The 113,926-nt window shown below is 41.1% G+C and overlaps 15 protein-coding genes, 1 long non-coding RNA gene, 1 other non-coding gene and 1 pseudogene across 27 annotated transcripts; 7 read left to right on the top strand and 11 right to left on the bottom strand.

The window, feature by feature from the left end:
* Nucleotides 1-1,340: 1,340 nt before the first annotated feature.
* LOC104000766 (TOM1-like protein 4) lies at nucleotides 1,341-11,070 on the top strand. 4 transcript variants are annotated; one of them, XM_009422898.3, is made up of 10 exons: nucleotides 1,341-1,531; nucleotides 1,754-1,869; nucleotides 2,756-2,834; nucleotides 3,768-3,866; nucleotides 3,964-4,077; nucleotides 4,749-4,900; nucleotides 6,161-6,242; nucleotides 7,502-7,587; nucleotides 7,680-7,868; nucleotides 10,168-11,070. In XM_009422898.3, the coding sequence occupies exons 2-10, from the start codon at nucleotides 1,763-1,765 to the stop codon at nucleotides 10,814-10,816; spliced, it is 1,557 nt and encodes a 518-aa protein (XP_009421173.2). In that variant the 5' UTR covers nucleotides 1,341-1,531; nucleotides 1,754-1,762; the 3' UTR covers nucleotides 10,817-11,070. The 4 variants fall into 4 exon arrangements, with proteins under 4 accessions (XP_009421173.2, XP_009421176.2, XP_009421174.2 ...); XM_009422901.3 differs by having other exon boundaries at nucleotides 1,519-1,635; XM_009422899.3 differs by having other exon boundaries at nucleotides 1,523-1,650.
* A 1,299-nt stretch (nucleotides 11,071-12,369) lies between these two features.
* Nucleotides 12,370-20,028, top strand: LOC135651502 (nitrate regulatory gene2 protein-like). Its single transcript, XM_065171588.1, has 4 exons — nucleotides 12,370-14,074; nucleotides 15,116-15,327; nucleotides 17,523-17,746; nucleotides 18,619-20,028. The coding sequence occupies exons 1-4, from the start codon at nucleotides 12,733-12,735 to the stop codon at nucleotides 19,382-19,384; spliced, it is 2,544 nt and encodes an 847-aa protein (XP_065027660.1). The 5' UTR covers nucleotides 12,370-12,732; the 3' UTR covers nucleotides 19,385-20,028.
* A 1,221-nt stretch (nucleotides 20,029-21,249) lies between these two features.
* Nucleotides 21,250-22,817, top strand: LOC135651921 (protein BPS1, chloroplastic-like). Of its 2 annotated transcripts, none has more exons than XM_065172554.1 (2): nucleotides 21,250-21,404; nucleotides 21,479-22,670. In XM_065172554.1, the coding sequence occupies exon 2, from the start codon at nucleotides 21,501-21,503 to the stop codon at nucleotides 22,434-22,436; it is 936 nt and encodes a 311-aa protein (XP_065028626.1). In that variant the 5' UTR covers nucleotides 21,250-21,404; nucleotides 21,479-21,500; the 3' UTR covers nucleotides 22,437-22,670. The 2 variants fall into 2 exon arrangements, 1 of the variants encoding a protein (XP_065028626.1); XR_010501994.1 differs by lacking the exon at nucleotides 21,250-21,404 and adding an exon at nucleotides 22,682-22,817 and having other exon boundaries at nucleotides 21,411-22,534.
* LOC135651923 (uncharacterized) lies at nucleotides 22,728-28,958 on the top strand. 3 transcript variants are annotated; one of them, XM_065172557.1, is made up of 4 exons: nucleotides 22,728-22,867; nucleotides 22,954-23,201; nucleotides 23,284-23,427; nucleotides 28,662-28,958. In XM_065172557.1, exons 2-4 carry the CDS (start codon nucleotides 23,034-23,036, stop codon nucleotides 28,803-28,805), a joined length of 456 nt encoding a protein of 151 aa, XP_065028629.1. In that variant the 5' UTR covers nucleotides 22,728-22,867; nucleotides 22,954-23,033; the 3' UTR covers nucleotides 28,806-28,958. The 3 variants fall into 3 exon arrangements, with proteins under 3 accessions (XP_065028629.1, XP_065028627.1, XP_065028628.1); XM_065172555.1 differs by having other exon boundaries at nucleotides 22,729-22,867; nucleotides 22,951-23,201; XM_065172556.1 differs by having other exon boundaries at nucleotides 22,742-22,880; nucleotides 22,951-23,201.
* A 942-nt stretch (nucleotides 28,959-29,900) lies between these two features.
* On the bottom strand, nucleotides 29,901-30,365 carry LOC104000272 (uncharacterized). The gene has a single exon (XM_009422276.3). It carries the CDS (start codon nucleotides 30,363-30,365, stop codon nucleotides 29,901-29,903), a length of 465 nt encoding a protein of 154 aa, XP_009420551.2.
* A 2,167-nt stretch (nucleotides 30,366-32,532) lies between these two features.
* On the top strand, nucleotides 32,533-33,631 carry LOC104000273 (WEB family protein At1g75720-like). Its single transcript, XM_009422277.3, has one exon. The coding sequence runs from the start codon at nucleotides 32,762-32,764 to the stop codon at nucleotides 33,458-33,460; it is 699 nt and encodes a 232-aa protein (XP_009420552.2). The 5' UTR covers nucleotides 32,533-32,761; the 3' UTR covers nucleotides 33,461-33,631.
* A 734-nt stretch (nucleotides 33,632-34,365) lies between these two features.
* LOC135650380 (autophagy-related protein 2-like) lies at nucleotides 34,366-58,428 on the top strand. Its single transcript, XM_065169638.1, has 15 exons — nucleotides 34,366-34,510; nucleotides 34,681-34,991; nucleotides 36,269-37,317; nucleotides 39,127-39,275; nucleotides 41,635-41,891; nucleotides 42,007-45,204; nucleotides 45,287-45,399; nucleotides 48,768-48,969; nucleotides 50,028-50,141; nucleotides 54,310-54,417; nucleotides 54,516-54,648; nucleotides 55,455-55,657; nucleotides 56,202-56,398; nucleotides 57,937-58,181; nucleotides 58,278-58,428. Exons 2-14 carry the CDS (start codon nucleotides 34,806-34,808, stop codon nucleotides 57,995-57,997), a joined length of 5,970 nt encoding a protein of 1,989 aa, XP_065025710.1. The 5' UTR covers nucleotides 34,366-34,510; nucleotides 34,681-34,805; the 3' UTR covers nucleotides 57,998-58,181; nucleotides 58,278-58,428.
* A 690-nt stretch (nucleotides 58,429-59,118) lies between these two features.
* On the top strand, nucleotides 59,119-62,404 carry LOC135651566 (isocitrate dehydrogenase [NAD] catalytic subunit 5, mitochondrial-like). Of its 3 annotated transcripts, none has more exons than XM_065171744.1 (8): nucleotides 59,119-59,276; nucleotides 59,680-59,900; nucleotides 60,568-60,888; nucleotides 60,995-61,156; nucleotides 61,241-61,315; nucleotides 61,478-61,587; nucleotides 61,658-61,730; nucleotides 61,979-62,404. In XM_065171744.1, exons 2-8 carry the CDS (start codon nucleotides 59,730-59,732, stop codon nucleotides 62,168-62,170), a joined length of 1,104 nt encoding a protein of 367 aa, XP_065027816.1. In that variant the 5' UTR covers nucleotides 59,119-59,276; nucleotides 59,680-59,729; the 3' UTR covers nucleotides 62,171-62,404. The 3 variants fall into 3 exon arrangements, with proteins under 3 accessions (XP_065027816.1, XP_065027817.1, XP_065027818.1); XM_065171745.1 differs by having other exon boundaries at nucleotides 59,129-59,313; XM_065171746.1 differs by lacking the exon at nucleotides 59,119-59,276 and adding an exon at nucleotides 59,337-59,419.
* Nucleotides 62,405-63,003: 599 nt separating this feature from the next.
* On the bottom strand, nucleotides 63,004-70,075 carry LOC135651565 (E3 ubiquitin-protein ligase RGLG3-like). Of its 2 annotated transcripts, none has more exons than XM_065171742.1 (12): nucleotides 69,931-70,075; nucleotides 68,919-69,072; nucleotides 68,384-68,468; nucleotides 68,150-68,290; nucleotides 67,931-68,044; nucleotides 66,800-66,897; nucleotides 66,643-66,722; nucleotides 66,465-66,570; nucleotides 64,862-64,989; nucleotides 64,620-64,755; nucleotides 64,404-64,460; nucleotides 63,004-63,434 (listed from the first exon to the last, which is right to left on the bottom strand). In XM_065171742.1, the coding sequence occupies exons 2-12, from the start codon at nucleotides 69,036-69,038 to the stop codon at nucleotides 63,351-63,353; spliced, it is 1,149 nt and encodes a 382-aa protein (XP_065027814.1). In that variant the 5' UTR covers nucleotides 69,039-69,072; nucleotides 69,931-70,075; the 3' UTR covers nucleotides 63,004-63,350. The 2 variants fall into 2 exon arrangements, with proteins under 2 accessions (XP_065027814.1, XP_065027815.1); XM_065171743.1 differs by lacking the exon at nucleotides 69,931-70,075 and adding an exon at nucleotides 69,372-69,907.
* Nucleotides 70,076-70,656: 581 nt separating this feature from the next.
* On the bottom strand, nucleotides 70,657-75,134 carry LOC104000278 (aldehyde dehydrogenase family 3 member H1). Of its 2 annotated transcripts, XM_065172590.1 has the most exons (11): nucleotides 74,800-75,134; nucleotides 73,843-73,899; nucleotides 73,670-73,738; nucleotides 73,485-73,581; nucleotides 72,517-72,723; nucleotides 72,149-72,264; nucleotides 71,955-72,059; nucleotides 71,704-71,876; nucleotides 71,539-71,629; nucleotides 71,252-71,401; nucleotides 70,657-71,059 (listed from the first exon to the last, which is right to left on the bottom strand). In XM_065172590.1, the coding sequence occupies exons 1-11, from the start codon at nucleotides 75,004-75,006 to the stop codon at nucleotides 70,820-70,822; spliced, it is 1,512 nt and encodes a 503-aa protein (XP_065028662.1). In that variant the 5' UTR covers nucleotides 75,007-75,134; the 3' UTR covers nucleotides 70,657-70,819. The 2 variants fall into 2 exon arrangements, with proteins under 2 accessions (XP_065028662.1, XP_009420563.2); XM_009422288.3 differs by lacking the exon at nucleotides 73,843-73,899 and having other exon boundaries at nucleotides 74,800-75,132.
* Nucleotides 75,135-75,686: 552 nt separating this feature from the next.
* On the bottom strand, nucleotides 75,687-77,834 carry LOC104000279 (aspartic proteinase Asp1). Its single transcript, XM_009422289.3, has 8 exons — nucleotides 77,481-77,834; nucleotides 77,294-77,411; nucleotides 76,978-77,201; nucleotides 76,675-76,902; nucleotides 76,463-76,601; nucleotides 76,187-76,381; nucleotides 76,041-76,116; nucleotides 75,687-75,968 (listed from the first exon to the last, which is right to left on the bottom strand). The coding sequence occupies exons 1-8, from the start codon at nucleotides 77,690-77,692 to the stop codon at nucleotides 75,859-75,861; spliced, it is 1,302 nt and encodes a 433-aa protein (XP_009420564.2). The 5' UTR covers nucleotides 77,693-77,834; the 3' UTR covers nucleotides 75,687-75,858.
* Nucleotides 77,835-80,122: 2,288 nt separating this feature from the next.
* TRNAR-UCU (transfer RNA arginine (anticodon UCU)) lies at nucleotides 80,123-80,195 on the bottom strand. The gene has a single exon. It is a non-coding gene; the product is annotated as a tRNA-Arg (tRNA).
* Nucleotides 80,196-80,388: 193 nt separating this feature from the next.
* Nucleotides 80,389-85,798, bottom strand: LOC104000281 (serine hydroxymethyltransferase 7). The gene is made up of 4 exons (XM_009422291.3): nucleotides 84,347-85,798; nucleotides 83,058-83,463; nucleotides 80,842-80,943; nucleotides 80,389-80,751 (listed from the first exon to the last, which is right to left on the bottom strand). The coding sequence occupies exons 1-4, from the start codon at nucleotides 85,412-85,414 to the stop codon at nucleotides 80,528-80,530; spliced, it is 1,800 nt and encodes a 599-aa protein (XP_009420566.2). The 5' UTR covers nucleotides 85,415-85,798; the 3' UTR covers nucleotides 80,389-80,527.
* A 606-nt stretch (nucleotides 85,799-86,404) lies between these two features.
* Nucleotides 86,405-89,349, bottom strand: LOC135651556 (nifU-like protein 2, chloroplastic). The gene is made up of 4 exons (XM_065171712.1): nucleotides 89,216-89,349; nucleotides 89,031-89,133; nucleotides 88,033-88,343; nucleotides 86,405-86,703 (listed from the first exon to the last, which is right to left on the bottom strand). The coding sequence occupies exons 1-4, from the start codon at nucleotides 89,315-89,317 to the stop codon at nucleotides 86,512-86,514; spliced, it is 708 nt and encodes a 235-aa protein (XP_065027784.1). The 5' UTR covers nucleotides 89,318-89,349; the 3' UTR covers nucleotides 86,405-86,511.
* Nucleotides 89,311-93,095, bottom strand: LOC135651555 (FT-interacting protein 3-like). Its single transcript, XM_065171711.1, has 2 exons — nucleotides 89,742-93,095; nucleotides 89,311-89,448 (listed from the first exon to the last, which is right to left on the bottom strand). Exon 1 carries the CDS (start codon nucleotides 93,003-93,005, stop codon nucleotides 89,850-89,852), a length of 3,156 nt encoding a protein of 1,051 aa, XP_065027783.1. The 5' UTR covers nucleotides 93,006-93,095; the 3' UTR covers nucleotides 89,311-89,448; nucleotides 89,742-89,849.
* A 418-nt stretch (nucleotides 93,096-93,513) lies between these two features.
* Nucleotides 93,514-95,026, bottom strand: LOC103974876 (transmembrane 9 superfamily member 1-like; annotated as a pseudogene).
* A 472-nt stretch (nucleotides 95,027-95,498) lies between these two features.
* Nucleotides 95,499-96,791, bottom strand: LOC135651557 (uncharacterized). Its single transcript, XR_010501866.1, has 2 exons — nucleotides 96,651-96,791; nucleotides 95,499-95,592 (listed from the first exon to the last, which is right to left on the bottom strand). It is a non-coding gene; the product is annotated as an uncharacterized LOC135651557 (long non-coding RNA).
* A 767-nt stretch (nucleotides 96,792-97,558) lies between these two features.
* LOC135650801 (myb-related protein 308-like) lies at nucleotides 97,559-99,498 on the bottom strand. The gene is made up of 4 exons (XM_065170405.1): nucleotides 99,369-99,498; nucleotides 98,590-98,691; nucleotides 98,369-98,498; nucleotides 97,559-98,275 (listed from the first exon to the last, which is right to left on the bottom strand). Exons 1-4 carry the CDS (start codon nucleotides 99,463-99,465, stop codon nucleotides 97,807-97,809), a joined length of 798 nt encoding a protein of 265 aa, XP_065026477.1. The 5' UTR covers nucleotides 99,466-99,498; the 3' UTR covers nucleotides 97,559-97,806.
* Between the last annotated feature and the right edge of the window lie 14,428 nt (nucleotides 99,499-113,926).

Here is a 113,926-nt window from a genome sequence, read left to right as displayed (position 1 = left end):
ATCGGAGACGATGAAATGAAGGATTGCCATGTCAAGTATGCACTCACTTCTGCTGTTTACTGATAACCAGATCTCGAAGTATCTCCCAGTTCGTCCAAATCTTGGATGACCAGATCAGTAACATGCTGAAACTAAGTGTCAACAATTTGTAAGCCCATCAAGTGTAGTTCATATATGAATTGGCATTTGCAGTCTTCAGAAACAGTTTATGTTTGATGGAAGATCAACTGCTGCATGATGTTCATGGACAGCCTATGGCTTCTACTTCTGACCTAAACAGTGATACACCTCATTTTTGCTTGTAGTAATTGTCTATGGTGGATCTGATTCCCAGAGACAATTAATTTTGGCACTCAAATGAAACATGGAGCTCAGTCTCTTCCTGATTGTGGAGTTGAAATGGCAGCTTGGATAAGACAGTTACAGCCAAGAAAAAGATCTTAGAGAAGGGGGAAATCAAAGATAAACTAATAGATAATTACAACAAAGAAAGGAGAAACATGAGAGATCTATGAAGAGGAGAAACAAAAGACAAACTACAAGACAATGACAGCCAAGAAAGAGAAAACGTGTTAGAAAAGATTGAGACCATGCTCATCTTCTTTGGACTTATTTGCACCTTTGTGTGCATTCACCTCTCAAGGCATTGACTTACCTTCATTTCTTTGCTGGATGTGGAAAATGTAAGGTGTCATATTGTTAGTTGCAGATCGAAACATTTGGTCATATTAACTTCAAACTTAGATTATCGAATTAATTCAAGTCTTTTCTTACTTTAAACTCCGATAAATCGATCACACTTTACAACTCACAAAATCGAGTCAGATCGAGCCGAACTCAATGCATCATCAAGGAAACATATGATTCCTTGGTTAGATCCTATGGCAATAATGGATCCAAAGAGACGGATCCACACAAAATCCTGGCTCCAATCTTAGTTGAATATCCAATATATAGATAGATCCAAGAAGCATCCTTAGTTCGATTTAAAGTAGATTACCAATGAGTCATGTAACTAAAAGTAGATTGCCCGATGGTTAATAATAGCCATGGAAGGGAAGACTTAGCACCGAATCCCCAAAAATCTCATTGTCATGCAACCAAAATTAGATTGGGTAATATTGGTCCATTACACAGTCAAAACTGGAGGGTTGATGAATTTGGATTTACCATATACATATGTATACCTACAAAACCAAAACTTATAGACATTATAGTATTAATTATTGGTAATTAAGTGTAATTTGGAATGTAGAATATTAATTTAGTAATATTTAATACGAGATGGTTTCTAAAATAACAAGCAAAATAAAGGGAGAAATAAAGGCATGTTTGCCATTTTCTGTGTCACATCTTTGAACGGCTTCCAACTCCCACGACGACTTCTTCTTCTTTCCACTTCTCTTTATTTTTATCAAAGTCGGCTCTTTGATGAGCTAATCCGCCTCGCTTTCTTCCATAATCCCTTCCCCAAGATAAGAATCTGAATAAGAGCTTCTTCGGCGCCCTCTTCGTCTCCTTTGGCGTAAAGGTAAACCCTTTGGCCTTGGCAGCCTCTGATTTCTGCCCGTTCCTGTCACGTACTGATCCGATGTCCCCTGGAATTCTGTGAATCTTTGGGTGCTTCGGTCTTATGTGGGTTTTGATCCGGTCTGGTGCTTTCTCTGAAGGAGAAAAGTATAATTTTGGAAAAAAAAAGAAGAGATGATTTTGAGGGTTCGATTTAGATTTGATGGATGTGTTTGATTTGTAGGACGTTTCGATGGCTGCCGCTGCGGCGTGTGCGGAACGGGCGACGAGCGATATGTTGATCGGCCCGGATTGGGCGATCAACATCGAGTTATGCGACATTATCAGTATGGATCCCGGGTAAAGTTCTTGACTTGTTGTTTAGTTTGGTAGATCTAGTTTGTAGGGTGTTGACATTTGTTTAATTTGGCATAGATATTCGAGTACTGTAGGGAGTACTGTCAAATGATGAGCAACTTGGTAAAGATGGTTCCTTTTTTTCCCCTACCTGGGAACCATAGAAGTAGGTTTTTGGGGTTCCTCCCCAATTGCATCTAATTGTTCGGACTTTTCTGTAGGCACTTCTGTAAAATTACCAAAGATGTGAAACTGAACGTATTAGTTTATGGACCTATACTTCTCTTACATGAACTGTATGTTTGTTGTGGGCATTATCTGGCTATAATCTTTATTGGTTGTTGGATCCAAGTTTTTCTATGCCCAAATACACATGGGCCTTATTTGATATGTACCCTTGAATTATTCTATCTGCTAAATTCAGCATTGTCCTTATCTGGGGCACCTTGAATTCCAAGAAGAAAGTGTGGCTCCTATAAGCTAGAAATCATGAAACAGACATATGAACTTGCTGGACGTGATACTAAACACTAAACAAAATGTTGAGAACAGTTTCTTTGATGGTACTTTATTTTTTCCACCAATATATAATCCCACCATCAACCACTTCATGTGGGTATTGCATCTTGAAGTATGCAGATTTGTCACCAGATTTACTGTTTCATTGATGTCAAGAGTGATGCAACTGACTATTCCTGGGGATATGGATAATCATTTAGGGAGGAAACCCTTATCCACTTAACCAATTCGCTAAGGAATTTTCTGATTTCGATGTGCTTTATTTTCTTGTGTCCTAACTTCTAAAGAATGTTAGTTTCTTCATAGTAGTAAAATATTTTTATTGTCCTTTACTGAAACTTCATCTAATAATATTTCTTCTCACGAGCAGACAGGCAAAGGATGCACTGAAAGTACTCAAAAAGCGTCTAGGAAGCAAGAACCCAAAAGTTCAACTTCTGGCACTTTTTGTAAGCACATGCTCTTCTCCTTCACTTAGGACTTGGTATACCTTCAAAAGCTTAGATTTCAGTTGTTCATATCAATCTTTAAGTAATTCATGAGTTACTAACAAGGTTCACAATTTTGAGTATCGGTTAGGGCTCAGGTTGATACTATACCGGTCTGGTATGTTACTGGTATATACCAAGTGTTGGTACATCAGTATGTACTGAGTTTAAAAGAAAAATCTGAAAAAGAAAATTGTCTTTATTTTTCTCATCTTCTTTAGAAGTATTATGTCAATATTTCTTGTCTTTGCTGTTGTCACAGTAGAGAACTCCAAATGCTGTTCTAAGTTTTATGTATATACAATAGGGCCCTGTCAACTTCAACCTACAGCAATTGGTTTAAATGAACGACTCAAGACAAGGGCCTTGAACCACAGTAAGGTTATTCAACTGGAATGACCAAGATTTGAATATGAAAACATCCTCTCTGCTGTAGACTGTGAACATTGGTCCTCCCCGAACTCCACATTGGCGAGCGCCTCTTACATTTGACTGCCCTAGTTCAACTTGACCATGTTATGCAATTTTTACTCTAGGATCACATGGAAGATTTGTTATATCCACAAGGCTTACTCTGGCTGTGCATGCTTTTCTCTAGCATCTCTAGCAAGTGGATGTAATACTGATGTGTTGTGTGCAAGGGTTTTATCCATGTAAGAATAGATGTCAGAACAGATTCTGCAGCTTATATAAATTAATTTTTTGCATTTATACTTTGGTATGCTCACTGACACAATGAAGCAGGGCCCTTGGGGTAAACTAAACTCTCTAACGGATTATTCTTCTTTATTGGTTTAGTTGGCTTCTCATAGAAAAGTATTCATATTTATATTTTAGATGGTATTCTGTCTTGAATAATAATATTACGGTCTGGAAAATGCTGTTGCTAACTAGGTGCTAGAAACTCTAAGCAAAAATTGTGGAGACAATGTTCACCAACAAATTGTTGAGCGGGATATCTTACATGAAATGGTTAAAATAGTGAAGAAAAAAGTAAGTATCACTTCTCATAGCACATCTTGTAAGTTGCATTTGACATCTTCTTATTTGTTTTCTAATATTCTTTTTGTTTCCTAAATCTTATTTGCAGCCAGATTTGAATGTAAGAGAAAAGATATTAGTTCTGATAGATGCATGGCAAGATGCTTTTGGTGGATCAGGAGGGAGATATCCTCAATACCATGCTGCATACCAAGAACTTAGGGTACTTTCTTTTTCACCTTGATAGATGTGGCCATTCCCTACAAGGTTGTGTGATTTGTTTGCTGTCCTGCTTAAGTTTCTCTTTATTTCGCCAAAGATCTCGAGGGAATTCATTTAAGTGCTAGTCTAAACATATAAATGACACTTAGTATGTTTTGGGGCTCTGATAATTTTACAATGAACTTCTCGTTGCTCTTTTTCATCTTGATATACTGTTATACTCATGTGATATTTTGTTGATGTGTTATCTATTGACCTACAATAGTACAATTTTGCATGGTTGTTGGAGCTACCAGAATTAATGTATCTCCTGTACCTGTGAAATAGGTTGATAGATGCACATGCTTTGCATGTTTTAGATCTTCTGTTTTATTTTAGAGTTTGGCTTTCTTAAAGGCAGATATTTTCAGAATTTCTCCTTTGTATTGGTAACTAAATTTTTTGTTACATAAGTGATTTCGACTGTTTCCTTTTGCTTAGGAATTGTAGACATTATTTGTTCTTGATATTTTGACATCTGCTTGCTAGCAAATATTTGTGTAACCTATGATTTGCTTATTTTGTGCTTGTTACTTGCATTTCATGGTGCGATTAAATCTTGTGTCCATGTTAGTTATATAGTTATTCATCAAAGAATAATTTTGGAAGATTTGTTCATTTTTTTTTGGACAGGCTGCTGGAGTTGAGTTCCCACCCCGTACTGAAAATACTTCACCACTGTTTACCCCCCCACAAACACACCCTATAGTGCATCAACCTGCTACATCAGCAGATGAAAATGCTGCTTTAGAAGCTTCACTTCAGTCTGATGTTGCTGCTCTCAGGTTCTTGCTTTATTCTTTTTTTTAATATGCACATAGTGATATTTGATCTGTTTATGCACCTATATGTGTTTAGTGGCCAGCTAATGATCACTGTTTTACCTTTTTTAACATATTAGTTCCCTTTGTCTATCCAATTTTTTGTCATTTAACTTTTTTGCTGTTTAGACTTTAGACATGATAAGGATATTGCAAAACATTATTGACTTCATAACTCATGATTTCAAGTTTTCAACTACTAAGTGCCAAACATTTATTTCCTATTTAATAGTGATAGATCAAACGTACAATCTTGCATACAACTATGGTGATTACAAATGCATACATCATGCGTGCGACTAGTTGTAAAGTTGGCTGTTGTTTTAAAGTGGAAAGTGGAATGTAAATAATCATTTATTTTTAAGAGGACTGCATCAAGATAAAACTTAAGATGATATGAAGTACATCATGACAAGTAAATACTTGTACTATTGGAGTCATTGGCTATTGAGGAATAGCGTGACCATATAAATTTTGAGTGTGTAGATATTTTGCTGGTTTATGTTGCTTTTCTAGAAGAAGCATAAGGTGTGTTGAAGGGGCATTTGGATAGAATGTCCCCTCATTTACTTTTTATTTGGTGATGTACCCATTTGAAGAGGTTAAGTTTGTTTGGTTTAGATATGGATTAGTATGCCAACTTTTTTAGTCCTTTCTGTTGTTTTCACCAAGGTCCTAAACAGAATTCTGAGGGATTTGATGTGTGATTATGAGTTATGGCCTTTGAATAGAGATTTCTTTGGGTATCATAATAACAAGAAACTAAATCGGAAGTTTCTGGTGGAAGCATAATGCTTTGGTGTGGTTAAGGGAACTGATTCAGTCAAGTTTTATCACTCAGATGAATCTTACAGGAGGGGAACCATGTAACCATCCCTAAATAGTTGGGAACTTTGGCTGTGTTGTTATTGTTTGTGTAGGAATTAGTCTGAGGTAACCTGGCTTTTTTGGTGGAAAATGAAGTTTATTAATGTTGAATGAAAATAAAGGCAAAGATATGCATGTGCATACTAATTAGAGAATGGATCATTCCTGCCAAAGATAGCTGAGTCTGCAATGTACTTATATGTTACTTAAAATTTGTACATGAATTATAAATCATTAATAATTCTTACTCATATTTTGATGGACAGTTTCATTTTTAAGTAATAAATTTAATAGCTTTCCACATATTTATGAAAGTCGTATTTCAGATTCTAATAGCAATCAATTGTCTTAATTCAGCTTGCAAGATATTCAGAACGCTCAAGGAATAGCAGATGTGTTATTTGAGATGCTCAATGCACTGGATCCCAAGAACCGAGAGGTAGAAACTTTTATTTTATTGCTGTTAGAAAATATGACGTTAGGGGAAAATTTTCTTTTATTGCTTTTAGATATTGACCATAGGGTTCAGTGGAAATATATTATGTACAATCAACTAAACCATTTCATGTTTGTTCAGATCATGAGATGATATAGATCGCTCCTATTTATGCACTTGGCAGATTTTGAAACTTGGAACTTTGGTTCCGCTTGGTCACTTGGAATGGCATTGACCCTCTTTTCACGCATATCTTTGGGTGCTGTTGGATCAAACATTCATAATTGTGAGTTTGTGACTGCAACACTGAGACAAGCGAGTGGTAGAAGCTTTAAAGTTGCTTACCAAGTTGAACAAATTATAAGGAATTATGGAGTTGGTAAAGTTGCATTGGTCTGTCTTTATAAAAGAGAATCTAATTTGCATCTAAGGCCTAGAAAAGAGATCCCTTCAATCTATGGTTGGAGTCTTAGCAAGGACATCTTTAATTCGTCAAATGACTGAGTCCAGACTGCAGTTTTCATATTAAGGAGCTTAAAATGTATGGGAATAGCAATTCAAACAGGAGTTAGGAAAGGGTGCCTTGCATCCACATTCTGTGCTGTAGGTCACTTCAATTTCTGTTACATTTTTATGATATAAAGATGGAATTGCTGTTAGAAACTAACTGACAAACATGCTTATAATGATATTGGAGTAATTGTTAAGTTTCATAATAATGTTCCAAATGGGATCTGTTATCTAGAACATCATGTAGCTTTTCATTTTTTTTTTAATGATCTTAGTGGAGGTTCATTTCCTGTGTTCATCTCTATTACTTTAGCAATACAGAATGTTATTGATCAGTTATAGTATATGATCACCAAAATGTCTTCTATAGCTACCTTATAATTAGAACGTTTATTATACAATATACCTCTGTACATAAGTTGACTACAACTTGTACATTGCAGCAAATTTGACATAGTAAAGTATCCATGTCACGTCACTTCATATGCTTACATTTCTTGTAACTCAAGTTACATTTCTTATCAGAAACTGTTGCATGCCAAACATGTGCCCTGATGTGTGTAAGATGTAATTGGCAGGATTAAATGAGTTGTAGTTCAAAATTATCTTGTTGAAATGCATCCTGCTTTCTTCGTGACAGCTTAATCTTTTGCCTGTAAAGTATCCACCGGAAGTCAGAGCATTGCAGGTCAATACATCATTGATTCTAACATCCTTTTTAATGTCGTAGCTACTTGTGCCTCATATGACAGGACTTAAAACAAGAAGTTGTACTTGACCTTGTTGAGCAGTGCCATTCTTATAAAAAGCGTGTCATGCTTCTAGTAAATAATACTGGGTATGGTCCAAATTTTTGGTAAGCTGTAAAGTATCATTGAGTTGAAATTTATATACTGATTATTTTTTTCTTCACTTTGTTGTATGCTACAGAGAAGAAGAGCTTCTTTGCCAGGGTCTGGCTCTGAATGATGAACTTCAGCGTGTACTTCAACGACATGATGATATCTTGAAGGGAACTGCACCAAGTCATGAAGCTCCACTTGCTTCAGCTGTACCTCTTGTTAATGTAAATCATGAGGATGACGAGTTTGAGGATGAGTTCTCCCAGTTGTCTCTCAGGTACCATACATGATGGTTCTCTATTCTGTTTTTATGTCTATTGTTTTATTTAGTTTTCTATAATCTATAAAAAGTAAAGAATGGTGTATGTGGTGTCACACCTATACTGCTAAAGGTGTTTTTTTTTTTGGTTGCTGTTAGCATACAAAATTTTGTTTGTCGCTTCAGCTTCTAGGAATTAGTATTGAAGATTTTCTTTGTTGTAATTTCCCACTCATATGATCCTTATATTACTGGTTTACCTCAAAACTAACCTGCTTACGAGGAAAAAATAGGTGTTAGTTTAAATACTCTTTGTCTCATCTTACAAGGGGGGTCCCCTAATCATTTATTTTGAAGAAAATTTATTTAATAAAATCGAGGATACAGGAGCCTCCCAAGGTACAAAGTTTTCCTCATGTTGTTGAGGATTACAAGAATTTCTTGCTATGTTAGCAAAAGAGTGTGCAACAATATTAAGATACTTATTGATGTGTAGCCAACCCAACACATTAGTTTCCTGGGCTAGCAATGACATATCTTTGCAAAGACTTCTTAAAAACCAAGGAGTCGGGTGAGGATGATCGAGAATAAATACCAGTTCAAGTGAGTCTCTCTTGACGAAGAAAAATTGAAGCTTCTTATGTTTGGCTTGTGTGAGTCTATCCCAAATTGCCCAACATTCAGCCTGTAGAGGATTGGTTGCACGATGTCTTCTGCTTCCAGCAAAGAGAATTAAACCTTGGGAGTCCTTGAACTAGAAAACCTACAAACAAAGAGGAATTAGAAAATGAACCATCACAAAATAAGATCCTGTCAAATCCCTTAAACAAATGGGATCGGATAGGGTAATTAGCCGAGGGTGAGATAGTGAAGAAGAGGGTGAGTCTTTTATAACCGTGGGAGGACTATCATTAAAGAGGGGTAAAACTTTCCTTCACAAGGAGGATGGTTGGATGAAGTGATTGTTGAATTTGGAGTCATTTCTATTCTTCCACAAGGTAGTACCAATTAGAGATGATAAATATATGGAGAAATGTTTGTTAATTTGACTGCCTTCTATTGATCTTCATGTTTTGATATTGATGCTCTTGAAGAAGATAAGATGAAATACTCTGACCCAAAGATTGTGATGTTGAATGGTAAAGAATAACACTTGCCCACATATGTATGATCCGTCCAATTCTTGGCCTATGCTGGTGACACACAGATGTGCCGACTGGCATGGCTTTGGATACTGGTCATTCTGGAAGGCTATTGACATATCTCCATAATGCAAAAATGCAAAGCTCATATTTGCTTATGCCTATAATGGTGCCTGTTTACTTCTCACATGTCAAACCTCAACTGTTCTTTTAGCACAGCGATGGAAACTTTGTTGTTTCCTCAATCAGATTGGATTAATTTTCTAACTTGAGCATCTTGGTGTAATTTGAAGTTCTGTAAGGAGGTTAAGATTTTAAAGCAAAGCCAAATTAGCCGATGGACAAACCAATATAGATTTGTAATATCTTATCTTTGTCAACCAATTGATACCTTCGGAGTTATCAAATTAAACATATTAGAGGCAATCTGATCACAAATTACAAGCTCAAAGTCTAATAAGATTAAGAAATAGTGACTAAAATTTATTTCTGGTGACACATTTACTGACTGATCTCTAATTTTGGATCGTTTTAAAGTGGTGCCTAAAGAAACTCAATATCTCCATTTGTGAATCATCAAAACTGTGATAATACAAGATCTTGTAAGAGCTTTCATAGTTTTGTCTCTTGGGCTCTCATGATGCAGATATAAATAGTTAGTGTGCAATGTGTTGAGTTGGGGTGTTAGTTGGGTGTTGAATTTGTGTGAGAAACTGTGCCGACCCCAATCTCTCGTCTTCCGGAGGTCAAGCTTTATGGACTTGGATGTGAATTATTTAATCAAGCAATTCATGCATATTTGAATGCTTCTATTAGTTGTTCCTTCACCTACAAACAAATTCCAAACTATGTTTTCTGTGCCAGGAGAGAACCATCCTCTTCAGCCTTATTAAATAAAAAAAAAAGAGTGAAAGCAAAGATGGGTATCAGTCTTTTCTTCATTGAACTTTTCCTGATGCATTTTCTTGATATTAGACAAATTAGTGCTATATGTAAAAAAAAAAGTTGACTGCTGGAGTTTGTCCTTGTTCTTCCAAATTAGTTGTTCTCTAGATAGTGTTGGACCTTGTTTTGATGGCAAAAATATTGGTTGACATCCTACAAACGGTAGCAAATATGCTTTAAATTGATATGCATACCTAGTATGATTATATCGTCTTTGAACATTGTTACAGGACTTCAAGGGATAGTGCAACAGGACAGAGCAGCAAATCTTCTAGTGGCAAAATCCCAAGCCCTCTTCCTCCACCACCTCCACCGTCGAGGCCAATTGGTAGAGAGGCAAGCACAGTCGACTATCTAAGTGGTGATGTTTTCAGATCGGAGCAACCATCAGATGCTCCTCTCAACTTACCTTTGCCACCATCATTGTCTCCAACTTCCCCACTCTTTTCTGATTCAGCTCCATCTTCGAAGTCCTCTGGGCTACCCAGGTATGATGAGCCTATTCAAGCAGAAAAATCTAGTGAAGTGCTTCTTCCAACGATTCTTCGGGAATCCCCAGCTTCCGGTGTATTACCACCACCCCCATCAAAATATGGCCAAAGACAGCAGTTCTTTTATCAGGAGAAGCATGGTTTATCTGATGGGGAGTCGGTAGGACTTTATGATGGATTGACAGCTCAAAACCAGAACTTCTCTTTGAATCAAGGAAATGCTGGCTTGGGTCTGCAACATAATCAGCAACAAGTGGGTGGGACGGACTCATCACCATCAGCTCAACAAGCCAAACCTGAGGACATACTCTTTAAAGACTTGGTTGACTTTGCAAAGGCCAAATCATCTCCATCAACCAAGCCGACCAACAGTCATCAAACCCGCTAAATGGTGTCCTCAAGCAGGTTTTGTGCATTTCATGGTGTTTGGTCTCTTTATCAGGCTAAAGAGGCGACGGTCGCGAAATAAAGTGTGACATTTATGGTCCTGATTATTGTTCAAGTTGGTTATTCTGTGGTGTATATGATGAATAGAGTAGCATTGTTGCCAGACATATATCCTGTTTATGTATATCTTAGGCTATTTCTATGTAAAAAGAGATCATGCTTCTTTTATACATTGACTTCATGCTGTTGTGTTCATTGTTCGAATGCATTATCGTCTCATGAACTCCCTACACATTTGCTCCAAATGTATAGGAGCTTTTGCAGTGCAATATGTTATCATTCTTAGAGCTCACTGAACTCCTCAGTGTGTATGAACAAATTTTACTTGTCCAACTAAAATGATCTGTTCTCATATAATTTGCTGCAGTCGAGTTCTGACTCATCAAAACTGTTTGGTTGAGGGTGGAGGAGAGTTTTACAGTGGAAATTTGTTTTTGCACACATATATAGTGTAAATTGCCTATGCAAAATTTATTTGATTGCATTGCTTGCTAATATTTTTTTCTTGATCTTCCCATGGAAGTAAAATAGATATTTCAAAAGCAGTTTTTTAAAATATTCTTATTATATAAAACTATTCAGGTGCTCCAATAAAATAATCTTGAACATCGTAAAAGGTCTTTTGATCCTCGGAGAGGGTTTGACTGTAAGAATGTATTGTATTTCGGCTGTCAGTTGAACCTTTTGACATCGTCTTGTCTCGTGTTCTGTGTCCAGTCCAAACATTCACACCAACATAACGCAACCCTTTTTTTTCTTTCCTCAATCTTTTCCACGCTATTGAACGATTTTATGTCGCCTTCTGTTTTTTTCCAAACGACGACTTTTCAACATCCTTTTGGTCAAACGGAGGTCGACGTGAGGACGGCGGTTGACTTCTTCTAATGGAAACAGAACTTGACCGTCCCATAGAAAAATTAAAGGTCATTTGATTGTTTCTGAGAGAATTTATAGTGTTTCTTCATCCCTTCTTTTCCCGTTTGAGTTGTCTTATCTTAAAACATATATATATATATATATATATATATATATATATATATATAATATTCTAGTCAAACCCCAGCGTAACTCAATTCCAAGCTGGACCTTTCTAGTCCAAACCCCAACCGTACCCACACGTCTTGCTTCCAGAAGCCGACACCTCGTGGTCGGATTCCATGGCTCATAGATCTGCGGGCCCCGCTGTAGCGCCGGTGGGCCCCACGAGATCCTTGGGGAAAGCGCAGATGAATTAGCCCCCACCGAACCGGCGCGAGGATGGCACCGTTACGTGGCGCCCGCGGAGGCGTCGCCTCGCCCTTCCGGTCTAGTTGCCCGTTCCAACTCTCAGAGACCGACTCCACCCGTCGTTCCACCGGGTCATGCCGCATGGGACCCACAAAATATTCTTCGTCGATCCTTCGTGGGGTTAGTCGTAAACACGCGTGAGACCGTAAGTATCGGAAAAGAAATCGCATGGATTGGCGTCCGTGCGTATAACTTTGTGTCCCGCGTTCGCGCCCTCTGCGTCTCCTCTTCTCGCCCGCCTGTCTGTCACCCGCTTCACGATCATTACCGTTACTTTCCCTCCCCCGTCTCCGTTTCCGATTCCGATTCCGATTCGGTTCCCGTTTCGGATTAGGGGCCCCGATGCCCCGCCTGCGCCTTCGCCTCGTATAAACACGTTATCACGTAACTCAACCGTTACTAAGTGGACGTTACTTTGTATTTGGAGCCGAGAGCTCTCCGGGATGGAGACGAAGAGGCGGCTGGGAAACGATCGACCTGGGTTTAGGGTTTCGTGATCGACTGCGTTCGTCCATGTCTGGGTGCGATGGCGGGTGGCGGGGAAGCGATTGAGGCCTTCGGTTGCGGGAGATGGGATGCAGGAGCTCCAAGGCGGCGGCGGAGTCGAAGCCGGTCGAGCTGTGCCGGGAGCGGGTGGAGCTGATCCGTGCGGCGAGGGACCTACGATACGCCCTCGCGGCCGCCCACGCCGCCTACTTCCGCGCGCTCGCCGACGTTGGGGACGCGCTACACCGCTTGGTCTGGGAGGATCTGGCGCCGGCCTCCGCGCTGCCGGCATCACCCGTCCTCGTCCTTCCCTCCTCCGAGAGCAAGGGGAAGCCTGGTTCCGTCCGCGGAAGTGTCGTCGCTGCGGCTGCGTCGACTTCTTCTTCCGCGACTCCGCTCTCGCACTCCCTATTGCCGGAGGGCTCTCACTTGCCGCTTTCGTCCGGGTCGGAGGAAGTGAGCCCTCGGGCCGGAAGCGGGGAAGGAAGTGAAGCTGGAAAGAAGGACGGAAGCGGCAATGATGGTGCTGAAGGGGGGGAGTCATCTTCTCCGCGTCAGCGATTTAGGCCTCGGAGCCCTGATTCTTCTTTCATGAGGTCATCCACAGCGATCCCCACTGTGGTCTACCAGGATCCACTGACTCCACCTTGGTCGAATTCTGCGTACGATGGCTATGGGTATGAATTTGGCTATCCACCCTACGGTGTTCCGATAGCATCTCTGCTGCAAGAAAGAGAGGATAGGATGGATCCTTCTGTGCCGGCGGTTGCCCCTGGTACTCCCCCTCCACCGCCACCTCCGGCAACGTCTTCTTGGGACTTTTTCGATCCGTTCAATTTCTATGAAGGATTCTTTCCCGATTACTCCGGAGGACGGTATGGTGTGCGCTTCTCTGTGAGCAGTCCTGATATAAACGAGGTGCGCAAGCAGGAAGGAATTCCTGACCTTGAAGAGGAAGCAGAGGCACAACCAACGGAGGCAAAGAAGCAGATGAAGGTGGTTATGGATGATTTAGGAAGGAAGAATCCTGTCGTTGGAAGCTCAAACACAGTTTCCACACCAGAAATTGGACGAAAGGATGACAATGTTGGTGACATTGAGTTGGCAGACAAAGTGAGTGTGAGCAGTTCACCAAACAGTAAAGTGAGAAGCAGTGGAGAGGATGACATATCCATCAGGAAGAAAAAAGGGGTGACATTTGAGGATGTATCGTATGATACAGAGAAGAGTGTGCCTAGTGGTGATAAACCCTTGTCTGCACATATTGATGAACCACTGTCTTTTAAAGGTTCGAAGGATGTGATGGAAGTTGCTCGGGAAATTAAGAAACATTTTAGGTCAGCTGCTGGTTGTGGTGAAGAGGTGTCAAGGATGCTTGAGGTGGGCAAGTTGCCATACCAATCAAGAACTAATAAAATGTATAGAGGTGGGTTTTTTATTTGGTTCAGTTATCTCTTGTTTGATTTGCTGTGCATGCCATCTACAAAAATCCTGCAAAATGAAGCTCAGAATGGAAGCCCTAGGATCAAATGGATAGCTATTTTAACATTTAAGTTACCTTGACCGAGGTTGTTCACTTCATAGTAGCAGGAGGGATCCATTTAAGGAAACAATCCTTCGTTTAGGAGGCTGAATTTGATTTTTTGTTTATAGCTGTTCTAATTTCTAATTGGTTCCTTGATTCTGGAGAGGAATCACTCTAGTGCCCCTTAGACTCAAATGTAACTGTAAAGAGGCTGCATAGCACATTTAGCAATTTTTCTTATATTATTGGCTCATCCAAATTTTCTTGTTCTATGCATTTATGACAGAATCATTTTGGTTCATCAAGGGATAAATATTTGTTATAGAAAAGTCCATTTGTCTCTAGGTTTCACTTCATTGGATGCCTTTGTTGAGTCGAAAGAAATTATAAAATCATATGTCACTTGCCAAACTAGATTTAGCCATAAACCTCTTTTTGAACTGCAAACTCCTAGTTATACAGTCTGCTGTATAAAACTGTAAGCTTTTTGGTGAGAAATGCATCACTTTCATGCATTTGGTAATTGGCTTTTGATTTGTTAAAAATTGGTGACCGAGATCATCTCTTCAATATCTGCTGTGTTTTTGGTTCTTGGTGCTTTTATAATGCTTTTCTTTTCAAGATAGTTCTTTGTAGATGTTAAAAATATTTTTAGACCTCATGCTGTTATAAATTCTCTTTCCCATGTCACACATGACATTTTGAGGTACACATTATATTTACATTTTGAAATTTCTTCTACGATTCTTAACTCACTGTTTTCCTTATTGTGTATGGATGCTTGTATTTTTTCCCTTCAATAGTTCTGTACTGTAATATTGCTACAAATTTAGTGCATGATCATTAAAATTCATCTTAGCGCTATTTTATAAGAATCTCATTTGAAGAGGCTAGTTACTCTAAAATAAATGCAATTTGTTAATCTTATGGATCTTGTTCCAGTCATATCTTCCAGGATTTTGGATCCTAAGACCCTGCATTTGCCATTATCATCATATCCTTCTTTCAATTGGTCACGGCATTCAACTGAGAGTACAACAATAAGCAGAAAAGCTAGCATGACAAGTGACCACTCTACTACAGGGTCTAGCAACATTTCATCAACATTGGAGAAGTTGTATCTATGGGAGAAGAAACTCTACAAAGATGTAAAGGTACAAATCTGTATACAAGAAACCACCTAAATACTGCTCTTCAATATGCATTAGCAGTTGTTCACCATCATATGTTAGCCTATTTGATGTTAGTACTTATCATGTGAAACATGTTGATCTACAACAGGATAATCTTTTGCCAATTGCAATTTATTGCTATTGAAAAACGATTAGGTTGGCTTACTTAAATAATCCATTTTGTAAAAGAAAAATGACAGTTGAGCAAAGGGTGGAAGTTATGAGGAATAACAATAAAGGGATATGATAAAATATCAGGTCTTGTAAATGATTGACTTATGAATCAAATGTTCTAATGATTCATCTCAAATACTTTAGAAAAATATAAGTATTATGGTACATTTTGTCCAGTTATACAGAAGGTAAATGACATATTAGTAGTTTGAAAGTTGGAAGAAACAGTCATATTTAATTTACAAATATAGAGAAGGTCACAAATCTTCTTAAGGCTTTCTTATCCAGAATCAGTCTTTCTTAACATTTTACCTTGTGAACTTAAAGAAAATTAGCTAGATTACACATTTATACCTGTGATTAGGTGGCTACATGACCCTGCTCAGGATTGGTTATACACTGCCTCATAGGATGATTGGGAGCTTGATGGAATAGTGCTTGACTTATTTATGATCTAAATCAGTGTTCGAAAAATGGGTCAGACCAGTATGTACCACCTAGGATTTGCTGGTCCATCCAACCAGGAACTGGCACTCAGACTCAGCAATGTTGTCCGGTCCATTCAAAACTGATTATGTATGTATGTATGGGTGTGTATCTATATATACATACATACATACATATATGTATACATATATACATATATATGTATATATATGTATGCATATGTATATATATGTATACATATGTATACATATATATACATACACATACATATATACATATATATATATACATATATATACACATATATACATATACATACATATACATATACATATACATATACATACATATATATATATATATATATAATTTTTTGAAGAGTGAAGACAACTTCAGGCCTTCCATCTCCTCAACCTCCTCTCTTCTTCTAAGCCTCTCCTCCTTCTCCTCCAAATGGCCCCATCTGGTCCAAAACTGAACCTTTTTATAATATTTAATGTCAACAGTAGGCCTCCTGACTCATCAGCCTCCTTCTCCCTGTCCCTGTCCCTGTCCCTCTCCTTTCCTCTCCTCCTCCTCCCCTCTTCTCTCCCTTTATCTCTTTAGTCTGTGCTGACCAGTACACCGTACATCGGCATACCATGTTTGGACCCCAGTTAAGCCAGGGACAGTTTGTACAGGTCTCGGACTGAGACTTGTATCCTTGATCTAAATTATGAGAGAGTGGTTATTCTCTCTTGTGTTTTTCAGAACTTTGGAAAATGGATCTAGCTGGTCTCTCAATGATGAGTAATGAAGTACTTATTCAATATAGTGGCCAAACGAGAACACATGCTAGTTGCTCTCTCTCTCTCTCCCCCCGCCCCCCCCAAAAAAAAAACACACACACACACAGTCCTTTTGACATTGGGAGCAAGCTATAATTATCATGTATAGATGCAATTACAAATATATGTTATGTGAATACAGGAGCTCTATTGAAACCCATTTTCCATGGTTGATGTAGAATAAAAAAAGAAGATTATGGATCAAACTTTACACTTAGGAAACTGGAATTAGAAAAAAATGATAATTTCATGGTGCTCATGTAATTACACAGATATTCTGTGAGACTGTGGCAGATAAATGTTAATTACTGGACACTCATGTGGAAGTAGATTATTCAGAATCATGCTTATAATCTCAAAATTTCACGCTAATTTAACATATTCAATTTATTGTGTTGCTGGAAATATTCTAACGTTAACTTGTACCAATAAGTCCTGTGTGAAAATCATTTTGATTTTTGAGTAATTGCTAATACTCAGACTTATACCTTTATCAATATTAACATGTAAATAATTAGTATACCGAACCTTAACTTCAGGGGCGAATACTTAAACTATATTATATGCTTGTCTCTTGTGGTAATGATGACCCATAATCTTTTGTCAATCTTTTTTTTCCTTCAACAAATTGAATGACAGTAAAAAATATAGGATCATGATTGGTCCTGTATAGTTTGATGCTTTGTGGGGGTCAACATTTATGTTAAATTGCTTAGGTGGTTTATTTAGGATGAAGAGAAACTACGGGTGAGCTATGACAAGAAGTACAAGCGGTTGAAGGATTTAGTTGATAGAGGGGCAGAGAACTACAAAATTGATTCGACTTGGGCATCAGTAAGAAAGCTGCGCACAAAAATAAGCATCATCATCAAATCGGTTGGTGCTTTCTCAAGCAGGATTCATGAGATAAGGGGTGAGGAGTTGCAGCCCCAACTTATCGAACTAATCCAAGGGTATGAAAGTTTGAAGTTTTTCATATAGTGCATAGTTTGCTTGCATTAAAATGTTACTCTTTTTTCTTGATCCTTTTATGTGCTTACATTTGATGATGATGCTTTTCAAATTAAGTTATTGATATACAGAGATCTGATGGATTGGATTTTTGGTAACATGTGATTTCTGAACTGCTTAAATCCTAAAAGTCAGTTGGTGACCCTAGTACAAATTTAGTCTTCTGATATGAACATTTTATATGTTGATGTAGAGGACTACATCAACATATACTTTAAGATCAATAGTTAATTTATTAATTACGATTATTTTATCAAATCATTGTCAATTAGTATATAGTTAATTGACAACACCAATTTGTTGGTTTAAAAATTAAATTAGGAAATAATTAAGAAACCAACCACTCTTTCTTTAAAATTGAAGTGTTTTATAAAATGAAAGTTTGACTTTAGTGTTTCTTCTAAAGTGAGACTAGTATGATAGGAACCAGAAACCAAAGATTTTCTTATGCTATGATCTGCAATTGGCACAATGATCAGTCTATGGAATATTCAAAGTCATTCCTTGCCCCTATATGTTCTATATTTGTACATTCTCTATGCCTTTTATGCTAGTTAGTTTTGGTATGCAATTGTTATACTTGTTATATTGATCACCTTGCCAATGATCAGAAGGAAAAGAGAGGAGAAGGAAAACAAATCTATAATGTACCAGTGCTTGAAGTTATACGATGGCATTTTTCATAGTGATTTTATATACAGGGAATAAGTAGAAATACATTCTTGGTTTATCAACTTGATTGACTATAGATGACTCTCAAGTAGTCTTGTCTAGTTGTAGTACATGCTCAATAGTTGCATTATCCTCACTGCAGATTCATAAGAATGTGGACATCTTTGCTGGATTGCCATCAAAAGCAGTTGCAAGCTCTAGTTGATTGCAAAAGACATAGCTTGGTGATGAAAACCACAAGCCAATGGAAGTCTGCTGTTAAGGTAACAAAGGAATTGGAGCTGGAACTCCTAAACTGGTGCAATTGTTTTCATGACTGGATCAGCATCCAGAAATCATTCATTGAAGCCCTCAATGGATGGCAAATGAAATGGCTTCCTCAAGAACAGGAGCTAACACCTGATGGACCTGCTCCTTTCTCCCCAACTAGAATTGGTGCTCCATCAGTATTTGTCATATCTAATGATTGGTACCATGCAATTAAGTGTGTTTCAGGAGAAAAGGTTATTGAAACAATGCGTGGTTTTACGGAAATTGTCCACATGGTATGGGAGATTCAAGATGAGGAACAGCACCTACGACTCGAAGAAGAGCACCTGTCACAAATTTATGATAGAAAACTAAAATCTTGGCAGGCTATGCAGATAGACCATTTAGAGATTGTGTCCGACATTAATGATGGTCTGAAGCACCATGATGATTCCTTGATGGCATTGGACCTAATGAAACAGAGATTGGATGAGAAGCGAGCAATACGTAAGGAAACTTTAGAACGACTTCAAACTACTGCTTCCAATATTTTGCCAACTGGTTTGGTTCCAACATTTGAAGAGTTGGGTACTTTTTTGTCAGAGGCGCTGCAAGCTTACAAGGGAATCAGAATTAAAATTGACAGTGGAGGGACATAAGCTATCATAACTAGAGCTGCTTGGCTGTATTACACAGGATTTCAACTGAGGCTTAAAATCATCCAGCTTCAGTGGAACCTATATGATTTTTTCCGTCCACTTTGGAAAATTGAACCGAGTGGAGTTTTCAATAAGGTTTATATTTTTGAGAATTAGGGATGGAGTTTGTGATCCAATAAGTTCATGCATTCAAACTTGATGAAACACCCTATCAAACAGTTTTCAATGGCAACTAAACAGATGCACAGAATTCACTGATCGGTCCATTGGTTGGATGGTAATGATGTTAGCCATCAACTATGGATGCTGTTTGTTCTGGTGATACATACCAAAATAAAATTTCAATGAGAGTACTAACCACTGAATATTACTGGAGCAATTCTGATTGTGTACAGCATTAACTAAACACATAAAGAGGTTATTCAATTTTTGCTCTCATGTTCTCTGCATCAATCTTGAGAAGATATTGCCTGAAGGTCATTTTGAGTTGCTGTCAACATGGTTGTCTTTGGTCTATCACTGCTGTTGAAACCCTGGAAACACATTTTATATCGCGGCACAGCATGTGTTTGCTTATGTGAAAGATGTCTGAGATCACCTTGTAACAAGTGACTGTACAAAATTAGTGAATGCAGTAAATACATATACCACAGATTTCCTTAACATGAGTTTATACTAACATTTAACTTAAAACTTTGTTAATATCTCCCCTACCTCAGGTTCTTTATATATTCTATCCCTTAAGCTGCGATAGTGTTTTCCTTTTTCCATATACCAATTCTTATCTTTTTTATTGTTGGTGTATCAGGGGGGGGAAAGATCCCAGATCAGCAAACCGGGAGGCAGAATGCTGCTGTACAACACATATATATTGTTCATCTGATCAACCGTCTTGCATAATTTTCACTTTAAATTGGATGTCGCATCAGGTGCTAATATTATCATCTCCTTACTATATAAATTACATATTTCTCTTTGTTATCATTGGTAACTTTAGGCCATTGCAGCTTGCAACTTTGGCATGTTCCTTTTCTTTGTGTATGCAAGAAATCTCCTAACTCTCATATGACTTTCTTGTATCATATTTTTTGTAGCTGTTTTCCTTCAATTCCAAGAAGAATATTTCTTGTCCTTCCCACTGGCCTTGTGATCACATCTATCATCTGTTTTCTTATAGGAAGAAGAAGATGAACCAAGGAAACTGGGTCAACCATGTTATATAGAGTTTGCTTCTCTTCCACGAACGGAACAGAATGCATGTATTCTTTCAACAATGTCTTTTTCTTCTCATTCATTTGTTTTAATGGGTTCTTATCTCAATCAGAACCAGTTCTTGCGTGCAGCTGCCCCTCCTTTCTTGCATAAGAAGGATAAGATTTAAATATCAATCAGGTACTAATTTTGATAACTTATGAGACTCAATGCATCAAGTTATATCTCGAACTACATGTTTCCATACTGATCTTGATTGGACTAGCAAATATTAATCAATACATATTGATTCCTTGCTACAAAGCACTGCTTATTCCCAATTAAAGTACATGACTTGTACTTTAAGTGATCCAAAATCATACTGGTCATGTACTTAGATCATAAAAGATTGTTGCTTGTGCACCGCCAACGACAAGAAATATTCATAATCAGAAGTCGGGTCAAGGATAAGCTCTCAAACACAAAGTTTTGAATTGACTTTTGACTGCCAGATGATCTACACGTAATTTTTTTCCCAAGTCAACGATGCATCATCTTTCACGTTACCTAGATTTGATCGAGAACTTATCTAGAATAATTATTTATTTCCAGTCTTCGCAGTTGAATTTTATTATTCTTTTATATACTGATTTGGAGAAGTGTTATTGGCAGATATTTTTGAAGCCTGTTGTGCCCAATTGAAGGAAGCTAATAGTGGATTCCCCTCTTGCGTGACTCTTCTTCCTACTCTTCTGTTTGCTTCACTTCGAAGCTCTTGAGCTTCACGTATCCTGACTGTTCCTTCTCCTCATTCATCGAGATAAAACAGGTAAATGCGAGTGTAGCAGTTCACAATCATGCAAGGGAACAACGAGAGTTGCCTTACGCTTCTTGGGTGAACAGGAATTGGACAATCTCCGAGGAAATGGAAGGATCGGCTCTACCATGCTTAAGGTGTCAGGGGCTCAGCTCTACCCCTTTGACAGAGGATGCCTCTACCTTCTGCACTTCCCTCACCGAGGACCTCAAGGGGCTCGAGCTGTCGCTGGCGAAGGACTCCATCTCCCTCAGGTGGTTCGTCGAAGCGATGAGCGTCTTGAAGAGGATGCAGGTGAGACTCCTTGCCCTGCTGAAGAAATCTGAGTTGCCGATCTCGTGCGAAGCCGAAGACTGGTTTGATCAGTACATGCAAGAGTCTGCGTCTCTATTAGATTTCTGCAACTCAATGAAGTCTGCCCTTTCCGGGATCAACCGGTCTCGCATGGCTTTAGAGCTCGCAGTCCATAAACTAAGCGAAGACAACGAGTTCGGATTGGAAAGATTACAGAAAGCTCATGAGGAAATTTTAGATTTCAGTATAGAGAAGGAAAGATTAGGACTAGCTAAAGGTGGAATTTTGCTCGGAGGAAATGGAAGTGACGACAAGAACATGGCAATCGTGATGTTTGCTGCTAAAACCACTGTGACAGTCTTGTCATGGTTTATGATTTCAGCAATGATTTCTCCTGTTCCGGTTAATGTGGAAGACAAGGAGCTGACTTCATCGATCCCTGAGCTGCAGCAGTGCATGGAGATGCTTACAGAGCTGACCGGAAGCTTTGACAAGCGGATTTCGAGCCTCGGCATCGGTCGGGAAGTTGCTCTGGTCGAGCATGAGATGGTGAACGAGGCAGTCGAGGAGTTACAGGCGGCGGAGAAGAACAGCCATAGTTTCCTCAGTGGTCTGGAGAAGTTGAGAACAAGGTCATTTGAGCTGAAGGAGGGGATCGAGAGGCTCGGCACAGTAGTGGATGAGGTGTTCGAGGAGGCCATCAGAGGAAGGAATGAGATGCTTGACATCTTCAGGAATGCAACTCTTTGATTCCTGGTGGAAACCATGCATTCTACTGCAATGGAAGAGCTAGTTTTCAGTCTTCTTGTTCTATGATAATGTAAACTACAGTGGATCAGCACAGCCATGTATGTACAAAAAATACAGCTTTTTTCCATTTGTTTTGCATTGTAAAAGGTAATATTAGCATTTTAAAGGTTCTCACATACATCTCTTCATGTGTATTCATTTTTATTTTTAATAACATGATGAAAATTATGAATCCGGGGCGAAAGATGGCACCTTTTTCAGCGCAGCAACGGCGCCGGCGTCGGAGTGGGTGGCGGACCTGCCCGCGGCGTCAGCCAGAAAGGCCAGGTGTTTGTTGTCTGCTTATTTTTGGTCCCACGATATCAGCGCCTTCAATTTCTGCCCTTTTGTGGGCCCAACTGTGAGTTCATGATCCTCCAATCATAAGGCAGGTACGAAGTGTTGGTAAGTCATATCGGATAAAATAGTTTTCGTGTAGGGGATTAATTGGCGTTCTAATCCTACACCCAAACAGAAGATATTTCGAACATCGTATCCCTCTCCGCCGTGCGCCGACCACCGTCCACCGTCCACCGGGGCTGCCGCACCGATCAGGATATGATGGATCCAGAGGCGGTGAAGAAATACCTAACCGTGTCCGCCGGAAATGCCGCTGCCGCCCTCCCGGCGCGGTTCTTCGACGTCCTCGTCCTCAACGGCCTCCGCCTCGACCTCTTTGAGCCCGGCCGCGTCCTATGCTCCTATGCCGTTCCTCCTCGCCTTAGCGTAGGAGAGCCATCACCTCCCACTTCCCTGTTTTCCTCCTTCGAGTATATCCATCTAACTTTGTTTCTTCGCTCATCTGCAGAGCTCTGGCAACGTCCTCCATGGTGGCGTCGTGGCGACGCTGGTGGATGTGGTTGGATCTGCGGCCATAATTAGCTCTGGACTTCCGACCACTGGGGTTTCGCTGGACATCAACGTCTCCTACTTGGATCCCGCCTTTACTGGTGTAAGTATATGCATTCGGCAAAGTGTCATCTATCTATAAAATCAAGATCGATTTCCGTTTCATCGTGCCAAGTTCTTTCTTTTAAGCAAGGCTTTTAAACACTTTCGTACTTATCATCAATTAACTTTTCCTTTTAATTAAAACCTGAAGTTGTTCAAGCATGAAAGAGGACAGCAAATAGATAAACTTGGATTTATATCCTTGTTTGAAACTTATTTTTTCTAGAAAATAGATAGAATATGTAGTCAAAAGAAAGCATAGATGAACTTATTCTAGATGAAAAAGTGGTAATAGAAAAGGGTGGATGACAAACAATAGTATTTGCATTTGGAAGAGATTGAAGGGGGTTTACACCCCAATTTCTTTAAGGCTTTCTATGACACATGGTGGCTTTGATGTAAAATTTAGTCCAACACTTCCCTTTTGTAACTGAAGGAGCAAGTCATATTCTCCTGTCAGAGCTGAGTTGCAAAGGAAGCATTCGTTTCATGGTGGAATGCCATGGAAATCTTGCAGCATAAGAGATATTACCTGATAATTGGTATTGGTTGTGAAGAAATTTAGGTATGTAAAACTTATTTTCTTATAGAATGTCATGAACTTAGTTAGTTTTGTCTAAACTGTGCAGTACCCTTGTGTGTCTATCCACAAATGTCAACGTCCCCGAAACGTCCTATGGTCCCTTAGAACTTATAAAAGAGAAAACATTTCACTCAGGATCCACAAGCAACCATTTCAGCAAACACTTTATAGATAATGCAAATTACAACTATAGACTTCACAAGCTCTGAACGGTTGCACAACAAAGAGTTCAAAATGGTCTACTTTAGACCGAATTTGCATAACCATAACCTTTGTTTACAAGTCTAAAGTGACAACCAAAGCCAACGAAAATGGAGCTGCTAAGCCTACTATCAACTCTCTACATGTTGTGCAAAGCATGAATAAAACCGAAAGACACAGACATACATGAGCATTACATCAAACACCTCGTTTACAATTTTGTTCATGACATTCTCCCCCACTTATTCCTTCGACGTCATCGTTGAAGCCTTTGCAGACACTGCATCTTCTCGCCTTTGTTGAGTCTTCAATCTTCTGTTCCAATTGTAATGTGTATTTTGGCTCCCAGTTGCACTCCGCCGCTATTGTTGAGTAGTTGAACTTTGATTCGTCATGCTGATTCAACTCACCAATGACTTTGATTCTGGTGTGAGGTCGGCTTAGTTGTGCTGATATATGTTGGTTCCTGCGGATCCTTCATATGAAGGAAAAGACCATCCTTGGTATGCACTAGTCTCTCAAATGTCTTACGCCGCTTGAACTGGGTGGATGCTTGTTGGAGCTTTAATGAGCATCGCCTCACAGACTTTAAAGTTTTTGGGTGCTTCCTCCACAAAATTTATCGATTGACTCTTCTGTGACTTAGTTGTCACTTCCAAGCAGGTTCGTATTACTTCCGCTTTCGATTGACATTCTGTTGGGAAATAAAGTGTTCAATCTACTTTCAGTAGCACGGATCACCATTGATGAGAATTTGATAACTATTGTCTTTCATTAGGTTTCTTCAAAGGGTCTTTGAACCTATGTAGAGCTCCTCTGTTGGATAGATAAGAGAATTAAGGTACTCGATTTTGCTCATTCTCTTAAGAGTTGAAAAGACAAAGGTTACTTGACTTCACCTACCTCTTCGAGGGTTGTACTCCATGTATCGAGTTGGTTACTAGCCTTCGCCTACTCTTTGCTCACACTTCTGAAGCACTCGAAGTGTTTACACTCATTGTGTTGAGTTAGCTACTGTGATTCACCTTCTTAATGTTATCGAACTTCTGGAATGCAAGAAAATTTCACCCCAACTTGGAGCAAGTCTATAATAGTTTTGGTCGCCTCTGGGATTGTACCATCTTCTCCATCATCTATACCACCTACTCCTCTAAGTAGTAAAGGTACAACACCACGTATTACCTATTTCGTTCCTTGGTCATGCACTCTTGCATCGATTCTGTTTTCCTTAGCTTCCTTGGTAACAACGTTCGCTTACTCAGTCATGTCCTTTGACTTGTCGAGCTCCCTTGAGCGAATATGAGCTTTAGAGTAGTCTAACTCTCTAGTTGCTCCAATCATACATCTGCATGATCAAGTCTCCCCTCTCATGGGACTCACCAGTACTTATATTCGAAATTCCCCCTTGGTGGTACACAACCTCTATATGTTGATGACTAAGGCTTTCATCCGATGTAAAATTTGACGTACTCACGGAAGACTTGCCACTGAAGTACCATGATATTCACTCATTGAATCCATAGCTCTTCTTGTCATCATGTTGTTCACCGAAGTGAAGCTCTTGATCATACCTCTGTATGACCTAGTTCCTCATGGGACATGTCTCGTGTGTGTTACATTGTCTCAAACTGTTCCACCATGATCCGCTATACCATGTCTTCTCCTAGTGACATCTTCATTACATTTTGATCATTATGGTATGAACTCGGGCTGCGATCTCTCCATGTGTGGGCTCTATTAGCACATCGCAAAGCCTTTGTTACCTCCGATTGTGTTTGCTCCTTTGGCAATTGACCTTCGTCCACCCGCTCTCGGGTCAACACCCTGACGAAGAACAGCTCTCGGACAATCTGTCGCCTAGTAGCTCTCGAAGTCTACTGACTTCGCTGAAATTGGTGCACCATTGTCTGGATCTTAGGCCTTTGCCCTCACCAACACAATCTTCGTCGTGCACCGCTTACTTCATGGTAACTCGAATAATAGCACTGTGGCATATTCTTCAAGAGTACCCGCCTCTATGTCCTCTTGCCTCGTGCCAAGGCCTTCTGACCCAACTTCGCCTTAACAAGTTGAGTCGTCTTAGTTCCTCCATAAAATGCTTCTCCGAGATAAGGTGCATGTGCTTCGAAGCTCCCTTCATCTTTGGCACTATGCAGGATGAGTTTGCTCCATCAGAATAAGGGACTCATGGAACAACATGATCCCACTCTTGCCTCTACAAGAGTTCATGTCCTTGACCTTTGTCCAAGGAAAGCTTGATGCCTCCACTCCATGTTTTATCTTCTATGCTAACTCCCTTCATGCGGCTCGGGTACTTCAACAAGTTATACTCAAGTTGCTCCGCTCCTCGATTTGCATTGAGTTGATGGTGACCCTCGCACCTACCATTCCACGAGTCAGTCCTCTGTTGAGTCCGATCTCCCTATCGGCTTCAAGTGTTCCTTCATTTGTGTTGCCTTGGGTCGCTCCCCAACTTGATCTTGCAATGCGTCCACTATCGCATTATATCTTTCAAGATCATGCGATGACTCCTCGTCGCTTGCTCGATCCGTTGAGCTTTGTGGAGTTGTTATCTTGAGGTACTCCTCCTCAACATATGCAGTCTGTTGTATATGATTCTCCTTCTAGAGAATAAAGACTTATCCCTCCTAGATATCTGTCTCGTTGGAGCAACTTCTCTCTTCGTATCCTTTTCTCTGGAAGTTTTGGAGACCATCATCCTCTTGGACTACTCTGTCTTGCTGAACAAACTGTGTATTGTTTTGTCCCTGCAAACACACTAGTCAAATTACGACTTTTCGCCAATACAGCCCCCGTTGCACCCCTCAAGGCCTAGTAACATGCTAAACTTGCTGCACACTTTAGCCTCCTACAGACATATTCTTCTCATGCTGAAGAAAAAGTTTCACTGCTCTATGACGTCGAGTTTTGGTCGCCTTGGGATAGCCACGAACATTCCACCGTTCATATACAAGCCCTTGCATAAGTACCAAATTCTTCGAGTTAGCAATTCTTTTTACCTCTGTAAGCTTTGCATAACTCTTTCGGTCACTGAGCTACCCATCCCACTTTGCACAGTCTCATCTTTTACCAAGCGTCCCGCTTGCCTTGAGCACCGTCAAGTATGGTTGCCAACATTGAGCCGCAACTCAAACGCAGCCATCCCAACCTTTGTGCGCTACACATTCTTCCTAGTTTACTTGTCCTCATGGTGTCTCTCGCACGAAGGGTTGGCCATTCCTTTGAATGCCATTCTCATATGCCCGTTTCTCTAAGCGACTCCTTTCACTACATCTCAATGCTCGTTTCCTCTAAACGATCGCATATGTTAGCTGCCCTCAGTGCAGCCCCACTAGATCCCTCATGTTTGAATGTCAAGTGTTTCTATGTGTGCTTGTCCCACTCTGATACCAAATATTACGAACTTATCTAGTTTTGCCTAAGTCGCGCGGCTCCCTTGCGTGTTCGTTCGCGAACGTTTGCCTCCCCGAAACCTCCTATGGTCCCTTACAATCTATAAAAGAGAAAACGGGTTAGAAAAAATATTTCACTCGGGATCCACAAGCAACCATTTTAACAAATACTTTATAGTAAATACAAATTACAACCATAGACTTCACAAATTCTGAACGATCGCATAACAAAGGGTCCAAAATGATCAATTACAGACTGAATTAGCTCATAAATACTCACATGATACAATCTTTATTTACAAACCAACCAAAATGAGGTTGCTAAGCCTACTATCAGCTCTTTACATGCCGTGCAAAACATAAACAAAACCGAAAGACACGAATATACATGAGCATTCTATCAAATACCCCATTTATAATTTTATCGGTGACGTAGCACATCTCATTTTCTCAGCTTTTGTTGATTGCTATCAATTGTTTTATCATTCTTAGCCACTACATATTTTGTATATATATTTATGCATCTTGATTCTATGTGCCAATACATAGAATAAGGTTTCTTATGTGCCAAAAATCACTCTCATTCAATACATACGGAATAAGGTTTCTTATGTGCCAATAGAAAATGAAACCATGATAGCACCAATTACGAAGCCTTATCGTCGTACCCACACAATTCGTCACTCCTACAAATTGTCACTACTGTTGTCATTCCTATGAGTAAATAAAAAAAAGCCTCGTTCTTTATAAACTTTTTGCCTTAGATTGTTCTTAGAAAATTTCTGTTATGCATAATTAAAAAAAGGCCTGATGAGTAGGTTATCATTACAGAACTCTTTCTTTTTTTTTTCCTTTTGATGATCAGCTTTCTGTGATTCTATGGATCATGGTTCTTATTAGGGGATTGCAGGAGAAAATGACTACTCTGTCTCTCTCTTTCTCCTCTCTTGAGCAATGAGTAAATTCATTTGTATAGTCTTGTATGTACAGCTTCCAACTGTAAAGTACTCTGTAAGTGTATGGTGGTTGTTTTTCCAGGAAGAAATCGAGATGGAAAGCAAGCTTTTGCATGCTGGAAAGGCAGTAGCAGTTGCCTCAGTTGAATTTAGGAACAAGAGGACTGGAAAGCTACTAGCTCAGGGACGACATACCAAGTATCTTGCTGCATCCAGTAAATTGTAAATTGCAATGACATGTATGTCATCTTTGCATTCCCATAAAACAACTGTTTAAACTATGTGTAGTTTGTCATAGTAATTTCATGGTATACAGAAATAATTGTTGGAGAGCACAGATGAACTTTATTTATATAGGTTTTTGAGTCTCTTACCCTTCTATACATTGAATGATGCTGGACACTGTTAATCATGTTGTGTAGACCCAAAAAATCCGAATATTAATGTTGTTGGAACATGCATGTAAATTGCCAACCTGTTAGATCTTACACCACCAAAACAAGATGTACCTGATTTGGTTCTTCTGTGATGCACCTTGAATATTTTTACATCCTGCAATAATTGTGACACTTCTTATTCTTTCCAAGCTTATAGTTCTTTGAAGGCCACTTACAAGTCCACCTAAGGAAGAACACAGTCTTTTTCATTCTATAAACAATCTAGAATACTAGCTTTTTTTTGCTTCCCTTCTGTGGTTCTCCTCTTCTCAGAGTCTTGATTGTTTGGGTAAATTCTTTCTTTAAAATGCTTCCCTTAGCAAATATGTTGGAAGTTTTTGGCTGTCAGGCTTAAACAAATATTACTAACTTTATGAATCAAGAGAAAAAGCATGATGGTGTCATCCACCTAACCAATATCTTAGTGTGAATTCAGTAGCACAAGTGGATTAGGGAGGTAAACTGGAATATCAACTCCCTCTCAATTCATTTACCCACATCAACTAAAGAAACCTAATTCCTACCTATCAAGACAAACAAGATTGGTTTGATGTTGAATCTAACAAAAGTCCAAGGTTATATTATGTTTCATTCATTAGGTAGTTGGATGTCCTTATTGCTTTGTACAGTCGTCCTTTGCAAGAACAGAAGGGAAAAAAGTGAGAGCTAATACTACTCCAGACAACATGGATTACATACAACTCAGGGAAGAGTAGCATGGAAGGAATTCTCTCTTACAAGCTAGCAATTCGTCACAGATGCATAGTTCATCGTACTCCTTCAAGATCAACCACCAGAGTATATAAGATTAGAAACATGGATTACATACATCTCACCTTCTGTCTTCACTTGGAGTGGTGTGCTTCCTCTCAGAGTGATGACCCTCATGCTGAGCACAGTGACTGCTTCTTAGAGGACACAACTCGCTGAATCAAGAACAGCTTCTTTAGCACCTTCACCATCAGTATCAGACTTGGCGATCTACGATGAATCAGACCGCCGCTATTTGCGTCTTTCAATGCACGCACGCAGTGTTGCTCTGACGCACTCGAGCTCCCCTCCTTGGCCATCCTTTTCCGGTCACACGACACCCTTGCAAGCTCTTCATTGAAATCCTCCCACAGCAAGTCCATCTTCTCCTCATCAAGCCAACCGCCGGCGCTATCCGCCTCGAGATCCCCTCTCATCACGTCAGCATCCAGCGATGCTTCTCCGGCGGACGAGGAGCTTTTCCGGCAATCGACGACTGAGGACAAGAACCACAGGGGGGATGCGGCAAAGTGGGGGAAGGGGAGCTGGCGGAGCGAGTCTTGATCCGCTGTGATGGTGGGAAAGCTGAAATCATCCATTGCTTGCTCTCTACTCTCCCTGAAACCTCCTTGTGCTGTTGACAGGCACCACCATTAGCCATAATCGGTGCATGTGAGAGCGGGGGATTAATGGCGTTCATGGGTGGTGCGTTTGGTGATGGCGGGACCCGGCAGGGGGCAGAAGTAGCCGTTTGGGCAATGAAGCCAAACCAAAGCAAAGCAGGAGCGCGGCCATTAAGTGGAGTGGAGGGTAATGGTTTGGTCCAAGTGCTATAAAGCATGAAAGCATTTCGTCGAGCAGTTTGAAAGGCTTCATTTAATGCATTGTTTAGCCATCTAAAAGCCAAAAGCTAATCCACATTCTTTAGCAGTTATCTTTAGGGACTTCATCGTGTCTCCCTGCCTTTGTTTGCCCAAAAAGATTTGGTGGAAGTTGTTACAGTCAGTAACTGTTCAGCCGTGACCTCGAGGTCGTCGCGGCTTGGTCCGGGTCCGGAAGGCGATGGTCAACGGGTGGGGGAGCCCCTCGAGTCTGCTGAGTCTCCGAAGGCTTCGTACCTGCATCAAGGTCGGGTCGGGGTGCTCGACCCGACCCCTTCGACGATCAAGTTAGCGAAAGATGTGGAGGGGGTTTTTGGGAGGAGGAGAAACCCCCGTGTGATGAGTGTGTTGAGAGCCTCCCCCTTTGCTTAGGACTTAGGGGTATTTATAGAGGAGGTTAGTATTACCTGACTTGACCGCCTGCTGGAGTGAGGGGGTACCTCTGATGGCGTCTGACGCGGCTACTGGGGTCGTGTGGTGAAGCGGTTCGTAGCAAGGTATGGGCGGGGGGTAGGCCATTGTCCTGCCTTGTCGTGGTCAACCATGTGGGGTCGGAGGTCGCCGTTCAACAGCGGGAGTTGTCAGGGCGGGTCTAGTCAACGTTATCATGATAAAAATAATAGAAGATAAGAGCAATAATTGAAGAAGCTTTATTGTAGAAATGAAATAGCTTTAGCTTTAATCTATTAATATGTTCCCTCTCCTATTTATAGGAATTAGGAGGAAGGATTTCTTTATTGTAGAAATGAAATAGCTTTAGCTTTAATCTATTAATATGTTCCCTCTCCTATTTATAGGAATTAGGAGGAAGGATTTCCCTAACAGAATAGAGAATCTTTCTCAACAGAATAGAGATGACAAGGATACCAATCTTGGATCGATGCAAAGAATTGTTTACAAGCGAAAGGCTTCATGAGTAAGATAAGTATAGATCGTTGCTGCTGCTGCTGCGATTGCTGTTGCTGTGATGACACAGGCGTTCCCTTCATTCTCCTTAAGTCTACCGAATGTTGACAGATCTGCGAAGACTACCGCGGTGAGGAAGATGAGGATTGACCACGGAGCCTCTTAGGAATGCAACGGCGTTGGTCGCTGGCCGAAGGGTGAAGCTTCACTTTTCTCAACGACGTTGGTCGCTGGCCGAAAGCAAGAGCGAAGCTTCGCTTTTCTCAACGACGTTAATCATGGTTGTTATTACGACGGCTGCGACGATAGAGAAGAAATCTACAGCAATGTTGCAATGATACTACTATAGCAAAGGAGGAAATTGCAACAGAGGAGGAAGCTGTAGCAGAAGAGGAAGGAAAATAGCTACAACGAGGAAGAAAAGTGGGGCAATGCTGATGAGCAGCACTAGAGATGCCGTAGCGGAAGGGAACGGACGTTGGCGCAGAGTAGCAACACCAATGATGAATTGGCCGTAGCGGAAGGGAACGAACGTTGACGCAGAGTCGCAACACCAATGATGAATTGGCAGCGAGAAGAAAGCTTGCTCTAGGCAAGCGGCTCTGATAGAAGATAAGAACAATAATTGAAGAAGCTTTATTATAGAAATGAAATAACTTTAGCTTTAATCTATTAATATTAATATGTTCCCTCTCCTATTTATAGCAATTAGGAGGAAGGATTTCCCTAACAGAATAGAGGATCTTTCTCAACAGAATAGAGAAATTTCCTCATATAGTTAGGAAAATCTTATCTTCTATCAATTGCTTCTCCGGGGGCTGTCGTCACGGCGCATCAGCCGACCAGTATTTTCCCTATTAGAAGCAATCAAATATGGGTCCTCGAGATGTCCATGTCGTATGCTTACTTCTATCTTTACTCTCTGATATGTGTGATCTTCAGATTTCCTTTGCAACTCTGGTTCTTCGGCATTGTCCTGCTTTCTACTCGTTGAGATTAGGTGTTCTTGCAAGCTTTAGCTCAAGAGTCATCTTCTCTCCAGATCTTACTTCTCCTCGAAACAATGCTTGGTAGCCCTCTGGTGTGCCTTTGAAGTGGACGCCAAGAAACCCAACTCATCATCGACATGTCGTTGAAGCAATCTCTTGTCTCCTACTTGCACTCTATAATTGTCTTGCGTTCTTACGCACTGCTATGCTCCCGCCACCATGGTCTCCCAGCGCGCGGAGGTGGACACCACGAGTCCATTTCGATCCGTGAAGGAGGCTGTTGAAATCTTCGGGGAACGCTTCCTCACAGGCAATGTCAATTCTCACAAGACCAGCTCGTCTGCCAAACTCGACATCATCAGAAGCCCCCCGATCTATTCTTTGCCACCTCCGAAGCCTCTCCTTTCAGCAAATTCCTCGCCGCCCTCCTTGTCTTCCACCGCCCGTTTCATTCATGAAAGAGATGACGAGCTCGTATCCCTCAACGCGCTCAAGAAGTTGGAGCACGAACTACACGAGACAAAGTGCGAGCTGAAGCTGCTGAAGGAGAGGCAGTCTGAGACAAAGCTAGCAGTGGCGAGCCTCTGTCTCCAGCTCCAGAAGAGCATGTCCAAACTGAGAGAGATCGAAGCAGTTGAGGCGGAACCGAGCAACCTGGCGATCGAAGACCAGCCCTGTAAAGTTAGAAGTGATCGATGGCGAGAGGATAACATCCGGGAGAGCGAGTACTTACCGACTCTGGCTCAAGCGCTTAGCCTTGGGAGGATGGAGCATGACTTGGGTGGAAGAGGACGGAGAAAGCTGCAGAAGAGGAAGCCCATCGTTCCTCTCATTGGAGGCATCTTTGCCAAGAAAAAGGGAGCTACTGATTGCAGAAACTCCCTCTACACCCCATCCTTTTACAGTGTTCTGAGCTGATGCTTTGTGTGATTCTTGTTTTGGTGTTGGCCTTCTTGCCTTCTTGTGTCCCATAAGCTTTAGATGAGAGGATTTTGTCAATCTTATGGAGAACATTTGTTTTATGTTCACCTTCATTTCTTGTGTGTTATAAGCTTTAGACTAAGAACTTGTTATTGGTGAACATGGAAATCCTCACAGTATATATATATATATATATATATATATATATATATATATATATATATGAATTGGCCAGTTATGTAAAATCATTTAGGTCAGATCAATTATGGAATGCCAATTAACCACCTGATCTGTATTTACTATTGTGCTTCTTCAAAGTTGTATTAGTATTCTTAAAATATTTTAATTTTATTTCTTAGGAAGAAAAAAATATGAATATCCTCCTATTGTTTTAGCATGATGTATAAAATTGTAAAAATATTTTAAATATATAAAGAATTTGAGCTAGATTTGAGCTTTTTAAGCTCCATTTGGATAATAGCTTAAGAAAAAAAAAAATAAAAGTATATATAACTAAATATATAATACAAAATAAAAAAAAAAGAAAATATATGCTTTGAAGATTTTTTTTCTGTTTTTCTCATTAATTCACTTCAAGAAGAAACAGAAAAAATATTTTTAGGAGAATCGGATTCCCCTGATCTATCCATATTTCCCGAAATCGACTCGTCCCCACCTACGTGTCCCCTGGGAAACGCAGTCGCATTAAGCGTCGTAGCTAATATAAACTGGGCAAAGGCAAAATTGCGTGTATGTATAGAACTCCGAAGTCGATAATTCTTGTAATTATCTTCTTAAATTAATAATTTGACATATACGTGCCTTCAGAATCTACAAACTTACGTATATAACATTGCAGTTAATCTCCCTTATCGTATATGAGAGAGATATAAAAGGGGTGACGTTTCCGACGCTTTAGGCTTCGAGAACCGCTCTTCCCTTCTCGGATCGAAACCCCTTCCTCCTCCCGGCCGCCCGCCATCGATCGCTTTTCCTGGCTTTCTGCAACTGCGGGGAAAAAGGACGGTTGTCGATCCTCGATTACCGGTCGGTTTCCGTCTTATTTAGTTAGGTTTTGTTATTTGATGATTAATTTATGGGTTTCGGCTGGTTTTGATGGTTTCTTGGATTGGTCGGGGGCTTGTCAAGATTTCAATTCTACGTCATCTTTTCGTTCCTAATTGGGTTAATCGAGAATGTCGCTGTCCCTGTTGCAGGAGTCTTGTGGTGTATGCTTGCTTGCATTCTCCGTCTCCCTCTCCCCTTTCGCGTCGCTGGATGGACACATATTTGAGGGAGCCCTAATCGGGTCTACGTGAAGGAGAGGGGGGCGGGTACAGGAATGTTCTCGGGGTGGGACTTCTCGCGGTCGGGCGCGATCAAGCGCGTGTGCAAGTTTCTCTTGAAGAAGAAGCTGGGGGAGGTGATATTGGGCGACATCGACCTCGACCAGCTCGATGTTCAGCTCAGCACCGGCACGATCCACCTCTCTGACCTCGCCCTCAACGTCGATTTCCTCAATCAGAAGGTGATCGCGTTGCTCCTTTCCTTCTTCTTTCCCGTATTCCTTTTCGTCTAGGATTTCCTTCTTTTGTTTTTTTTTTTGTTTATTTTCTTGAATTGCAACTGGGACCTGAGGCTGTAGTGGTTTGTTCGTTTTGTTGGTGAATCTTGGATTGTTCCCCAGTACGGTGATATAGGCCAACATGACCATGATTCTTGTGCTATCCTGTATATATTAACAATTGAATATGGTAAAATAGTAGAACCATGACCTTAGGATTATGCCAATATGGTAGAGAAGGAACCAGACTTCTAAAGAAGGACCTGCATACCACCAGTCCATACTGCATACCTTTACAGCAAGGTGTGTCGCCATACACTGGGAAAAAACACATTTCTGCTAGAGTTGTAGTTGATGTTCTACATGCCAATTTGCATCAACTGATATGGTTAAAACAAACCATTATTTTTGTCCATGCCTCTGAAAGAGGATGAGAGGTTGGGAATGAGAAATTTGGGTTTTGTAGGCTCTTTTGTTGTGGTTGGAGCTAGAGGGTTATCATTTATGTGGCATTATATTGAGTGTTCAAATAGATAATAAGCTTTGTAAAACCATTGATAAGTTATGGTGCACCATTGGGTAAAATTATTAAAACAATTAAAATGAATGATATTGTGTCAGTATTGAGCTATATGTTGCCATTCTGGTCTGTATATAAATCCATAGTGAAAACTCTTTTAATGGCAGATTATTTATGGAACAGCATATTTGAATGATAAACTTCTAGGTTGTCTGCCTTAATCATATGAGCTAGGTATCTCTCTTGCAGTTAATCATCCAGTTACATAAATATTGTTCTGGAATTTTCTATTAAGAAAATTAACTATTTCATTGTTGACATAGTCTATCCTCGCACATGTTCCATTCCAGTGCAAGGATTGTGGGCCAACTTTTGAAATCATTATTGATAATGTTATGTGAATTGTGGACAGAAGAACTCATAAATAAGACATTTAGTTTTTGTTGTTTCCTAAATTTAGTTTTCCAATACTTTGAGTTGAAATTTGGCCTTATTTATTGATGAAAGTGGTTGTAATATTTTGTTTTGCTAATTCTTTTGTTTTTAGAGTTACACTCTGTTTAAAGTGTTTGTCTCATGTCTGGCAGGTGATTGTCTTATCTCATAGTGCAAATTTTAGCTCAAGTTGTTTACCAATTAGCATGTATTTTAACTCATGTCACTATTTACTTTTTTCCTTCCATTTATATGTAAGTTTAATTTTTTTATTCTTATGTTCCAGATCGCTGGTGCACCAATTGTGGTCAAAGAAGGATCGCTGAAATCCTTATCTATTAAGATACCTTGGAAGCTAAGGAATTGTGAGATAGAAGTTGATGAACTTGAGCTTGTGCTTGGACCATTTAGTGAGAGCAATATCCCTCCCACAGATGCTGATTGTTCACCATTGAGTCATGATGGTCAACAACGAATAAGCACCAAAGTTGACAAAATTGAGCCAGGACCTTCCCAAGATTCCTACAGTTCTATTCCTGTGGATGTGCATGAAGGAGTCAAGACAATTGCCAAGATTGTGAAGTGGATCCTCACAAGCTTTCATGTTAGGCTAAAAGGAATTATAGTTGCATTCGATCCCCGTTCAGGTCTGGATGAAAGCGGAGGCATGTTTCATAGACTTCTGGTTTTTAGAATCAAAGAAATTGAGTTTGGTACTTGTGTTTCTAAGGATTCTATGGCAAAGTTGATGAATTTTGTAAAATTTCAAGAAGCTAACTTGGAGTTTCTTCAGATGGATGATATTGACGATGGTCCTGAGCTTCACAGTGTTACTGGGAGAAGTTTTAATAAAAGATGTTTAGGTTGTGGTACCATTCCAGTTTTGTCTGGGGTAAGTGGTGGGTTCTCAGGCACATTGAACTTAAGCATCCCATGGAAAAATGGATCCTTGGATATTCATAAAGTTGATGCAGATGTTTCTGTAGATCCCATGGAATTAAGGTTGGAACCCAGTTGTATTGAATGGGTCATTGCCATGTGGCAAACACTCTCTACTATTGGAGCATCATCTTCATGGACTCATTATCATCAAGCTGCAGATTCCTCTAATTTAAATTGTAGAAGTCATGATCGATTATCTATGTCACATACGATATATCTAGATGCTGATGGCGAGACATCATTAAAGGATAGTGAATTTAGAAGCATAAATTCTACAATTACTCCAGAAAGAGCATTAGATCCTTTGGTTATGAGGAATGTAATCCACAATTGGGTCCCAGAATATGTTTATCAAGAGGATAAAAGTGAGCTGGAGCCAGATTATGGTGCAAGGTTATATTGTCCATACTCATTATATAATTATATATATGCTCTCCTTCAGTCATCATCTCGTCATTTTGATTTTGTACCCCTCTTATGGGAATTCTTGTTTTATAGAGTAGAATTTGAATTCTTATGTACACTAGCACAGTGAATTCTTTGTTCCATATAGGCAATCCTTATATAATAATTCTTGTGGATGAGACCACATCCTATCATATATTTGTTAGCTTGACAAGTAATTTTTCTCATTTTTTGCTATTAGATTAGAATAACATCTTGAAAAATAAATTTATGAAAAAGTGTTTCTAAATAGAAATGCTGTCGAGCGATATCTTAGATGTTGCTTTTCTTTTCATTGTACTTTTATTTGTTCTCGCTAGTACAGAATTACAATTTGTTTCATTTGAGGTGCAAAATAATTCTGCTCAAACATGGGAACTTACATTTGAGACTCATTGATCAGTAGCACTTTTTATGGGTGCTATACACACTTTCTCACCGCTCCAAAGACCCAGTATCTTGATTGCACCAATTAGCCGCCTGTGAACTGCAATATGCTGGAGAACAGTATCCTGGTTGCCTGAGCACCCCCAAAAGCTCACATGTCATTCGAGACTGAGGTTTGTTGTGCCATAGCATACCGTTCGATACAGTTTGTGTGTATCGGGCCGACAGGGGACTGCTTTGGACGGTATATACCGGTTTGTTGGTACGTTCTACCATACCATATGTCATTATATCGGTATGGTTCAATACATATCGTATCAATGTTCGGTCGGTACACCAGTACAAATCGGTAAGGCAAATCATGTTTGAGATTTTTGAGTTTGTACAACAACAAAGCCGTAAGTTTCAACTATTTGGGATTGGCTATATGGATCTTTTACCGCCATTGAAATATGTAAATAACCATATGCTTAGTGAAATCGGTTAAAATCCATATTCATGAGATTTGACATAATTTTACGCTAGTTGTCAGTGACCTAATGCAATCCTTCACCTTTTTCATCTGAGCTTGAGATCAGCATTAGCGGTGTTAGACTTCTGAGTTAGTATCGGGCTAAAATCTAGGATGAATTAGATATTAAACAGACAGAACTTTGGTTATTAAGGTTTTCAGGTATCGTTTCATTAGCACCTCAGATAGGAATATCCACAATTTCTTTTTCCTTTGCAAAAAGGTGTCAGTTGCAAATTGTATGTTAGCTTCAGAAATTTTGTCAAGAAGCTTTATGAAATTGAACTGAAATGCTAAAGTTTCTTAATTATCTACCTCTATAGAATTAAATGGGTAATTGCTGTCAGTCTGTAAGGTGTCAATTTAGGTGAATTGGACAAATTAGATAACAGCAAATTGTTCTTAAATTTCCTTTAGTTTCCTTGACTTCCACTGGATTTATTTTTAGTTCCTATTAGATTTAAACTTGACTTATGACTTGCTTGTTTCTTTCACATTGGAAAAACAAACATTTATCTGGATGCCTACTTCCACTAAAGTAGCATAACATCCCTTGGATGCACATTTTAAAATGCAAGCATGTCTATGTTTAATATAATATTCTATATCAGTGCATCCCTACACTTTAACAGATGAATATATAATTCATCGTTTATCTATGAATAACCAATGTTGCCAGATCCTTCTGAAAAACTTGCTAGTTCATAAACCTTTTCATTCTATGCTATCTCTGTTGATAGTGTACAGTTAATAGTTCTAATGTGATGAATGCAATTTAGTTGATATAATCAAGTCATATAATCTTGATTTCATTGATATTGTGAAGGATTTCTCAATTCATTAATGTATATCTACTGCAGCATTGATCAGTTTTTTGAATGTTTTGATGGAATGAGGAGCTCCCATGCATATTCTGCTAGTAGTGGTATATGGAACTGGACATGTTCTGTTTTCAATGCTATATCTGTTGCATCCAATCTTGCTTCTGGAATGGGAGATGTTCCTAAAGGTAACTTCTGTTGATCTTTGTGAGTTCCATTGCCATCTGTTGCTGTCTCAGTGTTAATCCTCTAACTTGCTTTGAGAGATATTATTTGTTTGTATGGCTCATTTGAATGACATGATACTTCTGTTTCTGCGGAATCATGAAGGTTCAATATCTAGTTGGTCTGTACTATGGTATCGTTGAAAAATAATGAACATCAATTGGTAAGAAGCTATATGGGCCTTGGTCAGACCCATAAATACTGATCAGTGCATACTAATCCGATCAGTGTTTGCAATCTTGTCTATCATTATACCATTATACTTGTAGTATTCCCACTGTATAAATCAAGGAATTCATTTTGGTATACTGGAGCTGTATCAATCTAGGCTTGGACCTGTATGGGTCTGACACAGTCCATTGGTATGCAATTGAAGATTGGTTCTCACATTTTCTTGCCAAATACAATCAATTTTTATAACAATAGATACTAAATCCAAAAATATATAAGATAAAGATCACAAGCAGTATTTAAAATTTAAAAATACATGTAAGGATAAAAGAGATATGGACTACATTGAAGGATCAGGTCTAGATCCGTATGAATCTGGCTTAAATCTACAAGAACCAAAGCTTGATCTTTGTAAATTGTCTTAAATGAGGTCTAAATGGAAGAGATGTAAGCTTAGGTTGGAAGTGAAAGCATAAACCTTAACCTAATTGCATGAAATTATACTAGAGATTAGGTTCAGATTTTTCTTGTTCTGAAGAGAAATTGGATCCAATCTTGAACTCCATCTTTTTCTTGAGCAAATGGTTCTCCCATCAATGTTCTTGAATGATTTTGAAAGAGAATTGTGAGATATTTAGGAGAGATTTAGAAGGGAATAGGAGTGAACAAAACAGAGTATGTTGGAGAGAACAAAGAAGTGAGTGAGGCAGAGGGTTTAAAGCTGGTTGGTGTGTCTTTGGCTAAGGTCACTACCTGGTATCGTTACTGGTACAAACCCATTACTGGGCGTATACCAGGCGGTAAACACCATTACAGCGGTTACCGACAGTAACCCCTGTACCTGACCTGAATCACCCGGTTGGGCTTGGTCAACATCCCGACAGCTGGCCAGACCAGTAAATACCACATATACCTTACCAGTTCAGTTGGTTTTGCAACCATGGTTCAAATACTTGTTTTTAAGTTTTTGTCTTCTTAAAATGAGCATTTTCTTAAAATGATATTTTTGTTTTCTGCAGTTATTGTTACGATCTAACATCTAGTCAGACTGTTCCATGGTTTCACTGAAAAGTATAATAAGATAATGAATACCAACTGGTACCGAGCTATATGGTCCGTGGTTGGACTTGAAAATACTGGTCGGTGTGTACTTATCCGATCAGTATTTGCAACCTTGGTCATCATTATACCATAATAGTTGTAGTGTGCCCATTTTTCAAATATTAGTTTAACATTTTTTTACTACTTCTAAAAGTAAGCATTTTCTTAAGCAGCCTTCAAATGCTCGAAATATTTTAACTGTGTAAAGTCAACTTTATGTCTCATTCTTTTGTAAACTGAATTATAGTTATAACAGGATTCAAAATTTACCTTTAGAGCATCACTCTTGTAAACTGGTTTTGTTGTTTGATGCTGAACAGGGCATTAGTTTTAAATTAACAATTTTAGCACAAAAAAGTCATAAAAAGACTATTGTATCTTCTTTTCTACATCAGAATTCCATTAAGATTTTTCACGTACAACATTTTCCGAGACATTCAAGACTTGAATCAGTAACTTTTGTTTCCTACATCTTTCCTGCAACTTTTAGTTCCATTTATCTCCCTTATATGCCTGTTATCAATATATTATCGTACTTAAAATTCAGAACCTTTGTTCCTACATGCACTTTCTACATCTTTGCTGCAACTTTTAGTTCCATTTGTCTTCCTTAGATGCCCCTAATCAGTATATCACCCTGCTTAAAATTCAGAACCATAGTTCCTACATCTTTGCTGTAACCAGCTTTGCATGATTTTGCACTGGTCAATTCAAGGTTTTTGTAACTTTCATGGTGCATGTCTATGTACTAGCATGACACATAGGCACATGTCTGGCACCTAGCCAACACAGTATTGTTATGTTCTTGGCGTAACATGAAACCTTGTGCTTATTTTGATCTGGCACAATTGTCATATGTGCCAGTATCCAAGGGTTCGGATGCCCTTTTTTTTGCTCCAAGCATTCATCATTGCTTGTAAACTTCTTGCATGATAGCCAAGTGACAAATTTATTGATTAGAATTCATAATGGTGTTATGTTATAGCAACTATTTTCCAGAGCTTGTACATTAATTGTAGGCTAAACATTTTTTCATTCTTCCTGATGCAGAACAACATGTGGAGACGAGTTTACGAGCTGTAATTGCTGATATATCTGTTATTCTTTTTCTCAGTGATGAACAGCAGTATTTACATGGTTCTAACAAATTTATTGACCCATCAACGAGTGAGCTAAGCTCCGAGTCTTATATGAGCTGCCTTTCATCAATGAATACTAATGTTTCCACTGTCAGTGAAGTTAATCCTGTTAATAGAAAGATGCACTACCTTGCAATGAGGTGTCAGAATGTAGTTCTAGATTTGGAGGTAAAAATTCATCTTCTTTGACTGTTTCTTATTCATTACGTTGTCAATATTTTGAAGCTTTTGTTTTGAATTTTCTTTATGTTGGCTAACTTTGCACATTTGATGTAATCAACAGACATATTCTCAAGATACGAAGTTTAATGCATCAGTAAAGCATATCGAAGTTGATGCATACCACGATACTCAAAACTGTGATGCAGGAATTTCATCAAATAATTGCAAGAATGACTCCAATGAGCAAATGTTTTTGAGTCACTATTTGCAGGAAAAAGTCCAAAGTTCTCTCCCACCATTTCCTTTTCATATACGATATCATGCTTCAGAATCAGCGGTGGAGGATAATGCTGTGAATGGCCTGGTCCAAGTTAGATTGTTGGAATCATTTGGTGACTGCAGCTGTAGGTTCAATGTCAACTCCAAAACCTCAAATGGTGTATCAATGACATTGACATCATTTGTCATCGATTTGCCACCTTTTGTTTTGTGGGTTCACTTCAACCTATTCATTGTGTTGCTGGATCTTTTTAACAGAGTAGAGTCTTCCTTAAAAGAAAATAATGTTTCTGAAAATGTTCAACCTAATATGCAGAATAAAAGAAATAGGATATCATCTCCTGATGTTGCTGAAACTGGCATCTCTAGTAGCATAGCCACTGTGTCTCCAAGAGCATCTTTTCAAGGAAATATAATTATTGCACAGGCAAGGATAATAATTTGTTTCCCTTCCGAGTATTATGGAGATTTTAGAAACTCAACCTTGTTGGATAATCTTATTATTCTGGAACATTCTTTACCTTTAAACACTGAAGAAACTTCAGGTGTCCTTAAAGTTCCAAAGGCGACTTCTGCAAGAGATCAATCTTGCGCACCTTCGAGTTCACTCCATTTGAGTATAAAAAACTTTGATATTTACATGGTGAAATCTTCAGTGGAAAATGCTTTGGATGATCAAATCTGTAATTTAGATAGTCAGCTCTTTTGTGCAGTGAAGATTCTATCTGTAAAAGGGTTAACTCATTCTGGAGTTACTATGCTTTGGCAAAAGGGTCCTGTGACTGGTACATGGATGGCAGATAGAGCTTGGAGTTTGGCCTCATCACGTGATCAAAATAGCAATAAGATTATTGGAAAAGGATCTGAATTCTCTGTATCTAGTGGAGAGAACCTTGAGGAAACAAGCTCCAATATCCGCCAGGAGCTGATCCTTAGTTCTGCATTTTTGTTGCATATTAAGTCGTCTTATGTTTGGATCAATCTTGATAATCATGATTATAAGTTTCTGGTTTGTTTGCTAAATAATGTCATTGATAAATGTTCAAGGGAATCCAACAGTATGGACACTAGTACTGACATGGGCATGAAGAATGAACAGATGTCCCTGAGATCCTCTAATATATCTCAAACATCGATTCTTGTGGAATGCAATGCCATTGACACATGTATTAGGCTAAATGAATTAGTTGAGGTTAGTCGCCCATTGCAAAAGGAGCTACAGGGATCATGGAGTTGCTTTAAACTGAAAATTGAGAAGTTTGAGTTGCTATCTGTCTCTAATATTGGTGGAAAAGAAGATGCAAAACTTTTATGGCTCAACCATGGAGAAGGTGATTTATGGGGTTCCATCTGCAGTAGTGATGAAAAAGCTTGTGCAGTAAGACACGATCTACCTTTGATAACCTGTAGAAATTCTGCAATGAGACGTGGCAATGGCGAAGGTGCTAACACATTGGCTTTTGGTCCTGCTGGTACTGTTGTCACACACATTTGGAATCCACAGTTGCACCAAAGTTATACTTCCATAATTGTTCGTTGTGGAACTGTAATTGCACCTGGTGGTCGGCTGGATTGGATCACTGCTGTATGTTTGTTTTTTAGTTCGCCACCCAGAGGGAAAGGGAACCCAGAGGATGATGGAAAGACTCAAGTGTCATTTTTACTGGATCTGGTTGATGTTGCCTTGAGTTATGAACCTCAGAATAAACAATTTCAAGTCAACAGTGAAGTTCCAGGCCTTGACCATAATTTTCATGTTGAACTCAACAAAGAGAAAGACGAAGGGTACACAGCATGCCTTTTAGCTGCAGCATCGTTGAGCCTTTCTGTTCATACTAAGTCAGATCCAACCACTAATTATGATATTCATATGAAGGATATAGGACTCCTTATTTCTGAATCATTTGGTTCCATCACTGATATTGATGGTTATTGCATTAGTTATCTTCAGAAGGCTCGATATTCCAAAGTTGCTCAAGTATCACTTCTGCAGGCCATTTTGAGAATCAGAGGGATGTTCTGGGAAATTGAATGTGAAGAGTCACATATTGATTTAGAATCTTGTCGTGACACGACTTCTGGTCTTTTTCGTTTAATTGCTCAGCTTCAGCAGCTTTATGCACCTGATGTTGAAGATGCTTTAATACATTTACAGTCAAGGTGGGATACTGTTCAACAGACGGACATGGACCAGAATACAAGTTATCTGGCTGATCCTGTCTCAAGCAATTCTGTAGATTTAGGTTCTGGGTTGTCAACTAGTAACAAAGAATGTCAAGCTTATGGGCTTTTGGATGACATACTTGAGAATGCTTTGGAATGCCATCCTAACTCTGATCACTGTGGCATACAATCTCATGTGTCATGTGAACAGTGCAAACTTGGGGACATATTAAATGTTAATGCTTCAAGAGCTGGTGATGCTTTCGCAGCAAATTATGTTGATTCATCATGCAGCTCAGGAGTGGAAGCTTTTCAAAACCAATCTGACAATGAAAAATCCACACCCCAGGTTATTGAGAGCTACTATGCAACTGACAGGCTTTCATCATTCCCATTATGCGTTGGCAATAATTCACATTGTGAAGATAACAGTTGTGCACTAGATATTTCATTTCATAGAGATACTGAATATAGAAGAGGTGGATGGTACTTCGGTGACTGCTTGACAATAGTAGAAGATCATATCTCGACAATTCTGAATCAGCCTGATGGGAAATATCTGCAGCAAGGAGAACTTGAATCTGACAATTCAAACTCTGCTGATTGTTGTCTTCTGAAAGGGAGAATACTTCTTAAAAACATGGATGCAAGGTGGCGTATGTACTCTGGAGTTGAATGGTATAAACCAGAGGCAGTTCCTACATGTAGTGTGAATTCAAATGGGAGAGATGTGAGCTTATGCCTGGAGCTTAGTTTGGTAGGATTGTATATTCAGTATGACATATATCCTGAAGGAGAAACTAATGTGTCAAAGCTTTCTCTCTCTGTTCATGATTTTAATCTTTATGACAGAAGCAAAAATGCTCCTTGGAAGATGGTATGTACATTTGACTTCGTTGACAATATCCTCTCACTGGTAAATAATAGTGTTTAAATTTTTTATTATTTTGGTATTGAAGGTTTTAGGTAATTACCACTCAAAAGATCATCCAAGAGAATCCTGTGCTAAATCACTCATTTTGAATTTGGAAGCTGTAAGGCCCAACCCACTGACACCTCTGGAGGACTACAGGTACTTGTCAGATGCTTCATTCTATTATTCAATTCATTTATTTTATTTTGTGATAATTTATCATCTACTTAATCTATAATGATGTGTGCATCATTTTAACTGAAATGCTATTGGTTGCTTTAGCAAATCATTAGTTAGTGCAATAAACATAATTATAAAGCGCCTCCTAAATTGCCTACTACATTTTATTTTTGTTTATGATATCTATTGTCAAAGTTCAATTTACACTAATGCCTTGCAGTTTTCTTTATTTGCATATCTTCTGGAACAGGTGCTATTAGTCTAGGTGATTCTCATATCTAATTGCTTCCTTTTTATTAGATTATCAATTATAACTACTCAGGTACTTGAGCGTTGTTGTTCTGAACTTCATTCATACATCACCTTATTTTTCATATAGTGGTGTTTGATTCATATTTTAATAACAAAATAACCATGTAAACATAAGTTGTTTATTTTGTTTCTTTATGATCCTTTGCGACAAGGGCAAGGTTGTATGCATTGATCCTCTCACACCCTATATTAGTGGGAGCCTTGTGTTTTGGTCCATCCTTGCTGCATGTGAGCTATATAGGGTTGCCAATTTTAGATCTAAGTCCACATTATAAATCTTATATATGAAACATGTGCTCTAAAATACTTTTATAACCATAGCAGATATGTGTCAAATATAATACTTGTAGCACACTTATATTTCTGAAGTATGTTTCAAGCAAAGTTCATCGTATCGTGGCATACCATCTAATATAGGCAATATGTACCGGTTCAACAAGGGGTTGGTATAGCTGGTACATATTGGTATGTTGATATGTCTCATCGTATTATGTGTCGGTACATCAGTATATTTTGGTGCATACCGTACTGATAGTTGGTTGGTATACTAGTATGGATCGGTAAAGCAAACCATGGTTTTAACTTTTAAGTACTCTCTCAAAGTATTTGTATCTTTTATAATTATCAAAATTGATTGAATAAATTTAGGACATTTAGGTGTTGATTCATATATACTTCTTAGGGGATTTTTTTTTTCTTAAATTTTAAAATTGATTGAATATTATTATGACACTTGGGTGTTGATTCATGGATAATTTTTGTAGAACCTTTTTATATTAAAGTTAGTGATTAATTTTTTGGTTTGATAGATCGACTTTGTTATTTGCATTAAGCGAGATATGCAATATCGTACCGTACAGGTATTTCGAGGTTGGCTCGATACGGTATGGTACGGTATCGGCATACCGAACGGTATACTAGGGCTTACTGAGCGATTTTCTCCTATTGTAGCACTGTAGCACTGCTACAGTGTAATGGTCCGTCCGATAGCGGGCGGTCCGCGTATCGGTATGCTGTCGGATCGGTACATACTGCCCGTACCGGACGGTACCATTCGAAATTACATATCATGACATTAAGCACCAAATTACTTGTAATAAAATTAAAAGAATGATCTTGCTTCATTTACCATGTGAAGCACCTTACTAAGACTCTTTGTTCATGATGAATGCATTAGATATGTTAGTTGTTTACTCCTTTTGGCATAAGCTATTGCTATTTTTATAATTTGAAGTTTATTTTAGTATAATGGATAATTTAAAATTCTAGTTATATGTTGTATTTATCATGGTATAGTACCTATTCTTACTCTACAACCAAAGTTAAGGGTCTGACATATATAATATTATATATTTAAAAAACTTTTTTTTTGTTATCATATCTATTGATTCTATTCCATATAACATTCTATCTTTAAGAGTAGGGATTGCCATATATAATAATATATAAATAAAGATCAATTTTTATTATCATATCCATGCCATATAACATCCTATTTTAAAGATTTTGTACCAGACCATCCATGCCGTGTTGTATTGGTATCCTATATCTATATTCATGATTCACATTTCACAGCATCTGATTCGCAATAGACCATGATGTTCTGTCAGATACTTTGTATGAGATGGTTCCTCTATTTGATCATTACAAATTAGTTTAGCATGGGAAACAATGCAGGGCAATATGGGAGAGAACATCTGACAAATTTGTTTAAAAGTTAATGTTGGAACATAATATAGGCAAAAAGATAGAATAGCTCTCAATATGGGAGGAAGATAACTTTGTTGAATTTAATGTCAGTAGATTCACCTCAGTATCTTCCCTATTGAGAGCTTAAAAATTATCCAGAGAGAAAACCTGAAATTCTGATTATACGAACCAACTATCCAATTACAATACCTCCTTTAGTGCCAGATAATAAGCAATTCCTTTAAAAATGACAATAAGATAGAAATTATTTGGATTGACACAATCTTGAACAGTGATTTAAAAAGCGCTAGACGTCAAAAGGCGCTAAGGTCCAAAAACGCCTGAGGCGCTAGGCGCTCGCCCGAGCGAAGCAAGGCGCTGAAATATAAAAATATATAATATAATTAATAAATATAATTGTTTAAAATTAATAATTTCAAATAAACCTAATAATATTAACAGTATATAATATATTGTTAATAGTATACTGTTGTATACCGTTAATAGTATTAACAGTATACAGAAGGAGAAGAAGGAAGAGTGTAAGGGGGTGCTGACTGCTGATTGAGAAAAGAGAAAGCAGCAGCGACAGCGGGAGCCGGAGCGGGAGTGTAAGGAGGCAGCGACAACAGGAGCGGGAATGTAAGGAGGCAGCGGGAGCGGGAGCGGTGAGCGGCGATAGCGACAGCGGCAGCGAGCAGGGTTAGGGTTGGGCAGTGACTGCTGATATCGGTTTTAGTTGGTTCGATTGAACCAACTAACCACCGGAGACCAAACCAGACCTAAAATCCTGGTTCGGTCATCTGGTTTAACCCAGGCGCTCGCCCGAAGCGCCCAGCGCCTGGGCTTAGGCGAGCGCCTCTTTGAGGCGCGCCGCCTGGAAGTTTAGCGAGGCGCTCAGGCCTCGCCTTGCCTCGCCCGAGCGCCTTTTTAAATCACTGATCTTGAATAAGAAATACTCAAATCATTGTTTAATTTAGGGGTGCAAGATATCTTGTAGAGACGAAGAAATCTTTGGAAGCATACAAAAGAATTACTTGTTGAGTTAGCTTTGTCGAACTTGCTGGTCTATTCTGGGTTGCATATAATTGTGATTGTTGAGTTTGTTTGATCCTTGGAGGAATGCTAGTATGAAATGTTTGGAGTGATGGATCTACATTTTTGAAGGGGGATCCTTTGAAGTCTATTTCCCTTTTGAAGCTTTAGCCTACTTATTTCTGCAAATGCTGGAGAAAATTTCTGAGAATAATTTAAGGAGGAGTTAAGACACATTTTATTTCATTTTGACCTGTGTACGTTGCATAACCTTTTTTTCTTTTTTTTGCTAAGTTCTGATGATCTTTCAGGTTACATCTTGAGCTCCTTCCTCTTCGGTTGCATCTTGATCAATCACAGCTCAATTTTCTCATCATTTTCTTTGGCAAGGAATCATTTGATGATCCCTCTCCTATTTCACCGAATAATCTGGATGAGTCTGATATGTCAAAGGCGAGCAGGAGGTTTGGAAGCCAAATAATAGTAGAAGAGGCTCTACTTCCATTCTTTCAGGTTAGTTCTTAGAACTCATTATTTTTCTTTCCTGCACAATTCAAATCATAGCTTGATAACAAATGTATGCTTCTGTTAATATTCCTTGATTGTTACTTTTTAGTTTGTATTTGTAGGTAATTATCTATTTGTAGGAAATTCAAATCATAGCTTGGTAACAAATATATGCTCTGTGTTGTTGAATTTTATCTTCAACTGTGTTATCAAGAATAAAAATATATGCCCTTGTAGATACTTATTCATATTAATAGGAAAATGGTGCTTAATTGTTTTTTTCCTAGTTGCTCCAGATTAAATAACATGGAATAACTATCAATTAATTTTGCAGTCTTTGATATATTTAACCAGTCCTTTCTTGAATGATCTATGCCATAAGACTATGCCTCACGGGGATCACATATGGTCCAATCCAATATAAGCCATTTGTTAATCAACAATTTGATCTAAATTAGTGACCTGATCTGGTTATCCGATCGATTATCAGATCAGTTCCTGATTGACCTTGGTCCAATCTGTTTATGGCTTGATTTATCAAGTCGGTCAAAATGTCCAGAATTAATAGGTCTAGAACTTGATTATATGGTGTCTAGATAAGATTCGAATAACCCTTTTTGGGATGTGCTCAAATCAGATCAGTTTGCAGATTAGATATTTGATCCTTGACTGGATTGGGTTTGGGTTAACTTTTAGTTTCTCCATCATATTGTTAAACTGCATTGTATCTTTAGATGATGGATATATCTATGAAACTCTGTGCTGCCCTGCAGAGTAGTTAGTTGAAACTGATTTCGATCTCTAAGAACCACAATTGGATTAAAATTGAGTGTGTCAAGAAAGCAAAAAATTGTTTTGTAAAGAACAAAATAGTTCCATATAATATGGTTGTGTTCATGGTTTCTTTTGCTACCATGACAATAACAGTTTTATGAAGATTAGACTCTGCTACCTACGTATATTACTGAAGCAATTTCTGTTACATTTCTCTTCTTGTTATAGCAATATACTTGGCATCACACTGACCTTCATTTCTGAACTTTTCCTGATATGCCTCATTCTAGAAATGTGATGTGTTGCCTGTGATCTTACGCGTGGACTATATTCCTCGTCATTTTGATTCAGCGGCACTAAGAAGAGGAAACTATGCAGAACTTCTCAATTTAGTTCAATGGAAGGTATCTCTCTAACTTAGACTTACTTTTTGTTGGTTCTTTAAAATTATCACAAGTTGAAGGGACATAGAGCTGACTAGATCAGTTCCTCTGAAGACTATACCTTTGAGAATATTTTGTCTTTAGTATTTAATTTTCAGAGACTAATAAGTTGGCTGGTAACTTGAGCCCCCTGATGATGAGCAGAATGTTATTAATGAGCCTCTCATCATGTATCAATATGGCAATTCATAATTAAGTGAATCGTACTTCATAGTGATCTACTGATGTGATGAACTATCATAACTTTTATCAATCATATTCGGAATCATCAAATATGTTTTAGAGCCCTAAAACAGTAATTAAGAGAAGTTAAGCCTATATAAATCATTTCTTTTAATTACCAGTTTTCACTTTGTACTTCAGTTTGCTTCTAGATTTACATTTGGAAAAATGATATTTAGTTCCCTTGCATACTTCTGAAGCTTTTTAACTTCGTAGCATAAAGGATTACAATTTTGTACTGGGTTACTATATCGGTCAGGGATTGGACCGGTACGCACCGTGATTACCGGTGTACACCAGTATATACCGAGAGGAAGAAAAAAAGCTGTGAATTGGAAGGAAGAAGAGAAGGAATTGAAGGAAGAAGAGAAAGGGGATGGAGGAATAGGAGGTGGTGAAGGAGAGAAGGCTGTGGATGAAGAGGGAGAAAGACGAATAGGAAAGAAGAAGAGGAGACAGTATAGGAATATGAGGAGAAGGGAAGAAGAGGAGACGTTGAGGAACAAGAGGAGGAAAGAGGAGGAAGTGGAAGAAGATGAGGCAATGGAGGAAGAGGAGCATAAGAGGATAAGGAAGTGTACCCGACATTGGCAGCGCATGGTCGGTGGCGGGGAGGTAGAGACGGTGGATGATAGCCGCTTGTGAGTTTCCACATGTATAGAGGAGAGGTCGATGGCATCTCATGGGGCTCCGCACGTATGGAGAAGAGAACGTGGAGCCGTAATCCTTGGTTTGAAGTTTTTTTTCCTTTTTCTTAACAGATCAGATCAGACCATCAAACCAGGCAAAGCTGTAGTCCTTGCAAAGCACTATGATATATCTCTGTGGAAATTTCGTTGTTAAAAAATTTCCATCATTGACATCTTTCTTCTTTCATGTGCAGAATTATTATTTCCGGAGATCTCTAAAGATTATAGCTTGCTTCTCAAACTTGTTTCCTTTGCTCTCAGCATGTTATTGTATCTCGTATGATTGGAATAACAAACTAAATTTAAATTGTTTGAATGGAATTGATATTGTGATAGTTACAGGATTGGTAGTTGGGAACTTTTATGTCATGTATTTGTTGTCATTTTCCTCTTAAGCACTTGCTTGCTTACTGCTTATCTTTTTTTAGCTTCTCCCTCTCATCTGCTCCATTCAGCTAAATACTTGATGCTTTCATTTTTTGCTCATACAATAAGAGTTCTGCCATTGTGGTGGATTGAATCACCCAGCAATGTTTTTCATGATGATTCCATCTCTCATGTTCCTGATAGAAGGGCCCATACATGTGGCCATATATGTCAGACGTGCAAGAGTTAAGATCACCCCTGAAAATCTTCAGTGTTGATTAAATCCACCAAAATAGCTTTTCCTACACATCTTGGTATCTTAGTCCCACATTCCTAGTTAACATTTGCTATTATTTTTGCCATTAGTGTTTTCCTTTCATCATTTATCTCATGAGTCTGACTTCTTTGATCTTTAAAATGAGCAGCAATTTCATTTGGCTTTCAGTATCATGTTATTTGTGACAATCTTTGATCAGTATTTTCCAACTTGGACTTATCAGTCTGACCAAGTGGTGATATCAAAATACAGAGCTTCATACTGGTACAAAATGATTCATTTTTAACTTTTACTATTTGTTCAACGACACTGGACAATGGACAGTACAAGTTGGTATACTGTCTGGTATACTAGTAGCATATAGGTCCGGTAGGTTACAGAAGCCAGTATAAATCCTTGGTGAACATGAAAATCACTGTTGTCATACTTAATATTGAAGTTGATAGGTGTCTTAGTCCGAATTTTAAGCTTGCTACCTTTATATACCCTTTATATGCTTCCTTTGGTTTAAGTCTCACTTTTTTTATTATATGAAAAGAAATCCGGCTTAGGGTTTAAAGATTCATGAACTTCAACCTAATGATCTATGAAGTAGAAATTTTCCTTATATAACATTCTCATCCTGTCAGGATTTCATTGTGACAAGATCTATTATTTTTTTATTTGAATCATAACTCAAATTGAGACACCATAAATACAGTGATATTGTACTTATTGGAAAGACATTTTACAATTAAGTACTCAAGTATGGTAAAATGTCTCTGTACTTGGATTTCATCTAGCTGGATTTGGAGATCATGATGGTTGAAGTGAATGGATGATTGTCATAAAAGAAATGTATAGTTGAATTTTATGGTCAATAAATGCTAAAAAAGAAATTTGGTAATAAGGGGAATACAACGGAGTCCAACTCATACAATATAGCAAAATGATTAAAGTAGATGAGTCATCTACCCCTTGAAAGAAAAATCTTATAACACAAATGTTAGACAAAGTTAGCTTTGGTTTCCAAGGAAAAAATATACATGTTAACATAGCAAAATGAGGATGCTTATTAGCTCTACAGTGCAAAAGACAAGAATACAAGAGGATTGCATTCGATTGGTTGTAGATAGCCCTGATCGACATTATTTGAGAATGTTGAGTAAAAAGTAGTTGCAAGGCAGTTAAGAAAAAACCCAGTGAATTGCCATATCCAAATAGGAGATTAGATAGGGTGAAAGAACTTGAGAAAAGGTATGAGGTCATTTAATTATCTAGAATTGCCATTAAAAAACCAAAGTATTGCTTCTGTGTAGCCAATTCGAAAATAAGGCATCTTGTTGTGGCTGTAATAAAGCTAGCAAAATTTGAAAATAAGGCATCTTGTTGTTGTGGCTGTAATAAAGCTAGCAGATATGAGAGAAAGCACATAAATGAGCAATATTTTTAAGTTTACTTCTTCCTCTATTGCAGAAGAATTTGGTTCCTGTTGTACTGCAGTCCCTGGTGGTGTATTATGTGATTTACCTTATGCCTCGACTTGCAATGATCAGCAAGAGCGTCATTTTCCTCAAATTGAGCACTTTCTCAATTTCTATTATTTATCTAGTGTTTCCTTGTTGGTATGATATTGAAAAAGAATGGTTACCATCATATTACCTCCACACGCTTCAATTGTTGCATTTTCAGTTATAACATTTACGAAATTAGCATCCAGAAGCTAGTTGTAGTCAGTATATTGAGGGTTTCTACTCTTATGCTAACCCCTTTCTTTTAGCCATTTTGTACCAAGGTTCAAAAAATCTGTCAAACCAGTACATACAGATCAATATTTACCCGTCAGGTACAAAACTGATTTTTTATTTTTTTAATCTGGACCTACCCTTGACAGCCGAACAGCTGTCAACAGAAACGTCTTCTAATCCTCGGTCTCCTCCGCGTCCTCCTCGCTGGTACACTGGTGTGCCATGTCTTGTTACACCGGTATGTAACCAGACCTATACCAGTCTCGCTAGGGACTGGTATGTGTCTCAGACCAAGACGTGAACCTTGTTTTGTACATTATAGACTTCTAATACTTAATTGCAGTTGCATTTTGATGATATTACCAAATAGTAAATGGGACATCCTATCATCCTTGGTTACTCAGCTGCCCAAAGACGAACAAGGAAATAACTGCACCTCTTAATTTGTTTGTTATGGGATGTGCTCCTACTTCTCAAGACACTTCCCTGGTGCCTTTTCTTTTTTTTATTTTTTTTATTTTGAGATACTGAATGTGAGAGAAACATTTGCATACAATACTGTGATAAGGAAGCATGGACAGAAGACTGAGGAATATTGCATTCTGAAGCATTGTTATTATCTGATACTGACCTTTATTAGCTCAATGGAAGCCCACCATGCTAAGCTAGTGGAGGAGATTTCAATCTTTCTTAAATCTACTATAACCTGAGTTTGAACTTGCTATTTACTGTTAAGAGGTGGGCTTGATGTTCTTCTATTAATGTTTAGGCTGATAAAGGATTGAGGTTTCTAGCCTATATTTTGTGTAAGAAATATTGTAGACAGATTCTTTTGCCATTATTTGTAGGGAATAGATTTGCAGCTCAAGCATGTTTGTGCTATTGGGGTTTATGGGTGGAACAATATTTGTCAAACTGTTGTTGGACAGTGGCTGGAAGATATTGCTCACAATCAGGTTATTATCTTTTCTATTCATGTACTTGTGTTGGAGAATAGCTATGATAATATCTCAAATTTTCATGCTAACTTGTAAGTGTTATTTTTTTTTTCTAGGTTCGTGAGTTACTGAAAGGGCTTCCTCCCGTAAAATCATTGTTTGCTGTCAGTTCTGGAGCTTCAAAGTTGGTTTCATTGCCTGTGAAAAGCTACAAGAAAGATCACAAGTTGCTGAAGGGAATGCAGAGAGGTAATCAAGTATTCATGTATTGCTTTCTACAGAGATGTTCTTGCCTCGCAACTTGCGTCTTCCACTTGTAAGGCTTTTTTGTAAGATAGATTTATCAGATGACTAGTTCATTTAATTTTATTATTGTTTTAAGTTTTAACCATGCTTTTAAGTTCTAACAGAACTTGTGTTGTTTGCCGGCTACCAAACAAGACATTTGGTGTGGCAAACCATGCCAAAACTTGGCACAAGAAACAGAAGGAAATAGATAAACAACTACCAGAAAATTGAATCTCACTGTTCAAGAGAAAATGGTAGATCTGTCAGATATATACCTAAATCTAAGTGGGAAATAGATAAACAACTACCTAAATCTAAGTGGGAAGTTGAAAACAAAAGAATTTAATTTTAGCTTTAAATTGGAATAAAATGATTTGTTTTCCTTATATCATTTCTTATTCCTGTATGGGAGTAAATCTATCTAGAGAGTACAAGTAACAAAATGCAGAGTGTTGAAATATTTTGTGTCCAATAACATAGTGCTATGGATGGGTTGGGGTTTTGATTTTCCATCAGAAAAGTGTATGCTACCCCAAATGGACCAAAACCTGGATTCTTTGCTTTAAGATTAAGAGATCTTGAAGAAAACCTGATCTTTTAAGGGAGATGCAGTCCACTAATTTTGACTTGGATTTTTTCATGGAACACTTTGACAAAAGCACTTAAGCATTATGCATTTGAAATATGAGCAAGTATTTACTAATTTTTCCAAATTATCATTCTTAAGGCAAAATAATTAGAATGTACTGAATTATAAACATTTGCAGGAGCAATGGCTTTTCTTAAGAGCCTATCAGTTGAAGCTGTTAGTCTGGGGGTGCATTTGGCAGCCGGAGCCCATGAGATCTTGCTCCAAACTGAATATATCCTTACAAGCATTCCAATGTCTGTACCATTGTCTGAGATAAAGAGAAAAAAAACAGATGTAAGAACTAATCAGCCTGAAAATGCACAGGAAGGGATCCAGCAGGTATGCATTTTCATGCACCCTGTTATTAAGCTTTACTGCTGGGTACACTTTGCAGCTTCAAATGCTTCCCTTTTCTTTATGATCCTAGGATTTATCTTATTGAATGACAACGTTAAGTTCTGATGTTACAAGTTAACTAATGGACAATCAGACTTGTTTGTCCATCTTTGTATAAGGTGATACTAGTGATAATACACTATGGTCACAAGTAGTTATTTACTGCAAATGATGTCCTGAAGTAATGTCAGATGCAATAATCATAATATTAAATTCTTTAGTCTATTATTTTGATATTATTACAATTTTATGCTGTGCTACAACAATCATTCCATTTGGCAGTCAGAACAAAGGAAATTATGGACCTGCTTTCACAAAGGAAATTCTTTAAATTTTATTTTGTGGTGGCTAAGTATGTACGTGTGGTGTTCTGGTACCGTGGTTGTTATAGAGTATTCCTTTGTCCATTGTAGAAGGAATTATTAAAGATCAGTTGTGAATTGTTTAGTTCTTTACAAATTGATGACATTTATACTTCTGTTTATAGGCTTACGAGAGTTTAAGCGATGGCTTTGGTAGAACTGCATCTGCTATACTTGGGACTCCCCTGAAATCTTATCAGCGTGGTGCTGGTGCTGGATCAGCTCTTGCAACTGCTATTCGTGGAGCTCCTGCTGCTGCTATAGCTCCTTTCTCTGCTTCTGCTCGTGCTGTGCATTGCACATTGCTTGGATTGAGAAATAGGTAATTTTTTTTGCATGAATTGGTTTCAGTGGAATGTCTGATGAACTAATTTATTTAACCTTTGGAACAATTTAATGGTAAATAGTTCATTAATCATCTTATAAATATAAAGTAGTTTATGTAATGGTAAAACAATTACTTGAAAACTGAAATGCAATTACAGTTAGCTGTCCTTTTTTCAGTGCAAATAGGATCTTGAGAATATTGAGGTAGAGGAAGTAGGCAATTGTGTGAATTTTACGCAAAATTAAATTAACTGATTACTCGAACTATCAAATAGAAAATGATCAAAATGCATTTTGTAATTTTTGAAAATTATAAATTTCTTATTTTGATCTAGAAAAGTGAGTTTTTGTTCTAAATGTCTAAAATAATTATATAAAGATGTACTACAAATAAAATTGCAGAAAGTAGAGGTGAATCTTGATAGTTTGTGAAGTTTCAGAGATTATTTTTATCGACTAATGTATTTTTTATACAATAAAGGTGAATTTTAAATTTCGGTTCATTGTTTTCTTAATTATTTAGCTTTTAAAATTTTCATGTATTATTTTATTTTTTAAAATTTTTATGGTTTAAATATTTCTTTTGCATTCAGCCAAAGCTCTATTGGCCAATTCTGATCCCAATTATTATCTATCCAAAGGACTGTACCCCATCGCATTCCTTATCTGAGAACTTGGGCCCAACATTATTTATTTCTTTGATTGTTGTAAATTAAAATATTCTTCTTTATATTACTTTATATTTAATTCTATGTATTTAATGTAGTTAATAGATGATCTCTTCTATTTGAACTCACTAAAACATATTTCAGGAACTGTTATCTACTTACCTTTATGTTTCTCTATTATTTGGTGGAAGAATCAGCATTATCTTGAGGAGTATATCAAGAGATAATTTGATGATTAGTTTTTCACATTCACTTTCGGTGTTAGAGTCCAATCATTATAAAAACAGTTTTCATCAATCTCTGCAAATAATCAAACACTTAAACAAAAGGTTTGTTCCACGTCCATGGTTTGTTTTCAATGCTTTTGTGGTGAACAATGCCCGTGCTTCTATTAAATGACGTTGCACTTGGATGCCACCAAATCATCTCTTCCTGAGTAAAAGGTAAGTTGACCATAGAAGAGAAGCAATCATAATCACTGACGTGTTTAAAGTTCTAAAGCGACCCAGATGGAGATTTTGGAATGTTGAGCCTTCCAAGTACTAATATTGTGCTGGAACTTAGACATTCCCCGCATTTGACCATGACATTACTAATATAGGATGTTGTAACTGGATTACATTAGCAATATTTATGGATGGATGACTAATCTGAGGATTCTAGTCGCTTCCTAGGTATAAAGCAAGAACTGGGATGTGTTTTTTTCCTTCATTTTTTCACAGAAGACTGGTACATTATGGTTTTATACTGGAAGACATCAATTTGACAACTTATTCCACTTTTCTCTTTAATCATCGAGGATAGAAAGTATTTGATCACCCAGAAGCCTAAGATTCTTTGTGAACAATGACTTTACTCATTGCAGCTTGGATCCTGAGCACAAACAAGAATCAAAGGAGAAATATTTGGGGCCTTCTCAATTGTAGGATTGCCAAATTTATATTCTTGGGGATTAAATTTCATGCATCCATGTATATTGCATTACAGAGCTGCTGTCTGATTTGCTGCTCAAACTTGCTCTATGACTGCATACTTCTGGTGCTGGTTTCATGGTTTTATAGAAGGGCTGACTACTGTACGTCCATGGTGCTGGTTTCAATTGTCCGTAAGGTATATATGCTTGTATGTTTTGAACATCTTTAAGCTTAGTCGTCATCATAATTGCACTTACATGAGATAATGATTTCATATTTTTGGCTGTTGCAGGTGTATAGTTCTTTAAGGGAGATTCTTTATGCGACAGAATAACATGGTAACCTTTGTACAGAATTAGGTAACGTAGAATGCTCGCCATTTTTTCGAGGAAATTGTGAATAGTGATTTTGTATATAAAGCGTGTTAATTGTGCTTTTTCTTCTCTCCCTCTCCCTGATGAAATTTTTGTCAATCATTCAAATCAACTTGCCGGGGCTTGCTATTGCTAGTGAATGTACATATGATTCTTGGCTGCTGTAACCATCCTTTTTCGTTCGTTTTAGACATTATATATATATATATATATATATATATATATATATATATATATATATATATATATAAACACAGCTTTTCACGTTGAGACCTCGTTACTACGCAAATATTCTGCCAAGTGATGAAAAGGATAGCAATCTTGCATCCTTCTTAGACACTATCAACACACCTCAATGCAGTAATACAACGCAGAGGCTGGGAACTCAACAATTCATTATCTTGAACAACATGCTGAAAATTTCAGAACCGCTTGCGTCACGCGAACGAAGGCAATAAGAGAGGCAATTGTTGCCTTCCCTCCGAGAACGGCGGTTTGATCGGACCTGGTTTGATCCGAGTCTGTAATTTTGTTTCTTTAGATTGATTTTGGTAGTTGTAAGAGCGGTTGCTTCGGTCGGGGATTGGACTGGTCCAATGTAACATGACCCGATCAGACGCGTAGGATGAGGATCACCTGTTTATTAATCCCCATCAGGATTCAGGGTTACCTACCCATCGTTCCCCGAGTGAGGAAACCCTGGGCCCACCGATTGTTCGATTTTGACTCATGACACAGAAGTCAACTCGGTTCGAACGAGAGCATGGGCGTGGATTATGCGGCTGGACTGACCGTGCCCTCGGCCGTGTCCTCTGTCGTCGCCATCGTCTCTGGATCGCCGTCTTCTTCGAGCTAAATTCCCATCTCTCGGCTTCGGCATCTCGCAACCTCCTCGTCCATCGATCTTCCCGTGGGAGGTCAGGATTCGATTCCCCAATTCATTTAACATAACATGTAATCCCTCTTCCTGTCGTATCTTGAACTTTCTTATTGTCGTTGATCATCTTGTAATTTGCTTCGGCGCTGGACAGTTTTAGTTTTATCACATTCTTCGGTTTAGGTGATTTCTTGATTGGCTTTTTGCGTGCGTGTTTGAGAATTTTGTTATCTTCGAGGTTGTTAGGGTTTTTCTTCTCGATTGGGTTGATTCTTAGTTTTAGTTTTATCGCATTCTTCGGTTCAGGTGATTTCTTGATTGGCTTTTTGCGTGCGTGTTTGAGAATTTTGTTGTCTTGGAGGTTGATAGGGTTTTTCTTCTCGATTGGGTTGATTCTCTGTGATTTCTCATGGTCTGTGAAGAGTATTGTTTGTCCGTTGCAGGAGTTCTTGATCATCACAAGAGCCATAACCTAAGTCGGTAGACTGTGTCTATGGCTCTGCGTCAGATTTTTCGGAGGCTTTCGGTTAATCAGATCCCCGGCAGGATTTATCCATCCTTGGGCCAACCCTTTTATAGCGCTGCGTCGCCGAGTGAACTGATTCGTGCTACTCTCTTTCCTGGTGATGGAATTGGGCCTGAAATCGCAGAGGCTGTTAAACAGGTTTGAGGTTTTCTTATTCGTTTCTAATAAAAGTATTCTTTTGAACCTTCAAATTTACTAGGAGGAGCATGTTAACATTGAATATATATTCATTGACCTTATCGCATATGTTTTCATTTTTTGATGATTAAGATCAATGGTTTAACTTGTCAAGATGTCCGTAGTGTCTTCTAGTGCATTGACAGTAGTATTCATTCTTTGTTGGCTTGATGTTCATGCAAAAGATCCTCAAATTCTAACAAGTTTAGTCTATGTCATAGATCATGCTCAATAAAATAGACTTTCAATACTTGATTCAAACTGGTTGGATTGAGATCTACATCCTATCAGTATACTATACTAGCTCAACTATATATATATTGGTGAAGACCAAGTTTCTTACAGCTTTGCATATATTCGTAAAGATGGAGCATCTTTGAGCATCTCAACCTCATACCAAGAATGTTAAGTCAGTTAAGGCTTTATGTCATTCATGTGCTGGATGAGAAGGAGGCATTTTTATGGCCAGCCAGTTCATATGTTTTAAACAATAACCTGTTCCTTTGTAACTGCTTCTTAGTCCTTTTGTTACGAGGAATTACCTTTCTCATCTTCTTTTTAGGTGAAGAAAACTTGAGTTGGAATATTTAAATACCTGATTATTTTTGACACAGGTTTGGTATTGCAGGTGTTTGGTGCAGCAGAGGTGCCCATAGTGTGGGAAGAACACTATGTGAGTGACAAGGTGGACCCAAGAACAGAGAGCTTTCTGACATGGGAAAGTCTGGAATCAGTGCGGAGAAATGGTGTTGGCTTGAAAGGCCCTATGGCTACACCTATTGGCAAGGGACACAGATCATTAAATCTTACATTACGTAAAGAACTTGGTCTCTATGCTAATGTAAGACCTTGCCAAAGCCTTCCGGGATATAAAACTCGATATGATGATGTTAATCTTGTCACAATCCGCGAAAATACGGAAGGAGAGTATAGTGGTCTTGAACACCAGGTAATTCATGTACTTGAACCGAATGTTATTATCTTTGAACCTGTTGATGCCTGATAGTTAGGTCACTTGTCTAATTTTTCTATGTATGATGCACACATGACGCTAGGTGGTCAGAGGTGTTGTAGAAAGTTTAAAAATCATTACACGCCAAGCAAGTCTAAGGGTGGCAGAATATGCTTTTCACTATGCCAAGGCTAATGGCCGACAAAGGGTATCTGCAATACACAAGGCCAACATCATGAGGAAGACTGATGGTCTCTTTCTCAAGGTATAATGCATACAGTACTTAGCACTTGGCAGTCCCTTTGCAGACAGAGAAGAGGTTACTTCCTCTCGTTGGATTTGTTTTCAGTGTTGTCGCGAGGTTGCGGAGAAGTACCCAGAGATAACATATGAGGAGGTCATCATCGATAATTGCTGTATGATGGTATGTTTGGACTTCTGTGAAAATTTGGCTGTAGTTTTGTCACAACCCATATAATTGTTCTAAAAATTGATAACTTCTTATAGGAGTATATAAACTCGGAGCTGAACTTTTTTGTTATCATGCATTTTACATGGAGCTTACAAGTATTGTTGCTTATGACAGCTTGTGAAAAACCCTGCCTTGTTTGATGTATTAGTGATGCCCAACCTCTATGGAGACATAATCAGCGACCTGTGTGCGGGCTTGATTGGAGGCTTGGGCTTGACTCCTAGGTAACTTATACTTTGCCAGCTTTTTGGTACAAAGGGAGTATTTTTATATCGGTTGATTTCTTTTCTTCAGTTGCAATATAGGTGAAGGTGGCATTGCTCTGGCAGAAGCTGTTCATGGTTCAGCCCCTGATATTGCTGGAAAGGTAGGATCTTCTGTATCTTGAACAGTATCTGCCTATTTATTTTTCTAAACAACAAACTGATAGTGACCAATTTTGCAAGCACATGCAGTTACTTTTCTGTGGGTTAAATTGTCATTTACTTGTATGTCTGAATACAAATTATAATTCATCTTTCCAACTCCATAAACATGCCAAAGCTTCATCCATTCTGTAGTTGTACTAGTGTTTGTTTCTATTGTTTGATCATGTTGTGCAATCCGTGACTCCAGAATCTTGCAAATCCGACTGCACTCCTGCTGAGTTCTGTTATGATGTTACGCCATCTGAAGCTGAACAATAAAGCTGATCAAATCCAAAATGCCATACTTAGCACCATTGCAGAAGGAAAGTACAGAACCGTTGACCTTGGAGGCAGCTCATCAACAACCGACTTTACAAAAGCAGTGTGTGATCACCTCTAAGGATTTCATGGTATCCAATATGAGACCCCTCCTTGTTTGAGTTTCCAGCTCATTGCTTGACCAAAAATGGTGCTTTCAAAATTTTCCCATGTTATGTTCTTTTACTTCTGAGGATGCATGTAATAATTAGTATACTAAAATGTCATAGTACATTTACCTGTTCTTCCTTCCTGAAGTCTTGGTTTTAACAACAGCTGCAAATAAGGATTTATGGAATTATGGTGACATTCAATATTTGACGCCAAAAGAGTGCAGTAACTCTCCTTTGCAAGGCAGAAAGTTGTGTTGAAATTATACGCAGTTTACCTCTGCTGAGGAACAGCTTTTGTGGTGTCTTCTTTTGATCATTATTTCCTTAACTGGGTAAACACCAAATGCGACTTGCATGTGATTTAGATTGAGCATCGCTACTTTCAAATTATGTTTGATTGAAACCCAATCTTCCGCTTCTGATCTGATAAACAAACTCCAAGAATTCAAGTGTTCTTCTAGAAGTTCAGGTGGAAACATAATCAGGAAAGGGCACAGAGTATTTGGTGTTGGTTCTTTGCTTTGTGAATATTGACATCCATCAAACATATGAATAGGTTGCCAAAGAGAATAAATAGGTTCCCAAAGACAGCATGAGGATCATATGACTATGGTAGCATCGTTTTGGCACTCTCGGCATCGATGAATGACATATGAAACCCATTGGATACTAAAGAATACCTTCATTCTTCCATTCCAAATGGATCTCTTAATTTTTTGCAGCTGCTGCCTTTTTAATCCATAGCATGCAATTCTATGATGCAAACTTTGATCATATTCCATGTATTAAGACCACCCAAATCTGAAAATCCACTCCTAATAAGCAATAGGAAGAAACAAGATAAAATGTTTGTTCAATTGACTCAACAAATGAGTGCTGCAATTCTGCAAAACAGTAGCACCTCTACTACCAGGAGACACAAATTGATACATAACAATCTCACACAACCAGCTGATACTATCGAGACTAAAAATGGACAATAATTTATGAAACAGATAATAATTATGTATAATACAACAAGCTTGGTGAATGAATTTTGTAATGTACATGTTTTCTGCGTTAACGGTTCACGAAGGGTTAGATCCCGGGAAGTATGGTTACCCAAGCGGTTCAGATAGGACACCACAGGCTTAGGCACCAGACCATCATCTAAGCAAAGAGCCGCAAGCGTGTAGTTATGGGTGCTCGGCATATGGGGCATGTTGATAAGGTGGCACCACATTCCTTGCAAGTCTTGACAAACAGAAAGAATGAAAAACTTGTAAAAGCAAGTCATCCAAACTACTAAAGAAATAGAAACCACGAAAAGGTATTTTCTAGCTCAGAAATTTGTCTCTTCCGTTTTGCATCACTGGAGACATCATCTTCAAGTAAAAGAGCAATATTGTAATGGGTAGCAGCACAATGGATTTGTAGACATGGACAAATTAATTTGTTGTTAGAATAAGATACGGTGGACTTTGTCAAGCTTAATGCACTACAAAACCTACAATGGTCTCTAACATCATATTTGTGCCATGGTGCAAGTCTAATGCTGGATATTTCAAGCTAAATACCAATGGAGCCTTCAGTCCACAGAGTAAAGAGAGTCGACCCGATTTTCTAATTAGAATTGCTGATGGACAATGTGTTTATGCAGGTTTTTCGTATATCAAGGATGGTAGCTGCTGGCATTCATGAGTGGATGGCTGTCAAGAAAGGGTTGGAAGCTGCTATTCACGAAAGCATAGATTGTACTGTGGTTGAGACAAACACGAAGCTACTAGCCAATGTGCTCATCATAAACGTATTGCATTGCTAATGGCATCCAGATTGTTTTGGGTCTATTAAGTATTATTTAGGATTAGAGAGTTAAGCACATCTATGGAGAGGGTGACAAAAGTGTCCATCTGTTGGCACAATATGCTATGAATAACAATTTTTTGGTTTTTCAACAAAGGATAGGAATCGTGATTTTAGTGCCATTTTGTGCTCCGAGGAGCATATATGTCTTTTCTCTGTTTCATTAAAAAGGTTCTTCAATTAGAAAGATGTTCCATATTATGAGCCTTGGTGGAGTGTCTCCTGCTGTCTTTTCTATGGCTTCATATTGTTTCTATGAAAGTGTGAAGACATTGCACAGCACTTCACCAGCAAAAACAAAAAAAAAGTATAAGATTGACTTACTTCATACAATGGCAAGACACTAAATGAAAAACCTACCAGATGGCCGCAGCCAAACGCCATATCCTTTGGGTTTGTTAAGCATATAGGGCAGACCTTAAAAAACAACAAAAAAGTTTGTAAGACAAAGATTGCATTGCTGATTGGCACATATTATTAACATACCATGAAAAAAGGCATTGACATGCCCTCGTGCTACAGTACAACAATTATTACTGTAAAACCCTAAAATTTGCTTGGATAAGAAAAATATACCTGCTCTGTTGAAGCAGTGGAGCCAGTTGTCTGGGTATCTGCTATACGAGTAGATGACATCATTAAACTATCATGTTCAAGTACTTCCTTCGGAGGAGGAAGAATTTTTGGTGAGCTAAATCTGTCACTCTGGTTTCTGTGAGATGACCTTAAGTTTAATATGGAAGATATAGGACTGGAAAAATGACTGACAGAATCAGGTAATCTACACAATAAATACTAGGAATAATCAGAGGACTTACTCTTGAGGTCGGAGGCCTTGCGTGGCTTTATATTGAAAAGGTATTTCCATTAATGCAGCAAGTGCAAAGGCTGCTTCCTTCTTTGACATTTCCATTTTTGCACTCATGATATTTGTAAAATTCACAAACTGCAGAAAACTCAGATCCTTAGCCAGAAAAGAGAAAGAAGAAGATGCACATAGCTATGCTCAAAATAAAAAATGCAAGTTATCAGCATGTTGATGCATCACTGTTTCTGATTTTTATAAATAAACATATCATAGACAAACTAATAAAGGATCTACTATTGAAAAGTTGGACCGTGAGAAACATGAGTTCCATTTATCATAGAAAGTCAGGATTTTCATTCTCTCAGCAATCTCTAGCCTTAAGATACATCAACAAGAAATGTTTCAGCATTTGATTCACTTTTAATTGGTCATCAACTTTCTTATTAATTATTGCTCAAGGGCAGGTGATTTCCGAACATTCAAGTCCATCTTTGTAGATGTTATAATACTAAGAGCATCCAAAGAAGGTAAAACGATCAACCTCATCTGCATATGAGTATTTAGGTGCCTAGCAAGCCTGAGCATTGCAATAGACTAAGGGGAACTTATAGAGGTCAAATATATATCAATCAAGCACACTTGCATATGACCATTTAGGAGCATAGCAAGTCCTACTACCCTGGATATCTAATTTACCCCTCAAAAAATATAATGATTACATACACTGCTGCAAACATTGGAAACTTACACTTTATGTCCTTGACATGACATCACATTTGGATCCGATTTGCAAATATAAATTAACCCTGATGGGTCCTAAAATCAGAACTCATTAAGACCTATTTACATTTGCAAAAAAGGGTTCTGGTGACATTTAACTTTAGAAGAATAAAATGCGGGTTTTCAAGTGTTGTAGGAGTGTATATATATATATATATATATATATATATATATATATATATATATATATATATATATATATATATATATATATATATATATATATATATATATATATGACATTTGTATTTTGGAGGGGTGAATAGGATATTATGACACCTTGTAATTGGGTATACCAGAAATCTTCCTAGATGTTAATCAGTCCATCAATGTATTATGATATCACTCTCACATGTATTAAAAACATATTCCTCTTTAAAGTGAATGTCATAGTGCAAAAAAAGAGACCGCTGCCATTTTGGAGGGGTAAATAGAATATTATGACATCTTGCAATTGGGTATACCAGGAATCTTCCCAGATATGCATATCCATCAATGTATTATGATCACTCTCACATGTAACTAAGAAATCCTTGTTAAAAAGATATTCCTCTATAAAGTAAATGTCATAGTGCAAAAGAGAGATCAGTTGACAGTGAACTCCAGATATAGATATCAAACACTATTAAGGCTATTCATGATAAGACACATCCATAAATTACATCTTTGAAAACAACTACATTGTTGACTGTAATTATTACTATTTAAATTAATATATAATCTCATACATGACATTTAAACTCCACCAGTAAATAAAATTAGTTAAGTTAATATATGATCTCATACATGACATTTAAACTTACACCAGTATAATGTTCAACAACTGAACTCACCTGAAAATTATCAAATCTACGTTCAGGAATACAATCATCAAAATGCTCCATTGTGTCCCATGGTCCATCACCAACACCAACCATAATTATTGATAGAGGAAAGAAACTGTACGATATAAGTGCTTCAGAAAAAAGCAATGTCACAATACACAAATGAGGATTCCAGTTAAATGCTCACCTGGCATCAACAATTGCCTTCATGGTTGCACCTTCTTGGGGACTTAATCTTCCTTGTGGTACGTCTGAGTTCCTCGCAACCTGTGGTTGTCAACATAGCAGAAAAGATAGAGAAAAATAAGCCAATTGAATACTCTTAGTCACAAAATCCTTTTTACCTGTCCATCAGCAATGATGACAAGAACATGATATTGCCAATTACTTTTTTTGACAATATCAATTGATGCCTGGATTACCGGGGCAAACGACGTTGGGCCTGCACATGAGGTAGAAAAAGGCAAAAGTATGACCATCATATGAGCTTCAAACATATATGTTACCTTAATTGTAAAGTCTGTGACAAATACTTAATCAGTACACCCGTTTTCAAAACTCATTTTTCAGTGTTGGACTGCTTTGGCCTATAATGGTCTAGCCTAAGCTTGATTTACCCCAAACCAGCTATATCTTTCAAGTAACAACTAGATTTTGACCAAAGTCATGTCATTTCAATTCTTAGCCAAAATAAAAATGTGCTAACTAGCATGGGCCAATACAACCTGAATTTTCAATCGTTGCCCAACACCATTTCATAGGACAGACATCAGATCTAAACATATCATGAAAACTTATTTTGATGTTTTATTAACAAAAACCTTTGGCAGTAAATCTCAGAATAAAAATGTATCTGCCAACTTGATGATTCAATGATTTCAACATTTGCATTAATTTCCTGCTCAAAAATTTGTATAGCATGTTTATGGATAACTTAAGAAAGTAGGAGTTCTGTGCAAGCTGGAAAATGGCATCCCTCAACTCCCTGATGAAATTAAATAATAGGTGAGACACTTGGTATCCAATGTGGAAACAACATCTAATAAAAAAAACAATGTCATGGATTTAAAAGGAGGAGCTGTTATCATTATAAAGAAAAGATGATGAACCTGGGTGGGCTTACTGCCCAGTTTTAGGGGGTTACAGGGCAGCAACCCTTGAACCGGACTTGAACAACCCAAAATGGACTGGCCCACATCCCATTTGCCTGTCAGACCCGTATCTACCGGTCAGTACAAACTGGTGTGGGTTGCTTTATATTATTTATTTATTCAGATTATAAATTGATAAACCAACAGGGGGCAAAGCTGCATCAAATTAGTAATATATTACATGTAACTTTTAGACCACGATACAACGTAAAAAAAATAAATGTTTGAGCATTAACATTAGTGTCGCTTTATCATTAGGGTTTGATGAATTGGTAAATTAGCTCTCAAAAGTCATCAAAACGAAAAAGATGTGATGTACACAACCTGAAAGTTTAAGGTGTGGCACAATATCTCTATATCGTGCAAGAGCCTCCTCAAAACCATGACAAGGACGATTATCAGGGTAAAAGCTGAAGACAGATTGCTCACGTGTAGATGCTAGCACATAAAAAGCAGATAGATAAGTTTCAGAAATAATTAATGCATAACATGGTATTAATGCTTCGAAGGGAAGAAAAGAGAAGAGGGGGAAGAAACACTTACTGTCACCAAAGCCATAACATGGTATCAGATTGTCCTCATCAAAAGGAGATAATGTACGCCCAATTATGGAAATGGCTTGTTCATATGGGTTAGGTGTACCACCAATAGCATGAAGAGATCTCCTACCAAACGAGTTCCTACCTAAAATCAACGCCAGGAATATCAGTCTACAATGCCAATGAGTCTTCAAAGAAAGTGGATCCCCTTTTTATCTTCATAAATTCAGTCCATCACCTGTCCATTCATTGCTTTTTGTGAAGTCAATACCAAGGATTAAGTTTGAAGACTCGAGGCCCGATTCTCTCAAAGCTGAAATAACCTGATTAAAGGAAGAAATTATTATTAAATAATCTACTGAAGATGTTGCATATCAGGAAAAAATTATCTACAAATATAGCTTCAGACTACAGTGAGATACTGAGGTTGAGTTCCCTCAGACCAAAAACAACAAGATTAACAATGACTAACAACAACAATAAAATGAATGTCTAAGACCAAAGATACGCATATTGTGGCATCCACTTCTCAAAAATGAGGTTTTAGCAGGATCTGAATGATAATCAACAACACTGAGGTTGCTGCTTGAATGAGTTCCCCACACCAGTTTTTCATTATATTTGTGCAAATTATAATACAGCTTTTACTACCTGTGAAAATAAAGTATGCAGTTACATTTTAAATCCTGAATTAATTGATATTTGATAATATATAATTAGGAAGTTCTACAAAATCCATTAGAAGATTTGAAGGCATGATTTCGTTCACAAACCTGGTCAAGCGAGGAAAAATTATCTGGAATAAATTTTGCTTGTTTCCCATCATGGCCTTTGGAGCCCTTGGAACTCCTGGAATGATGATGACTATGGTGCAAGTGCGTATGAGGTTTCATGCTCCTCCAAAATAGAGGAATTATATGGTACAATCTGCAAACCAGGAAAAAAAGGACTAGATTTGAAAGTTATTCATTAGTCAAATCACAAATTCATGTTAGATGCAAAACACAATAATCATTGAATAGCAGCAAGAAATCAGACTGGTATGGGGCGGTATGGTTGGTATCATCCTCGAATAGATTGTATTAGTTATTGATATGGATTACTCATAAATTAGCAACACATTGTGGCAGGAAGTCATAAAATAGATCGGTGAGAAAACCGCTATGTAGAACTAGAAATATGCAAATAATGATCAATACAAGATTATAACTACAAGAAACCCGTACTTGTTAATGACCTCTTCTCTTCTTATGCCAAAAGTTAATATCCATATATCGAACAAGCAGTTAAACCAAAGAAATCAATACATCTAGTACGACAATGAAATGCTCCCACATTATCCCTCGGTGAGAGCCAAGCCGACAGTAATTATCTCCAAACAAGGGTTGCAGCATACAGAAATTCCCACGACAAGCAACCTCAACCCTGAATTCAACGTGAACCGACCCTAAAGACGATGAAGATCCCGCAATCGCTCAATATCACTCGCCCTGACAGGTTCAAAAGACATTTTAAGCAGGAAGCCCAAGGAACCATATCAGCTTTTTCCAGCCCTAATTTGCTCTAATTCTTGCTTTATTTTTCCTTCCAAAAAATCAATTCCCCAGAACAAAACAGCCAAATCAAGATTACATCGAGTCAACCCTTCAAAATGAGATTCAAGATCACAGGTTATCGACTTACAACATCCAGAAAAAGAAACGACTAAAGAAACAAAAAGAAGAAGAGAAATCAGAGAAGATAGGGTTCGCGAGGAGGGATGAGAGCAGGTGAGGAGAGCTTTACCTTGCCGATCGCTGTTGATTTCCCGATCTCTTTAGTTCTTATTATAACCGCCGCTTCTTGGCGTGCTCGATTTAAGTCTTGAGGCGGTCACTTCACGCCTTTCCTTCAACCGAGAAGGCCTGAGGATCCGCTCAAATTATCGGTTCGGATCAAAACGATCTTTCACCGCCCATGTAGATGGGACCCACGATTCAACGGACACGATGCGCGAATTGGAGCGTCTTCGGGATGCGCAGCCACTGGAGAGGATCCCCCGGCTTCCGTCATCGCCTCCCGCTCACGGCGGCGCGATCCGCTGTTGCTTGTGGAACGGGATGCAGATTGATCCGCACACGCGGAAAGATGCAGCAGCTCGGTCCCACAACGGGACCCACTCGCAGCCACAAATTCGGCGGATATTTAATGCACTCATCAAACCCCGTAATAATAACAAAACTAAGTCATAACTATTTAAAATCGATTATATAATTTTTTTTAATCATCATTAAGAATATATATATATATATATATATATAATTAATTAAATTTAAAATATTTAATTTTTATTTATTATTTCTATTAAAATCTTCCTCTATCCATATATATATTATCTTAAGTGATAATGTATGTTGTTTTTTTAACTACGCAACTCATCAAATCCTATCAAGATAAAATAAATAAGTCTATTTATGTACGTTATTTCTTAACTGTCCAGCTCGATAGATAAAAAAAAGGAGTCTAAAAACATTTTTTCAATATATCCACATATATATTTAATTTAATTTAATGTAATATAGAAGACATAATATACGTTTCCTGGAAATCAACTAGAAACTACATTTCACAGAAAGATCTCATTAGATGGACACCATGATCAGCTAGAGATATTGGATCGGAGACAATTGGATCTTCAATGTCGAGTCCACCCAATCAGTGCGAGAAACACCGCTATGATGTTGCCGGTGATCAGCCCCCTCAGAATTTTCTGCTTGTGTGCCGTATATGGAGGGTACCTCATAGGAACATCGCCACCAAAACCACGGCTCAACACCGCCTTCTTGTGACTAAATGCATCAAATGAGAATTTTCCGTGGTAAGACCCCATCCCGCTCTCTCCTACGCCACCAAATGGCAGACGAGGGTTGGTGACCTGCACCACATCAAATATGTTTGTCACTTTTGTCTTCTTTATGAAGTTGTAAGATGTTGGATGGACTGATTAGTGTAATATGTGCCGTGATTTGTTTTAAATGCTTGAATGCCACACACAAGTAATAAGTCGAGAATTTGCTATGAAACTGTAGGCACATGAGCATGCATGCAGTGAGGAAGGAAAAATTACTTGTAAGATTGTGTCATTGATGACCATTCCCCCGGTGGATACAGTTTTCACAAACTTCTCTTCTAATTTCCTGTCCTTGGTGAAGAGATAGGCAGCAAGCGGCTTCCCTTTTGAATTTATAAGACCAAATCCCTCTCGCAACTCATCAACCTTTGTGAATCAGAAAGAAAAATAAAAATCATAAAGTATTATCGACCAACAGCAAGCATCTTGATCAGATCTTATGTAATTGAGAAGTCTACATGACATTCAGAAAATGCTGAACTCGAAGAATTATAAATGCTCACCGTGACAATTGGAAGTAGGGGGCCAAAGACTTCCTCTTTCATTATTAGTGAATCACTGGGAACATCTAATAGGATTGTAGGAGCGATTCTTCTGCAACCACATTGAGATGATGTCACAAAAGAATAGCTTATCTTATCGGAAATACTATTGCATATGAGGCTTACAGGCGCTTTTCATTCCGCTGGCCTCCATGGACAATCGTGCCGGAAACCTTTTCATCATCCAAAAGATTCATCAAGCGTTTGAAATGGTTGGAGTTCACGATGCGAGATAGATCTGCTGATTCCAATGGATCCTTGCCGTAGAATTTCTCCAAAGTTATTTTTAGAGCATCCACCTGCAGATGTTACATCACTAGTTGGTCGATAGACAATCAAGGCATAACACCACCAAACTTTTATTCTGAAAGGGATACCAATTTTGGAGCAAATGATTTTGTTGTAATAATATAATCTGGTGCGATACAAGCTTGTCCGCTATTGCATCCCCACTTGCCCGCAACAATTCTCCTTGTTGCGACCTTATAAAACAAAGCCCTATTAGCTTCACAAATAAAGCAGAATCAGCATACAACAAAGTAAATTCGATGCTTTCCTTCAATTATCATACTTTGATGTCAACATTGGAATCAACAAGAACAGGACATTTTCCTCCAAGCTCCAGGACTACTGGTGTTAGATGCTTTGCAGCTGCAGTCATCACAATACGGCCTACTCTTGCGTTGCCTGTAATGTTATCACTGTATTTCTAATTATACTGCAACTTCATGTCTAAGCCAAGTGCACAGAACCATAAAAGAGTCACCATTTAGTTTACCCCACATTATCCAAATTGGACTAGTGAAAAATGGAAAATCTTTATCTCATATATGCAATAGCTATATCAAAAGTCCTAGAAGTACATATGTAAGCAACATGTCAACCGACAATACATTCTAGTATATGATTTTTATAGGACGGAAGGTAGAAAATAATAACCTGTATAGAGTATTTTATCAAACTTCTGATCCAAAAGTGCTGTTGTTTCAGGAATAGATCCTTCAACTACTCTGATACAAGAGTTATCTACATAATCTGGTAGAATTCTTGCCAAAAATGATGATGTGGCTGGTGCAACTTCTGATGGCTTCAAAACAACAGCATTGCCAGCTGCAATGGCTCCAATTACAGGGTCAATGGATAACACTGGCAAAGAGGAAAAAAAGAAGTTATCAACCTTACTACGAAAACTTATCATGAATGTAGAATGTTTCACCAAATCTGTAGTTATAACATTAAAGCAGAATTCTCGAAACGAAATCAGTAGTAGACTAACAGAACCTTAACCCAAAACAACCAATGATCGTCTGAAAGATGACTTTTAAAAATAAGTTATCAGAAAAAATGAAAAAGGGCCCTCAATAAGAACTGTCGAGAGAAAGGTCTACAATAACTAGCCCCAAATAGTTGGAACCATAGATCTTTATTTTGTTATCATTGTTGTTGTTGATGCTTTTCAAATATTCTACCCTGCAGAATTTTTTAAAATTATAAAACATGCACACATATGATTTTTTTTTTTTAGAACAAAATCCTCCAATGGCTTAAAGAGTTAGTTTTTGTTCATTCAAGAGCATCACTTAGGGGTATTGTTATCAAGATTTTGAAAATTAGAATTCTTTAATTGACTCTAAAAAAACAAGTTATGGATTAATTCTTCTCTCAATCATTTATATCTTTTTTAACCAATCATAAACTACAATCTTACCTTTTGTGTTGTTCATGTGCATCGTGCAAGATCTTATCTAGTAGCTATATAGACAAAGTCTCATTAGAATTGGCAAGAATTTATACTTTTGCGTGCCCAATTAACAACATAAACGAACAATTTTTTTTGTTCTGCAACACATCGATCATACTCACTTTCAGTTTTGTAAAATATTAATACAGAATGATTCTCCACTTACAAAAGGGGTAATTCCATGCTGAAATGATCAGCACAACACCAAGGGGCTCTGACACCACTTTTGCTGATGATGGAAAAGTTGTAACCGAAGTGGCCACCTGTGTGGTTGTTGCAAATGGTGATTTGAGCAAGGTTAATTTCTAAAATTTATCAATCATATATGTCTACATAAATGTGTATTTGTACCTTCTCCGGTTTCATCCAGCGTTTCAATTCTTTGAGGGCAAAACGGCATGATTCCCTTACCATTGAAATCTGCCAAATGAAACCATCAGTCATATATGAACACAGACTTCACTACATCTCTTTAGAAGGGTAAAAGCAAAACAAATGCAAGCAGATAGTTAAAAGAATGATACCAAATATATATTTGTTAGAGCCAAAGTAAAGAAGCAATGAGGCTCTTGCTTATGCTCCTGTATCAGCTTATGTGTGAGACAAAAGATTAGCAGAACTCGATAACTGCAGAATCTTGTGCAAATAGGAGAGTATCTGAATTAATGGTTATAAAAAGGTAAATTCGATTGACAGCAACAGTAATTTCGACGACAACACATGTCAAATATTTGGGATAAATTACTGCTTAGGAAGATGCATGAACCTAAAGGTTTATATAAGATCAGAAATCAGTTTCAAAGGTTTGCATTCACAATTTGGACGATGTTGGGAGAGCATGTCAACTCAGGAACTGAAGGAAACGAAAAAGGACAGATTCTTATGTCAATCTTCCAAAATAAGAAAAGAGAAAGATTCTGACTCTGCCTGCCGGTGAAATATCTCAAAGACAACCATATTAACAATATCCAATGTTAGCATGGGAAGACAGAATGACAACCACTGACACCTTAACAAACTACCACGAGTAAGATGAACCAATCCTCAATCTCTATATGAAGAGGACATCAAAGGTAAGACTAGCTATATCGACATAGTTTAATTGCAAACAAGAACGTTTTCGACAATCAATTACAGTTCCAGCTTCTCTGTGCGGCTCATGCTCAAAGTCCAATGCTTTATTCCGCTACATGTAAATTAGTAAGAAGAGCAGCAGCTTTCGCCAAAAGCAGACTCCAATCAAAGTTGGTATATAGGATGAATCGGTTTGCAGAGTTCAAACTGGACCATAAAAGACTTTTTAAGCTTCGGGCGATATGTTCTTTCGCAATACGAACATAGCGATGCAGATAAATCGCCCAAAAGTTCCAGCTATGGGATCCAAGATCGAACCTTTCTAGATCAGAAAGCAAGTACGAGACCAACGAAGAGATAAATTAACCAGACTGATAGGAAAAAGGAAAAGTCCAATCCTGGAGGACCTCGCTAATGAAAGATTCTATCTGGGGTTTGGCGAGGTCGTCATCGAGCGCCGCCGTGATCTCCGCCTCCTTCTCAACGATCAGCCTCGCGATGCCCTTGAGCTGCGCCACCCTCCACTCGAAGCTCCTCGTCCTCCCGGACTCGAAGCTCTCCCTCAACTCCGCCACTACTTCGGCCGCCCCCGCGCCGTCAAATCCTCCCTCCATCGCCTCCTCCTCGACCTCTGCGCCGCCGCCGCTTTAACGAGAGGAAATCGTGAAGACCAAGGAAGTTTCAAATCAGTGGGCAAGGAGAATAGTTTATCGTGAAGATGGAATCTTGGTTTCGATAAGGCCAGGAATAGATTGCAAGAGTCCGTGAACAACAGTCTCCACCACAAACGAGCACTCCCACGTGAATGGGCAAAGTTGTAATTTTGACACCCTCATGCATACTTCAATTAATGCCTGCATTTATTAATAAGATCCATATTTTCCCAGAATAATAATAATATGTATTTCGATATTTGGGTAATTGTAGTGAGACGATATCTCAATTATATGAAATCGAGTAGACGGGACCCACAGAGGCACAGCAGGAAAATAGTCGAAACCACGTGTACTGCATGGATAGGTAACATCCACGTGTGCACGCACACCGATCATTGTGCCTGCCACGTGTGATCCAGAGAATCCTGGTGCTGGATCCTGTTCTGAAAGAACATGCTGTACTTGCCTCCGTAGATTTTGATATACTGTATATTATTATTCTTTATTGGTTACAAATTTAAAGATAAAAACATAATTAAAATATACAATATCATCATTATTGAGCCTAATGTCAATTATAATTTAAACATACAAATGGACAACAAGAGGAGATTAATTGCAAACCGCACCATTGCTACTGAATTAGACTTTTATTGCATCTTCCTGTAATTAATTACATCCAAACATAATCAATTATATGCAACCCCCTGTTATCATTACAGGATGGTGATATGACCATCTGCAATGTTTGAAAGCGTGAGAGACCGTCCCCTTTTCCTGCACATCCACGTAAAGGGAAGCAGTGTAGCATCACCGGGAGGAAGCTCCAGGCTTGGGGAGCCTGTCGCAGCCGATCGGAACCCACCCAATGTGCTGCCTCTCGTTGTCATAAACGACCATGCGGTCTTGCATGGAGATGTCTGCAAACACCCGACAAGCAAATCAGAAGGTTTACCAGTTGAGGTCTCAAGGTTTACGGGTCGTTTACTTACCTCCAATTATGTTGAGGTCTTTGTTGAGTCCAACTTCGGTGCCATTGAGGATTCCCAAGCACGCATTCCCATGTTTCTGCAATCGAATAATTGGATTGATGTTCTAGTGATTTTTGTTGGGTAAGAGAGAGGTTGCAGGTGCTTACAGTGATGATAAGGTAGTTCTCGGGAGGTACTTCGAGCAATGCTCGGTTTCCATTCACAAAGTTGAGAGCTAAAGTCTTGAAGTGCTTCTTGACATCCTTCACGGACTTGAATGCCTTCGGCCCTTTCCAGCACACCGGAAGGGATGGGTCATCAAACTCCTCCTTCAGTGGTTTCTTGGAAAGATCACTCTTCACCTGCAACTCCACGCATCAAATTCCCGGCTTGGAAGCTATCATAGAACGAGCTTCCAAAGAGTGAAACGAGTTGTTATTTACAGCCGAGAGGAATGCTTGGTAGGGCTGAAACCCAAAGTAGGTGAAGGTGCTCCCGGTATCGAAAACCACCTCCATTTGATTCACTCCCAGAGACCGAGTGCCCCAGTAGAGGTTTGCTGGCCCAGGTGAGTAGTAATTCCTGATGCAATCCAAGGACATCAGTGTTCTTACTGCAAAGACATTGCGACAAGTCCAGCCGAAAACCAGCTCACCGGGAGCGAGACATGGGCGCCCAAGTCATCAGAGAGGTGGGGACGAAATCATCTCCGAAGAAAAGATAGCCTCCTCCCTTCCCGCCGAGACAGTGACCCATGACGTTCTTGGTCACCCCTTGATCGCTCAGCTGCGACAGAACGCTAATTTTCCCGGTGCCGAGGCCAAGAAGTCCGTCGGTTGGCGTAGGGGCGTTCTGTGTCGCGAACTGCTGGTCGTACCCACACCTACGTATACCAAGTGCGCGGTGTAGGGATCGCCAAGATGGGATTTTTTATAGAAGCTGGAGTGTGGCTACTGACCCGAAGGCAAAGACAGGGCGGACGACGGTGGTGTTGATCAGGCGGAGGTTGAAGGCGTCGGAGATGAGCACGCCAAGGGAGGAGCCGCGGTCTTCGTACTGGATCTGGTAGTCGCATTGGTCGCAGTTCTCGTCGTGGATGGTGCCGACGTGGAGGGCGGCGCAGAGGGGGTCCCTGCAGGGCACCAGCTTGTTTCTCGTCGGCCGGTACCACGGGTGAGGCCCCTGAGAGAGTCACCGAATCAAAAAGGAAAGGTACGGTGAATGACATTCGAGTTTGGAGAGGAACAGAAGGGACATGTGCATAAAGGTCCAACCTTGGAGCATCTAACGCAGGGAGCGTCGCATTGGAGCCAAGTGAGGTCGCTGCCGGTGTCGATATCCAAGAAATAGGGCTTCGGCGGATCGCCAATGCTCATCGCTACATAGTACAGCCTGCGAATTCCAATACCATTCAAGAATTAGACCCCGTCTATCGACTCAAACCGCACCCCGCAGACTTACCCGTGCGGGTAGACATCGCCGTAGATGGGGAAGACGACAGAGGAGGGATCCCGGCGGCCGGTATCGACCGGCAGCTGCAACATCAGCGGAGGAGAGTCCGAGCCCTTCGCCTTCTTCGTCGAGGCGGCGGAGGCGGAGGGCGAGATCGCGGCGGTGAAAGCTAGCAAGAAGGCGATTAGAAGCCCTTTTCCGGCGGCCGTCCAGCCTCCCATTATCCTACGATGGAGATCGAGCAACGAAACGTAGGTGGTGCGCTGCTTCACAGGAATGCGACGGCGGGTATCTACGGCCGCCTGCGGCGCGGAAGCGGAAGAAGGAGAACGGAGAGGAGGTGGAGGTGGAGTCGCGACGACTCGCTCGCAGCTTACGAGCCCTTACCCGGCGGAGGTACTATTTATACTACAATTCTTTATTTATTTTCTTTTATTATAATCAATTACTGCTATTTTCTATCTCCTAAAATAGAGTACGTAATCAGTTCGTCATATTTCAGCTGCTCCACTTCTGACCATCCGATGGTAAATCAACGGAGACGATGCGGTGGGTCCCGACGACACAAGGAACGATCTGGAGGCGCGCGTACATAACCTTTCCCCACCCGAACTTTGTCACCCAACGTGGCTCTCTCGAACGGGGACCTCATCTCGGGGCCCACGAATCAAAGGAAACTTAAAAGAGGAGGAGACGGAGAGTGAGTAATGCTATAATGGTATTAATGTGAGGTTGGGGGGGAGGGGGAAGGCATAAGCCGCTTTATTCGAAGCTTTGGAATGGCTTTTGGTTTATCCGAGGCGTCGTGATTAAACTAGGCATGCGCAAAGGAGACCAAAAGGCAATATGCCTTTGTCTGCTCCTTGCAAGGCATTCAAATTCCTTGTCGCAGCTTATTTCTTCGTTTCGACGTCGATAGAGAGAGAGGAGAGAGAGACTACCTTGAACTTAACATATGATACATTTATGTCCAATGAGAATATATATATATATATATATATATCATGTAATACCGAATGGTACCACTCGATATAGGCGGTACATACCGATCCGATGATATACCAATACGCGGACTGTCCGGTATGGGACGGAACGTGCTACAATGCTACAGTAGGAAGAAAATATATAAAACTATTCGGTATATTCTAGTGTAACGCTCGATATGTCCTGGTGTACCGTTCGGTACGTCGGTACCGTATCATACCGAGCCAACCTCGAAACACTAGTACGGTACTATATTATATATATATATATATATATATACATATACATATATATATATTAGAAAAAAAATTATTTTAAAATTATATTATCAACATTAATATATTAGCAAAGAATTCAAGAAAAAAATCATATGAGAAGATAATAAAGATTTATTTAATCTATCAATCGAATAAATAATTAAAACATCCGACTTAATTTATATCGTTATATATTTTAATTGTATAAACTTCAATAAAAGTTTTAAAAAATAAAAAAATATAAAGTTTTGATTTGAAACTAAGACTGTCGATTCCAAAACTACTCCATAATCAGGTCTTTCATTAACAATTAATTTTTTAAGAGTAAATGATGATTAGAAGAAGCTTATGTTAAATTATTAATGTCTTTATCAGCTGATCAAACTGAAGCTGTCTCTTTCTCTGCATGATCTTTTCGGTGAGGAGATTGCCGAAGGAAACGTGTTCGGTAGCAATTAACCGGTCGACGAACTAATCTGGCCGAACTCTTGCACCAATTCAGCCTCCTTGTGTGCCATATTCTAAGCATGCATGCCTCACTCCGTCAACATGCTTTGTCTTCTTCTATCCAAGTCAATAACTCGGATGGAAATTTCGACTCACCACCACGTTTTTGCCCAATCACCGGTCTTCAATCTCGCCATCAGAGCCACCGCTCGTGCCCCCCACCATAAGTAGTCGCCTGCAGAAAGGAGCGTGGGGTTGAAGGAGGGAGGGAGGAGAAGCGATCGATCATGGACGATTCCTTCAAGCGGCCCGGAAGAATCCCCTTCCAGTGGGAGATCCGACCCGGCGTTCCGAAGCCTCAGCATAAACCAACGCCTGCTGCTCCGCCGCCGCCGACGTCGAAGCTCAGCCGACCTCCTTGCATGACACCGCCTTCGCTCTCACCGCAGTGGTCGCGCTCCCTGTCGGCATCTCGCTCTCAGTCTAACGCTCACTCACCTCCTCTCCCCCAGTCCCTGACGCGCTCGGCTTCGCCGCAACCCTCCAGACTCAGCTCTCCGTCATCCCCTTCGCCTTCGAAGGCAACCGCCAGCATTTTCTACCGCTCGGCGTCCGCCTCGCCGTCCAAGCGGCGGAGCGATCCGACTCGCCGATCGTCCAAAGCGCCTGCTGCTGCTGCACCGAAGGTGACCTCCGTCCCACCGGGCTGTTTTCCGGTTCCAGCACTGAAGCGCAAGGAGAAGCACAACAAGAGAAGCATCTTCGAATCTCCGCACCATTCTGCGTCGAGCAGGAGCTCGGCCTCCTTCTCCTCGCCCTTTAGAGGCTCTTTCTTAGTCAGGGATGAAGTGGAGGTCGCATCTAACTGGTTCTTCTGAGAACCTTTTGGGAAGATTGCCTTTGAAACGCGACGATGATGTCGTGCCTTTTCAGCCGAGAAACACAAACGAAAAAAAAGGTTAGCACGCCCGGTGGGACTCGAACCCACAATCGCCTGATTAGAAGTCAGACGCCTTATCCATTAGGCCACGGGCGCTATTTGTTAATGTTGCATTGAGTATTTCCTTTAAATAATCAAACATGTATAAATTATTATGTACGGTGTCTCAAAGCAACGCAATGAGCATCGAAAGGATTTGTAGCATTACATAGTGCAAGGCTATTCATTTCCAGAACAAGATGAGGATCAACCAACGAATGCAAGGCGTAGAGATGGAAAGATTTTGAACTTCACAAAACAATATGCATCTATCATCAAACTGGATTGTAAATGGTGGCCTGTTTTGTACAGTAAGGCAGTGAACAAAGGAAATGGGAAGTATTTGAAGAGGGTTACCATATAAGTTATGACAGTAGAACCAAGTTCTCTTAGACATCACATCCCGGCATTGCAAACTGTATCGCAAAGGACTTGACTTGGTTGCGAAGCTCGATAACGTCCCTACTGCTCTCGAGGCCCTTCTGAAACTCCTTCTGTATCTTTCCATGTTCTTTCTGTATGGTACTTGCTATGTGTGCCGCCCGTAGGAGAAACTCGGCAATCATTTCAAAATCTCCTTCTAAACAGCCTCTTGTCGTCATAGCAGGAGTACCTAACCATGCAAACCAACAACAGGTGATTTAAAATCTTTGCGACAACCACAATCTACATGTTTCATAATGAAAAACATGAGAGAGGTCACCTATCCTCACACCTCCCGGAGAGATAGCACCATTATCACCGAATATCGGGGTTTTATTCAGAGAAATGTGGCATGCCTCGCAGACCTTCTCAAAGTTCTTACCTGTTTCAGGATATTACTCTCAGTACAAAAACATGTCTCTAATAAAAACACTTCAAGGAGTATCTCAGAATAAGCACACAAATGTCCTGTATTGATAAAAGAAAAGCTCAATGGGAAAAACTTTCTCGACAAATTATGGCTCTCGATAACTAGCCTATTGAAGTGGCCTCTTTGATGTAAGTTATGTATTTCTAGACGATAGCTAATCTTGTAATTTCCACATATGCTCTATGTGTTACAGCTTAAAAAGCTATTAGGCATATAATCAGGAAAAAGAACATCAAATGCCTACCACAGAATTTGCTACTGATTGAGAAAGAATCAATTATTGTTCCATTAAAACCTAGGGTTTGAACTCATATGATATCTTCCAACTTATACGTTAATCCTGGTTCAGCTACAGTTTGATCAAATAATCTTTAAAAAAAATGATGTGTTCCATGTCAATGCTAAAATCTCTTGCCAGAAAAAGCCCCTTCTAAACCTACTTCTATAGCTACCGAAAACATTCTATCTTCCACTGGTGCATTCAAACGAAGATCTCAAACTAGGTGATTGAAAAAGCAAAGAAACAATATTTTCTATCATTATTTCGAATCCATGATTGGTAATTTTAGTGACAGTAGGGGGTCCATTATTTGATCCAACTAACAGAATTATCTCGAGCAAGGAATTTCTTGATTAGTAGAAAACAATCCTGTTGTAACTTAGCAGATTCAGTAGCCATTTCACATTATTTGACATGGATATTTTTATACAAAAAACATGTTAAAGTACACACATTCAGAGCATTTCATAACAGTTCGTGTAATACAGGTACATTAATTATTTGCCCTGTTGGTACCAAATACGTCACATATGATACTGAATGCTTCCCATATACCCGATAAATGCTGGTCCCAAAGTATCCAAAACTTTACATAATAATTAATAAGACAGGATATTCTTAGGTTACTTGGCGGATACTTCTCAATTTTATTTTTTCTTTAAAATCCTTCAACTTTTGTACTTTATTGTGCTTTTCATTAAGCCCATCCATGCACATGCCAAGGTTTGTAAAAAATAAAAGCATTTTTATTGCATCAAAACAATTATTTAAAAAAGCCTGCAATCTAAAATATCTTAGTTTCCTTTTCCCACTAATAGTTTAAAAAAGTCATCAAATGGGATTCGTCCAATGATGTTTTCCTTGATGAAACATCTTCATTAGATGACATTCCATAACAAAGGACTAAATATCTTCCATGACCAGTACAGGACTTATAGCTGACATATGTTCAATTAAATGTAAAGATGTAATTCTGGTCAGAGAGGTCTAAAGAACTCCACGACATGCAATTGTGTCTCGTAAGCAAAGTCAACCAATATATTTGCATGTTGAACCGCATGAGTAAAGAACTAGCTGCAACAAAAAAAATAACTAAAGAAAAGCACTACAAAGTATTAACAATTTGGCAGCTCATGTCGGAGGACAATCTATTTCCTCAAAATGGCATTTCCAACATAAAAGGACTATTCAGATTTAAAAAACAGAAGCCCCAAGGTATATTCTATGCAACCACTAATTCTGTAATATAGCAATATATCTCCTGTTTTCCTTTAAGACATAAAATTCTTTAGTTGGTACTTGGTAGCAACATATCACAATGAAGAGATATATCCTCTCAACAATCACATAACTTTGCTTACGGACCTAAAGCCACAAAAAAGAATTCAAACTACCAAATTAATGGATAACACAATTAAGCCAAGCCTCAAAAGATTTCCATCCCACCGAGTCAAGTTATGTTAGTTTGTCAAAAATCATCCAAACCCCAGTATAGTGCAGTAGTTATAATTCATGAATCTGAAGAAAGAGAGTACATGCAACGCAACAAAAACCAAATGATAGTCAGAAAAGATAAATCCCTTGTATCTTTAAGGAAGCAATTTTGCACTTTGATCTGTAACTTGAGAAGTACAAGGCAGTTTTAATAAATCAATTTTTCAGTTTCACAAAATTTTGGTTTTTATTTTTTATTTTATTTATTTATTAAATCATTTATTTTGCAAACGTTAACATATCTAAGAAAATTTTTTTCACGCCTGAAGACTGCATAAGTCTTCTTAAGTACCTGTTAATCCAAAAGTTCTGAGATCCCAAACTAACAAATGGTTGTCTGTGCCCCCAGTAACCAGCTTGCAATTTCTTCTTAGTAAAGCAGATGCCAATGTTTGAGCATTTCTCTTGACCTGTCGAATATATGCTGTGTATTCAGGTGTAGCTACTTGCTTTAGAGCTACTGCTAAAGCAGCTATGTGGTTATTATGAGGACCCCCTTGAAGCGATGGGAAAACAGCAAAGTTTATTCTCTCCTCAAAATCATATCTACCATGATCATCTGTTCGACCAAGACAAACCCCTTGTTTCTTTTGTATTTTTCCCTTCCTGAAGAAAATTATACCACCCCTAGGACCTCGAAGGCTTTTGTGAGTTGTTGAAGTAACAATATCACAATAATCAAAGGGGCTAAGGCATTCCTGCAAATCCATCCATGCACAAAATAATGTTAGGCTTTTATTTATCTAAACAAATAACAAAAGTACATGCCTTAAGCAAAAATAAATTAGTTTCAGAAGACATGCTAATACTGAACAATGAAAAAAAGTATGAAAAAAGTAATGCAAATGTAATATATCACACACTAACATGTACTAACAGAATAAAATTAGGTAATTAGGATAAGGTAGCTATGTCGGTTGTCTGTATCGACTCTCATGTTGTGCAAACCTCATTAACAAGAATCATTATCAATCAACTAAAATCGAGTACACAAAAGATTATCCTATCTCAGTTACAACAAAGTTGTGTTCATATTGAAATTATTTATTATACTGTCATGACTTTCTACTGAATTAACTTGAAGGAACAAAAAACATAAATGCATTCAACACAAAAGCCGGTGCCAAGACAGATTTACAGCTCAAGATGTCAATTTTAGAAAAGCACTAGACCATAAGACATACAAGTAAAATAATTTAACAGGATATAAAAACAAATTTCAACTCATTTTTATCAGTCTATAATCACTTAAGATACTAGCATGCATCTTGCACATGATCTAACATCTAAATTTCATTGGGACTCAAGAGGACAGTAACAGCCAAAAGGTAACTTCCATACAAGAAAACAGATGTGATAAATGATGCACATGGTTTTTTAAGAAGGTGCCATCTTTAAGTGCAGCTGTATATAAGGACGACAGTGTCCTCACAGCTCGCTCGCACTATAATAGTAGAGACATGTAACAAGTAGTTCATAATCACATTATTGTAATAATAGAAAGAAATCTTGTAAGTTACTTGGCATGCCAAGGGCCAAAATGAAAAGACAAATTTGCAAGGTTAAGTGGAGGATTTGAACCTTGGCAGCCACAAGACCGCTAATGTGAGCCATGTCACACATCAAAATTGCTCCACACTTGTCTGCAATCAGCCTAAATCGGGCATAATCCCACTCTCGTGGGTATGAGCTCCCCCCACAGATCAGTATCTTTGGGCGATAATCGATCGCCTTTTCCTCAAGCTTATCATAGTCAATGTAACCTGTGAGTGGATTCACCTTATATGACAAGCTCTCGAAGAATATTGAAGCCCCTGATATCTTCTTCCCACCAGGAATGTTGTACCCATGACTGACGTGACCACCAGAAGGTGAATCCAACCCCATAATTCGATCCTTAGGGAGCAATAGTCCTGTGTAGACCGCAAAATTGGCTGAGGTACAAGAGTAAGGCTGGACATTCACACCCCAGCACCCAGGATCGAGATCGAATGCTTTGAGGGCACGGTCATGACATAGCCATTCAATCTGATCTATGTACTTGTTCCCACCATAGTATCGAGCACCTGGAAACCCCTCAGAGTACTTGTTTGTCAAATGGCTGCCAGGGGCGTCGAGCACACCCTGGCACACAAAGTTCTCAGATGCAACAAGCTCAATCCCCAACACCTGCCGCCGCCTCTCCTTCTCCATGATCTCAAAGATATCGGGGTCGGCAACAGATAAGGGCTGGTTTCCCCAGGACAATATGTATTCCCTCCGTAATTCGAGATCAGGTTCTACCTTGGTCCTCTTCGAGGGGAGCACCGACGACGATGAGCAAGAAGAGGGCGACTCCCATCTCCTCTGCCTCTTGATGCACATCGAGTAACCCAAGATCCTGACTTCCTTCCCCTCCTGCTCCACCTCGTCAGACTCCTCCCCGAGGTTCGTGTCCACGTCCACGTATCCGAACCCGCCGGTCTCTGCCAGCTGGTCCAGGAGCTGCAAGGGGATCGGCCGGTTGTGCAACGAGTCCCGGAGGTAGGCATCGCGCAGAAGGTGCACCGAGTCGTCCGCGATCGGGGCACGGTAGGAGGGCTGCGACGAAGGAGAAGGATCGGTGTGTAACGCCAGGGATAGACTCGATTCGAAGTTGGTAAGATCCATGACGAAGCTTTCGAATCAAAGATTAGAATCAACAACAAGAACACGAGCGGTGACAGAAGCGCCGGCGGGCGGCGGAGAGGCGGCACGCTTACATCAATGGCAAAGAGAGAGAGAGACAGAGAGAGACGAAGAAACCAAAACCACGGGGGGGGGAGAGGAGGTATGAGAGAGAGAGAGAGATGAGGGGGGGGGTGGTTACGACCGGCACCAGCACGTGGCGGAGTCGGGGTTATGGGGTTGTTTGTGGGAGAAGGAGCGAGCGAGCCTGGACGGGATTGCGGGCCGGAGACACGGTTGGTGACACCGGGGACACCAGGTCACCGCCCGGCTCCCTCGCAACCGTTTCCGCTTCGCAAATTCGCCGGTGGTGCGAATGGAAGGGCAGATTTGTATTCCCATTTGAAGTTCTGGTGCGAGCTGGAACGGGGTGTACCACATCGTGCGGGGCGAACGATCTCCAAACACGTGTAAAATCTGACGGCTGGCTATTTTTACACGTACAATAATTGCACGAAATCTTAATTTAGGAGAGGATCCCAATGCGATTGCCTTCAAATAACAAGGCATTCATTGGTATCATAAGAAACCATTCTACGATCGATCTATTGGTCAAAGAAAGACATGTTTTCCATACCATAAATTCTTAGTATCTCGTTTGCTTTCACAACGTATATTTCCATACCATAAATTCTTAGTTCAGGTGCACTGTGATGGCTATATTGCTATATGAAGAGGTTGGGATGCAGGTGAAGTCACATATCTCTGCATGCAGTACTGAAACTAATGTACACAATAAATTAATTGTAGGAAAATGGTGCCTAATAAAATTTCCAGATGATGTAATGTAGGTTTAAATTTTACACAGCATCATTGTAGCCAATTGGTTATTTCAAAATTCATACAACACAAATGGATGATATGTCAGAATGAGTAATATCAATATTGCATAAATCTATGGCACCATTTGATTCCTCATTTTAACCATAAGGCTTCCGAAAATGATGATGACTTTGAACTTTTGTATAAAAAGTAAAATTATTCATATACAATGTTTTATTCTATCATCAAATGAACAGAAATAGTGTCTTTCGATAAACCTACGATAAAAGCTGAACAGCCGCAATGGCAGGTATCTTTTCTCGCAGCTTCTGTGTTACTGCCACTCGAACTGTCATGATGCCGGCAGCTTGGCCTGTTAGTCGAACCTTCACGATAGGCTCCTCAATTTTGACTAGCTCAAGCTCACCGCCACCGGTTCCAGCAAGGTATGGCCTTATCTCGTCGAGTACCTAACAATGGAACAAAAGGCGAGCATCAGGGTTTTCATTCATGCTTCTTTTTTTGTAATCACACATAGAAATGGTAATATCCAAGCTGCCAAGATTTCAGAACAGTTATGGTATAATATCACATGCATTAGTGGTGGAAAAAAGCCACAAGAACAAAGTAGAAGCAGGTAAATTCAGAAAAAAAGGCAAATAAGCATCCTCCACCAATTCAACAAAAATTGTAGTACAGAGGGGATATCAACTTTTTATGAAACCAAGTCTCAGCTAGAAACAAATCATCAGAAAATGATATACAAGGGGCTCCCACATGAACTTCGATTTGCTTGAATTAAAATTATCAGAACTGGGAAGGACTCGCTAGTTCGATCAGAAAACTGTGAACTGACCTTAAGACAGGTTCAGTTATATTAAAATGTCAATCCAGTCTCAAATAAATCAGGTTGGACTGGCTAACCCAATCAGTTCATTGATGTAGAGAACCTCAAGCATAAAAAAAAAAATAGTAATATCCTTATTTTGTAAAATAAATCGAATCATAGTCAGGCATATTTAAGTAATATCAACATCATAAATTATAAAAAAATACAATACTTTGCTCTCCCTGCTTGTCTTATGCAGCTATAGAAAATATAGGTATAGGAGGATCAAACTCCTTAGTTTTAGCTTCCAAGAAATATAAGGCCCATATCGATCAAATTTCGCCATTGACGTGTTCCAGGTAGTGTTACATCATATACATAAGATAGATAATTGAGATTATGACATGATGACATAACACATGCATATATGCATATCATGATGCATTACACAGAATAATTTTATGCATTATGCATATCATGATGCATAATCCTTGCTTTTAAGCTATTATTATGATGACTTAGTCTATTGGGTGCACGTGTATGTTCATGGGACCCACACCATGTTTCACTTAGACAAAGTAACCATTTAAACAGATGGAACAAAGAAAGATAGCACTAGTTTGGTTTGTGCATCTTCAATCAATTACATTCTCATGGTAGCTACCGTAGACATTTTAAGATCTGAAAATCGAGAACAATGAAAAAATAGGTACATGAGGAATGATTTCTCACAGAACATCAAAACAATCCCATGACAAGGTAAAATAAGGAAATCTGTCACTGCTAAAAGTAGATGGTAATTATATCAACCCTGAGTCTGGATATTTACCAGAATTGTGGAACTAATAAAAAAAAAAAAAACTCTTTATAGCCACACGCATGATAAGAAAGAAGAGTATCCACATCCAAAATCTAAAATTGCAAAGGTAAAATCATATTTTAACATGATAATTATTTTGCCATTGGTTACCTTCTCTATGTTTTCTTCATTCAGTTGAAGCCCTGTCTCTTGGTCGGTGATTGGTTCCACTGCAACTATTTCTGGAATTTTTTCCATTAACCGATGCTCGATGCCCATCTTCATCGTCATTACAGAACTTGGACAAGACCCACACGCTCCTTGCAGTTTTAGTCTTACAATATTTCCATCTATCTCATGAAGTGCAACATTTCCTCCATCAGCGATAAGATATGGACGCACTTCATCCAATACTGACTCGACATTTTCAGCAGTTAGGGGCAAATCAACCAATGGGTCTTGAGTAGCAATTGATTTAACCACTGTAACAAAGAAAGAAAGAACTATTAAGCTCACATAAATCAACTAAAAATAGTGGAAAATAGAAGCATCCTTTTCCATTGCTTTTTCAAAACCATAGAAAGTAGATCAAAATTAAGCATCCTTTACAGTTGAATTCTTGAGTTCTACTAACATATGAAGAACCCTTATAGCACGATTAATACAAAGACATTGGTGCAACATTGCAACCTCAAATACAGTTAACCATGCTTGGAAAGATATGATCCCAAGATAATATGAACTTGACCCTGAAAGATTCTCTCTATATGTCCATGTAGTCTTATTTCGTGGCTTGTCCAGTGAGTATATGGCTTCAATATAAATGAAAAAGATACTGATAGCACCGTTCATCCATCGGATTGCTACCCAACCTTTTCCGGGCCTTTGATAAAGTGAAGAAGTTTTGTTTTCTCTCACACTCTACATCGTTCAACAAGTTCTCCTTTATCATTTATGGCAACACATTTCAGATGGATATCATATATGCCAGTTTTCCCATCTATAGAACAGTAGTTAATATCAAGGATATGGTAGCCATAAAATACTTATGCCTCGAACCAATAGATCGCCCATGGCAGTCATCAAGGGAAGCACTTCATCTCACCCCCCTTTGTCTAACATAATAGGAACCAAACAAGAACAACAATTAAAGACGTCGAAAGGCTCACCAGGTGGCCTCCTAGATCTGGTAATCCAACGAAAAGAGGAAGCCCTCTGCGACCGAAACCCACGCGTCGCGATCGGAATTCTGGTTCCCCGAAAGGCCGATTCCTGTAATTCACAGAGCAAACCCGAGTGATTCATAGAAGGCTGGGAACCCTCAGAAAAAATAAGAAGTCAAGAGAAACGAGACCTTAGAACAGAGCGGACGGAAGGGTAAGAAGGCCGCGACAGCAGAAGAGGAGGCGGCTTCGGTACAAGGAGAGGGATTCGGCACCACCAAGGGTTGCATCATATAAAAAACAAGGGTTCGCACGGCTCTTCTGGCAACTCTTCTTCTCTTGTTCGCTCTTCTCTTCTTCTCGCTTTAACCTTCGGAGTCGGTCGATAGGCGAGGCGGTCGAAGAAGGAAGGAAACGAGACCCTCTTCAATAGGAGCAATGCTTATTAGCATGGGCGGTGAAATTGATCATGGTCAATTTGGATACGGCAACTGCCAACCATGCTAAGTAATTTGGTTTGACCTCCAACGTGTTGTCAAAATGGTCAACCATAGGGATATCACACGACTTACTGAAATTTTTACCATGTAACATAAATTTATATCTGTAATTCCTGTGATATCCCTCTAAATTACATATAAGTATGTGTTTGAGCGGTCATCGACCACATGATGATGAATTGGTGTTATTTCACATGAAAAGAGAGGATGACATTACCAGAACACGTACAGCCTTCGGACACTTTCTTCATCTTCCCCAGTAGAAAACAACACTGATTGCTATGACGAGCGCACACCATTGCGTGTGTTTCCACATGCTATTTGTTTACAGAAATGTATCGGCGTTGCTCGGCAGCCTCCGGAAGAAGTTATAGGCCGTCGAGGGCCTCTTGCTCCGGAACTTGGGGTGGCGCATGAAGTACAGCCCCAGGAGCATCACCACCAACTGGAACGGCAGGAAATAGAAGACTGCAGCCATTATGATGGCAAATACTACGAAGATGGCCGTCGCCCGGGGATCCCTCCAGCTCAGCAAGGCCTGTATCCTCTCCGCGTGGTTGGCCAGATCTGCCACCACCGACTGCACCCTACTGGCGACCATCCTCAGCCGGTCGTACCTGCTCATGACCATCTCGTTCGTCCTCGTCGACGGGTAACTATCTAGCTCCTCGTCGAGCTCGTCTGGGACGGCCGACTCGGCGAACGACAGATTCGTGTCCAAGTGCGGCGGGTGGCGCGGGCGACGCCGGGAATTCCAGGCGCCCACGATGAACAGGTGGAGGAATACGGAGGGAAGGATCAGGGACGGCGTCCAGGCTACGACGCAGAAGAGCAGGAGGACGAGAGTGGTCACCGCCGGCCTGGTCCAACTCCGGACAGCGTCGAACCATTGCAGGTAGGCCTGGACGTCGGAGAACAGCATCCTGATCCGATGCCAATTGGTCTTGCCCTTCCTCAGGCTGAACGTGTTGGAAGCATCGTCGAGGATATATGCGACCACATCTCTCCCCAGCGGCGGCTCAGCCCGGGCCAGCTTCGCTGCCACTGTCTGCTTCGCCTGGTAGCGGAGGTACTGCATCTGCTTGAACGGGATGGGCTGCTTGTAGTGCATCTTGGGATACAGAGGCTTGACGTACAAGAACAACATGTTCAGCCACGACGTGCATGTGAATCGGAGGCCCAGATGCAGCTCGCCGGTCTTCTTCAACCCGGAAGGATGCACCGCTAGCAAAGGATAGAAGTGAGTGTAGACACTGTCAATCGCCAGCGTCGAGAGCCGGATTCGGATCTTTCCGAGGGGATCGTCTTTGGCGGCGTCGTTGTTGCCATCGACGTGGCCGTTGTTGAAGACGGCTACGGTGAGGACCGTGCAGGGGTCGTGGACGTCCCATGAGTACTGCTCGTTCCACCGGGGTTCCGCCGTGCCGAGGATCGTCCGTGTGCGCACCCACTTGGGGCCGTACTTCGCGACACAGTACGCGTCGACTCTCCTGCCCGCGCCGTTGTTGCTCCTCAGTGGTGCAAGATCCCGGGCGTTCAGTATCCCGAGCTCGAGTAATCCGATGTTGGGCTTCCGGAGCGGCTTGGCGGAGGGCTGGAAGTCGCTGCAGAAGTGCGCGGACTCGTCGATCACATGGTAGTTGTTGTCGTAGTAGACCCGAAGCTGGAGCTTGCCGTAGCCGCTGCCGTTGCCGCTGCCGCTGCTTCCATTTGGGTTGTCGAGGTTGAACCACTGAGGGGCAAAGGGCTTGTGGTGGTCGGCGTGGGTGCGGATGGCTCCCTTGCGGATCTCCAGCTTGGCCATGGTCTCGTCCTTGTTCGGCAGGAGACGGTCCTGGACCATGAGCACGAGCGGCTCGTCGAAAGGCTCGCAGGCAACGAGCATGAGCTCCTCGTTCTTCCATGTCGGGTTCGGGGAGCGGTCCGAGGAGACGAGAGTCCACCGCAGCTGGGCACCGAGCTGGACCTTGATGTAGATCGCCGGGTCGGGGCGGGACGGCTTAAGGTCCTGGGCCGAGATGACGTTGACCCGGAGGTAGCTCATGCGGGGGCTGAAGTAGACCTTGGAGCGGGTGTGGGGGATGCTCGCCAGGGGAAGAAGGTGAGCGTCGGAGTGCAACGCGTCCGGGTACACCTCGTCCGCCTGCGTGCCCATCCACACGGCCATCATGATCTCCCCCCGGTAGGCGTCATCGTCGCGGTTGTTCCCCTTCCGCAGCCTGTACCACTGAGGGGCGACGGGGCCATCCGGCGGAGCGCGCAAGGGGACCTCGGGGAGCTCGATGGCGACGTCGCCCACGATGTCGTCTTTGATGAAGTTCTTGTCTTTCACCACCACCTCCAGGCGCTGCGCCTGGATGTGGCCCTTGGAGAAGGCGAAGGCGTTTTCCCACTCCGGGTCCCGGTTTCGCTCCCGGTGATTGGTCTTGTTGGTGAAGTTGCCAAGCTTCACCACGACGTAAGGATCGAGGCTGCCGACGATGTCCATGGCAGGGAGGTTGCGGGCCCTGACGATGCGGACGAAGAGGAACTCCATCTGCTCCACGAGGTCGTAGGTGCTTTTGATCTTGTCGCTGTTTCTGGCGAGCCGGTAGCCCATGAGGGCCGCGAGTGGCGGCTGGGTCTCGACGATCCCGTACTCAATTTTCGGCGGAGGAGCGTACTCAATTTTGGGCGGAGGAGCTTGCTGCACTGATGCCGCCACCGCTGGCCCCGCCAGGTCATGGTTCGCCCGGTAATAAGACTGCGGCGAGCGATGGTGGCTCCTTTCGTGGTTCGAGAGGAACCCTGTTGTATGGCTAACTTGACTCTTTCCTGTCGCGGATGGGGTCCCGACAGAGTGGAACTCTCTCCGCTCCTTTTCCTTGGTAAACGAACGATGGTTCTTCTTCTTAGGCGGCATCATCTCGCCGACGGATATGGTGGACTTGGGCGGCAGCGTTTCGCCGGCGGATATGGTGGAAGGAATGGACTCGAGGATAGTGGATGATGATGGAATGGATTCCAGAACAATAGTAGGTGCAGAGGCGGAGGAGAGGGGACGGTGGCCGTCGGCAGCTTGGGCTTCGTAGGCATCAGGGACGGCGTAGAGGCGGAGGGTTATTTCGCCACGGACGTTGAAGAAGAGGCTGCGTTTGTCGAGGGGGCAGAGCTGGAGGGCGGCGTCGAGGCGCGAGGACGCCACGGAGGATCCAAGGAGGCAAACGCGGCCGAGGAAGCTGCGACGGCGACGGCGGTGGTCCACGGAAGAGGATAAGCGCTCGTGGAAGACGGAGACGTCGACGGTGCGGTCGGGGAGATCAAGAGGGTCGGAGACGTCGAAGACGAGGGTCTCGTTCCACGAGGGGTTGAGGTCGTTGAGTTTGGTCGCGGTGCGGCGTCTCTGTCCATCGAACTCCACTTCGACGAAGGGGTTCGTCGTGCCATGCCTGCCTATGGGCTTCAGGCGGTGGGCTCGAACGACCTCCACCGCCAACTTCATCTCCTCGTTGAAAGCTGCAAAACTCCGTGAGTTCAGTTATACGACGTGACTAGTAAAAGCCATACCAATTAGATCATTTACATTGTCCGAATAAGGAGGCAACAAATAAGATGGATAGTTTAAATCATGACACTGTTCAACGATCAAATGGTTCAATCATCAGCGTTGGACTTGAATAGTCCTTCCCGGAAAAGATAGTAAGGTCGACAAGATGCAACTAACACAACTAGAACATAACATGATTTGGTAGGGGCAAATACTGTCGTTTTCAATGTTCAAATTACCTGATTAGAATAGTGTCTCGAGTTGGGAGGAAGGAAGGATCCTTATCAGAAGACTGGGATAGGCTGTTGGATGTGACACTAATAATAATACAGAATCGTTGACTTGACTTGATGTGGGGAATCATTCGCACACATCCAACATCAGCCACAAAGTCATCGCGAGCATGAGTTTGTTCGAGAGGAAGATGACAAGAAGACAGGACTTAAGAAAGCAAGAGTCAATGTCTAAATACACCTCTTTGTTGGATGCTTTGGTGTTTATGACTGTGTGCCGATCACATAACAAACGTCATGAAGGATGGGAGTGGAAGGGTTCAAAGGCAAGAAAATGAATACTCTGACCATCATCAAAGAGTGACAAGGCGTTGAAGCTAACGAGGAGACTGTAATGTATCAATGAGCCACTCGACTTGATGACCGCCATTGTTGTTAAAGTCAAGGTCAGCTCAAAAACTAGTAAGAAAACGCCCTGAGGGTGGCCAGTTACATCACAAGGGAGATTCCTAGAAGAACATACACGGAAGGTTTGTTTGCTCGTCTTTGCTTGCCTTGCGCCTTTTAGTTGCCCCTGATCTGTAATGTTGACACAATAAAGTTGACTTTAGTCAACGGAAATGAAAAGATAAAAAAGGGATCTTGGCTCTTCATGGTTCATATAATAATTACATCATACATGAAAATGTCGAAAGTAACAGAGGGGTATGATAGTTGCAGTAATGGTAGATGTTGCTTCTCATCCAATTCTATAACAAAACTAAGATTAAAATGGCGGTCAAATGAATTCGTTGATGAAGTATGTTTTGTAGAATTATATAAATCAGGATAATTGCCTATAGTATAAATAAGAAATTCGCAACACCACCTAGGATCGAATCTGAAGGTAAACAACAGCAATAGGGCATCGTAAAGAGGATAGAACATCTATGTATCAAATAGATTTTATCATCATTTTACCTCTTACCTCCATTTGCTGTTGTTTCAATAATCCGTAGCCAGTTTACAATCCCCATATTCTGTTGTGTATGAAGCTAGTCGCATTTAATATTTCGATAGATCTTCCTCACGAACAAGGTGGAGTCAAGATAACCAACAGTACCTGAATTTTGCACAAGAGGAATTAGCAAAGTGAAGAAATTGGAAAAATAAGATCAGAAAAATTGGGAACTCACCACAAATAATTCCTAAACCCAAACAGAACATTAAGGTGTAGCCAACATAGAAGGTGGTCAGGGAAAAGCCTGATATCTTTGTCTTTATGTAGCAGTAATATACCGAGTAAAGGTACACACAACCAGTTGTCAAAGCAGCAGAAAAGTATGAAGTCCACTGCCAACGATAGTTCTCAGCACTCAGTAAGAAGTATGCGCCCACAATAGTCACACACAGTGACTATGATGAGGATTAAGAAAAGTAGTAACATAAAGCCATAAACATAGTACACCTGTCCAAGAAAGACAATAAAATTTAAATGTTTCACTTGTCATAATCCATTTACTGCACCAGCACATTTATTCAGTATGTAATTTTTCAGATAATTTGGGATTCAAAACTGAATGGCACTGCAATAACATTCCAAATTAATTCAAAAACATAAAAGGACTGGGTCTTCCAAAGAAAATATAAAAATATTCCACTAGCTAATATTTAAACGTATTAGGTATGAATCAATTGTCATCGATGCAAATAACTGAACGAGCTTACCTTGTAAATCCAGAATGATGTGAAGACAAAATACATCTTAATGAAGATACTGCAAAAAGGGAGAAGTCCCCCATAAGTGAGACAAAGTAGGGCATGACATACCAGTTCTCAGGGATAGTACGTGGAATAGTCATCACACAGCATGGATTGTTTTGGAAACCATTCCAGTTCCTACTAAACGCTGTGCTGAGAAGTGCAAGAGGGTGAAATGAAAGCCCATGATACAAACACGGTTAGTATTGTCCCAAATGGAATAGCTGCCAGTAAGCCATGAAATATAGCAACTGTGTTAAGCATGAAGCCTATTCCAAAGCACATAAAAGCAAACAATGACGCTCTCTAGATCAATTTGTCTTCATCCAGTTTTTTCCTGGCAATGAGGAATATGAAACAGATTTAATTGTAAAATAAAGACTAATTTAATCATAATTCAAGCCAGGAGCTTCTTAAGATTGTCATATATTTGCTATTTCAGAATATAAAGATGACTAATTTGGGACAAACCATACCAATTCCGTGCATAAAGTCCACCACTTAAATAGTCTGAAATGAATGATGTAAGAGCATAGCACACCATAAAGGTTGTCACAATAGCCCCGCGTCTGTCACAAACCAAAACCCATTACTGATGAGTAGATAATCATTAGAATCCACTTTTGGCAGTTAGATAAGATAATGATAAGAACACAATTGTGAACCACCAAGAGATCAAAGAGGTAAAATATTTATATTTATAAAGAAACTCCTATACTTTTTGGAAACTCTACGCAGAGAATCCATCTTACTGATGGTATATCAGAGACAATTAGCCTCCTGCCGTGAAAGTATATCTGCAAGCATGAAGTTAAATTTACAATAATCGCACGACAGGAATATCCTAGTTCTATCTCAAACACTTTATTGATATGAGTAAATTTGATGGACCTGTTCTAATGGATGAACTACTAGGCCAGGCACATAGAAAAGGCAATGGGATGGTCCTACTAGCTCAAGAACCTTGTTAGAATGCGCATTTACCGTATAGTTAAAACTACTAAGTGCAATTTATTAATAGTAGGGCCAACTCATCTAGTCTCCTATACTAATCCAAGTCACAATCATCTTCCAATTTTGAAGTACTGGGATGTTGCAATATAATCCTTGAAAGCACACCAACATCATATGCTCAAGCAGTATCATAGAGTGGATTTAGTGTCTAAACTGTCGATGCCAGTAATGATACTAGACACACATAGTGTCTTTTCACCTTTTTTTCCCCTCGGAAACATACTATGAAGCCGAGTTATTTTGGCCAAGGCACTCTGTTTCCTTCCAAGTGAATCTGTATTAAACTATTGGAACATCCATCCAAAATAAGATAACATAAATACACATATGTAGAGAATACATTTGGAGGTAAGACCTGTAAAGGTTTTGTTCATGTTTCTCTTATAAGGGATCCACAATTTGTTGAGAGTCATGAAAGATTTCAGCAATCTCAAGAATTAGAAACGAAGAACCTACACGCTAACACAACACCCGAACACAAATGAAGAACTACAAACCCTAATGCTTGAATCGATCCTGCGTAGACGGATCGACCCGCCCATCGTGCCAATACAATTCTTCGATTCCAAGATCACGCGTGCGCACAGAACCAGCGAACAGATCAAAAACTCACCAGCTAAGAGTCCCGCAGAGCATCCATCCGTTCACGGTCGCGATCAAGATCTCGAAGAACAACGTAACAAGAGATCAATAAACCGATGGGGGTGGAGGGAGGGATGAAGGGGGGACGGAATCGGGGGCAGAGGCAGCGAGAAGGCGAAGGGTTGTGGGAACTACGGAGCATCGCCGCGGAAGGAGACGAAGCCGAGTTTAAACCGATTGACCGCTCCATCGATTTGGGAGGAATCAGTCCAAATCACAAGCGCGACTCCGCTACTCGGAGTTCGGATCAGCGAAGTCTTCGGTTCGGATTCACATCCGAAACCAATAAGCTTATCGGATCATTTAGAAGTCTATGCCTACATCATTGGTGCATCTCCACGCTAACACAGTAATGCATGCAGGAAATCTTACGTATAAATTTGTCTCAAGACAATGATGAAGAGATTTTGGTCATTGTCAAAGGAATAATGACGTATAGGCGTCGAGTAGTCGATTTATCGCAATCAAGTTGGAAAGAGCCACACCACATTCTTTAGCGTTAGCTAACGCCAACTACGAAAGTGTAAAGTCCACTATAACAAGACTTTCTCAATACAAAAAATCTTCTTAATTCATGTCATTTAGAGGGTCAACAATAACACATGGTTAGGTAGATATAATTAATCCATATACCATCCTTGAGCTTGGAACTTGTTCTGCCATACATAACCACAAATAATGGATAGAGTACTTAGAACAGTCTCCAGAGCTATATTGCCATGAGCAGTGTGTCACAGAGAAGATTAAACAATGATTAGCCACACTTCCATTGCACATGACACACTCTGTTCATCCTCAGACCAGCAAACCCTAGTTTCTCTCTGTGTGTCTGTCTCTCTCTCTCTCAGAGTACTTTTCATTTATTTAGTGAAGATCATGTTAACCTACCAAACCACATCACATATCGTTGAACAAAATGGTTCCAGTGAGACACCCGACACAAGGAAACTGGCATCCATGGCCACCATTCCCCATCACCTTTGGCCTCCCTTTGCTTGCACCATGAAAGCACAGAAAACGTAAAGAAAGATTAAACCCTACGACTTGAGCATTTCAAAAAGACCAAGACAGGCTTCCGGACTGAGAGGAAGTAATGCTGTTTTCATATAGTCTTTGGAGAGTCTCTGCTAGTTTTGAGCTTCTTCTAATGGTCTGATAACTCTTAGTACATTAGGGTGTGCGGTGTTACGGCAGCTGCAAGCTTCACTACCTTGGAAACCAAGATGGCGACACAAACAGATGGTGGCTGGAGAGTAACTGCTGGTCGCAGCTGATGAGAGAGCCTGTGAAGGCTGGGCACGTTTTGGGGAGTGCTGAGGGAGGCTTATGGAGAGGTCGAGGTTGAGGTCGATGTAGCGGACGTCGTCTTGGCTGGCGCCGCCGCAGTTTGCCTCGTCGGAGGAGGAGTACTCGGCCGGGGCTTGTACGGCAGCCGCCATGTCCTGCACCATGGCGGTTTCCGGTTGTTGCGGGATCGGGCGATGAGTCTGGGGATCGATGCCTCGGCCGAGGAGCTTCCGCTTGATGTGCGTGTTCCAGTAGTTCTTGATCTCGTTGTCGGTCCTTCCCGGTAGCCGACCGGCGATGAGGGACCATCTGGATCATCAACCACCGTCGCATGCAACTCAGAAAGGTTCTTCACCTAAGCAAGGGAAACATTCATCTCATTGGGACTGCAAGATGACATACTTGTTCCCGAGCACGCCATGTAGCTTGATGATGTGCTCGTCTTCCTCCTCCGTGAAGTTGCCTCGCTTGAGGTCGGGCCGGAGGTAGTTTATCCACCTGAGTCTGCAGCTCTTTCCGCATCGAAGCAAACCTGCAGGCAAGCGGAGAACAGCATGAGCTGCAGAGCTGAATGGAATTGCTAGCTAGCTTGCTAGCTGCGCATGAAGTGCTCCGAAGAGGACCTGCAGCTTTGGGGAGTGATCTCCAGCAACCTTCACCATGGGCTTTGATGTAGGAGACGAGCTTTTCGTCTTCCTCCTTGGTCCATGCTCCCTTGTTGGTGTCAACAACTCTAAGCCGTGGCCTCGGGACCAACGCGGCTTGGTTCGGGTCCGGATGACGGGGATCTTCCTGGGACGCTCCTCCCGACTGTTGAGGTGACCGATCACGGTATTCCAATTGGGACAAGGTCGTCGTTTCCACCGAGAGAGAACTCCCGCCTGCGCCTTTGGTGGACGACCTCTGCCCTCGCACCTGCACCAAAGTCGGGTCGGGAAGCTCGACCCGACTCCTCCGACGATCAAGTTAGTGGATGGTGGTATGGGGTTTCTTTGGCTCAGTTCCCTCCTCCTTTCTCTTCTCTCCCTCTCCGGCCTTTCTTCTTCTTTTTCTCCCCCTTTCCGGCCTTTTTTCTTCTTTTCTCCTCCTCTGGCCTTTCTTCTTCTTTCCTCCTCCTCCGGCCTTTCTTCTTCTTTCTCTGCGCGAGGGTTTTTATAGTAAGAGTTGTCGTTGCATGATGTGCCTGCCCACAAGGAGCAATATCGTACTTCTGGTAGCGTCTGACATTGTCGTTGGCATGTTGTGAGGGATCGAGCCTGAGCAGGGTATTAATGTACCTTGGTAGGCATTATGGTCCGCTTTGACCGGGTGCCTTATCAGGTCAACAGAGGCGTGAGGCATCATCTGGGGTAACTGATGTCACGCGAGTCTTATCGTAATTATTATCCTCATCAGTTGGTATGAGCCTTCTCACAGCACGGAGACCTGCCCATATTCCCAACACCTGTGCAGCGGGGTTCTCTGTGGACTACACTTTGCGATGAGAGAGCAAAGAGCATAAACAAGAGAAAGAATCAGAAGGGAGGAGTGGGACAAGGGAAGAGAGAAAGAGAGAGAGAAGGGAGGATGGATTTATATGAGAGGAGGGGGAAGGTGTGAGCTTGCATTGAATTGATGCAAGGGATCGAGTGGCAACAAAACCGGGGGTTGGATATGTTAGGTTGGCCTTCTTTTACATGAGTCTTTCTAGTTCTATATTAATCTTCCTTCGCTCTCTCTCTCTCTCTCTCTCTCTCTCTCTCTCTCTCTCTATATATATATATATATATATATATATATATATATATATATATATATATATATATATATATATATATATATATATATATATATATATATATATATATATATATATATATATATATCATTCTTTTGTTACAACTGATAAGGGTAATAATAATGATGGCACACGAACTAACGTCACCTGCTCCCGGGTGACGTTTCTTGGGTCACGCAGACCGAGGAGCTACGAGGGTCGCTTGCCTCGGTCTGACGCCTGGCCGAAGCAGACCAAAACGTCGACCGAGGTACGTCGCCACCCTGCAGGAGCTTGGTCCTTCACGCCACACCAATGCCGGTGTCATACGTTATCCATGGTACGACCCTGCTCCCTACAAGTGGGCACATCAGGAAACGGTGACCTTCCCTATAAAAACCCTCGCGTTCGGAACAAATGGAGGGAGAAAAAATAAGAAAAACCCCGGAGATTATCGACTGACTTGATCGTCGAAGGGGTTGGGCCAAGCTCTCCCGACCACCCAACCTGTGTGTAGGTACGAAGACGGAGTGCCTCCCACCGAATGCCCAGGCGAGGTGTCCCCTCACGGAGAAAACAGTGACCCCATCTAGATCGGACCACCACGGTCGGCTACCTCAGCAGTCTCAAGGGTCGTTCAGGAAGATCTCCAATCATTTAGACCAGAACCTAGCCGTATTGGCCCCGAGGCCACCGCGTAAAGATGTTGATACTAACAGTTTGGTGCTAGAAGGAGGGCCCGAATGTCGAGGGATCGGTAGATCGACCCAGATGAACCCACAGCTGAGGGGTCGCACCTGATCGGGGCTCCGGGGGAATGCCCCACGCATGGTGAACCTTGAGCTGAGCACCCCACCGCGACCTTAGAGCGCTATTGGTGGTTATTCAATGACCCGGGCTTATCGCCGCCCGAACGCGCCCCAACCCACCCGTCGCCCGTATCGCCAGAGGCCTCTCAGGACCTCGCTCATCAAGTCCGAGCTCTAACTGGGATGGTGCAGACCATTATCCTGCTCATTTCTCATCCAATGCACCTACGTACGATCCAACCACCGCGACAACAAGAGCCGCATGTTCGGGCTTACACGGTACCTCCGGAGCTCCCCGCGTCGCCTCAGGTCCGATCGGCCCCCGCTCAAGGATCGAGCAATGGTAAACCCAAGCGCCCGCCCGGAGCCCGAGGTGTTATCTTCAGATTCAACGGGCTCCCTGCGAGCCCAACTGCACTTCGTTAACCAGCGACTCGATGAAGTACAGAGGGAGGTTCGTAAGTCAAAGAAAAGAACTCGGGGAGGACGCGCACCGGGGGTCTCCATTTGTGCTTGAGATACAAGATCAGTCAGTCCCCCCGAACTTTCGGCTCCCTTCTCTCGACACATACGACGGAGCCACCGACCCGGCTGATCATGTAGCCGCCTTCCGTGCCCAGATGGCGTTGTACGAAACCTCAGATGCCTTGATGTGCAGGGTGTTTCCCATGACTCTGAGGGGGCCAGCCCGCGCATGGTATAGCGGCCTGAAGGCCGGGGCGATCACTTCCTTTGATTAGCTCGCCAAATATTTTGAGCTTAACTTCCTAGCTTACGCCCGGCCAAAGCCGTCCGTTGCATTGCTTCTCGGACTTAACCAAAGGGAGGACGAGCCCCTCTCCCATTTTGTGAATCGCTTTGCCATGGAAATCCGGGGGTTGTTGGATGCTCATCCCTCTCTGTTGATGCAGGCATTTACGATAGGCCTGCGACCTTCCAGATTCTTCTGATCCCTCGTGGAGCGACCCCCCGCCGTAGTACCAGAAATGCTCCAGCGGGCTAACCAGTACATCGCGGCGGAAGCCTGGATGGTCGGGAGGTGGGAGGAGTACAAAAGGGTCAGGCCGGAGCCACCCCGGGGGCAATAGTCTATCGCACCGAGGCGCAGGTTAGACTGACCTGACCCGCTGGAGTCAAGGTCCCTGCTTCCCGCCTCGGGTACGTCCCGAACAAAGATATTTCTCCAAATAAGAGAGAAGGGGTTGCTCAGAACCCCCAACTCGATGAGAAGTCTGCGAGAGCTCACAGACCAATCGAGGTATTGTCGTTTCCATCGACAAAATGGACATGACACTGAGGAGTGCCGCGAATTGAAGCGGCAGATCGAGGAGCTCATTCGCGGAGGACACCTCGGCTAGTAACTCCGACAAGGTAAGGAGCTTTTGCTCTGCCCGGAGGGCCCCGTTGAGCGGCATATCGACGTAATAACAGGCGGCCCAGCATCTGGAGGGAACAGTATGTCCGGACGAAAGGCATACGCCCACGCCGCCGCGGCCGAAGCCCCAGATGCAGACCTAAGCCCGAGGTCACATTCCCGACTGACAATTGGCTGTCCGTGAGGAGGTGGAGCGACTTTTGGCAACGGGCTTCATAGAAGAGGCCAAGTACCCACGGTGGCTATCCAATCTAGTCCTCATGAAAAAATCTAATGGGAGCTGGAGGATATGCGTTGATTACACCAATCTCAATCGTGCATGCCCGAAAGACTGCTACCCCCTCCCGAGGATCGACCAATTGGTCGATACGACCGCCAAGCATGCTCGCTTCTCATTTATGGACACCTTCTCCGGCTACAACCAGATCAGGATGGCACCCGAAGACCAAGAGCACATGACCTTCCTCGCTGGTCGGGGGGTATATTTTTACAGAGTCATGTCATTCAAATAAAGAATACTGGGGCTACATATCAGAGAACCGTAAATAGGATGTTTGCCCGGCAGATCGGGAAAAATATGTAGGTCTATGTCGATGATATGATCGTAAAAAGTCGTACGACAGCGACCTACTGGACCGACTTGGCCAAGACGTTTGCCACGTTGTGAAGATACGGCATGCGACTCAACCCAACAAAATGTGCTTTCGGCGTTAGCTCGGGAAGATTCCTCGGATTCATCATACACAAAAGGAGAATTGATGCCAACCCAGAGAAGGTCCAGGCCATCATCAGTAGGCAGGCCCCTCGAACAATCAAGGAGTTGTAATGGCTGAACAGGAGGCTCGTCGCTTTATCTCGGTTTCTTTCCCGATCGGGTGATTGATGCCTCCCCTTCTTCCGGGCCCTGAAAAACCCGAAGAACTTCCAATGAACAGCAGAATGCAAGGAAGTCCTCGTACATGTAAAACAACACCTGGCCAGCCTCCCCCGCCTTGCCTCAGTCTCTTCCAGGGAGAAGCTCAGTATCTACCTGGCCACCTCCCGGCATTCGGTTAGCTCTGTCCTGACCTTAGAAGCCTCCGAGGAGCAACTACCAGTCTACTACATTAGCCATGTCCTAAGCGGGCCTGAGGAGCGATACCAGCCGATTGAAAGACTGGCACTGGCGCTCGTGTTAACAGCCCGAAAGCTGTGCCCCTACTTCTAAGCCATCCAATTGAGGTAATTACCGACAGATCGCTCCGGTAGATTTTGTCTGAATTCGACATTGTAGGTCACCTCCTCAAATGGTCGATGGAGCTCGACGAGTTCGATATACAATATGTACCAAAGACCGCCATCAAAGCCTAATCGGTAGCCAACTTCATCTCAGACCTGACTAAGCTCGAGGACAAGGATTCTAAGCAGGTTAAAGAAGGATGGGTCCTGCGCGTGGATGGATCAGCCAGCTCGAAGGGCGCGGGCACGAGGCTAGTGTTGGAAGCCCCTAATAGATGTTCGTTCGAACGCTCCGTCCACTTCGACTTTCAAGCCACGAACAACGAGGCATAATATGAGGCACTTCTAGCAGGACTCAGGTTGGCCATTGAGATGCAAGTGGATGCCATACACATCCTCACCAACTCGCAGCTGGTGGCCGAGCACCTCAGCAGCGGATACGAGGCCCGGGACCCAACCATGTCAAGGTGCTTGGCAGAGATAAAACGCCTGAGCCATGCCCCTCGGCCGTAGTCTGCCCGAGTCTACCTCTGCGTAGCCTACTCGATTGAGCCGTGTCCCTCGGTCGCAGTCTGCCCGAGTCCACCTTTGCACAGCCTGCCCGCCTGAGCCGTGTCCCTCAGCCACACCTTTATGCGGCCTGCCCACTTGAGCCGTGTCCCTCTGCCACAGACTGCCTGAGTACACCTCTGCGTGGCCTGACCGCCTGAGCCGTGTCCCTCGGTCGCAGTTTGGCCGAGTCCACATCTGCACAGCCTGCCCGCCTGAGCCGTGTCCCTCATCCATAGTCTGCCCGAGTCCACATCTGCGCGGCCTGCCCGCTTGAGCCGTGCCCCTCAGCCACACCTCTGCGCGGCCTACCCGCTTGAGCCGTGTCCCTCGGCCACAGACTGTCCGAGTACACCTCTACGCGCCCTGCCCGCCTGAGTCGTGTCCCTCGGCCACACCTTTGCGCGGCCTACCCGCTTGAGCCATGCCCCTCGGTCACAGTATGCCCGAGTTTACCTTTGCGTGGCTTGCCCGCCTGAGCCGTGTTCCTCAGCCACATACTGCCCGAGTACACCTCTGCGCGACCTGCCCGCTTGAGCCGTGTCCCTCGGTCGTAGTCTGCATGAGTCCACCTCTATGCGGCCTGCCCGCCTAAGCCGTGTCTCTCGGCCGCAATCTGCCCAAGTCCACCCTTGCGCGGCCTGCCTGCCTGAGCCGTGCCCCTTGGCCGTAGTCTGCCCGAGTCCACCTTTGCGTGGCCTGCCCGCCTAAGCCGTGTCCCTCGACCGTAGTCTGCCCGAGTCCATCTCTGCACGACCCGCCCGCCTGAGCTGTGCCCCTCGGTTACGATTTGCCCGAGTCCTGAGCAGCTTGCCCGCTTGAGTTGTGCCCCTCGGCCGCAGTCTGCCCGAGTCTACCTCTGTGTGGCTTTCCCGCTTGAGCCGTGTCCCTCGTGTTGGGAAAATCTTTGGGAGACGACATCACATGCACAGCGGAATAACAAGAAAACAAAATCCCCGATTCCCAAAGAAATGTTCGTCGTCATGCGAAGATTGGTGCGCAAAATCCGCGAAACTGAAAAACTACATATAGAATAGATTGTGTTACCTAGGGAGATCGTATATCCCTGTTTCCTTGCAGATCCTTAGGAGAGGGTAAAGGAGGTCAAGCGTCCTCCTCTCTAGACGTGATCCACATAGCAGGGCTGCGACGATGCTCCTCAAAACTCCAGGCCTGCTCTGAGGTGGAGAGGGGAAGGAAAATAGGAGAGGCAAGCAAAGGCTCTAGCCTATGAGGCTCTGAATCCCTCCTATTTATAGAGGTCCCATGTCAAACCCTAATGGATCCTCGCATAGTGGGTATTGGATCTGCATCCAATAATCCAAGCCTTTTAGATTAGTGGATCTCTATCCAATAATCTCTCATGGGCTCTTATTGGATCTCGTCCATGGGATCCAATAATTCATGGGCTTATTGGATATCTAATAAGACAAGGGCTCCGTCGGATATCTCATATCCGAACCTCTACTCATCGTAATGTCTATCATATGTGTGTGACCCTCTAGGCCCAATATCGAGCTGGCCGTGAGTCATACCTGTTAAAACTCCTTCTAACTCAGTGAATTATTATCTCTATATTAATTCACTTGACTCATCTGCTAGTCATAGGTGCCCAGCAAGCCAATCACGTGAGTGATGACACGTGTGACTTGATACATAATCTTTTTGCTTATTATATTTTGGCGTATATCACTTTATAACAATTGCATATGTGCATATATATATTGTGATGTCCTTGGATTTGTGCAATGGGAATCGGATCGTGATGAGATCACGATAATGAGATCGATTCACCTTTAAACACATATCCTAAATAATCCCGGTCATAGGTTACTCGAGAGGGACATCGTGATAACCGGATAGACTGGTGTGCTGTATACCCGTCCATATGATGGATGCAGCTGGTCTCATAGCTGCTCGTGTAGGGACACTAGGGATACAATACAGGTGCTCATTGGAGAATGAGTTCACTGATTGATCCGCTTACGGAATGCTGGATGGTTGATGATGCCTTATTGTCAGACAACGATTCCGTAGTCCTAGTGGTGTATCTGGTTCTTAGACTTGAGACACCAAGGATGTCCTGTATGAGTGCTCCACTCTTTGATACCAGACTTATAGGTTTGGCTGTTCCCAGATCTAGTACAGCTGGTCATTGGGAGTGGTAGTCAACCTTACGAGGGCTATTGAGTGTCGATAGAGGATCATCCACTCTCGGTATCATGAGAGGAATATCCCATGTGTTCTTGCTCAGACAAATCCCTAGCCAGGGTCATTCGGGTTGAGAGAGAAAGAGTTCTCCGGGAGAATCCGATTAGAGCGAGACTCAAGTAGAAACCGTATGGGTCTGACAGCACCATGCTCGATATACGGTCTCTGGGATATTAGATGGATGAGGGACTATAGGTACATGGTAACTGAGGACAGACAGGTCCAATGGATTGGATTCCCCTGTATCGTCTGGGGACTACGGCGTAGTGGCCTAGTACTTCCGTAGTCGATGAGTCGAGTGAATTATTACAGAGATAATAATTCACTTAGTTAGAAGGAGTTCTGACAGGTATGACTCACGGCCAGCTCGATATTGGGCCTAGAGGGTCACACACATATGGTAGGCATTGCGATGAGTAGAGGTTCGGATATGAGATATCCGACGGAGCCCTTGTCTTATTGGATGCAGATCCAATACCCACTAGGGAAAGGACCCATTAGGGTTTTGACACGGGATCTCTATAAATAGGAGGGATTCACAGCCTCATAGGCTAGAGTCTTTGCTTGCCCTTCCTATTCTCCTCTCCCTCTCCACCTCAGAGTAGGCCTGGAGTTTTGAGGAGCGTCGTCGCAACCCTGCTGTGTGGATCACCGCTAGAGAGGAGGACGCTTGACCTCCTTCACCCTCTCCTGAGGATCTGCAAGGAAACAGGGATATACGATCTCCCTAGGTAACACAATCTCTATACGCAGTTTTGTGTTTTGCGGATTTTGCGCACCAATCTTCGCACGATGACGAACATCTTTTTGGGAATCGGGGATTTTTGTTTTTCTTGTTCTTCCGCTGCGCATATGATGTCGCCCCCCATGATTTCCCAACAGTGGTATCAGAGCCAGGTTGTTCGTGCGAATGATTGGTTTTTGAACTGCGTGTGTTGTGTTTAGGAAGAATATTGACGTCAAAATCGTTGACGCAAAAGCAAGGAAGGGCAGCAACAGTTGCTGCCCTCGATCTGCATGCCTACAGCCAGCCGCAGCCGCAGCCAGGCAGCACAGCGCCGGCGCATGCGCAAGCGCTGTGCCTGCAGTAGCCGGCCGGCGATCTGCTTGCAGCAGGTTTGCGGCCGGCGGGGCTGGGAGCCCGCTCGGTAGAAGCGCCTGCGGCCACTGAGCCCGCGGGCAGAGGCGCCGCGGGGCAGCAGCGCGGGCTGAGGCACCGCAGGGCAGCGGCGCCTGTGGCCGCTGCTCCCACGGGCAAAAACCCCGCAGGGGCGGCCGCCAGCGAGACAGCACCACCTGCGGGCGCTGACTCGCGGGCAGAACCGCCCGCGAAGGCGACGGCGCCCGCGGGGGCGCCCACCTGCAGCGGCAGCGACCCCAGCGGGCGTGCCACCTGCAGGCGAGGGCAGTGCCCTCGCCCTCGCCGCACAGGCCGCCGCCAGCAGGGTGGCGGCGGCGGCGGCGCAGCAGCGAAAAGGGGAAAGGGTATTAGGGTTTTCTGCGCAAAAGATAGTTTTGCCCCTCGGAATTTGAGAAATTCCAGTTTCTGTCTTTTGTCCAAATTACGAAAATACCCTTAGGAATTGAGAAATTCTCTATATATCCCTGATTTCAGAAAATATTAATTAATTAAAAGGTTTAGTTGATTATTATTTTTATTATCTAGTAGTCCTACATAATGACGATTATTTATACATGTGATGTATGATGAGTGGACGGATGATCATGGACCGTGTGATGTGTGTACTTGTGATTATTATTATTGAGGTCTGCGAACCTCCATTATATTTCTCGTTTATTGTCGGGCCTGCGTGCCTATGATTAAGTTGTAATCACATGAGGAGGCGCAGCGGGAGCGTGGAAGCCATAGCGGGAACCACGAGACGGACGATCGTGATGCATGAAGATGCATCAAGATGTCGACGGAACCAACGAGGACGAGATGGACGATCACAAGGCATGGAGATGCACCGTTGCACACATAGATCTTGATGTGAGTGATTAGGCCTACTGGCTCGGGCCTAATCATATTAGGTTGTGGTCCATGATCATCTGGTGTGATTGCTTATACACATACTAGATATGTATATATATTTGCATGCGATGTAGATATATATTAAATATGTACATGTGTGACATGTCATAATAGGAGACCAAATCATAGAAACATCTCTCGATAATATTAAGTCGGTAAACGTGAGGCAATTAGATTGACCCACGTGGCCTTCCATCGTTATGAGTAGGAACCGAATCCCGGTGTAGGTTGAGTTGGTCGAGTCCCTCGAGACTCACCTATATCGCGATTTGCTATCTTGCTTACGACATAGAGATGTCACCGGTGACCTGAGGGCATGATATGCTTGGTCGAGTCCCTCGAGGGTATATCATCAAATCAGACTCATCTTGTAACGAAGGTGTTGACTTAACCGAGCATCATGGTTGGTCGAGTCCCTCGAGGCCATGGTGATTCGGAGGCCGAACAGGACGGGAATCACAAGGAGTTGTGATCGGCAAGAGTTGTCTACCTTTTAGGCTTAGTGTGATTGGTCGAGTCCCTCGAGGTTACACTAAGACGCTGATTGGATCCTGATCCCCACTAGAAGTCTGCCGGAGACTTCCGTTTCACGTGCTGAGGGTGTCGCGTGACTCGTTAGTAAAATAGTGGGAGCATATTAAGATAGAAGTCCATATCTTGATAGTTTATTTCTTGCAAAATCTGCATGTTATTCATTTTTGCTACATCTTTATTTTCAGAAAATGTCGCTTTCAAATCCCTTACGTGGCATACTTGATGTCAACCGCCTCACTGGTCCAAATTATACGGATTGGCTCCGTAACTTGAGAATTGTTCTCACAGCGGAGAAAATCGTGTACGTCCTTGATACAGTGATGCCTACGCCCGAAGAAGGGGCAAGCGAGGATGAGATCGCTCGCTACGTGAAGTACATTGATGACTCCACTCTTGCTCAGTGCTATATGTTGGGCTCTATGACTCCAGAGTTACAGAGACAACATGAAAAGATGGATGCCAGATCCATTCTCCTACATGTCCGTAAATTGTTTGAGGAACAGGGAAGGACTCAACGATATGAGATATCCAAGAGCCTTTTCCGTGCTAGGATGACTGAGGGGACACCGGTTCAGAACCATGTCCTAAAGATGATTGAGTGGATAGAGAAACTCACAGGTCTAGGAATGGTCCTAGAGGATAACTTGTGTGTGGACATTGTGCTTCAGTCCCTACCAGATTCCTTTTCACAGTTCATAATGAACTTTAATATGAACAAGCTTGAGGTGACTCTCCCAGAGCTCCTCAATATGTTGAGGGAGGCAGAGAGTACTATTAAGAAAGAGAAGCCAGTTCTCTACACTGGTGAGACCAGAAAGAAAAGGAAAGCAGAAAGGTCCCTTAAGAAGGGAAAGGGCAAGGGCAAACAAGGTAAAGCAAAGGTTGCTAAGAAAGACCCAACAAAGGACAAAGGCCAGTGCTTCCACTGTGGTAAAGATGGGCACTGGAAGAGAAACTGCAAAGAGTACCTTGCAGAAAGGGCGAAACAAAAGCTTGATGAAGCTTCAGGTACATTCATGATCGGTCTCCATTTGTCAGACTCTTATGATAACACATGGGTATTAGATACCGGTAGTGCTTATCATATATGTAATTCGTTGCAGGTTCTGGCAAGGCCTAAGAGACTAGAGAGAGGCGAGATGGACCTCAAGATGGGTAATGGAGCAAAAGTTGCTGTTTTAGCTGTTGGCGAGGTCGCCCTACATCTGCCTAGTGGAGCTTTTATTGCATTAGATGCATGTTATTTTGTTCCTTCTATTATCAAAAACATTATCTCCATTTCATGTTTAACAGTTAGTGGATATAAATTTGTTTTTGAGAACAATGGTTGTTCGATATTATTAGATGATAAGATCATCACGAAAGGAACATTGCATAATGGTTTATTTATGTTAGACACCACTCCACATATCATGAATATAAATATGTCCAAAAGGAAACGCGATGAGTTGAACAGTGCATACCTATGGCATTGTAGGCTAGGTCACATCCATGAAAGAAGGATTCAAAAGTTGCTAAATGATGGATATCTAGATCCATTCGACTATGTGTCATATGCAACTTGTGAGCCTTGCATTCGTGGAAAACTGACCAACTCTCCATTTAGTGGAACTGGAGAGAGAGCCACTGAGTTGTTGGAACTCATACATAGTGATGTATGTGGACCCATGTCAACTCATGCCATTGGAGGTTACTCCTACTTCATTACATTTACTGATGATTTCTCAAGGTATGGATATGTGTACTTAATGAAGTACAAGTCCGAGGCCTTTGAGAAATTCAGAGAGTATAAGAATGAGGTGGAGAACCAGACTGGAAAGAGTATCAAAACTCTTCAATCAGATCGAGGAGGTGAGTACTTAAGTACAGAGTTTACTCACTTCCTCAAGGACCATGGGATATTATCCCAATGGACACCTCCTTATACACCTCAGCTCAATGGTGTCTCTGAAAGGAGAAATCGTACATTATTAGATATGGTACGGTCCATGATGAGTTTCGCTGACCTACCCATCTCATTCTGGGGATATGCCCTAGAAACCGCAGCTTACCTTCTGAACAGAGTTCCAACTAAGTCGGTGGTGTCTACACCATATGAGATATGGAAAGGGAAGAAGCCTGATCTTAAAGTAGTTAAGATTTGGGGCTGCTCTGCCCATGTTAAAAGACACAACCCCGATAAGTTAGAATCAAGGACAGGGCGATGTAAATTTGTGGGATACCCCAAGGAAACTTGTGGGTATTACTTCTATCATCTCGAGGACCAAAAGGTCTTTGTAGCTAAGAGAGCAGTGTTCCTTGAGAAGGAACACATTCTTGACGGAGACAGTGGGAGAATGATAGAATTGAGCGAGGTTGGAGAACCAAGCTCAAGCACCACTCTACAGCCCGAGTCTGTTCAGGTATCTAATACACAAGTTTCAACTTTACGCAGGTCTGATAGAGTATCCCATCCTCCTGAGAGATATGTGGGACATATTAGAGCAGAGGATGTAGAGGATATTGATCCTCAGACCTACGAGGAGGCTATTATGAGTATAGACTCCGGGAAGTGGAAAGAAGCCATGAATTCTGAGATGGATTCTATGTACTCCAATAAGGTTTGGAACCTAGTTGATGCACCCGAAGGTATTGTACCCATCGGTTGCAAGTGGATCTTTAAGAAAAAGATCGGAGTAGATGGAAAGGTAGAGACCTATAAAGCAAGGCTAGTGGCTAAGGGGTATCGTCAAAGGCAAGGTGTTGACTACGACGAAACTTTCTCACCCGTAGCAATGCTAAAATCCATCAGAATTCTATTGGCTATTGCAGCACACTATGATTATGAGATCTGGCAGATGGATGTGAAAACCGCATTCCTCAATGGGAACCTGGAGGAGGAGGTGTATATGATGCAACCTGAGGGATTCGTGTCCAAGAACTGCCCAGATAAGGTGTGTAGGTTGCTTAGATCCATTTATGGACTAAAGCAAGCTTCCCGAAGTTGGAACATAAGATTTGATGAGGCAATCAGATCTTATGACTTCGTTAAGAACGAAGATGAGCCTTGTGTATACAGAAAGGTAAGTGGGAGCGCTATCACCTTTTTGGTGTTATATGTGGATGACATCCTCATCATTGGGAATGACGTAGGAATGCTATCCACAGTAAAGACTTGGTTATCTAGACACTTCTCCATGAAGGACTTAGGAGAAGCATCTTATATCTTGGGGATTAGAATCTATAGAGATAGATCCAAAAGGATGCTTGGCTTGTCCCAGTCCAGGTACATAGAAACTATTGTCAAAAGGTTTGGCATGGAAAATTCCAAAAGAGGTCTCATACCGATGAGACATGGGATATCGCTTTCTACGAGTATGTCCCCAAAGACTCCAGAAGAAAGGGCGAACATGGATATGATACCTTATGCCTCAGCAATAGGGTCTATCATGTATGCCATGCTATGTACTAGGCCTGATATAGCGCATGCTCTGAGTGTCACGAGCAGGTATCAGGCGGATCCAGGCTTGGAGCACTGGAAAGCAGTAAAGTGTATCCTTAAGTACTTGAGAAAGACTAAGGATCTTTTACTAGTATATGGAGGTAATAGCCTTAAGGTTGAAGGCTTCACTGACTCAAGTTTTCAGTCTGATGTCGATGATAGCAAGTCGAATTCAGGGTATGTGTACACTTTGAATGGAGGAGCAGTGTGCTGGAAGAGTTCCAAGCAAGATACCACTACTGACTCGACCATAGAGGCGGAGTACATTGCTGGATTAGATGCAGCAAAGGAGGGAGTCTGGGTGAAGAAGTTCATCACAGATTTGGGAGTCGATACAGATAGCGACAAGTCGACTTCCTTATATTGCGACAACTATGGGGTGATTACTCAAATAAGGGAACCCGGGTCTCATCAGAAGTGTTCTGAGGAGGTTCCAACTTATCAGAGAGATCGTAACCCGAGGATATGTAGTAGTGGAAAGAGTTCCATTCGAAGATAACATTGCAGATCCACTGACAAAGCCGTTGTCTCAGATTGTCTATGAGCGTCACAGGAGTCTGATGGGGATCAGACACATAGGTGATTGGCTTTAGGTCAAGTGGGAGATTGCTAGTCATAGGTGCCCAGCAAGCTAATCACGTGAGTGATGGCACGTGTGACTTGATACATAATCTTTTTGCTTATTATATTTTGGCGTATATCACTTTATAACAATTGCATATGTGCATATATATATTGTGATATCCTTGGATTTGTGCAATGGGAATCGGATCGTGATGAGATCACGATAATGAGATCGATTCACCTTTAAACACATATCCTAAATAATCCCGGTCATAGGTTACTCGAGAGGGACATCGTGATAACCGGATAGACTAGTGTGCTGTATACCCGTCCATATGATGGATGCAGCTGGTCTCATAGCTGCTCGTGTAGGGACACTAGGGATACAGTACAGGTGCTCATTGGAGAATGAGTTCACTGATTGATCCGCTTACGGAATGCTGGATGGTTGATGATGCCTTATTGTCAGACAACGATTCCGTAGTCCTAGTGGTGTATCTGGTTCTTAGACTTGAGACACCAAGGATGTCCTGTATGAGTGCTCCACTCTTTGATACCAGACTTATAGGTTTGGCTGTTCCCAGATCTAGTACAGCTGGTCATTGGGAGTGGTAGTCGACCTTACGAGGGCTATTGAGTGTCGATAGAGGATCATCCACTCTCGGTATCATGAGAGGAATATCCCATGTGTTCTTGCTCAGACAAATCCCTAGCCAGGGTCATTCGGGTTGAGAGAGAAAGAGTTCTCCGGGAGAATCCGATTAGAGCGAGACTCAAGTAGAAACCGTATGGGTCTGACAGCACCATGCTCGATATACGGTCTCTGGGATATTAGATGGATGAGGGACTATAGGTACATGGTAACTGAGGACAGACAGGTCCAATGGATTGGATTCTCCTGTATCGTCTGGGGACTACGGCGTAGTGGCCTAGTACTTCCGTAGTCGATGAGTCGAGTGAATTATTACAGAGATAATAATTCACTTAGTTAGAAGGAGTTCTGACAGGTATGACTCACGGCCAGCTCGATATTGGGCCTAGAGGGTCACACACATATGGTAGGCATTGCGATGAGTAGAGGTTCGGATATGAGATATCCGACGGAGCCCTTGTCTTATTGGATGCAGATCCAATACCCACTAGGGAAAGGACCCATTAGGGTTTTGACACGGGATCTCTATAAATAGGAGGGATTCACAGCCTCATAGGCTAGAGTCTTTGCTTGCCCTTCCTATTCTCCTCTCCCTCTCCACCTCAGAGTAGGCCTGGAGTTTTGAGGAGCGTCGTCGCAACCCTGCTGTGTGGATCACCGCTAGAGAGGAGGACGCTTGACCTCCTTCACCCTCTCCTGAGGATCTGCAAGGAAACAGGGATATACGATCTCCCTAGGTAACACAATCTCTATACGCAGTTTTGTGTTTTGCGGAT

Source organism: Musa acuminata, chromosome BXJ3-10 (assembly GCF_036884655.1).
Source record: "Musa acuminata AAA Group cultivar baxijiao chromosome BXJ3-10, Cavendish_Baxijiao_AAA, whole genome shotgun sequence".
NCBI lineage: Eukaryota > Viridiplantae > Streptophyta > Magnoliopsida > Zingiberales > Musaceae > Musa > Musa acuminata.
This window is presented reverse-complemented; position numbering and strand designations above follow the sequence as displayed.

Coding starts and splice junctions, on each gene's coding strand:
- LOC104000766 (XM_009422898.3), top strand. CDS start 1,763: ATGGCTGCCGCTGCGGCGTGTGCGGAACGGGCGACGAGCGATATGTTG. Junction 1,870..2,755: donor ATTATCAGTATGGATCCCGG/GTAAAGTTCTTG, acceptor TCTCACGAGCAG/ACAGGCAAAGGATGCACTGA. Junction 7,869..10,167: donor TTCTCCCAGTTGTCTCTCAG/GTACCATACATG, acceptor ACATTGTTACAG/GACTTCAAGGGATAGTGCAA.
- LOC135651502 (XM_065171588.1), top strand. CDS start 12,733: ATGGGATGCAGGAGCTCCAAGGCGGCGGCGGAGTCGAAGCCGGTCGAG. Junction 15,328..17,522: donor AACTCTACAAAGATGTAAAG/GTACAAATCTGT, acceptor TGGTTTATTTAG/GATGAAGAGAAACTACGGGT. Junction 17,747..18,618: donor CTTATCGAACTAATCCAAGG/GTATGAAAGTTT, acceptor TCCTCACTGCAG/ATTCATAAGAATGTGGACAT.
- LOC135651921 (XM_065172554.1), top strand. CDS start 21,501: ATGGAAGGATCGGCTCTACCATGCTTAAGGTGTCAGGGGCTCAGCTCT.
- LOC135651923 (XM_065172557.1), top strand. CDS start 23,034: ATGATGGATCCAGAGGCGGTGAAGAAATACCTAACCGTGTCCGCCGGA. Junction 23,202..23,283: donor CCGTTCCTCCTCGCCTTAGC/GTAGGAGAGCCA, acceptor GCTCATCTGCAG/AGCTCTGGCAACGTCCTCCA. Junction 23,428..28,661: donor TGGATCCCGCCTTTACTGGT/GTAAGTATATGC, acceptor TTGTTTTTCCAG/GAAGAAATCGAGATGGAAAG.
- LOC104000272 (XM_009422276.3), bottom strand. CDS start 30,365: ATGGATGATTTCAGCTTTCCCACCATCACAGCGGATCAAGACTCGCTC.
- LOC104000273 (XM_009422277.3), top strand. CDS start 32,762: ATGGTCTCCCAGCGCGCGGAGGTGGACACCACGAGTCCATTTCGATCC.
- LOC135650380 (XM_065169638.1), top strand. CDS start 34,806: ATGTTCTCGGGGTGGGACTTCTCGCGGTCGGGCGCGATCAAGCGCGTG. Junction 54,649..55,454: donor GCTGAAGGGAATGCAGAGAG/GTAATCAAGTAT, acceptor AAACATTTGCAG/GAGCAATGGCTTTTCTTAAG. Junction 55,658..56,201: donor CACAGGAAGGGATCCAGCAG/GTATGCATTTTC, acceptor TTCTGTTTATAG/GCTTACGAGAGTTTAAGCGA.
- LOC135651566 (XM_065171744.1), top strand. CDS start 59,730: ATGGCTCTGCGTCAGATTTTTCGGAGGCTTTCGGTTAATCAGATCCCC. Junction 61,316..61,477: donor TCGATAATTGCTGTATGATG/GTATGTTTGGAC, acceptor TGCTTATGACAG/CTTGTGAAAAACCCTGCCTT. Junction 61,731..61,978: donor CCCCTGATATTGCTGGAAAG/GTAGGATCTTCT, acceptor CCGTGACTCCAG/AATCTTGCAAATCCGACTGC.
- LOC135651565 (XM_065171742.1), bottom strand. CDS start 69,038: ATGAAACCTCATACGCACTTGCACCATAGTCATCATCATTCCAGGAGT. Junction 66,571..66,642: donor AAGGCAATTGTTGATGCCAG/GTGAGCATTTAA, acceptor TATATCGTACAG/TTTCTTTCCTCTATCAATAA. Junction 64,461..64,619: donor CCACTGCTTCAACAGAGCAG/GTATATTTTTCT, acceptor TTGTTTTTTAAG/GTCTGCCCTATATGCTTAAC.
- LOC104000278 (XM_065172590.1), bottom strand. CDS start 75,006: ATGGAGGGAGGATTTGACGGCGCGGGGGCGGCCGAAGTAGTGGCGGAG. Junction 72,060..72,148: donor ATTCCAATGTTGACATCAAA/GTATGATAATTG, acceptor TTGTTTTATAAG/GTCGCAACAAGGAGAATTGT. Junction 71,060..71,251: donor TCAATGACACAATCTTACAA/GTAATTTTTCCT, acceptor GATGTGGTGCAG/GTCACCAACCCTCGTCTGCC.
- LOC104000279 (XM_009422289.3), bottom strand. CDS start 77,692: ATGGGAGGCTGGACGGCCGCCGGAAAAGGGCTTCTAATCGCCTTCTTG. Junction 76,602..76,674: donor GCGCCCATGTCTCGCTCCCG/GTGAGCTGGTTT, acceptor GGATTGCATCAG/GAATTACTACTCACCTGGGC. Junction 75,969..76,040: donor AGACCTCAACATAATTGGAG/GTAAGTAAACGA, acceptor GGGTGTTTGCAG/ACATCTCCATGCAAGACCGC.
- LOC104000281 (XM_009422291.3), bottom strand. CDS start 85,414: ATGGATCTTACCAACTTCGAATCGAGTCTATCCCTGGCGTTACACACC. Junction 80,944..83,057: donor CAGAACTTTTGGATTAACAG/GTACTTAAGAAG, acceptor ATCCTGAAACAG/GTAAGAACTTTGAGAAGGTC. Junction 80,752..80,841: donor TCCGGGAGGTGTGAGGATAG/GTGACCTCTCTC, acceptor TTGCATGGTTAG/GTACTCCTGCTATGACGACA.
- LOC135651556 (XM_065171712.1), bottom strand. CDS start 89,317: ATGATGCAACCCTTGGTGGTGCCGAATCCCTCTCCTTGTACCGAAGCC. Junction 88,344..89,030: donor CAGATCTAGGAGGCCACCTG/GTGAGCCTTTCG, acceptor TCTTTGTTACAG/TGGTTAAATCAATTGCTACT. Junction 86,704..88,032: donor ATGAAGAAAACATAGAGAAG/GTAACCAATGGC, acceptor TTCCATTGTTAG/GTACTCGACGAGATAAGGCC.
- LOC135651555 (XM_065171711.1), bottom strand. CDS start 93,005: ATGAAGTTGGCGGTGGAGGTCGTTCGAGCCCACCGCCTGAAGCCCATA.
- LOC135650801 (XM_065170405.1), bottom strand. CDS start 99,465: ATGCTCTTTGCTCTCTCATCGCAAAGTGTAGTCCACAGAGAACCCCGC. Junction 98,499..98,589: donor ATCACTCCCCAAAGCTGCAG/GTCCTCTTCGGA, acceptor GCTTGCCTGCAG/GTTTGCTTCGATGCGGAAAG. Junction 98,276..98,368: donor CATGGCGTGCTCGGGAACAA/GTATGTCATCTT, acceptor TTGATGATCCAG/ATGGTCCCTCATCGCCGGTC.